This window comes from Xenopus laevis, chromosome 9_10S (genome assembly GCF_017654675.1).
Source record: "Xenopus laevis strain J_2021 chromosome 9_10S, Xenopus_laevis_v10.1, whole genome shotgun sequence".
NCBI lineage: Eukaryota > Metazoa > Chordata > Amphibia > Anura > Pipidae > Xenopus > Xenopus laevis.
In genome coordinates this window covers 116225631-116362797 of record NC_054388.1, presented here as the reverse complement: position 1 = coordinate 116362797, position 137167 = coordinate 116225631, and the positions used below count along the sequence as shown (strand labels likewise).

At 42.3% G+C, this 137167-nt stretch overlaps 1 protein-coding gene, 2 long non-coding RNA genes and 2 gene segments (V, D, J or C); all 5 read right to left on the bottom strand.

The window, feature by feature from the left end:
- Positions 1–12894: 12894 nt before the first annotated feature.
- Positions 12895–27263, bottom strand: LOC121399062. The segment is given in 7 exon segments: positions 12895–15314; positions 15543–15839; positions 16127–16477; positions 20503–20598; positions 21311–21595; positions 22090–22422; positions 26539–27263. Coding segments are annotated over 7 exon segments (1752 nt in total).
- Positions 27264–40496: 13233 nt separating this feature from the next.
- On the bottom strand, positions 40497–79346 carry LOC121398928. The segment is given in 6 exon segments: positions 40497–41468; positions 49749–50045; positions 50385–50735; positions 54423–54518; positions 69382–69681; positions 79157–79346. Coding segments are annotated over 6 exon segments (1119 nt in total).
- On the bottom strand, positions 55475–59004 carry LOC121398930. Of its 2 annotated transcripts, none has more exons than XR_005964621.1 (2): positions 58959–59004; positions 55475–55581 (listed from the first exon to the last, which is right to left on the bottom strand). It is a non-coding gene; the product is annotated as an uncharacterized LOC121398930 (long non-coding RNA). The 2 variants fall into 2 exon arrangements; XR_005964622.1 differs by lacking the exon at positions 58959–59004 and adding an exon at positions 58191–58252.
- On the bottom strand, positions 59739–60413 carry LOC121398929. The gene is made up of 3 exons (XR_005964620.1): positions 60263–60413; positions 60067–60149; positions 59739–59785 (listed from the first exon to the last, which is right to left on the bottom strand). It is a non-coding gene; the product is annotated as an uncharacterized LOC121398929 (long non-coding RNA).
- A 14486-nt stretch (positions 79347–93832) lies between the features above and the next one.
- On the bottom strand, positions 93833–126205 carry LOC108704220 (Ig heavy chain C region, secreted form). 2 transcript variants are annotated; one of them, XM_041578322.1, is made up of 7 exons: positions 124457–126203; positions 114312–114635; positions 112704–113003; positions 110068–110163; positions 105395–105745; positions 104759–105055; positions 93833–94808 (listed from the first exon to the last, which is right to left on the bottom strand). In XM_041578322.1, exons 1-7 carry the CDS (start codon positions 124500–124502, stop codon positions 94780–94782), a joined length of 1443 nt encoding a protein of 480 aa, XP_041434256.1. In that variant the 5' UTR covers positions 124503–126203; the 3' UTR covers positions 93833–94779. The 2 variants fall into 2 exon arrangements, with proteins under 2 accessions (XP_041434256.1, XP_041434257.1); XM_041578323.1 differs by lacking the exon at positions 114312–114635 and having other exon boundaries at positions 124457–126205.
- Between the last annotated feature and the right edge of the window lie 10962 nt (positions 126206–137167).

Below are 137167 nucleotides of genomic sequence, written 5' to 3'. Positions count from 1 at the left end.
ATCCACCGCACACTAAAAAGTCGTTGCCTCAATCACAATTATTAAGAGTGAAACGAATAGAGAAAGTCAGTGAACAGCAGATAATGAGAGTAAAAGAAATGAAAGAGAAATACAAACAGAGGGGATTTCCAGAGAGGATTTTGGAACAAGCAGGAAGTGAGAAGAGAAAATATGAGACAAACAAGAAAAAAGATCAGCAGGTTAAGAGGATTCCTAATGTGAGTAGATTTAATGTCCTGAGTGGGGAAATTTCAAAGACATTGAGAAAGGAGTGGGGCCTGTTAGCTAGAAATTTACCAGAAAAAAACTCCTTCAGTTCCCCCCAGTAATGTCACATATAAGGGCAGATACTATAGGAGGGAAACTAGAAAGAGCCGATTTGGGTCCAGCGGTGAGATAAACCCAGACGACTTTAACACCACAAAAATGGGAACTTTTTCCTGTTATGGTTGTAGCCATTGTAGTAATGTACTGAAAGGTCCCCATGTGTTCCCTCCTCTGTATTGTACCCTCCTCTGTATTGTACCCTCCTCTGTATTGTACCCTCCTCTGTATTGTACCACCCTCTGTATTGTACCCTCCTCTGTATTGTACCACCCTCTGTATTGTACCCTCCTCTGTATTGTACCACCCTCTGTATTGTACCCTCCTCTGTATTGTACCGCCCTCTGTATTGTACCGTCCTCTGTATTGTACCACCCTCTGTATTGTACCACCCTCTGTATTGTACCATCCTCTGTATTGTACCACCCTCTGTATTGTACCACCCTCTGTATTGTACCATCCTCTGTATTGTACCACCCTCTGTATTGTACCCTCCTCTGTATTGTACCACTCTCTGTATTGTACCCTCCTCTGTATTGTACCATCCTCTGTATTGTACCATCCTCTGTATTGTACCACCCTCTGTATTGTACCATCCTCTGTATTGTACCATCCTCTGTATTGTACCACCCTCTGTATTGTACCACCCTCTGTATTGTACCGTCCTCTGTATTGTACCACCCTCTGTATTGTACCACCCTCTGTATTGTACCACCCTCTGTATTGTACCACCCTCTGTATTGTACCATCCTCTGTATTGTACCATCCTCTGTATTGTACCACCCTCTGTATTGTACCACCCTCTGTATTGTACCGTCCTCTGTATTGTACCACCCTCTGTATTGTACCACCCTCTGTATTGTACCATCCTCTGTATTGTACCACCCTCTGTATTGTACCACCCTCTGTATTGTACCGTCCTCTGTATTGTACCATCCTCTGTATTGTACCATCCTCTTTATTGTACCACCCTCTGTATTGTACCCTCCTCTGTATTGTACCACCCTCTGTATTGTACCACCCTCTGTATTGTACCACCCTCTGTATTGTACCCTCCTCTGTATTGTACCCTCCTCTGTATTGTACCACCCTCTGTATTGTACCACCCTCTGTATTGTACCACCCTCTGTATTGTACCATCCTCTGTATTGTACCACCCTCTGTATTGTACCACCCTCTGTATTGTACCATCCTCTGTATTGTACCACCCTCTGTATTGTACCATCCTCTGTATTGTACCCTCCTCTGTATTGTACCGCCCTCTGTATTGTACCGTCCTCTGTATTGTACCACCCTCTGTATTGTACCACCCTCTGTATTGTACCACCCTCTGTATTGTACCACCCTCTGTATTGTACCGTCCTCTGTATTGTACCATCCTCTGTATTGTACCCTCCTCTGTATTGTACCACCCTCTGTATTGTACCACCCTCTGTATTGTACCGTCCTCTGTATTGTACCACCCTCTGTATTGTACCATCCTCTGTATTGTACCACCCTCTGTATTGTACCACCCTCTGTATTGTACCGTCCTCTGTATTGTACCACCCTCTGTATTGTACCACCCTCTGTATTGTACCACCCTCTGTATTGTACCACCCTCTGTATTGTACCATCCTCTGTATTGTACCACCCTCTGTATTGTACCATCCTCTGTATTGTACCATCCTCTGTATTGTACCGTCCTCTGTATTGTACCGTCCACTGTGTTGTACCCTCCTCTGTGTTGTACCGTCCTCTGTATTGTACCATCCTCTGTATTGTACCACCCTCTGTATTGTACCATCCTCTGTATTGTACCACCCTCTGTATTGTACCACCCTCTGTATTGTACCGTCCTCTGTATTGTACCATCCTCTGTATTGTACCACCCTCTGTATTGTACCACCCTCTGTATTGTACCGTCCTCTGTATTGTACCACCCTCTGTATTGTACCACCCTCTGTATTGTACCATCCTCTGTATTGTACCGTCCTCTGTATTGTACCGTCCTCTGTATTGTACCATCCTCTGTATTGTACCATCCTCTTTATTGTACCACCCTCTGTATTGTACCCTCCTCTGTATTGTACCACCCTCTGTATTGTACCACCCTCTGTATTGTACCACCCTCTGTATTGTACCCTCCTCTGTATTGTACCCTCCTCTGTATTGTACCCTCCTCTGTATTGTACCCTCCTCTGTATTGTACCACCCTCTGTATTGTACCACCCTCTGTATTGTACCACCCTCTGTATTGTACCATCCTCTGTATTGTACCACCCTCTGTATTGTACCATCCTCTGTATTGTACCATCCTCTGTATTGTACCGTCCTCTGTATTGTACCGTCCACTGTGTTGTACCCTCCTCTGTGTTGTACCACCCTCTGTATTGTACCACCCTCTGTATTGTACCGTCCTCTGTATTGTACCGTCCTCTGTATTGTACCGTCCTCTGTATTGTACCACCCTCTGTATTGTACCACCCTCTGTATTGTACCACCCTCTGTATTGTACCACCCTCTGTATTGTACCCTCCTCTGTATTGTACCACCCTCTGTATTGTACCCTCCTCTGTATTGTACCACCCTCTGTATTGTACCATCCTCTGTATTGTACCCTCCTCTGTATTGTACCCTCCTCTGTATTGTACCACCCTCTGTATTGTACCACCCTCTGTATTGTACCCTCCTCTGTATTGTACCCTCCTCTGTATTGTACCCTCCTCTGTATTGTACCCTCCTCTGTATTGTACCACCCTCTGTATTGTACCACCCTCTGTATTGTACCATCCTCTGTATTGTACCATCCTCTGTATTGTACCCTCCTCTGTATTGTACCCTCCTCTGTATTGTACCCTCCTCTGTATTGTACCACCCTCTGTATTGTACCATCCTCTGTATTGTACCACCCTCTGTATTGTACCACCCTCTGTATTGTACCACCCTCTGTATTGTACCATCCTCTGTATTGTACCACCCTCTGTATTGTACCACCCTCTGTATTGTACCACCCTCTGTATTGTACCACCCTCTGTATTGTACCATCCTCTGTATTGTACCACCCTCTGTATTGTACCACCCTCTGTATTGTACCATCCTCTGTATTGTACCGCCCTCTGTATTGTACCATCCTCTGTATTGTACCACCCTCTGTATTGTACCATCCTCTGTATTGTACCACCCTCTGTATTGTACCACCCTCTGTATTGTACCACCCTCTGTATTGTACCCTCCTCTGTATTGTACCACCCTCTGTATTGTACCATCCTCTGTATTGTACCATCCTCTGTATTGTACCACCCTCTGTATTGTACCACCCTCTGTATTGTACCACCCTCTGTATTGTACCATCCTCTGTATTGTACCACCCTCTGTATTGTACCATCCTCTGTATTGTACCACCCTCTGTATTGTACCACCCTCTGTATTGTACCATCCTCTGTATTGTACCCTCCTCTGTATTGTACCCTCCTCTGTATTGTACCGTCCTCTGTATTGTACCACCCTCTGTATTGTACCATCCTCTGTATTGTACCACCCTCTGTATTGTACCACCCTCTGTATTGTACCACCCTCTGTATTGTACCATCCTCTGTATTGTACCACCCTCTGTATTGTACCATCCTCTGTATTGTACCACCCTCTGTATTGTACCACCCTCTGTATTGTACCATCCTCTGTATTGTACCCTCCTCTGTATTGTACCGTCCTCTGTATTGTACCACCCTCTGTATTGTACCATCCTCTGTATTGTACCACCCTCTGTATTGTACCACCCTCTGTATTGTACCATCCTCTGTATTGTACCACCCTCTGTATTGTACCACCCTCTGTATTGTACCATCCTCTGTATTGTACCACCCTCTGTATTGTACCATCCTCTGTATTGTACCATCCTCTGTATTGTACCACCCTCTGTATTGTACCGTCCTCTGTATTGTACCGTCCTCTGTATTGTACCGTCCACTGTATTGTACCCTCCTCTGTATTGTACCACCCTCTGTATTGTACCACCCTCTGTATTGTACCACCCTCTGTATTGTACCACCCTCTGTATTGTACCACCCTCTGTATTGTACCGTCCTCTGTATTGTACCGTCCTCTGTATTGTACCGTCCTCTGTATTGTACCACCCTCTGTATTGTACCACCCTCTGTATTGTACCACCCTCTGTATTGTACCACCCTCTGTATTGTACCACCCTCTGTATTGTACCACCCTCTGTATTGTACCATCCTCTGTATTGTACCACCCTCTGTATTGTACCACCCTCTGTATTGTACCACCCTCTGTATTGTACCATCCTCTGTATTGTACCACCCTCTGTATTGTACCATCCTCTGTATTGTACCATCCTCTGTATTGTACCGTCCTCTGTATTGTACCCTCCTCTGTGTTGTACCCCCTCTGTGTTGTACCACCCTCTGTATTGTACCACCTCTGTATTGTACCATCCTCTGTATTGTACCACCCTCTGTATTGTACCATCCTCTGTATTGTACCACCCTCTGTATTGTACCACCCTCTGTATTGTACCACCCTCTGTATTGTACCACCCTCTGTATTGTACCACCCTCTGTATTGTACCACCGTCTGTATTGTACCATCCTCTGTATTGTACCACCCTCTGTATTGTACCATCCTCTGTATTGTACCACCCTCTGTATTGTACCATCCTCTGTATTGTACCACCCTCTGTATTGTACCATCCTCTGTATTGTACCATCCTCTGTATTGTACCGTCCTCTGTATTGTACCGTCCACTGTATTGTACCGTCCACTGTATTGTACCCTCCTCTGTATTGTACCACCCTCTGTATTGTACCACCCTCTGTATTGTACCATCCTCTGTATTGTACCACCCTCTGTATTGTACCATCCTCTGTATTGTACCATCCTCTGTATTGTACCATCCTCTGTATTGTACCGTCCTCTGTATTGTACCGTCCACTGTATTGTACCCTCCTCTGTATTGTACCACCCTCTGTATTGTACCACCCTCTGTATTGTACCATCCTCTGTATTGTACCATCCTCTGTATTGTACCGTCCTCTGTATTGTACCGTCCACTGTATTGTACCCTCCTCTGTATTGTACCACCCTCTCTATTGTACCACCCTCTGTATTGTACCATCCTCTGTATTGTACCACCCTCTGTATTGTACCACCCTCTGTATTGTACCACCCTCTGTATTGTACCGTCCTCTGTATTGTACCATCCTCTGTATTGTACCGTCCTCTGTATTGTACCACCCTCTGTATTGTACCACCCTCTGTATTGTACCACCCTCTGTATTGTACCACCCTCTGTATTGTACCACCCTCTGTATTGTACCACCCTCTGTATTGTACCCTCCTCTGTATTGTACCACCCTCTGTATTGTACCATCCTCTGTATTGTACCATCCTCTGTATTGTACCACCCTCTGTATTGTACCACCCTCTGTATTGTACCCTCCTCTGTATTGTACCACCCTTTCTATTGTACCACCCTCTGTATTGTACCGTCCTCTGTATTGTACCACCCTCTGTATTGTAACACCCTCTGTATTGTACCACCCTCTGTATTGTACCATCCTCTGTATTGTACCATCCTCTGTATTGTACCGTCCTCTGTATTGTACCGTCCACTGTATTGTACCGTCCACTGTATTGTACCCTCCTCTGTATTGTACCACCCTCTGTATTGTACCACCCTCTGTATTGTACCATCCTCTGTATTGTACCACCCTCTGTATTGTACCATCCTCTGTATTGTACCATCCTCTGTATTGTACCATCCTCTGTATTGTACCGTCCTCTGTATTGTACCGTCCACTGTATTGTACCCTCCTCTGTATTGTACCACCCTCTGTATTGTACCACCCTCTGTATTGTACCATCCTCTGTATTGTACCATCCTCTGTATTGTACCGTCCTCTGTATTGTACCGTCCACTGTATTGTACCCTCCTCTGTATTGTACCACCCTCTCTATTGTACCACCCTCTGTATTGTACCATCCTCTGTATTGTACCACCCTCTGTATTGTACCACCCTCTGTATTGTACCACCCTCTGTATTGTACCGTCCTCTGTATTGTACCATCCTCTGTATTGTACCGTCCTCTGTATTGTACCACCCTCTGTATTGTACCACCCTCTGTATTGTACCACCCTCTGTATTGTACCACCCTCTGTATTGTACCCTCCTCTGTATTGTACCACCCTCTGTATTGTACCATCCTCTGTATTGTACCATCCTCTGTATTGTACCACCCTCTGTATTGTACCACCCTCTGTATTGTACCCTCCTCTGTATTGTACCACCCTTTCTATTGTACCACCCTCTGTATTGTACCGTCCTCTGTATTGTACCACCCTCTGTATTGTAACACCCTCTGTATTGTACCACCCTCTGTATTGTACCCTCCTCTGTATTGTACCGTCCTCTGTATTGTACCACCCTCTGTATTGTACCATCCTCTGTATTGTACCACCCTCTGTATTGTACCACCCTCTGTATTGTACCACCCTCTGTATTGTACCACCCTCTGTATTGTACCCTCCTCTGTATTGTACCACCCTCTGTATTGTAACACCCTCTGTATTGTACCCTCCTCTGTATTGTACCGTCCTCTGTATTGTACCACCCTCTGTATTGTACCACCCTCTGTATTGTACCACCCTCTGTATTGTACCACCCTCTGTATTGTACCCTCCTCTGTATTGTACCACCCTCTGTATTGTACCATCCTCTGTATTGTACCATCCTCTGTATTGTACCACCCTCTGTATTGTACCACCCTCTGTATTGTACCCTCCTCTGTATTGTACCACCCTTTCTATTGTACCACCCTCTGTATTGTACCGTCCTCTGTATTGTACCACCCTCTGTATTGTAACACCCTCTGTATTGTACCACCCTCTGTATTGTACCCTCCTCTGTATTGTACCGTCCTCTGTATTGTACCACCCTCTGTATTGTACCACCCTCTGTATTGTACCACCCTCTGTATTGTACCACCCTCTGTATTGTACCACCCTCTGTATTGTACCCTCCTCTGTATTGTACCACCCTCTGTATTGTACCATCCTCTGTATTGTACCATCCTCTGTATTGTACCACCCTCTGTATTGTACCACCCTCTGTATTGTACCGTCCTCTGTATTGTACCCTCCTCTGTATTGTACCACCCTTTCTATTGTACCACCCTCTGTATTGTACCACCCTCTGTATTGTACCACCCTCTGTATTGTACCACCCTCTGTATTGTACCATCCTCTGTATTGTACCACCCTCTGTATTGTACCACCCTCTGTATTGTACCATCCTCTGTATTGTACCACCCTCTGTATTGTACTACCCTCTGTATTGTACCATCCTCTGTATTGTACCGTCCTCTGTATTGTACCACCCTCTGTATTGTACCGTCCTCTGTATTGTACCGTCCTCTGTATTGTACCACCCTCTGTATTGTACCGTCCTCTGTATTGTACCATCCTCTGTATTGTACCCTCCTCTGTATTGTACCCTCCTCTGTATTGTACTACCCTCTGTATTGTACCACCCTCTGTATTGTACCATCCTCTGTATTGTACCACCCTCTGTATTGTACCACCCTCTGTATTGTACCATCCTCTGTATTGTACCACCCTCTGTATTGTACTACCCTCTGTATTGTACCATCCTCTGTATTGTACCGTCCTCTGTATTGTACCACCCTCTGTATTGTACCGTCCTCTGTATTGTACCATCCTCTGTATTGTACCCTCCTCTGTATTGTACCCTCCTCTGTATTGTACCACCCTCTTTATTGTACCACCCTCTGTATTGTACCATCCTCTGTATTGTACCGTCCTCTGTATTGTACCACCCTCTGTATTGTACCGTCCTCTGTATTGTACCACCCTCTGTATTGTACCATCCTCTGTATTGTACCGTCCTCTGTATTGTACCACCCTCTGTATTGTACCACCCTCTGTATTGTACCACCCTCTGTATTGTACCACCCTCTGTATTGTACCACCCTCTGTATTGTCCATCCTCTGTATTGTACCCACCCTCTGTATTGTACCACCCTCTGTATTGTACCACCCTTCTGTATTGTACCCTCCTCTGTATTGTACCACCCTCTGTATTGTACCATCCTCTGTATTGTACCATCCTCTGTATTGTACCACCCTCTGTATTGTACCACTCTCTGTATTGTACCGTCCTCTGTATTGTACCCTCCTCTGTATTGTACCACCCTTTCTATTGTACCACCCTCTGTATTGTACCACCCTCTGTATTGTACCACCCTCTGTATTGTACCACCCTCTGTATTGTACCACCCTCTGTATTGTACCATCCTCTGTATTGTACCACCCTCTGTATTGTACCACCCTCTGTATTGTACCATCCTCTGTATTGTACCACCCTCTGTATTGTACTACCCTCTGTATTGTACCATCCTCTGTATTGTACCGTCCTCTGTATTGTACCACCCTCTGTATTGTACCATCCTCTGTATTGTACCGTCCTCTGTATTGTACACCTCTGTATTGTACCCCTCTGTATTGTACCACCTCTGTATTGTACCACCCTCTTGTATTGTACCATCCTCTGTATTGTACCACCCTCTGTATTGTACCATCCTCTGTATTGTACCGTCCTCTGTATTGTACCACCCTCTGTATTGTACCACCCTCTGTATTGTACCACCCTCTGTATTGTACCATCCTCTGTATTGTACCACCCTCTGTATTGTACCACCCTCTGTATTGTACCACCCTCTGTATTGTACCCTCCTCTGTATTGTACCACCCTCTGTATTGTACCATCCTCTGTATTGTACCACCCTTTCTATTGTACCACCCTCTGTATTGTACCACCCTCTGTATTGTACCACCCTCTGTATTGTACCACCCTCTGTATTGTACCACCCTCTGTATTGTACCATCCTCTGTATTGTACCACCCTCTGTATTGTTTACCATCCTCTGTATGTACCACCCTCTGTATTGTACTACCTCTGTATTGTTTACCATCCTCTGTATGTACCGTCCCTGTATTGTACCACCCTCTGTATTGTACCGTCCTCTGTATTGTACCACCCTCTGTATTGTACCATCCTCTGTATTGTACCGTCCTCTGTATTGTACCACCCTCTGTATTGTACCGTCCTCTGTATTGTACCGTCCTCTGTATTGTACCGTCCTCTGTATTGTACCACCCTCTGTATTGTACCCTCCTCTGTATTGTACCCTCCTCTGTATTGTACCCTCCTCTGTATTGTACCCTCCTCTGTATTGTACCGTCCTCTGTATTGTACCACCCTCTGTATTGTACCACCCTCTGTATTGTACCACCCTCTGTATTGTACCACCCTCTGTATTGTACCATCCTCTGTATTGTACCGTCCTCTGTATTGTACCACCCTCTGTATTGTACCGTCCTCTGTATTGTACCACCCTCTGTATTGTACCATCCTCTGTATTGTACCGTCCTCTGTATTGTACCACCCTCTGTATTGTACCACCCTCTGTATTGTACCATCCTCTGTATTGTACCACCCTCTGTATTGTACCATCCACTGTATTGTACCACCCTCTGTATTGTACCATCCTCTGTATTGTACCGTCCTCTGTATTGTACCACCCTCTGTATTGTACCACCCTCTGTATTGTACCATCCTCTGTATTGTACCATCCTCTGTATTGTACCACCCTCTGTATTGTACCACCCTCTGTATTGTACCATCCACTGTATTGTACCACCCTCTGTATTGTACCATCCTCTGTATTGTACCGTCCTCTGTATTGTACCACCCTCTGTATTGTACCACCCTCTGTATTGTACCACCCTCTGTATTGTACCATCCTCTGTATTGTACCACCCTCTGTATTGTACCACCCTCTGTATTGTACCACCCTCTGTATTGTACCACCCTCTGTATTGTACCATCCTCTGTATTGTACCGTCCTCTGTATTGTACCACCCTCTGTATTGTACCGTCCTCTGTATTGTACCACCCTCTGTATTGTACCATCCTCTGTATTGTACCGTCCTCTGTATTGTACCACCCTCTGTATTGTACCACCCTCTGTATTGTACCATCCTCTGTATTGTACCACCCTCTGTATTGTACCATCCTCTGTATTGTACCACCCTCTGTATTGTACCACCCTCTGTATTGTACCACCCTCTGTATTGTACCACCCTCTGTATTGTACCGTCCTCTGTATTGTACCGTCCACTGTGTTGTACCCTCCTCTGTATTGTACCGTCCTCTGTATTGTACCACCCTCTGTATTGTACCACCCTCTGTATTGTACCACCCTCTGTATTGTACCATCCTCTGTATTGTACCACCCTCTGTATTGTACCACCCTCTGTATTGTACCACCCTCTGTATTGTACCACCCTCTGTATTGTACCATCCTCTGTATTGTACCGTCCTCTGTATTGTACCACCCTCTGTATTGTACCGTCCTCTGTATTGTACCACCCTCTGTATTGTACCATCCTCTGTATTGTACCGTCCTCTGTATTGTACCACCCTCTGTATTGTACCACCCTCTGTATTGTACCATCCTCTGTATTGTACCACCCTCTGTATTGTACCATCCTCTGTATTGTACCACCCTCTGTATTGTACCATCCTCTGTATTGTACCATCCTCTGTATTGTACCACCCTCTGTATTGTACCACCCTCTGTATTGTACCACCCTCTGTATTGTACCATCCTCTGTATTGTACTATCCTCTGAAAGGCACACGGATCCCCATCAAGGGTTTTTACACGTGTGAATCCACGTATGTAGTTTACAGCATAAAGTGCCCATGTGGGAAAACGTATGTAGGAAAGACTATTGTCAGTGTTAGAAACAGATTAACGGAACATAAGTCCACAATTAGGAATTAGTTGAAGCGACCTGTATCCAGGCATCTCAATGACAGTGGTCTCACCATTAGTCAATTACCATTTCAAGTTTTAGATTCAGTATCAGAAATGAGACGTGGGGGGGGGGGCGGTGATAGGGAGATATTGCGGAGAGAAGCTCAATGGATACGTAAATTAGCAACTATATCCCCCGCATGGTCTCAATCATGAATACGATCTATATCCATTCTTATTTAAGTCATGTTTTTATTTTTATACTGGTTTTATGTTTTATAGGTGGGCACATAAATTATATGATAATATCTGTTGGACATGTGGATACCCAGATAAGTGCTTGTTAGAACCATGTTATGGAGTTAAATAATATGTACTATGTTATAGTCTATAGTTTGATGTTCTGGGATCTAAATGTCATATATTGTATATATATATATGTTCTGCTACATTTGCTACATGTAAATCCTAGAAAATTAAATACTATAACCTGTGATGACAGCTAGGGCTCAGTATTCCCCATACTATATATATATATACAATGGTGTGTTTTATGCTTGATAAAGAGTGGAGGGCCACTGGAAACGTTACATACTTGTGCTGCCCCAAGATGGAACAAATAAAGGTGAATTTTAATAAAGAATTTGCAGTACTGTCTGTGGAGAGAGAAATAATCTCAGCAGTAAAAGCCCCACTAGTCCTGCCCATTTGTTCCTCCTTTCCCAGGCTGCGCAGAGGACCCACCAGCACTCAGCTCACTGCACTGTAGGACAGGAACCAATCAGCAGCTAGCAGGACCTGATAGGGAACTGAAGCCTGTCTGTGCTTGTGTGACTGCAGGGCTGTGATTGGCTGTCACTTACCCCCAGTTTAACCCACCATTGTGCATTCCCCGTGGTCCCAGCTGGCAGTCAGTCTATAGCAGAAATGTGGAGTGGGAGGAGTCAGGGGTGTGTCTTTCAGCTACTGACCCCAAGAGTCCTACACCCCCCCCCCAATATATTGAACTGGGCACTTATAGACCCTCCTGCTGCTCCTTTTCTCTCTGCCAAAGCAACGGGCCCCTCATTGCCTGAAGCGCCTACATTATAACATCACCATTATGTCTAAATTCTCTCATTAGTCTATTAGTATTTGTTACATTGAGCAGGTCCTTTTCATGTGCCAGAGACACACATCTGATTATTATTATCTCTATATATATTATATATTATATGTTCTGCTTTATACAATGGCACTTACTTATATAAACATTTGTGCAGTTCAGTCGCTCAGTGTCAGTAGTTGTATGTTCTCTGTTTAGAATTAATTCATAATGGGGCAGATTTGTCAAAGTGAAAATTCTAATTTATAAAATTTGAATTTCAAGCTAATTTTTGTGTACTTCAACTAAGGAATAGTCCAAATTCGAAAATTCAAATATTGAAACTTACCATGTACTGTCTCTTTAAAAATTTGATTCGGAGTCAATTGGTGGACTTTGAAAAATCAAAGTTTTTTTTTTTAATAAACTTCGAATCGGATTCCAACGAAAACGGCCTATTCACCCAGAAAAAAAAACGTAGATTTTTTTAATAAATTTCGGTTGGTCATTTTTAATTTGAATTTCAGCGTTTTTTTTAATTCGAGATTCGACCTTTGATAAATCTGCCCCTTAATGTCCTCTTGCCTTTGAATGAATTCCACTAGATACTTCAGATCATGACCTGGAGCAATGGGAATCTTCTTATTTAGAGCAGCCGGTAGGATTCTAACCTTTGAATATTCATCTTATCACAGCTCAGTCCTTATTCGCTGCACAAACCAAAAATGGTGATGTAGAGATAAGAACAGATTAAAGGGGAAGTAAACACCAATACCATATGGAAAATGTGTTCTGCCTATTTTCTTTGTTAAATTACAATTTCCCTTATAGATATTTGTCTTGTTTTATCTGTACCCCCCACTCTGTATTAAATTATTGGTTTAAATGGGGAAGTGAGCTCTGTATAAACAACCCCCTCCCTTTCCCAGCCTCAGTCTATGTCAGGCTTTCAGATAAGGAGTAATTCATTTCTCAGAAAGGTTTATCTGTGGTCTGGGAATTTGAGTAATTGCCTTTTCCTCTTCCCACATTTGCTCAGGAGAATCACAGGAAACAGGAAAGTGAAACAGGTTAGAGTTTCAGTCTATTTTATATATTTCTCCAGCAAAACAATAGACAAAGTAGAACACAAAGTCATGTTGAACAAGTGTGATTGGTATCGCTGTGTGTTATTATATGTGACAGTGACTGAATCAGACTCGGTACATTCACCCCACATTCACACCCACCCGGCACAAACTGTAACAGGGAAACTGCTGTACCCCATGTTTATTCTCAGGCCTTGATAAGGCACCAATTATATATATATAAATATATTTACTTTCATTCCAGTGTATTTGCATTTCCATTGAAATAACAGAATGAGAATTTGGCTGCAATACAGGTAAATAATAGGAGTAATAATAAAAGGAACGCTGAGAGTTCTTGAAGAATATTGGGCTCATAGATTATTGTGAAGTCCTAAACACAGATATTCTCTCATGGAAACAGGCCTGATATTCCAATCTCACAAGGATAGTTGAAAGATAACTCGAGACAGACAAAAAGTTCCTAAAAATTATGGTCTGTTGTAATATATATTTTGGAAAACAGATGTAAGAACAAGGTATATTTCTTTTTAAGAGCATGGCCGGCACTTAATGGCCTGGGAACCTACATTTGGATGGTGTCTCAGATACCTAGGGTCAAAGAACAAGTATAAACTGGTGAAAAAATGTGTTGTATTATCTTTTATTAAGATTATGTTTATACATACATCTATCTCTGATTTGTTCTATGTATTTGTTATGTATTTTATATATTAATGTTAATTAATCCATTAATGTAAGTTATTTAATAGAAATGTGTTGTTTCCATAATAATTGTAAGTGTCGGATATTTAAAGAGACATGCAAGAAAGGGAAAATAAGAGATACAACAGTGGCATCTTTTGGTGATTACACTAAAGGACTTTGGGTTTAAAGACAAAGGACTCTTTTCTCATTGGTTCCTAAGTCCATCAAAGGAATTCCTAAGTCAAAGTTGTACAAATGGACGGCTCTAAAAGTACAATTTAGCTCATCTTGACTTCTAACTCCATCAAGAAGAAATGAAACATCTAGAGCTCAATTATAAACTGAGAGAAAGGAAAATATCCATCAGAGGAAGAGGAAAGGTATTGGAAAACTACTACTGGAGAAAAGAAGAATTTCCATTCCAATACGTTGTACTCTCTAGCATCATCTAAGAACTTTGTCAGGTCTATTTCATTCACTGTCTTGCATCGCTTCAATAAATCCTTCCTTTAATAAGCCTAAATTGGACTGGATTTTTGTTAGAGGTTTCAATTTCTAAAGGTTCTGTAGATGTTGCAGTTGGGCAGGTTATTCAATATGGGCTATTACTGTATATACATACACCTCTCAGCAATAGCAGTAGGAATGTGCAATAACATAACTACCTAATGTGGGGCCCGGGTGCAGACCACCCTGCCAGGCCTTGGCTTCCTCATTGTGCAGTGGAGATGAGATCTGACCCATTGCTGCAACTCCCACAATCTCTGCACCCTCTCTGCACCCTCTCTGCATTCCCTTCATCATCCTCCCAGACCAGTGTGTTTGTTAAATATTCCCCATAGTGTCTTTACCCACCTGCACTGCTCAACTGCAAAGTTCTGGGAGAAGATGAGCCCCGAATTCCCACCCCTGCTAATTGGAGATGAAGATTCTATTTTCCTTTAGGTTAATTTACATGTAACTTTCCTGAGCGCTTCTCTACTGTCCCAGTGGGATGTTCCACTCTGCACATAAATTCTGTCTCATTATCAGATTTAATTGTAGGAATAAAAGTGACACTGGAGTGACAGGTAAAAGTCTTATCCCCCTGCTCCTGTGAGTCAGTAAGTGTCTGTCTGTAGGTCTCTGTATCCAGTGGAGATTCCTTCTTGTCTCTTTTCTCCAGTCTAAACCAGTGCACAGTGAGATCATCGGGGTAATAACCAGAGATCCTGCACTTCAGGGAGACTTCCACATTCTTCTTCAGTACTCGAGTTTTCATATCCTCCATTTGGGGGCGCCAGGGGAAATCTGCAACACAATGGAGTAAATTAAATATTAATATGTTTCCAGTACATTCATTATTCATATCCACTCTCTGTTATACTGATCATTTAAAGAACATTTTCTACACAAAACACTTATACACATCCTGATCCAACACCTGAGTGCATCCCTGAATGAAACCTATTGGCTACAGGAATCACATTACAGAGAGTATAAGGAGTGAGTCCCATTATCCTGGCTCAGTAACTGTACCTGCCACAGATACTTCTCTGGATTCGGGGTCACCCATTGACTCATGTTCCCAGGTCACTCGCACCCTGAAGGCTTTATCCTTAAAGAGACCCTTTGGGAGACTACAAACACTTGTGACGTCCCACGTTAGATCAGAGTTTTCGCTCCAGTCTTCCTTGGAAGGTTGTTGGGTCTCCTCTCCACAGTCCCACTTTATCTTGATGTCTTTAGGGTAAAATCTCTGCAGGTTTAGGGTCAGGTCCAGATTCTGGGACCCCTGGAATGTGATATTTATTGGCTCCTGCACCTTGGGCTTTACTGGAAGATAAACATTGCAGGGAAGTAATAGAATTAATACTGTAATATTCCTTCATTTGTGACTTCTCTGCACAGGAAAATGGAGTTTTACATCCAAGCTCCACCTACAGACTCACTCCTACAGCCATGGAGGTGGTATGAGAGACAGATGACTTATTTGTCAGACTATATGAATTTTGGGTGGGGATAAAAGGAGAGAACTCTCCCAACAACTCATAATGAAACAGCATCACAATTTACAGACTAGCCTCTAGAATATATGTATAAAAAGGGCAAATATTCCTTACCTTGAATAGTTTTAGTGTGAAAATGTTTCTCTTTGGTTTTCCCACCACTGACAAATTTACAGCTAAACGTTGCTCCCTTGTGAGTTTCCAGGTGCGGAGTGAAAGTCAGAGTCGCTATGTGGTTATTTCCCTCCTTCTCACAATGTACCACGTACTGACCAATGAGCAGAGGTTCTGTGGCCTCCTCCTCTCCCGATTGGTTTATCACAATCCACTCATCACTTCCTCCTCCCTTCACTGACCAGATGACCTGCACATCACTAGCGCAGTTGGTCCCAGTGCACTGCAGTTTGGTCTCCTCTCCAACGATCAGTGTTCTTGGCCCCACAATTGGTTTCAGTGAGAATGTGGCTAATCAGGGAACAGGAATAGATTCCATATTATTACCCAGTCCAATGTTTTATAACCTGTTTGCAGGTTACATTGAATTACTAGGACACTGGAAAGTATTGCATTAAACTGGGGGATGCCACATAACCCGCCCCTGCATTTAAATATACAACTAAGGGGCGTGGCTGGACGAGCAACTATGAGGACGCACCTCAAGGTACTCCCAGGGCTCCAACCCACAAAACTGCACATAGAGTCCCCCAATAAGGCCAACACTTACCCACGGAGGTACTCTACTGTACCGGGGTACATCCCGCCACCTGGCGCACGTAGAGCCGGAGATCCGGTCGGAGCGGCACGTGTGAAGTTGCAACCTCACGTACTTGCGGACCCCTTCTGAGGCCCAACCGGAAGTACGGCCCCTGCAACAAGCTCCTGCGTGACCCAGCGGAATGCACCAATGGCACAGCGGTATAATTGTTAAACAGACACTCCATTCTGCGCTATAATCGCTGTTACTGCTGCAGCCCCCGTGTCCAGCTCAGTCTGCATTAGACTATACAAGTGGTTGAACTAGATATTTTAAGCTGCTGGATATTTAATTAACCTACTACTATATGGCTGATATAGCTGCAACACGTTACATTCCCAACTACACAGATGTAACATGATATTTATGCAAGGGGTGCTGTGCTTGTGAACTTTTTCCATCTGAACTATTGCACTAGGACATGGTTGGCCCAGGGTCCAAATTGCCTAACATTTGCCACAACAATAGTCTGATAACACAACCCGACCATATCTCAACCCCCCTGAGCCTCGTTATGAAGAAAAACGCACAAAAGCTCAAGGCAGATGCGGCCGCACGCCTGGAGCAATTCGCCCATAAAAATAGCGAAGAGATCACTGGCTCTTCCTCTCCAACTCCCAGTGCATCTCCTCCACTCCAGACTACTCAGGACTGGGAAGTAACCTCAGGCGTTCTTAAAACTCCATCTCCTGCAGATCTTATGTCAGCCATCCTGCAATGCCAATCCGCGCTAACTTCAACTTTTACATCTAAGATAGAGGAACTAAAAGTGGACTTTTCTCTAATTAAACAGGACATGCAAAATATGCAGGAACGAACTGGTGCATTAGAGAAACGAGTGAGTGGGGTAGAGGATCGTACAGCTACTCTACCACAAGATCTAGGCCAAATCAAGCTGCAGCTCCAAACTGTAACTGACAAACTTTAACTGACAAACTGTAACTGACAAACTGTAACTGACAAACTGTAACTGACAAACTGTAACTGAACGTATGGATGGCCTTGAAAATAGACAGCGTCGTTCAAATGTTCGAATCTTGGGTCTCCCTGAAAGAAGTGAAGGCTCCCAACCAGAAATATTTGCTGAAAAATGGCTTAAAGATCTATTGGGCCAAGACATATTCTCCCCGCAGTTTGTAGTTGAACATGCACATAGGGTGCCTCTGAGACCTCTCCCCCCTGGTGCACCACCGCGGGCGTTTCTAATTAAACTACTTAACTATAGAGATATGTCCTGAGAGAAGCCAGGAAGAAAGGTGAATCAAAGTACAAAGGTGCTCGGATTTCCCTGTACCCCGACTATTCAACTACAGTGCAAAAGAAAAGAAGCTCCTATATGGGAGTTAAACGTAAGCTTCGAGACCTTGGCCTGGAGTATGCCATGTTATACCCTGCTAAACTAAAGGTAACAGATGGACTCACTTTTTAGACCAACCGGAGCAAGCTCTGGACTGGCTGGAATGTAGGCCGGTGGCCCCTGGGAGCCCTCTGAGAGAACAACGCTAACGAGTCATTTTGGAAAAGTAAAATTTGCTGGATCTCTGCAGACATTATAACTTTATTGACATCCACATCATTATCAGCAATCACATGCTTAAAAGGCGCATATACTCCAATCTCCCACTGGATTCAGGGCCAGAACTAGGGGTGGGCAGAGCAGGCACGTGCCTAGAGCGCAAAGATGAAGGGGCACCAGGCACGCTCCTTCTCTGTTTCTCCTACCACCTAGTCCGGTCCCCAAAAGTTTGTATGCATTACACAATTCCCCTATCACTCGGAGGGCATCTTGGTTTACAGGGGTGGATAAAATAATTAGGGGCTTCTTATGGGCAGGAAGCCACCCACGCTTAAGAATGAAAATATTGCAAACTTCTTTGTCTAATGGGGGACTAGCCTTACCTAACCTCAAAGCTTATTTTCTTGCAGCTCAGCTAGTCTATGTCTATTGGTGGGTGGTCCCTGATATGAATAATCCTATAGTTGGTTCACTTGAAGCCCAATCCAAACTTCCATACCGAGGTGCCTCTTCTTACTGTACCACCACACCCTCTATGGTCACTGTAGTACAAGCTTTCCAGAAAGCCCTGAAGGTGGTACAGGGTCCATCTGAAATTTGGTCTCCTAGGACCCCAATATGGGGCAATAATTATCTTCCCCACTTTCATGAGCTACAAGAAATAGCTAGATGGGCTCAGCTGGGAGTAAAAACCTTTAGTGACATTGTTAATGGTGGTGAATGTAAAACCTATGACTTACTGAGACAAGAGATACACCATACCCTAATATGTTTTTCAGATATCTGCAGTTGCGTCATGCCTTTAACATGCAATTTCCTGCTAGACCCATAAGGGTGGTTGAAACTACCCTGGAGACCTAACTCCATAGACAAGACCTGACTAAACCACTCTCTTGGTTCTATACTATTTTGTCGACTGCAGGCCCTTCACCCCTGGAAAAATCTAAGACCAAATGGCAGAGAGACATTCCTGAGTTGGATGATGAGAAGTGGTCTGATGCTCTCAAAATGGTCCCAAATATTTCCATCTCAATGAGAGATAGATACATCCAGGTAAAGTTTTTAAAGGGAGTCTACCTGACTCTGTACCGATTAGTGAAAATATACGATAATGTATCAGATATGTGCCCTAAGTGCAGAGATGAGATAGGTACCCTGTTCCATGTATTTTGGTCATGCCCGGGATTCTGGGGGTAAGGTGCTACAATTCTGGTTCCACTTCTCTCCTACTACAGACTCTGATAACTTTTCTATTACGCCAAGATTGGCAAATCTGGTAAATGACACTCTTCCAAGTCAGAAATTCACATACTTAGCCAGAGAGTCTGTTGAAATGATTGCAATTCTGTATAGCCGTAATGACTGCCTCTGCCTCACGTCTTCTCTTTTCTATTTCCTTCTCTGCTTATCGTTGTTAAAATTGCAAAATAAAAATGTAAAAAAAACTCAATGATATTGCAATGAGACATAACCTGAGAGAGCCAATCGCTGCCTCCTTCTTGCTACTTTTGGTCTTCCATTTCTCTGCACCTCTCTAGATCATTTTCTAAATCTCAGTGACCTCCTAACCTCCTCCCCTCCATCTCCATAGCCTCCTAATGTCCTTCCCTACATCTCCATGACCTCCATTTTCTCTTCTCTACATCTCCATGACTTCCTAACTTCCTTCCCTTCATTTCAATGGCCTTCTGACTCTCTTCCCTACATTTCCGTGACCTCCTAACCTTCAACTGCCCTTTCTACATCTTCATAACCTCCTGACTCTCTTTTCATCTCCATGTCCTCCTAATGGCTTCACCTTTTCTTTCTTTAACTTTAGCCAATCCTCATCCTGATTCTCTTTCCTACATCTCCATGGCCTCCTAATTGCCTATTCTACATACCCATGACCTTCTGACTCTCTTTCCTTCAACTGCATGACAGCTTGCCTCTTTTTCCTACATTTACATGAATTCCTAATGGCTTCTTCCTCCATCTTTCTCCATCTTCTTTACCTCCTGCCCCTCCCATTTTCTCTGTTTCATACTCCTCTGTTCCTTCCTCTTTTCTGTGCCATTTGTGCCCCTTTTACTCTTCTCCATGCCCTCCATGCCTCAACCTTTTTTAGTAAATGTATTTGTATATCAGTATATCAAATGGAGATAGGCTGGTTGGGGTCTTGGTGACCAAATATTTAGTGTCCCTTTCATCAGAAATTGTAAATGCAAAAAAATTCCTTACATTTTTTCTTGCGTTTCCAGATCCAGAATATAAAGGCAGCGATTACCAAAAGCGGTACAATGACACACAACACCAAAATAATGGTAGAGTCTGTCTCTGCCAGGGAATGAGAAAAAAATGAAGAAATATTAAAGTAAATTAGAATAAGGGATTATTCACTAAGATTTAATTTCTTTGCTTTTGATTTTTCTTTTCATCTAGGGTCCAAAAAAATAAAGACATAAAAGTACTGAGAAATAAAAAGAAAGCTGGCTGAACAATAATACATTCACCTAAGGAAATACAGAAATTCCTTCTTTGTAGGAGCATTGCACCAGCCCTGAGCATTTTTTTGGTCAAGTAGAAATAATTCTAATATTCTTTTATTTGTGTCTACATTTATTACAAAATATGTTAATAATTTAAAAAATAAAGTGTGGCTGGTGGAAATCAAAAATAGAAATCATTTTGAAAAAAAATCCTAGGTGAAAACTTTATTAAAAAAACATTTGTTTGGAAAATTGTGCTTAGTAAGTAGGTGATATAATTGATCTTAAGAATTTCAGCTGTTGCCTTTTCATAGAATTTCCTCCTTCAGTAATATACAAAATTGTGACACCATGGATCAAGGAATCATACACCTCTATCCATAAAAGAAGGATATAAGAAAGAGAGGAGAAGCTCCAACTACAAACATGCTCATAGAATGAAATGGAGCAGCCATAGGGAGAAGACTGGGGGAGCCAGGTGGCAGAGCATCAGCCAGAAGTCTATTACATACATATGTTATATTTCTAAATGGTAATCACCAGTCACTCCATAGCTGTACCTGTATATTCCAGTAGGAACTCTTTCTGATGAAACTGGGGGTGAGATGGTTGCTGGACTCTGCAGGAGAAGTTCTTGTACCCTGAGACATTTGCCCAAGGGATAGTCAGAGTACTGCTCACACTGTATGTCCCATCTGAACCTTGATGTGGTTTTCCCAACACATGGACACCAAGGACTTCCCCACCGCTTATCCAAGTTATGTTAATCTCCTTGGGGTAGAAACCAGTAGCTGAACAGGATAAAGTATTTCTGTGTTTGTGAGTTATTGCGACTTCGGGTGGATCTGTAAGAAGCAAAGATCAATGAGGTTTTACTGAAATTCTGATCAAATGGAACCAATGTTTTGTTACATTCTTCACAGTGAAAGGTTCCTTTGGATACAATAAGACTTCTTGACAACTCAAGAAGAACCTCACACTCACTCAATTAATTAATTCCCATTGATTAAAACTGTAGATTATAAAAGTAAAACCCCAATAAGTGCTCAATGATTCATTATTTTTTTGCACCCAACTGAGAACTAATGCACCATCCTATGGTCATTGAAGGACTGGTTTCCATAGCTCCACAGCAATGTTGCAACAAACTCTATGGATGGTATCTCCTGTTTATCATCCTATTTCCAACAAAACCGCAGAAATATTTCTAATGGGGGTGGGAAACAGGATGAGGGGTGGTGGTTGTAATCAACAATAATAGCTCCCTATAAACATGATCGTGTTTTGTCTAGAATCAAAATTGTGTGAAAATCCAGTCTTATAGATACCCAGTGCTTACCAAGAACATTCAGCATGATCTCTCTTTCTTCTTTCTTAGGACTATAGACCACAACACATGTGTAAATCCCATCATCTGAGATCCTCACATTGGATAAAGTCAAAGAGAAGTTGCCATTGCCGGCTGTCTGCTGGTTAAATGATCTCCTGGGTGTGGAACTGAAGCCTTTGTTATCAAATCTCAAGATTTCTTGGTTCTGGAAGTACCAGATCACCGCCAGGTAATTCAGGATCAGAGAAGCGTTGCCAACTGAAGAAGTGCATGGGAGATGTATGTCAGATCCAACCAAGGCATGGAGAGATGGAGGAGCAGAAAGTTGCAAGGTGGCACCTACTGGAAGATGTGGAAGGGAGCAGAGACACAATTAAGTTCTTATTCTGTATATTGTGTAACATACAAACAACACAACTGGTCTCTGACAAAACTGACCCTAGAATTTGTAATATTGAGATCATAAGCTCCACGGGGCAGGGACTAAGACTGGGGCAAATTCACTAAGATGCGAAGTTGCGCCAGGTGCAACTTCGCCGCACTTCACCAGGCGTAGTTTCGCCAGCGCTCCGCAAATTCACAAAAATCCAAAGTTGCGCTCAGTGGTAACGTAAGTTTGCGAAGTTGCGCTAGCGTTGATTCACTATGTAAAGCGAAGTTACGCTAGCGAAGGCTAATTTGCATACGGCGCCAAATTCAAATTTCAATGGAGGAATACGTATCAGCACTACAAATGCCTAGAAAACCTTCAAAACATCAAATAAAAATTTTATTTTGCCCTACACATGTGCCCACTGTCTAGGTAAGTTGCCATGAGTCAGGAAATGTAGGGGGGAAGGAGGGGAGCCCCAAAAAATTTTTGTAGAAAACACGCATGCGTTTTTTGGGACTTGAAGCAATCCCTATCTACTCTATTGCGCTTCGCCAGGTCTGAGGTGGCGAAGGAAGTCTAGCGTAAAAGGTAGCGTTCAGTACACTGCGCGCGTTAGTGAATTTGCGTAGTTACGTCGCTAGCGAAAATTCGCCAGGCGTAAGGGTGCGAAGTAACCTAGCGAAACTACGCCAGCGTTCGTTAGTGAATTTGCGCAGTAATGAAAATGCCAAATGCTAGCGAATTAACGCTAGCGTTCGGCGCTTCGGTGCTTAGTGAATTTGCCTCACAATATCTCAGCTCTATATGAATATGTTACCTATTCACCTATATATAAGTTAGTGTGAAACCCCAGTTCAGACTGTTAGAGGGAGAGAAAATTCTTACTTAAATCACTTAAATGTACCAAACTGACAATCTTGCGGACAAGACAAAGAATATATTGAAGCAAAAAAATACTGTGAATTATATATATATATAGCAAACAAGGGAAAGTTTTGCTCACCATTAATTTTAAAACCATTGGGCGGGGGTGCAATGAGGCTGAGACAAAATGCGCCTATAAACCAAGAGGATGTGCGCCTCGCACGCCCTAAGAAACTGGCACAGGGAGAAGAGGAACGGCGTGGTGGGCGTCGAGGGCGCAGTGGGCTTCCCAGCCGAACCGCTAGACCACCAGGGTGAGCGGTTACAACTAGTTTCTTCTTTTTGAGATGTGTGATGGAATTGCAATTTATTTATTTTCAAATTAGTGAAAAAATGCCAATCACTACAAACAAGAACAACAAAAATGCTGAAAATGGAATTGAAATTAATTTCAGTGAGGCTCAAAATCTCAAACTTTTTACCTTTATAAAGGTCCCAATGTGGACCAAAATGTTGGACATAAGTAGTATTTGAAATAAAAAGATTTTTGTTTTAAGTACAAGAGAGTGATGGTTTTTACCAAACAAATATAAATCTCTCTCAACACACGGTACAAAAGTTTAACATATCAGTCCACATTAAGACCTTGCTCAGTGAAGTACAAAGTTGGAATGTTGTACAATATGTTAGAAATACATTTTCACATTATATAGAGAACGCTGGTCTTAAAGTTGTCTTTGTATATTGAATTTGACTTTGCACCCAGTTTTTTTTTAGTTTTTTGAATCCGAATGCAGACACTTTATGGACAGATTTAGCAATTGGTTAAGGTTTGCATACAAAATTTTTAAGATGGACCATCAAATCAGATTTTGTGAATATATTTGCTTTTATTTATTCATCACTTGTATATCCTAAATTTATACTCTCATTGGGGAATGTATCAAGGATAAATGATAAAAGACCCAATGAGGACCAAAACTCTTATTAATTAATAAAAGACAATATATTCACAAAATATGATTTGCTGGTCCATTTTGGAAGTTTGTATATAGCTGAATGTATATATATATTGTGACAAAGAGCTATATCCCAATAGGCTGCCTGTATATGATGGGAGGTATATAGCACCCAGCCGGAGGTATTGGTTCCATTAAATCTCCAGGGTAAGACAGGTTAGGACCCTGCAGCAGGGCTAAACATTTACATTGATTTCACTGTCACTCATGTAATATGGTTATTTTGTGTACTTTACTGCACTGCTGTGCTGCTTTTTATATTTTTACATTTTTATTCACTCACTGTCACTTATATGAATAACATCTTGTACTACATCTGCTCTGCTGCTATACTTCATTTAAACATTTTCTTAGAATTCTTATTTTTTTCATAAATCTTTTGTATTTACTTGTAGTATTTAACTATTATGTTTAATTTTGCACAGTCTAAAAAATTGGATCAGGATGCATTTCACTGCATATTGTACTTGTATAACAGTATATAATAGTGATGGGCAAATCTCTCCCGTTTCACTTCGCCGAAAAATTTGCGAAACGGCGAAAAATCATGAAATAAGAAAGTGCACAAAAAAATCAAGCAATTTGAACGTTTTCATGAAAAAATGGAGCAATTCGAACCTTTTCACGAAAAATCTAGAATTTTGAAAGTTTTCACGGAAAAATCATGAAAATCGGAAATTGATGCCGGTAAATTTTCGCGGGAGATCCGTGAATTTATTTGCTGGCATCAAAACGCAGGAAATCGCCGTGGATTCGTGCCAGGAAAATGTATTCGCCGATCACTACAAATAAAGAATCTTTTATTATCTTATCTAAACCAGTAACTGTCCAATTAGTCCGCAGGTGGGGCTGTTTAATGGGAGCCGGGCTGTTCAGTGTGGGGTTGGACTGGGAGTCAGAGAGAAGCTCTGAACACACACTGGGATTATTTAAAGAAACGGTGTCTGCTATCGGAACTCCAAAGAGGGACAGACTTGTGACAGAAGTAAGGAGGTTTTTTTTTTCTGAATTCTGTAAAACTGCAACCTAGTGGGGTTTTCACTTATTGTTTACGGTTATACCACAAAACTTGTGACTATTTAAGTTTGTTTGGTTTGAACAATAAACCCCAGGCTGAGTAAGAAATGTATTACCTAAACCCTACTTGTTCTTATCAGCAATTCCCCACAATATGTACTGGATATATATATATATATATATGTGTGTGTGTGTGTATACATATTGATTTAAAGGCCTCAGATGCACTTCTCATTGGATTCCCACTAAAATCAGCAGCTTTAAATTGCAAAGGATTTTCATATTGTCAGCATTTTATCATTTGCTAAATCTCCAAAATCTCAGTTTGAGAAATCTGTTGATCGTTATTTAATATATAAATACATATTCCGTGTCCCCTTTAAAGGAAAACTATACCCCCAAAATGAATACTTAAGCAACAGATAGTTCATATCAAATTGAATGACATATTAAAGAATCTTGCCAAACTGGTATATATATTTACATAAATATTGCCCTTTTACATCTCTTGCCTTGAACCACCATTTCGTGACTCTATCTGTGCTGCCTCAGAGATCACCTGACCAGAAATACTACAACTCTAACTGTAACAGGAAGAAGTGAGGAAGCAAAAGGCAGAACTCTGTCTGTTAATTGGCTCATGTGACCTTACATGTGGTTTGTATGTGTGCACAGTGAATCTTACGATCTCAGGGGGCGGCCCTTATTTTTTAAAATGGCAATTTTCTATTTATGATTACCCAATGGCACATACTACTAAAAAAGTATATTATTGTGATAATGGTTCATTTACATGAAGCAGGGTTTTACACATGAGCTGTTTTACTCAGTGTCTTTTAATAGAGACCTACATTGTTTGGGGGGTATAGTTTTCCTTTAATGGACACTCAGGACACTGATCCCCAACCCTTGGATGTTGCGCCCAGTGGCCTCAAAGCAGCTGCTAATTTGTGAATTCCAGACTTGGAGGCAAGTTTTGTTGCATAAAAAGAAAAGAAAGGTTAAAAATGATTCTTCTCCCCATTATACCCCTCCCTGACTTTATAGCCCAATGCTAATTGCACCCCAGACAGTACTGAGAAATACAGAGAAATACAGAGAAATACAGAGAAATACAGAGAAATACAGAGAAATATAGAGAAATACAGAGAAATACAGAGAAATACAGAGAAATACAGAACTTACCAGTTTGGTGCAGGAGGAAAAGGTAGAGAAACCCCAGACGGGGCATGTTGGGGGTGTGGGTCAGTTTAGCAGCCCCCCTAATTCTCTGTATGACGAGTTGTAAATTAGGGGCTAATGTTTGTCAGGGTGGGAGCCCCGGGGCTCAGAGTCATTTCTGGCACCTCTTTATCTGCTCTACCCTATTGATATGAACTTTAGCCCCAAACTGGTGAATCATTTACTATTATTTACCCCTAATGCATATAATAAACTGATCATACCCCGCCCCCCAATCTGAGTATAACATAAAAGTATTTATCTCCCTCCCAAAGAATCGGTTATTATTTTGTACTTTGTCCTTCTGTGTATTTAACCTGGTGTCACTGCTTTATTGCTATAGATTTGTATCCCAGGGATCAGCTCAGCCTCACGTCTCATTTCATTTACTTTCCTTCCTCTATATCCATAGTTTGTACAGATATAGATCTATTTATACAGAGCTCACAGTGTACTCAGTGCTGTACAGTAGAACAATATATTGACAGACAGGGATCAGTATAATAAATACAATTACAATGATGTGCTAATTGGCTTAGGAGGTCCCTGGTCCCTAAGTGTAGGCGACTGTCCTCAGGAATAAGCTCACAATAAGCAAATAATAATAATAATAATATAATAATAATAATAATAGTAATAAGCTAAACCCTTGCTGAAGCTATTGGGGGATATTTTCTCTCTTTAAATGAACCAATGAGGGAAGAGCAAAGGCCCCAGTGCCACTGAGAGACTGAATTCCTATAAAGAGAAAGTGAATGGGAGAGAATCAGAGGAATCAGAGCCGGGGCTGTTGTTTCTCAGGATACAGAGTAAATAGAGGACAGAGCAGATAAACCAGTTTCTAGTTTCAGGGACAGGGATTTTAGGTCAAAGTGTTTCATGTCTCTAAGGGTTGGGCCACATAAGCAGATTCGGGGAGATTAGTCGCCTGGGGCAGGCACCTGGAACGCTTTGTTTTCTGAAGTCGTCCGGAGTTTCCTCATTAGGCAATTTACGGGCGACTTCGGAAAATGAAGTTTTTCGAGTGCCTGCCCCATGCGATTTTCATTATAGCAAGCAGAAGGCAAGGGAAGGCACATTGGGGAGAAATACAGAGAAATACAGAACTTACCAGTTTGGTGCAGGAGGAAAGGTAGAGAAACCCCAGACGTTGGGGGTGTGAGTCAGTTTAACAGCCCCCCTAATTGTCTGAATGATGAGTTGTAAATTAAGGGCTGATGTTTGTCAGGGTCGCCTGGTGACTAATCTCCCCGAATCTGCCCGTATGGCCAGACCCTAAAGGTTCATGACAATGAAGTTAAAAGTAGGTTTCAGGAGTAAAAATTCCCACTGTCAATGAAAAAACAAGAACAAATACATACTCATAGTTAATTGTAAACTTACCCTTTAAGCTATTGTCTATGATTCCTCCTTACCCCAAACTAATAGTCTTATTCATCTCATTCCCTTATACACAATTCATACAGATAATTTGGCCTGGGTTTATGAAAAAGTCCACTTTTATTGTTTGTTATTGTACCAATATATATATATATATATATATATAGTATCAGCAATTAGCTTTGAACACTCTAAATAAGAAGCAAAGACATGATTGGTTGTTACAGGTATCTGCCCTGGTGTAATTTTTCACCTATGTTAGTAGATAAGCCTCATCTGTGTCTCTTTACTTCCTAAGGTGCATCAGTCCTAAATAATTATAAGAAGTTGTATGTCACGAGGTGAATACTTAAAATCATATATTTGATGTTGTCCTTATCCTTAGATTTCAGGTATTCCTGGACATTTAAAGGGAACATTTAAAGAAAACATATTGTGTAAAAAACAAGAATGTGCCAGTGTATTTTACTGTTTTAAATAAAGCATCCGACCCTTCCTTATACCTATCTAATGTATCAGCCTGTACCCTTAAACCAAAACTGTAGGGCATATTCTAGATGGGGCCTTACCAGTGCTCTATACAGTGGGACCCCCTCCTCCCGTGACTCTCTGCCCCATTTAATACAAGTCAAGACCTTATTTGCCCTTGATGCTGCTGACTGGCATTACTTGCTACAGACAAGTTTATTATCTACAAGGACTCCAAGCTCCGTCTCCATTATGGATTTGCCTAGTGCAGTCCCATTAAGGGTATAAGTGGATATTGTTACATCCCAGGTGCAGGACTTTACATTTATCAACATTGAATCTCATTTGCCACTTAGCTGCCCAGATTGCCAGTTAGTCAAGATCCTGTTGCAAGTGCCACATCCTGGATGGAATTAATTGGGCTGATAGTTTTGTCTCATCTGCAAACACTGATACATTACTTACAATCCCCTCCCCTAAGTCATTAATGAACAAGTTAAATAAAAGTGACCCCAATACTGAGCCCTGAGGGACCCCACTAAGAACCTTACTCCAAGTAGAGAATTAATTACCTCATCATAAAAAGCAATCAAATTAGTCTGACATGACCTATCCTTCATAAAGCCATGCTGATTGCTGCTCGTAATGTCATTCACTAGGACAACATTTTGAATGTGATCCCTTAAAAAGCCTTCAAATAATTTGCCCACCACAGATGTCAAACTTACTGGCCTATAATTGCCAGACTGAGATTGTCATCCCTTTTTAAATATCAGAATAACATCAGCTTTTCTCCAAACCATATTCACCATACAAGGTTAAAGCGAATCTGAGAAAACCAGAAATAGGGGCTGATCTAAAACTGAACTAAGCTCTCTTAGAACCCAGGGGTGTATGCCATCAGGCCCTCGAGCTTTGTTTACATTCATTTTTATGAATGTAAATGAGCTTTATGGATCATATCCTGAGTCAGTCACTGATTAGACTGAGCTATGACCTGTGTGTCTTTCTGTTGTTGCTGATATATCACACGGCACATGTAGATCCCTTCATCTGAGATGGACACATTGGCCAGAGACAAGGAGGCATCTCGTATATATCACACGAGGGGAAGGGGATCCAAGTGTCCATGCCCCAGACCTTCAGTTCAAGGAGAAGAAACAATAAAAAATTCCTGCACAGATCAGACGGCACAGCAGCACCACAGTCAAAAAAGTTCTGTCCATTCTTTTATTAAAAGGTTCCAGCGCCCTTTAACATAGTGTAAATTAAGCCTGGCGCATTTTGTGCCTAAACGGGGCACTGTTCTATTTTAGTTTTCTCTAACATTTTACAATGTTCCAATTGAGTTTAATGGAAAGGAGGAGATAATCCTGGGGAAGCTCTGGGCATTGGAAGGAATGTTCCTATAGAAGGATCTTGCTATGTTCCCCTTTATAGGGAAAGCATTCTGACCCCCCATGATTCCACACTGACCCCCCAAAACAAGCCCCCAGAAGCAGAGTGTGTTTTGCTATAGATAAAAGGGCACTAACTAGCTATGGGCAGTACCAGGAGCAGGGGGAGAGGCAGGAGGGCCATTTGAGGAGAAATCTGCTGGTTCCCGTGTGTCTCCCAATTTTTATCATATTCCTTGTGTCATTGGGAAATGTCTGAGGGACTTGATCTGGGCTGGAGGCAATACTCACCGTTGGTGTTAAAGCGAGAGATTCTTTATATTTGCCCTTTATTCATCCATCACTTCAGGACTGTCTCTCCTTCCTCCGATTTGGCGCTTGGATGTGGCTTTGTGTTAGTGATAAGAAAGTGAAACTTGTCCTTCAATGTTTAACTAAAGCCTTAAAGGGACAGGGACACTGTAATTGAATTTCATTAACAGAATGTTAAAACTATAAGCGTGGAAGAACAATTAGAATATACCGTTAAAAGCAGAAGATCTGATGGACAATTTACGGGTGGCCCCACTAGGAACAATAATAACACACACAGGCCCTGAAGAAAATGGAAAATGAAATGAAAAACGAATGCAGGAAACCTTCCAAGCAAAATGGCAGAAAAGATTTGGCCTAAAACGGAATCATCCACAAAAGATTCAACTGAATTGTAAACCAATTCCAAACCCTGATTTGCATATTCAGATTTGCAAATAATAAAAATAACGTTAGTGACACCCACATATTAGAAGCATAGTCAGGACGTAGATAAGTAAATATCAACTCAGTTGTATGAAAGTCTCATGATGCACAACTCAAAATGAGATCATTGGTTCTGGATTCTGAAACATTCCCCTCTCCATTCAAACAGGTCTGTGTTAAACCTATATTTATATCTAGACCTGTCCTGTCTCTCTAATTACTGTCCTGTCTTACTTCTACTAATTGCCTCTAAAATCCTACAATGTATTGTGTTCTCCTGTATCATTTTCTTTCTATCTTTCTACTCACCCAAAATCTGTTAGACCCACTGCAATCTACAGCCCACTTCAGGGGTGCCCATAGGGTAGAAGAGGATCCACCAGTAGACCTTTAGCTGATGATCAGTAGATCTCAAAGAGTTTATGCAGACTCTGAATTGTAACACCTTTAATCTCAGATTCACATATGAATCTAGTAAAGAATCTGTTAACTTCCTTGACTGTAGCAGAGGTCTTAGGACCCGTTTATATAAGAAGGAGACAGATTGTAATGGGTTCATACTCTAAAGTAGTGCACATCATAAAAAGTGGCTAAACATTATACCAAGAGGACAATTTGGGTGAATTAAAAGAAATTGTTCAAACCCAAGAGATTATCAACAGAGCTGTGAAATACTGGAAAAAGATTTTTATAGAAAAGGGATATAATCCAAAAAATGCTAAAAAAACAGGTAGATGAAATAGATTGAGCTGATTTACTGGCCACAAAAACTAAAACAAAGGGGTTACAAAGTGTACCATTCACTACAGAATTTGGTAAAGGAGCTTACAAATTTGCCAATATCCTAAAGCAGTGATCCCCAACCAGTAGCTCGTGAGTAACATGTTGCTCCCCAACCCCTTGGATGTTGCTCCCAGTGGACTCAAAGCAGATGATAATTTTTTAATTCCAGGCTTGGAGGCAAGTTTTGGTTTCAGAAAAACCAGGTGCACTGCCAAACAGAGCCTCAATGTAGGTTGACAGTCCACATAGGGGCTACTAAATGGCCAATCACAGTACTTATTTGGCACCCCAAGAACATTTTTCATGCTAGCGTTGCTCCCCAACTCCTTTTACTTCTGAATGTTGCTCACGGCTTCAAAAGGTTGGGGGATCCCTGTCATAAAGAAACATTGGCATATTCTGAGAATGGATAAGGACTCAATTATTTTTACTCGGCCGAGTACCCTGCGACAATCTCTAGCCCCTAGTTTCCTAAGAAAGGACACCAAACCAACTTGGTTGGGAAGCAGCAAGGGTTTTGTTAAATGTATGCAATATAACATAGTAACATTATAAGTGAAGTTTAAAAAAGACATACGTCCATCAAGTTCAACCTTTTAACTTTTTTTAACCTGCCTAACTGCCAGTTGAGAATGTAATGCTTGCAAAATCATAAAAGACAAACAGCAACGTATATGTGACTTTAAATCAAATCAGACCAATAGAAAATATGAAATCAAACAGCTAATAATTTGTGACACAATTAAACGATTCGAACGATTTTAATCGACCGATCGAAGGATTTTTATTCTAAAAAACTTAGAAAAGTGCTGGGGAAGGTCCCCATTGGCTAACATTGCACCTCGGTAGGTTTAAAGTGGTGAAGTATGAAGTCGAAGTTTTTTTAAAAGAGACAGTACTTCGATTATTGAATGGTCGAATAGTCGAACGATTTGTACTTCGAATTGTTTGAATCATTTGATTCGATCGAATTCGATCTAATTTGACCAATTCGATGGTCGAAGTACCCAAACAAATATTTTTTTATTCAAACTATTCACTCAAGTTTAGTAAATCTGCCCCATAGTGTCTCTGAACATTTTATACAGTATCACAACAGTGATCCGAGTGTACTTAAGGTAATAGGTATTTCACAAAAATGGAGGCGCTGGAAAGGGGCAGATAATGTACAAATAATATCCCAGTTAGAAACAAAATGGATTGTGACACTAAGGACTAAGTTGGATTTTATGAACATGTGTATAATATCCCTACGAATAAATCTATACATATATTTATATATTTATGTATTTATCTGTTAGTAAATTTATTAGTAAATAAACCAAATCGTTTCCAGTCCACAGAGCTTTGCACAGTTGACCCTCTGGGGGACCCGTGGCTGCAGTGGGCAACCAAGGAGTGGAGAGGAGCTTGAGGGGGATGAGAACGAGACCACGAGTACCTGGCAGTTATGAATATAACGAATGAATCTAACCAGAGGATCTTGTGAGTACATAAATTAGCAGGGGTCTGACCACTCACATTTTGGTTCTGCACAAATCTTTCTATCTTTCTATCTCTTCGAGGATCGTGGAGGAGTGTTGGAAGTTGAGAGGAGACTGCTCTTCAGATCTATAAGGTGTATAAAAAGATCTTCAAGCTGGTGGGAGATGGGAGGAGATCGGAGTGATTGGTGTGACCTTTAGAGGAAGGTGTCCTTCTAATTAGTAAAGTATGGGCACTCCTGAGCTACTTACTACAACCGGTAGTATGGTTGAGTAGGTGGAATCACAGGGAGCGTATAGTGATCAATTGGATCCTCTTGTTGGCAGAGGTGGTCTTTATGATGATCACACAGGGAACACTCAGCACAGCAACTTGGAAAAGGATTTATTGGGAATCACTCAGAAATAATACAGAGCACATTTAACAGTGTGAAAGATCAAAACCAATATGGTGGAGAGAAAAGAAAAACAACAGCAAAGATCATTGCAATCATACATTAACAATATTCACAGCGCCACCTTGTGACCATTTTAATACTCCAGTGTTTAAGCATAAATGCTGTTGCATGTATTCCAATAGTGAAAGGCTTAAACTGATAATCCACTCTTCTTTAAAAGTTCCAAGTGTCTCTTTGCATGTAGAGGCTTGGTAAACATATCTGCAACCATGTTCTCAGTTGGACAATATTTTAAGTCAAGCTGTCTTTGCTCTTGCAAGTCCCTTAGGAAATGATACCTTACATCAATATGTTTGGTTCTTGGGTTGACTCGTTCTGTCTATGCAAGTGCAATGCACCCTTGGTTGTCTTCAAACATCTGTGTGGGTTCCATCTGCTTTTGATCCAAATCTGCTAACAGTTGTCTTAGCCAAATTAACTCTTGACTTGCCTGTGCTGCTGCAACATACTCTGCTTCAGTTGAAGAAAGTGTCACAGTTGACTGTTTTCTGCTGGTCCAGCTAATGGGTCCACCAGAGAGTAGAAACAAGTGACCACTAGTAGATTTTCTATCACTTGAGTCTCCAGCCCAGTCAGCATCAACATATCCAATCAGGTTACATTTGCCCCTTGTAGGCAACTTTAACTTGAAATGTATTGTTCCCTTTAAGTAACGTATGACCCGTTTTACAGCATTCCAGTCCATCTGACTTGGCTTAGACACCTTTCTGCATAAAAATCCCACTGTTGTAGCGATGTCGGGTCTTGCAACTGTAGCAATGTAAAGCAGATTTCCTATAGCTTTTCTGTATTGACAGTTATTTGGTAGCAAATCAACTTCATTGTTCATTTCTTTTAAGTAATTTGTTTCCATAGGAGAGTTAACTGGTTTTGCATCATTCATCCCAAAAGTTTCAATTACTTCTTGTATTTTGTGACTTTGGTTCAGAAGATAACTGACATCTTCTTCTCTTTCAATCTGTATGCCAAGGTAATGTTTTATGCCACCTAAGTCTTTGGTCTCACAGTCCTTATTTAGAGCTTGTAGTAGTTTGTAGGGATGGGCGAATTTTTTCGCCTCGTTTCGCCGAAAAAATGACACCCATAGACTCGTATGGCAGTGTGCGTCAAAAAAAAAGACGCGCGTCAAAACAGTTTCGCCGCGCGACAAAATTTTTTTGACGCCCTTAGACTTTAATGGGCATCTGCGACATTTCGCCGGCGGCGAATTTTTGGCGAAGCGAAACGGGTCAAATTCGCCCATCCCTGGTAGTTTGATGTGATCCCCGTCTTCCTCAGAGCATACTAACAGGTCATCCACATATATGAGCACAAAGATCCACCTACCAGTCAGTTTCTTAGTATACAAGCAGGGATCTGCTTTGCTCCTTTGACATTTTTCTTTTATGAGCACATGATTAATTCTCATATTCCATACTCTAGCTGCCTGTTTGAGGCCATACAGCCCTTTCTGGAGTTTGCACACTAGGTCTGGCTTTTGTGGATTCTCAAATCCCTGTGGCTGTTCCATGTAGATTTCTTCTGTTAGCTCACTGTGTAAGCTGTTTTGACATCAGAGTTCTTTATCTGCATTTTCTTTGCAGCTGCTACAGTGAGCAGAGTCCTAATTGTAATGTGCTTAACTACTGGAGCAAATGTCTCATCATAGTCTTCTCCATATTTTTGAGAATATCCTTTGGCTACTAGTCTTGCTTTGTATCTCTCAACTGTACCATCAGTGTTATACTTGATTTTAAAAGTCCACTTACAGCCAATAGCTTTTCTTCCTGTTGGTAGTTCTGTAAGCTTCCAGGTGTGGTTGTTATGATTTTATCTCCTCTTCAACAGCCTTTATCCACTTATTGGCTTCCCCTTCTGGAAGTTGGGATACGTCTTTCCAACATGTAGCTTCACATATTCAGGCTGTATTTGCTTTGTATGAAAGTCGAACAGGTGGCTTGCCCTTATTCTCTCTTGTTGAACGCCTTGGTTCATTGTCAGTGCTTGGTTGTGTCTGCTCATCTGTGGTGTCAAATTCAGTGCCAACTTCAACTATTTGTTCTGGAGATGTACATGTTACTTGTTCAGTATCTTTCACCTTTTCTTGTCTTTGTTCTAGTGAAGTCATTACACCATCTCTAAGGTCTTCAATAAATGTTACACTGTTACTGATCACCACCTTGTCAATCTTTGGATCCAGAATTCTGTATCCTTTGGAATTTTCTGCATATCCAACAAGGAAACCTTCCACTGCCTGAGTTTCTTTTCTGGAATGTAAGCAAATGCTTTGCACCCAAAAACTCTGATATGTTAAACACTGGGTTTTTCACCATGCCACAGTTCATATGGTGTTTCATGACAGATTTGGAGTACAATCTATTTTGCAGGTAAGTAGCTGTCATTGCTGCTTCACCCCAGTATTTTTCAGATAGAATCAGTCAACATACATCTGATCATTTCTGTTAGGGTTCTATTTTTCCTTTCAGCTACCTCATTCTGTTCTGGTGTATATGGGACAGTCTTTTGATGCTCTATCCCAAGCTGTTTTAAGAAATTCTCTACTTTGTGTCCAGTGAATTCTCCTCCATTGTCATTTCTGAACACAAGTGGTTTTCTCTGAAATTTGTTACTTGCCTTTGTCACATAATCTTGCAGTTTTTCAAACACTTCTGATTTGTTTTTCATTAGATATGTGACTGTGTATCTTGAATGGTCATCTGTAAAATTCACTATGTATCTATTACCTCCTGGTGTGGGCACTCGCATAGGACCACACACATCACTGTGTATAAGGTCAAGCGTTTTTGAAGCTCTGTTCTGACTTACCTTTGGAGGAGTTGATCTTGTAGCTTTGGCTTTGATACAACAATCACATCTCATGGTAGTTGGACAGACTGACAATACTAGATCTTTTGTCAGGTTCTGCCTAATCAGTTCTTATATTCCATCTGGATGTCTGTGACGTAGACATCTATGCCACATGTGAATGCAGTTGTTGTGCCCCTGTGTGCAGAGTCTTGCCTGCTCCTTTATTGTGTCCAGTCGATATAGATGCTTATCCACTATGGCTGTTGCGATGACCTTTTCTCCATTCTGGATTGTACACTTGTCACCTTGGAATTTTGTGATAAGTCCTTTGGATCCCAGTTTCCGTACAGATAAGAGCCCACCTTCTAGTATTGGAACATCAGCACATCCTTTATTGGTATTGGCAATCTGTGTCCGTCAGCATTGTGACAAATAAGAATTCCATGCCCAATTCCTTCAGCTGTAGTGCTACTTCCATCTGCAAGGTAAATAGTTTCTTTGTTATTTGGATCAAACTCTGTAAAGAAGTTTCTGTCGCTTGTCATGTGACTTGTTGCCCCTGAATCTATATACCAGTTCTGGTTTGAAAGGGTGTTTGTTACTTTAAAAGTTCCATGCCACTGATCTCTATCATTGTCATTCACTGTAGTTCTGACTGTTTGTTTAAAACTTTTTGGAAATTGTGCCCTTTGCTCTGCCTTCCATATTGAACAGTCTTTCTTAAAGTGTCCTGGTTTCTTGCATCTGAAGCAAACTTTGCTCTCTTTCTTATGTAGCTTTGTGTCTGTGGCTTTAAGAACTGCCTCAGTATTACTTTCTGTATTGTCAAATGTTTGCTCCTTTCTGTGCCTGTATTCATCTATGAGCCGGGTTTTGACAAATTCTAATGTTAGTTCAGCTTCAGGCCTTGTTTCCAGGCCATTAATCAGTGCACTGTATGATTCAGGTAAACTGCACAGAAGTATGGCTGATACGTGGCTGATACGTGGCTTTTATATCCTCTCCAATTGCCTGGAGTTGTGCCACAACCTGCAACATTGCATTTATTTGCTCCTGCATGTCTTTTCCTGAACCTAATCTCATCTGGTAGAGTTTCCTTAGCAGGAATAGTTTGCTATTCAGGCTGGATCTTTCATGTAGTTTTTGCAATGCATCCCCCATGCCTTTAGCAGTATTCTGATGCCTTATATCAGGGATCCCCAACCTTTAGAACTTGTGAGCAACATTCAGAAGTAAAAGGAGTTGGGGAGCAACACAAGCATGAAAAATGTTCCTGGGGTTCCAAATAAGGGCTGTGATTGGCCATTTTATAGCCCCTATGTGGATTGTCAACCTACATTGAGACTCTGTTTGGCAGTGCACCTGTTTCTTATGCACTAAAACTTGCCTCCAAGCCTGGAATTCAAAAATAAGCTCCTGCTTTGAGGCCACTGGGAGCAACATCCAAGGGGTTGGAGAGCAACATGTTACTCACGAGCTACTGGTTGTGGATCACTGCCTTATATGAATAAGCTGTTCATCTTCCACTAACAGACCTATTGTTGCCCGTGCCTGTCTGTTTTTCTTATCCCATTCCTGGTGATTAACATCTGGTCTATCTGTAGTTATAGCTTCCCACAAGTCATCTCTGGATAGCAGCATTTCTACTTTAAACTTCCACAGTTGATAAATCTCATTATTCAGTTTAGCCACTGCTAGTTTAAGTTCTGAGCTGCTAGTCATGTCTGTCTCACTTCATTGACTGTATAAAGCTGGGATTGTTACTTGTGCTTTGTAGTTCCCAGAACCTCTGGAAGATTCCTTGTGCCGGTCTGGTCACTGAGTTGGATTGTGCCTGGGCCCAGAACCTGTTGGCAGAGTTGGTCTTTGTGATGATCACACAGGGAACACTCAGCAACTTGGAAAATGATTTAATTGTGAATCACTTAGGGATAATACAGAACACATTTAACAGTGTGAAAGATCAAAACCAATATGGTGGAGAGAAAAGAAAAACAACAGCAAAGATCATTGCAATTATACATTAACAATATTCATAGCGTCACCTTGTGACCATTTTAATACTCCAGTGTTTAAGCATGAATGTTGTTGCTTGTATTCCAACACCTCTCTATGGAGAAAAGTTTGACGTTTCACTCTACTGTGTATACACACCTCTACTGACTTGTACTCCTACAGTAGTACCCAAGGTAGGTGTAGAGTTTAGTGAACAGGAGCACTGCTCTGGAGTCTCAGGTAGGATAATAATCACAGGGGAAGGGATGGCTTATAGTTTGGCACCCCAGTGATTATGCATTTTGCACTACAGTATAAACAAGCAGCCCTTGTGTGAAGAGCTTAGTTCAGTTTTAGATCAGCTTCAATTTCTGATTTTCTCAGATTCACTTTCATCTGGTATGGTACCTATGGATTTGAGGAAAGCTGATGTCATTCCTATATTATAAAGAGATCAATTAATTAACCCAATCAATTTTTAGCCTGACAAAGGCCAGTAAGTAGATGGGTGAATCTGTCCTGTTTCGCTTTATAAAATAATAAGTGAAACGACAATAAAAAAAATTTCCGAAACGCATTGAAGTCAATGGGTGTCAAAATCGTTTTAACATGCGGTAATTTTGACGAGATTGACAATTTTGATGCACAACAAATTTTTTTGTTGCTGCAAATTATTCACCGGCAAATTTTCTCGCAGTTTTGCGAAAACATTTGCAAAGGGGTGAAATTCACTGCAAGTCCATGCCTGGCAAATTTATTCGCCCTCCACTACCAGTAAGTCTGACATCTTTGGTGTTATTTGAAGAGCTGTTAAGGGTCACTTTTAAGATTATGTTCTGCATGGCTTTATGGGGGGCAGATCATGTAAGAAAAACCTAATAGCCCTCTAAGGTAAAGCAGAAAGACTGAAAGTTTGTTGTGCATAAGAAACAGGAGTAGTGATGGGCGTCAATTTGTGGCGAATTTGCGCGATTCGCCTCCAGCGAATAAATTCGTGAAATGCCCGCAAAAATTCGCATCAAAAACGGGCGCCGGCGTCAAAAACGAGACGCCGTCGCCGTTTCGCGAATTTTTCGGCGAAGCGAAACGGCGCAAATTCGCCCATCACCAAACAGGAGACATTCCAAAATCACTTTTATACAGTAGAGCTCTATGACAATTGCTCAGATCTGTACATTGGGGAGATTAAACCACCTAACAATTTTTTAGAGGGAAAGAAACACTACCAAATAGTTAGTATCTATACCAAGTTTAACTCAAACCTTAAATTGCAGGGCTGAGGTAGTTAATAATAATAATGATAATTAATAAAGAGGTGCTATCTAATAAATTACGTAAAGTGCTAGTGCAAATAAATAATGTGAGATCAGTCAGCCACAAGGCTGGTGATTAAAAATAATTGATTGTTCCTAAATCAAAGGGGTATATTACCCCACCAATAGATTCTAATGCCACCCCTTAATAGATAAATTCATTCATTGGTTAATTAATAAGATGCAATTATTCAATAGAGTTAACAAATTAATATTGCAATTCAATTCCACCAGTAAAGTGCAGTGCAATAAATAGGATAAAAAATTAGACTTGGTAATTAATTGACTAGTTGAAAAGGAGTAATTAAAAATTGACCAAAAATTAGTATGGGTTAAAAAGTCATCCGGTCACAATCCATAGATAAAATTCATAGGAAATTGAAAAAATAGAGGGTGGAGTTGTCCTAAAATATAACTGGCTATTTTTGTTTCTAAGGCCTGGGACACCACAAAGTAAAGGCAGGACAGGGTAACCTTGTTATTTAACTTGCCCTAGTAATTTAAAAGAGGCTAAATAAACCTTAAAAGCAACAAACCCACGGCCCCTTAGAAAAGAAGGAAGACTGAAGAAGTGGTAAAGACAAGAGGATTAGACCAGAATTCCAGCCCACTTCAAATATATTATAACCAGTTCCTCTAAGGGAAATATTATTTCCAGAATAAGAATATTATCTCAGGAGACCAATTTTCGCTTAGAAGCTCTGTCAAGGCGATCCTGGAGGAGGGACCGAAACGTCGGATTGTGATGTGAGAAATAAAAGTTGTTATACTTTGAAACGAAAAAGAGAGTGCGGATCCTCTATTCTTTATACCTTAAACATTGATCGAGCACCTCCATCCAACTAACGGGCACTTCAGAAAAAGTTTATACATATATAATGTATGTTCAGTGTGCGCACTCTTAGCAGTTCCAAAATATGTGAATGGGTGCGTTGGTCAAATTGTTTCGTACAGCATAGCAAATGGACCCGCACTCCTTTTTCTCGTGAAAATAGATGTGTTTTTATTCACAATAAAAATTCAAGGTTTACCAAAAGGGCCGAATGTTGGATATGCATTGTAAATAAAAACATCTATTTTCACAAGAAAAAGGAGTGTGGGTCCATTTGCTATGCTATATATATAGAAATTGGTATTATTTAATATCACAATAGTCTGACAGATTATTACAGATGGCTATTGGCACAATGTGCACATGTGACTTTTGGATAAATTGAAGCTCAGGTTACTGAATGAAGTAAAAGCCATGGACACAAACAGGAACATTTCCCTTCAGTGTGGGTCAAAGCAGTGACATAGATGTTACTGGGCCCCACATATCCAGAGGTTGCCCTTTTTTTTGCCAAAATATGTTAAAATTGCTGAATAATTATGGCCTCATAAGGCCCCTATACTTCCTGGGCCCCCTTGCAGTTGCAGGGTCTGCTTCCTCTGTAGTTACACCCCTGGGTTAAAGACATTTGTTTGGTAAATAGAGTCAGTTTACTAACACAAGCACAAAGTACTAAAACACATACAAATACCAATGGTTTTTACCTACAATATAGTTATTTGCACAATGTAGTGGAGATTTATTGTTAGATGAACGTCCCTGGGCTTCTTATTCAAAAGTGGAGATGAGATCTGACCCGTTGCTGCAAATCCCTTGGTCTCGGTGTTTCCTTGGCAAAGTGGACACATTCTTCATTCTCCTCCCAGACCAGTGTGTTGGTTAAATATTCCCTATAGTGTCCCATCCACATTCACTGCCCAACTACATGAGTAACAGATGTGGGAGAAGATGAGCCCCTCATTTCCAGCCCTGCAGCAAAGTGATAGTTGAAGATCAAGGTTTTACTTTAGATGGTGAATATACATGTAACTCTCCTGAGCTCTTCTCTACTGTCCCAGTGGGATGTTCCACTCTGCACATAAATTCTGCCTCATGATCAGATTTGTTTGTAGGAATAAAAGTGACACTGGAGTGACAGGTAAAAGTCTTATCCCCCTGCTCCTGTGAGTCAGTAAATGACTATTTGTCTTTGTATCTAGTGGAGACGTTTTCTTCTTTCCTTCTTCCTTCTTAAAGCAGTGTGCAACGAAAGGGGATATCTGCAACACAGTGGAGTAAATTAATAGTAATGTTTCACTCTCTGTTATACTGATCCAATACAGAACATACAATGGCCTGAAACAGTACCCTAATTTTATCATAAAATATAAGACTGAATAGCATCATAAAATAGTGTACTCACACCATGTTACTGCATGATCCTTATTGTGTTATTGTAAAATGTTTTGGGGTGAATGCAAATATTAGGGTGAAGGTTATTTTGCTATTTTAGAAATTGTTGGAAATATGGAAGGGTAACAGACACACTGAAATGCAGAAAGTGATCTTTGCAAATGTCCCCACAAACAGTTTGGCATAAAACCCCATTCATTAAAGGAATTTGCATCAAATGAGCTCGTTGCACTTGCAGGGGGATTCTTGGAGCTACACGTTCCCACAGTTCCCTCAGCTCTGCATCAATAGGCTCAGCACACTCAGTGTGAAGCATCAGACTCACACATCACATACCAGATATGACACCAACCAGTTGTTGAAAATTTTCAGTGCAACTGTGTCACATTTAGGGTTGACAATTGTGTACATTTTGCTACTCCGGCTGCAATTACATCAGACACAATTCCCCTGGCAGGTGCAACAACACTGGAGTTTTGGAAGCAAATGTTGATTGCACTGAAAATTGCACTTTACCGACTGCACTTGTGGTTGACTACAACATAACTAGAGGAAATAAAAGTGGATCTCTCGCTCTTACGACATGACCTCCAAAATATTAGAGAACGTACTACTGAACTGGAGACAAGGGTCTCCACACTGGAGGACACCGTAACTCCTCTTCCAAATGACATCTCGGAGATTAAACAGCAACTGGTCAGCTCTTGACAAATCTGACGACCTAGAAAACCTACTACGCAGGAACAATGTGCGTATCATAGGTCTACCAGAGAAGTCAGAAGGTCAGCACCCTGAATTATTCATAGAGAACTGGCTTAAATATTTGCTGGGGGCAGAGACGTTCTCCAATATTTTCGTGGTTGAGAGAGCGCACAGAGTACCGACTAGACCCCTGCCACCGGGGGCCCCTCCTCGACCATTTCTACTCTGCATGCTAAATTACAGAGATCGTGATGCAGCACTAAGGGCAGCCAGACTCAAAGGGCCTCTCTCCATTAATGGAGCCACTGTGTCGCTATATCCAGACTATTCACCGACCATACAAAAACAAAGGGCTACCTTCACTGCAGTCAAGAAGAGGCTCAGAGATGCTAAGATTCCATACAGTATGATCTACCCTGCTAAACTACACGTACAGGAAGGAGACAGAGTCCAAATTTTCAGCACACCCACAGAAGCCAACGATTGGATCACCCAAAAACACCACCCCGCAACTAAGATGAAGGATAATACCTTGAAGGCCGGACACTCTGCACATAGTGTGCCCCATCGGTAGGACCTGAGTCTGTCGACATACTGTCATATTGGTGAGTAGCTGTTACTATGCACCCCTCCTGTAAGCTACAGTATTCTTCACACATTCATCCTTGGCCCAATGGGCTGCCCCGCAACTAGTAATGGGCGAATTTGCGCGATTCGCACCGAGTGAATAAATTCGCGAAACACCCGCGAAAATTCGCGCTAAAATTCACCGGCGTCAAAAATTTTTTTTAGAAAAACGGGCGCCAGCGTCAAAAACGAGACGCCGGCGCCGTTTCGCGAATTTTTTGCCGTTTCGCGAATTTCGCAAATTTTCCGGCGAAGCGAAACGGCGCAAATTCACCCATCACTACCCGCAACATCCATCCCTTGATAACCACCTCGGTAACAGGCTGATCCCACCTTAGAAGTACAGACATGATAGTGCTCAGCCCTTGCATATGCTCAGGTGAAACGCATAAACATTTGCTGAGCCCCCTATTGTCGCACTTCTGTACTTGGGGGTACTAGATCATTGCACCCTGACACATAGAGACTAATGCTGGTGCTATAATACACACTCCTGGTTACGGGGCCACACATTGCTTACAAGGTTACATCCTGATCTCATTTTGTGCCGGTCAACAAAACAGGTGCATGGGAGGCTACGGCATACGGCATCCCATTTAAGTTTTTGCACAATTTATTATTGCTTGCTATTGTTATATTATTATGTTTATGGGTTAAGAAGGAGCGCTGCTTAGGCCACCACAGAAACACTGTCCATGTCATGTAATTGTTATGGGTATAGGCCCACCCAGGTTATGGGGGTCATAAAGTTAATTTCATGGAAGGTCTGAACTCGAAATTTAAGATGGCCCTAGTATTTGATTATGTAGCCAGATAAAAGCCAGATATACTCCTACTGCAAGAGACACATCTGGTAGGGCAACAACTGCTGGCATTTAGGAAACAGTGGGTTGGGTATGCCTATCACTCCCACTATTCCACTCACTCCAGAGGAGTATCCGTACTAATCTGTAAAACTTTCCAATTTGAGCTCCTAGATCTAACTACTGACCACTATGGGCGGTTCATAATTCTCCACTGCAAATGGTACTGGTTAACTTATATATGCCACCCCCCTTCAGTAGGGAGACACTAGACCTAGTATTTACCAAGGTGTCACTATACGTCCCCAACCCATTCTGTATTATTGGAGACTGGAATATGGTAATGGACCCCCAAAATGACAGGCATCCCACTGAAACACACCAACCTGGCCCACTAAAACAATGGACTGAAGCCCTAGGGCTATTAGACATCTGGAGGCTTAAAACCCCCTGGGAAATCAATTCTCATACGGTGGGGAAACATACCTTATCACGGTTAGATATGGCCATCGCATCTACTGACTTTACACAATGGGTAAAATACATCAATTACCTCCCAAGAGCCTTGTCAGATCATGCCCCCCTGCAACTACTGATTAGCACTACACCAAGGCAAGGACACTCTCTTTGGAGACTATCCCCCTTGTGGCTCAACAGCACGGAGGTGACGGAGGCATGTATATCCGAATACACCGCATATTGGGGTGTTAATGCGGGAACCAGTAGCTCTAATATGGTCTGGGAGGCGTCCAAGGCAGCCGCTAGGGGCACACTCATCTCGGCAATTGCTGGGGTGAGCAATTTGTCTAAACAGGCTGTCGCTGAGGCAGAGGAGAGGGTCTGGGAAGCAGAGCGAGCATACGGTGATAGGGAGGAGGATACTAACTACCAGGCACTGGTGATTGCCCAAAGAAACTTAGAACTAGCACATACTAATTAACAGGAAAAAACTACTGTATGCAGCCCAGAGATCCTTTGACCAAGGAGATAAAAATGGGAAGACCTTAGCATACCTAGCGAAAGCGGTCCAACCGTCTACATTGATTCCCAGAATCAAAACAACTTCAGGCAGAAATATTCGCATGCCACATTGCCGACTTATACACCTCACGAGTCAAATACTCTGACACCGAACTAGAACAGTTCTTACAAGAAATCCCGTTTCCTAACCTTTCCAGAGCAGAATCCTCCTATCTAGACAGCCCAATTAAGCTAGGAGAAGTAGTAGGCACCATTGGCAGTCTCCCATCAGGGAACACCCCAGGCCTTGACGGACTTCCGGTAGCCTGGTACAGACTCCTTAGTGAAACATTTGCCCCGCAACTCCATACCACTCTTCTAGAGGCTCACAAAACAGGCTCCCTCCCTCAATCCTTCTACTCCGCACTGATTGTGTTTATACCGAAGGAGGGGAAGGACCCAGACCTCTGCGACTCCTACCGTCCCATTTCACTTAACAACACAGATGTCAAAATTCTGGCCAAAGTTCTCTCCGAACGCCTTAACAAAGTTATAACCTCAGTTGTCCACCCAGACCAAACAGGTTTCATGCCCAATAAAAGTACGGCTATAAACTTACGCAGATTACATACCCATGTGCAAGCCACTCATACAAACGGAGGTACCAGACTTATAGCGACATTAGATGCCACTAAAGCCTTTGACTCGGTCGAATGGCCCTACCTATGGAAAAGAGAAGTTTGGTATAGGCCCTACCTTCATAGCTTGGCTTAAACTCCTCTACCCAAACCCAGTTGCGCAGGTCATAACACTCTCTACCGAGCCTTCCCTCTTACCCAAGACACCAGACAGGGCTGCCCCCTCTCTCCCCTCCTTTTTGCCTTAGCGATAGAGCCCTATGCCAATATGGTCAGACCAACCCCTGAAATTAATGGACTCAAATATGGGAAATTAGAGGAAAAAATTGCACTATATGCTGATGATCTTCTACTACTCCTAGCTGACCCACATGACTCACTCACATTGGCGCTCTGCCTAGCTGACAAGTTTGGCACATACAGTCTGGTTATAAATAAAGGGAAGTCAGTCTTATTTACTCTAGAAAATGAACAGAGAGCAGGTGCAATTCAGGGGCTGTGGTGGGTATCCAGCTTTAAATATCTTGGTGTGATTATCTCACCAAGCACACAAAACTATGTAACAGAAAACATGGATCCTGTGATACAAGGTTTCAAAAACACTGTTAGCCAGTGGGCCGGCTTACCTCTAACGGTATGGTGCAGGGTCAACCTATTCAAAATGGTATACCTACCCAAATTTCTATACTTCCTGCAGAATGCCCCAATATGGATACCCCCGCAGGTCTTTAAACGCATTGACGCTATTCTCTTCCCCTTTATCTGGGCAAACAAACCCCCTAGAGTCAACAAGCTAACACTCCAGGCTCCATTGGACAAGGGGGAATTAGCCTTTCCGCATCTTCAAATGTATTACTATGCAAGTCAACTAGCGCTCATACATAACTGGTTTAATCCCGACCTCGAAAACACACTCACAACTTTACATGCCACGCTGGCGGGCTCTTTTGAAGCAATTAGAAATAAGCCTTACAGGAAAGCCAAAGACACCCCTGAACTGCCCCACACACTAAGCTGCCCACAAAGAGCATGGATGCTTGCCACTAAAGTTCAAAAGCTGCAAGCCCTCCATCCCCCTATACCCCACTATGGAGAAACTCCAATCTGCAGCACCTACTTCATCTACCGGACTTTAAGTACTGGCCAAAATTAGGGGTCAGACACCTATCAGATCTCTTAGTTAACAGCACCTTCCGACTCTTACCCAACTAGCGACTAAACTAAACCATCCAAACATAGCTTGGCACCAATATTTCCAACTCAAGACACGCTTTTGTGGCCCAATTTGGTAGCCTGGCAATCTGTACAAAAACCCAACCACATGAAGACAGGCTATGGGACCCAAATCCACAAAAGCTGGTCTCTGGGCTGTACAAGACACTGATATCCACCATCAATAGTCCATTTAACAAAGCAAAAACCAAGTGGAATGGCTATGAAGATTTTCATTCATCCAGGTCATGGTATATCTAGTATAGGTAAATCTAAAAACAACTGGACTTGCTGAGTAATCAATGAAGACGTTTCACTACTCATCCGAGCAGCTTCTTCAGTTCAACTGACTGGTGTGGGAAATTCTCGGATGCACAGTTGTGCTCAACACAACTGACTACGACTGCAAGATAACCACTCTACTCAGCGATAGCAATACATACAGTATGAACCCTTAAGGAAAGACCCAACCAGCGGTTACAAGAAAAAGCTAATAGGTTGCCTACAACAACTTGAAAAGGAGAAAGCCATTGATTGAGTTTTATACCACCGCCTGTATCCCAGAGAAGCCATTACCATGTTTATACAGACTCCCCAAGAAACACAAAGAAGGAGCCCCACTAAGACCCATTGTCAGCAGCATAAATTCAGTGACATACAACATTGCAAAATTCTTGGCTAACATTTTAGCCCCGTTGGTAGACAATACAGTACATCATATCCAGAATGCCAAAGAGTTTGTAACCAAGATTCACGGTGTTACACTAGAGGCAGAAGAAACAATGGTATCATATGATGTCACTTCTTTGTTCACATGTATACCTACGACAGAGGCAATTGAGACTGTAAGAAATCGACTGCAATAAGATAACACCCTCAGCAGCAGAACGAAGCTCAGTCCCAACCAAGTTTGTTTGTTGCTAGATTTGTGCCTTAACACCACATACTTCAAGTACAAGAACCTTTTTTTATAGACAGAAACATGGCGGTGCAATGGGTTCTCCAGTCTCTCCTATTGTAGCAAACCTGTACATGGAGGAAGTGGAAAGGAGGGCCTTACTTACTTTCCAGGGAACTACACCGACTCACTGGTTCAGGTCAGGTATGTGGATGACACTTGGGTTAAAATCAGATCCAATAAAGTGGCGGCTTTACAGAACACATTAACTCAGTGGACAATAACATCAAGTTCACAAGGGAAGATGTCCACGAGAACAAACTTGCCTTTTTGGACTGTTTGATATGCATCCAAGAGGGGGGTAACTTGAAGACGGAAGTATACAGAAAAACCACTCATACGGATCAATATCTGTTGTTTGATTCCCACCATCCGCTGGAACACAAACTGGGTGTCATTAGAACTCTGCACCACTGGGCGGAATGTGTGGCAACTGATACAGAGTCCAAAGACAAAGAGCAAAAACATCTTAGAGAAGCTTTGAAAGCATGTGGCTACCCAGACTGGGTCTTTGTAAAAACAGCAGCAACCAAGCCCAACAGGAACACCAATAGAAATAACCGCCCGGAGACACATAGTCGGCAAAACATAGTCATCCCATATGTAGCTGGAGTGTCTGAGAAACTCAGGAGGATTTTTAACAAACACCACGTCCCTGTGTTTTTCAAACCTAGCAACAAATTGAGACAAAAACTGGTACACCCAAAGGATCCAACCCCTAAAGAAAAACAAAGCAATGTGGTATACGGAGTCCAGTGTAGTGAGGAGTGCACAGATTTATACATTGGGGAGACAAAACAACTGCTCACCAAGCGAATGGCTCAGCATAGGAGGGCGAACTCTACAGGGCAAAACTCAGCTGTCTTTCTACACCTAAAAGACAAGGGACACTCCTTTGAAGATAGCAAGGTCCAAATATTGGATAAAGAAGACCGCTGGTTTGAACGAGGCGTGAAAGAGGCGATTCATGTCAAGGTGGAGAAACCATCCCTGAGGCGGGGGCCTTTGACACCACCTGTCTGCTACATACAATGTGTTCTAACATCTGTACCCCGGGGGATTCAGAACACGTCACACATCCATTCATGCAACTCTCACAAGTAACACCTGTATCTAGGAGTCACATGACACATTGGAGAATCCTATCACAGTAACTACACAGAATCAACACCTATGTGAGTTTCAGATGTCATCTCTTTGTGCCATTGTGATTGGATTAGTGGAAGAGTTTATATGCCGTGAATTTCCCACACCAGTCAGTTGTACTTAAGAAGCTGCTCGGATGAGTAGTGAAACGTCTTCATTGATTACTCAGCAAGTCCAGTTGTTTTTAGATTTACTATACTAGATACAAGTGGAATGACCTTATTCCTGTTCTAGATGATGATATGTGGGAAGATGCAATAGGGGAACTATACAGCTTTCTAATCTCTACAAAGGATGGTACAATTCCGTATCATACATTGTACATATATTACTCCAATCAGGCTCAAAGCCATGGGCAAAAGTCCCAATGGAAACTGTCCCAAATACCAGCACCCGGACGCTGATTTCTTTCATTTGCTTTGGTCATGCCCCCTGATACAAAGATTCTGGGCCAAGGTAATAGCCTACCTGACTAATGAAATTCTGCTCCCTGGAGCACTAACACCAGAGGTGTGCCTACTGGGACTGGTGGACGAATTGGCACCTCTAAATAAAACGAGCTATTTACTAAAAATCCTTCTATTTTACGCCAAAAAGCATATTGCAATGACATGGATGAGCCCACAACCCCCCACAGTAAAGCAATGGGTAAAACTGGTCAATAACAGGCTCCCGATGATAAACCTAATATACATAGCCAGACAGTGCCAGGAAAAGTTTGGGAAAATCTGGGAACCCTGGTTAGAGCTCTGTCCCGAAGTAGACCCAGAGTCTCAATAAATGCAAGTGTATGAGAGAATATATATGTAATATAACTTTCTTTTTCAGTAAATTAAATCCTATATAAGCACGCTCAAATCCTGTGAGAATTAGAAGTAACATGAAATACTCACATCAACCTAATACGTAGCAGACTCTATGCTCCAAATGTGTACCTGAATGTCTTAATCTAATATGTTGTGGTCCTGCATGACCAACTGCACTTTTCATCATCAATGCCTACATTGTCTGTTGTTACGTATGTTGTTTGTTTCAAAACGCAAAATAAAAACCTTTAAAAAAAAAAAAGTGAGTCCCATTATCCTGGCTCAGTAACTGTACCTGCCGCAGATACTTCTCTGGATTCGGGGTCACCCATTGACTCATGTTCCCAGGTCACTCGCACCCTGAAGGCTTTATCCTTAAAGAGACCCTTTGGGACACTACAAACACTTGTGACGTCCCACGTTAGATCAGAGTTTTCTCTCCAGTTTTCCTTGGAAGGTTGTTGGGTCTCCTCTCCACAGTCCCACTTTATCTTGATGTCTTTAGGGTAAAATCTCTGAAGGTTTAGGGTCAGGTTCAGATTCTGGAACCCCTGGAATGTGATATTTATTGGCTCCTGCACCTTGGGCTTTGCTGGAAGATAAACATTGCAGGGAAGTAATATAAATAACACTAATATTCCTTCATTTGTGACTTCTCTGCACAGGAAAATGGAGTTTTACATCCAAGCTCCACCTACAGATTCGTTCCTACAGCCATGGAGGCCGGACTCAATGAGAAAGGGGTGGGGCTTATCAGAAAGTTTCTAGACAATCCAGACATGTCTGTGTTTAGCTGTTAGGGATAAAGTGGGAGATGGGAATGGCCTACATTATATTGGGAGTATGTCGGTAAAAATCTACTGTCAGCCTGAATCAGAATTCATGAAATCACTTCTAGAATATATGTATAAAAAGGGCAAATATTCCTTACCTTGAATAGTTTTAGTGTGAAAATGTTCCTCTTTGTTTTTCCCACCACTGACAAATTTACAGCTAAACGTTGCTCCCTTGTGAGTTTCCAGGTGCGGAGTGAAAGTCAGAGTCGCTATGTGGTTATTTCCCTCCTTCTCACAATGTCCCACGTACTGACCAATGAGCAGAGGTTCTGTGGCCTCCTCCTCTCCCGATTGGTTTATCACAATCCACTCATCACTTCCTCCTCCCTTCACTGACCAGGTGACCTGCACATCACTAGCGCAGTTGGTCCCAGTGCACTGCAGTTTGGTCTCCTCTCCAAAAATCAGCGTTCTTGGCCCCACAATTGGTTTCAGTGAGAATGTGGCTAATCAGGAGACATGTTAATACCATATTAATGATAATGTTAATTCCATATTAAAGGGGTTGTTTACCTTTGAAATAGCTTTTAGTATGCTGTAGAGAGTGATATTCTGAGACAATTTGCAATTGGTTTCAATTTTTCAATTTGTGGTTTTTGACTTATTTAGCTTTTTATTCAGCAGCTCTCCAGTTTGCAATTTAAGCAATCTGGTTGCTAGGGTGCACATTCCCCTAGCAACCATGCACTGATTGGAATAAGAGACTGGAATATGAATAGGAGAGGCCTGAATAGAAAGATGAGTGATAAAAAGAAACAATAACAATACATGTGTAGCCTTACAGAGTATTTGCTTTTTAGAAGGAGTCAGCGACGCCCATCTGAAAGCTGCAAAGAGTCAAAAAGGCAAATAGTTGTAACCCATTCAACACCCCTTTGTTGGTGTTGCACTCCACGTGTGGTACTTACCTGATGACATGGGACAAACCTGAGCCACTCCGCAGTGGTATGGGGAGAGACTGGGTACCTGGTACTTACTAGCGCAGTGAATCCACCTAGTGGGATCCGGGAATGCACCTACAGGTGGCCCCACTAGGGCACTAGGGCCTCACTAACTAATTTGCTAGCGCCAAACTGTCTGCCTAACTAATAAAAGCAAAGTCCTTTAATACACAGTCTCTTTATTCTTCAGCGCTCTTTAGGGTACTGTCCCTTTAACCAGGATACTCACACAAATCCTCTTTGGATACTTTAGATCTCTCTCCAGGTGAGTCCAGCACAGTCAGACATACAGTGAGACTAGTAGCCCCTTTGGATGCTCAGATAGGAATCTCCTGCTGGTTGTTCCTCCAGTCTGGATTCCTCTCACACTCTCTGTCTCTCCAGGCACAGTATGTGGCTTCCCTGTGCCAGTCTGATACAAATGAATGTGGTGCAGCCTCTCAGCTCTCTGGGCCCACCAGCAGCTCTCTGGCCTCTCTCTCTCTCTCTGTCCACCATGTGGCTCTCTATGCCAGGCTTTCTTCTTTTGCCAGTCCTGTGACTTCCTCTTCCTGCCTGCCACTCACTAGCTGCTGTGTCACTTCCTGTTGCACTGAGATCACTGAACAGCTGGTTGCTAGGTAACAGCTTACAGCACACACACAGGCTCTGGGCTTCTGCCATTACAGGCAGGCCCGGATTTGTGGAAAGGCCACCTAGGCCTGGGCCCAGGGTGGCAGGATTTTAGGGGGGGCGGCATGCTGCCCAACCACACCCACATTGGTTCAAAAACACTGGGGATGGGCTGGAGATACAATCATTTTTAAATTTCCCGTGCGGCAATCCCCATTGCTCCTGTCCAGATGATGAAAATTTGCACGAATAAAGAGGAGGGGACAGGGCAGTGGGCCTAGGGGAGCCCACAATGTAAATCTGGCCCTGATTACAGGGATAAGGGCAATGATTTTGTACTCATTCCCTACATAGTTATTAAACTATAAAAAATAATCAAAACCAATTGAAGAGTTGCTTAGAATTGGCCATTCTATAACATATTAAAAGTTACCTTAAAGGTGTACCACCCATTTAATGCCCAGTACATTCATTTATGTTCCAGATGCAGCTTAAATCATATTACTAAAATAAAGCCAAGGGTTCTGTAAGGTGTTGGTCACGTAACAGTCCCTGTATTTAAATACTGACACCTCAGTGATATTATATTGGATATAGGGAGACAATCTCTGCCTTCTCCCTTCTACTTTGTTCCTCTCAAATCTCTACACACTGTCAGCTTTCTTACCTCTTTCTCCATAACCTCTCAACTTTCTTCTAGCTCCAGCCAGTTCTCATCCTCTTCCCCACACGTTTGTACTTCTGTGCCTTGGTTGGCTTCTTTGCAACCATTCTTATTAGTCTATGTCCCTTATTCTTCCTCCCCATTACTCCTCTTCTCTCTGGGCCTCCTGAGCCAATTTCATTCCTCCCCCATACTCTTTTGCTCTTTTCCACATCTCTGTGTCCATTTACCCTACTTCCCAATACCCCTCCACCTCATGAATGCCCCTTCACCGATCTTTGTGTCACCTCCACCTCCTTCCTGTTCCTTCTCTCCACTGTGTACATGCTCTCTCACTCTCCTTACCAAAAAAAAAAAGATTCCTAGGTTTTGCCTATAGTGGGGTCTCCACTTTCTGGAGAGGTGGATTGTGTTAAATAGCCTCAGAAGGCTATATAACACAAGGAAGACAGAAGGCCTCAGTTGTAGAGGAAGATATGGTAGGACTAGTTCATATGATGGCTAGCTTATGTTATACCTCACTGCAGAGAGGTAGTGGCAGCAAGGACAGCTTGACTAGGAGTGAGTATTTGTGGCAGAGCCCCATGGCAATTGTGCACCAGTTACAGAAGTGATCATTCAGAAGTAATGAGGCAGCTGGGAGAAGTTTGTGTATGTGGGCACAAAAGAGAAAGGGAAGCCTAGAGAGAAAATGAAAAGAGTCCCTGGAATGGCTAATGGTACTCTGCTAGTGTTTATCCACATGTCAGTTTCACATGAGGCTTGATGAGAGGAGAGCTGTGTGTATGTGTGAGGATTGGAGAGAGAGGATCCTATGAGAAGAGTTTACTTGAGATATAGTTTTATTGTGCAACTGATACATTGCTGGTTAATTGGCTCTGGTCTGCCACTGATCACCTGCAAGAGGTTGTTCAATATAAAGTCTACCCTTGCATTTCTGTGTGCCATGCCTAATCCTTGTAACAAAAGTGTGTAAATGTTTCTTGTTGTAATGGGTGTCTACCAGCCCCAGGTAGCAGGCAGGGGCAGAAGCCTCAGTAGACGTAGATCTATACGGTAAGACTAGATTATGTGTGAGCTAATTCCTGTAATAAGTAATAGATAGAACTAGGCAGGAGGCCCTAGTAGTGTAAGAAGATTAGTAAGGTAGAACTAGCTAATGTGAGGGATATCTCCAGTAATAGCTCACTGTGAAGAGAGACAGAATTGCTCTTTCTGAAGAGATTGAATGGTTGATATTATGGCTATCACCTGCCAGTGTAGGAACTCAATTGGATATGCTCAGGGATAGGGAGAAGCTCCACTCTTAAGGCTTTGTTGATAAATATCCTTTCTGCATTTCCACAACAATGTCCCACCAGTGAGAAAGCATCCTATGTAATCCATACTCTACTGGGAGTTGTAGGGACTTGTAATTCACCAGGTCTGTAGGGGGTTGAAGGAACCCACAGTACATCAGTTTCATTGAGCTGTCCAAGTAATTTTGCCTGCTGCTGTTAGGAACCAAATGCCCCATTCTATATCTTGTGCCCTCTGCACTTTGTGGCAGTTGCTAGAGACACAACCTGTACGGGCACAGAATGCAGTTTTACTGCATTGGGGCTCATTTTCAAACATTGGACCTGGGCAGTAACCCATGGCAACCAAAAAAAGGATTTGCTTTGTGCAGCCAGTTATGAAAAAGGTAATCACTAATTGATTATTACGAGTGCAAATTTAACCAGTTTTTTTCAAATGACCCCAAGTGTACTGTATATTTTGTGACAATTGTGATAATTCTGTGTTCATCAGAGCATACAGAAGGTTTTTTGGTCATAGTAATTTAGGTGCATATTTATGTGTTTATGTATCAATTGTGAAGCAGGCACATAAACCATGTGGTATTTTCACAATGTACATTATTTTATATACAATACCTTTTTTCCTTCGCTTCCATATTATAGCCACAATAACCAGTACAGCCAATAACACAGCTATGCCACACGCCACAGGCAATGCACTGCTGCTTCCATCTGTTAGAATAAAAGGAAATATTAGTAATATTTTTTTTTTTTTCAAATTAACCCTTTAAGTGCCAGCAGAATTTCACATTTTGGTTACGCGAAATGCCAGCCGTTTTTAAGCATTTTGTACTTGTTCAGATTAACAAGGTTTAATTGTAGGAAAACCTCCACGAAACTAGGAAAATTATATATTGTTTTTTTTGTTACAAATTGGGCTTCGACATGCAAGTGGAATTTTGTGACTTTTCAGGAGATTTAATGTATATTTTGGGTGAAATATGTAAAAAAAATAAAAATTTGTTAAAAAATTGTGTATATCTTGAGTTTTTTTTCCACAGAAAAGTTAATTTTACATGAATTTTTTTTCTGTTTCTAAAAGCCCAGATCCTGCCAAGTCCAATGATACCAAATATGTATCAGTAACCCACTTTCTTTGTCCAGGAGTAACCCCCAAACTAAAACAGCAGTTTGTATAATTTTACACCAGAACAAAGTAGATAAGCACACGTGACAGTTGATGCTGCATAACTTATATGTAAATCTAACTTATCCCTTCATGTTTGGTATTTTTAAAAACTACAGACCTTCAGGTTTCTAGGGGTGGTGTAGTTTTCACTCAAAATTCAAACACATTTTACCAGTGCATCATGATATTTAGAGCTTTTTTGTTGCATTTTTAGTTTTTTTCTAAAATGCAAACTAAGACGCAGGAACAAATGTAAATCTGACAAAATAACACCGTTCTAAATGCTATAACTACAGACAATTTGAAAGACAAACTTCTCTTGAATAAAACGATACCCCATATGTATGGATACACATAGAGACGCAGCCCCCAAATACCCCAAAACAGGAGCAACGCATAAGGGCAATTGCAGTTGAAAATCTGGGGGCTGCGCTCTATGTGTACTACTTGCAGTTCTTCAGTCTAAACACCCCCAAACTGTGAAATAACCCCCACAAACCATATATGTCCGAAAAGTGCACTTCTTCAGCTATTCAAAGATGCGATTGTTGCTTTTCTACACGGAAAATTGTGGGCGCAGTCATTCGGAGAAGTCAGCGATTTGGTCTGAAATAAATGAAAAAAGAGTTCCAAAGTTAGATTTCTCCCTAAGTTTCCATGGCAACTAACAAAAACCTGCTCAATAACAATCTGCAGGTTCCCCTGAATAGAACGATACCCCATATGTATGGATAAACATAGAGAGGCAGCCCCCAAACACCCTAAAACAGAAGCAACACATAAGGGTAATTGCAGTTGAAAATCTGGGGGCTGCTCTCTATGTGTACTACTTGTAGTTTTTCAGTCTAAACACCCCCCAAACTGTAAAATAACCCCTACAAACCATATATGTCCAAAAAGTACACTTCTTCACCTATTCAAAGATGCCATTCTTGCTTTTCTACATGGAGGATTGGGTCCGCAGTCGTTCATAGAAGTCAGCGATTTGGTCTGAAATAAAGGAAAAAAGAGTTACAAAGTTCAATTTCTCCCTAAGTTTCCATGGCAACTAAAAAAAACCTGCTCAATGACAATCTGCAAGTTCTCCTGAATAGAACAATACCCCATATGTTTGGATAAACATAGAGACGCAGCCGCAAAACACCCCAAAACAGGAGCAACGCATAAGGGCAATTGCAGTTGAAAATCTGGGGGCTGCGCTCTATGTGTACTACTTGTAGTTTTTCAGTCTAAACACCCCCCAAACTGTAAAATAACCCCTGCAAACCATATATGTCCGAAAAGTACACTTCTTCACCTATTCAAAGATGCCATTCTTGCTTTTCTACATGGAGGATTGGGTCCGCAGTCGTTCGTAGAAGTCAACGATATGGTCTGAAATAAAGGAAAAAAGAGTTACAAAGTTCGATTTCTCCCTAAGTTTCCATGGCAACTAAAAAAAACCTGCTCAATGACAATCTGCAAGTTCTCCTGAATAGAACAATACCCCATATGTATGGATAAACATAGAGACGCAGCCCCCAAACACCCCAAAACCGGAGCAACGCATAAGGGCAATTGCAGTTGAAAATCTGGGGGCTGCGCTCTATGTGTACTACTTGTAGTTTTTCAGTCTAAACACCCCCAAACTGTAAAATAACCCTACAAACCATATATGTCTGAAAAGTACACTTCTTCACCTATTCAAAGAAGCCAGTCTTGCTTTTCTACATGGAGGATTGGGTCCGCAGTCGTTCGTAGAAGTCAGCGATTTGGTCTGAAATAAAGGAAAAAAGAGTTACAAAGTTCAATTTCTCCCTAAGTTTCCATGGCAACTAAAAAACACCTGCTCAGTGACAATCTGCAAGTTCTCCTGAATATAACAATACCCCATATGTATGGATAAACATAGAGACGCAGCCCCCAAACACCCCAAAACAGGAGCAACGCATAAGGGCAATTGCAGTTGAAAATCTGGGGGCTGCGCTCTATGTGTACTACTTGTAGTTTTTCAGTCTAAACACCCCCCAAACTGTAAAATAATCCCTACAAACCATATATGTCCGAAAAGTACACTTCTTCACCTATTCAAAGAAGCCAGTCTTGCTTTTCTACATGGAGGATTGGGTCCGCAGTCGTTCGTAGAAGTCAGCGATTTGGTCTGAAATAAAGGAAAAAAGAGTTACAAAGTTCGATTTCTCCCTAAGTTTCCATGGCAACTAAAAAAAACCTGCTCAATGACAATCTGCAAGTTCTCCTGAATAGAACAATACCCCATATATATGGATAAACATAGAGACGCAGCCCCCAAACACCCCAAAACAGGAGCAACGCATAAGGGCAATTGCAGTTGAAAATCTGGGGGCTGCGCTCTATGTGTACTACTTGTAGTTTTTCAGTCTAAACACCCCCCAAACTGTAAAATAACCCCTACAAATCATATATGTCCGAAAAGTACACTTCTTCACCTATTCAAAGATGCCATTCTTGCTTTTCTACATGGAGGATTGGGTCCGCAGTCGTTCGTAGAAGTCAGCGATTTGGTCTGAAATAAAGGAAAAAAGAGTTACAAAGTTCAATTTCTCCCTAAGTTTCCATGGCAACTAAAAAAAACCTGCTCAATGACAATCTGCAAGTTCTCCTGAATATAACAATACCCCATATGTATGGATAAACATAGAGACGCAGCCCCCAAACACCCCAAAACAGGAGCAACGCATAAGGGCAATTGCAGTTGAAAATCTGGGGGCTGCGCTCTATGTGTACTACTTGTAGTTTTTCAGTCTAAACACCCCCCAAACTGTAAAATAACCCCTACAAACCATATATGTCCGAAAAGTACACTTCTTCACCTATTCAAAGAAGCCAGTCTTGCTTTTCTACATGGAGGATTGGGTCCGCAGTCGTTCGTAGAAGTCAGCGATTTGGTCTGAAATAAAGGAAAAAAGAGTTACAAAGTTCAATTTCTCCCTAAGTTTCCATGGCAACTAAAAAAAACCTGCTCAGTGACAATCTGCAAGTTATCCTGAATAGAACAATACCCCATATATATGGATAAACATAGAGACGCAGCCCCCAAACACCCCAAAACAGGAGCAACGCATAAGGGCAATTGCAGTTGAAAATCTGGGGGCTGCGCTCTATGTGTACTACTTGTAGTTTTTCAGTCTAAACACCCCCCAAACTGTAAAATAACCCCTACAAACCATATATGTCCGAAAAGTACACTTCTTCACCTATTCAAAGATGCCATTCTTGCTTTTCTACATGGAGGATTGGGTCCGCAGTCGTTCGTAGAAGTCAGCGATTTGGTCTGAAATAAAGGAAAAAAGAGTTACAAAGTTCAATTTCTCCCTAAGTTTCCATGGCAACTAAAAAAAACCTACTCAATGACAATCTGCAAGTTCTCCTGAATAGAACAATACCCCATATGTATGGATAAACATAGAGACGTAGCCCCCAAACACCCCAAAACAGGAGCAACGCATAAGGGCAATTGCAGTTGAAAATCTGGGGGCTGCTCTCTATGTGTACTACTTGCAGTTTTTCAGTCTAAACACCCCCCAAACTGTGAAATAACCCCCACAAACCATATATGTCCGAAAAGTACACTTCTTCACCTATTCAAAGATGCCAGTCTTGCTTTTCTACATGGAGGATTGTGTCTGCAGTCGTTCGTAGAAGTCAGCGATTTGGTCTGAAATAAAGGAAAAGAGAGTTACAAAGTTCGATTTCTCCCTAAGTTTCCATGGCAACTAAAAAAAACCTGCTCAATGACAATCTGCAAGTTCTCCTGAATAGAACAATACCCCATATGTATGGATAAACATAGAGACGTAGCCCCCAAACACCCCAAAACAGGAGCAACGCATAAGGGCAATTGCAGTTGAAAATCTGGGGGCTGCTCTCTATGTGTACTACTTGTAGTTTTTCAGTCTAAACACCCCCCAAACTGTGAAATAACCCCCACAAACCATATATGTCCGAAAAGTACACTTCTTCACCTATTCAAAGATGCCATTCTTGCTTTTCTACATGGAGGATTGTGTCTGCAGTCGTTCGTAGAAGTCAGCGATTTGGTCTGAAATAAAGGAAAAGAGAGTTACAAAGTTCGATTTCTCCCTAAGTTTCCATGGCAACTAAAAAAAACCTGCTCAATGACAATCTGCAAGTTCTCCTGAATAGAACAATACCCCATATGTATGGATAAACATAGAGACGTAGCCCCCAAACACCCCAAAACAGGAGCAACGCATAAGGGCAATTGCAGTTGAAAATCTGGGGGCTGCTCTCTATGTGTACTACTTGTAGTTTTTCAGTCTAAACACCCCCCAAACTGTGAAATAACCCCCACAAACCATATATGTCCGAAAAGTACACTTCTTCACCTATTCAAAGATGCCATTCTTGCTTTTCTAAATGGAGGATTGTGTCTGCAGTCGTTCGTAGAAGTCAGCGATTTGGTCTGAAATAAAGGAAAAGAGAGTTAAAAAGTTCGATTTCTCCCTAAGTTTCCATGGCAACTAAAAAAAACCTGCTCAATGACAATCTGCAAGTTCCCCTGAATAGAACGATACTCCATACGTATGGATACACATAGAGACGCAGCCACCGAACACCCCAACACAGGCACAATGCATAATATTGGGGCTGTGAATTTATGTGCAGTTCTCAACTCTTTTCATTCTAAACTGCCCCTTACCTGTGAAATAACCCCAACAAGCCATCTATTTCCTAAAAGTACACTTCTTCAGCTTTTCAAAGATGCCATTCTTTCTTTTCTACACAGAGAATTGTGGCTGCAGTTCTTTGTAGAAGACAGCGATTTGGTCTGAAATAAAGGAAAAAAGAGTTACAAAGTTCGATTTCTCCCTAAGTTTCCATGACAACTAACAAAAACCTGCTCAATGGCAATCTGCAAGTTCCCCTGAATAAAACGATACCCCATATGTATGGATACACATAGAGACGCAGCCACCCAACACCCCAACACAGGCACAATGCATAATATTCGGGCTGTGAAGTTATGTGAATGCATCCATATTTTATCCTAAACTGTCCCTAAACAATAAAATAACCCCCACAAACTATAGATTTCTTGAAAATAAACACCTTCAACTATTCAGAGATGCCATTCCTGCTTTACTACGTGGATAATTGTGGCCACAATCCTTTGTAGAACTCAGTGCTTTGGTCTGAAATAAAGGAAAAGACAATTTACAAAGTTAGATTTATACCCAATAATTTTGGGACTACTCTGATGGATCTGCATCTGGGCCCCACTACCCCAAAAATATATTTCACTCACCCTTTTCGATTTAGTGGAGCGTCTGAGTTTCATCTGTCCTGTTGTGCAACGACTTCATCTGTCCTGTTGTGCTTCTTCCTACACTTCACCAATGACAAAATCTGTACCACATTTGCAAATATATTTACCAACAGAATCCATAGTAATCATGCAAAAAATGTAGGATAGGAAGGAGCATTACAATCCGCAGACTTGGCTGCAAAATACCTTTATTGTCACAACATGTTTCGGATCATCATGGATCCTCACTTGAAAAAGGATCCATGATGATCCGAAACATGCTGTGACAATAAAGGTATTTTGCAGCCAAGTCTGCGGATTGTAATGCTCCTTCCTATCCTACATTTTTTGCATGAGTAAAAGTTTGGCCTGGCTGGTGTGGCCTGAGTAGGAAAGTGAGCTACACAGGTGGAGATCGTTTGGACAAAACTTAATTTTTGCAAGAATCCATAGTACATTTGACCCATAAATTATGCAAGTGTCCTAAGAAGTGCACACCAGAAGTTTGTAAAAAAGCTGGTGCCCTACTGGTGGCAGACATGGCACGTGATCAAAGTACTATTCCTATTCAGAGAGCCACTGCAACTTGTCCAACCTAATTACTGCATAAATATTCAATGTGCGCTACAAGTACAAAAAAAATGGATTGTTCCAACCACAACTTTTCGGGAAAAAGATTCTGAATGCCTACACTATAAACAATTCTAAATGGAAGACCATAGTGTTCCGCCACCCTGTGCTCAAAAACCGAAAACTGAAGACATGCTACCCACAAATCCAGAGATGCCTAAATCTACAAAAACAAATGCAAATGTTGCCCAGAAATACAGACAAAACTATAGATAAATGCGCTGATAGAGGAGCTTTTGAGGTGCCAGTAAAAAAAAAAAACTTGTGGCATCAGCATTAGAGATGCACATCATCCCATGTATTCATCACACACCACAAGTTCTATCGTGCGCCCTCTCGACCAACCAGCACCTCAGTTTGCTATAGCACCAGCGCAATACAAATGCTATCCATAAAACTACAACTGGCCTAAAGCACCATAGCTCAACACAAAAGCTGAATGCATAGACTAAGAACAAACCTACATACAATTGTTTTTACTGCTACACTGCACAAAAAAATTGCTCACCCTGTGCCAAATTCTACACCATAAATCACTACCAAGATCACTACTATACAGAAAAAAAATGCCAACTTTTGCATCGTCAAACTTTTTTTATCAATATCTATAGATTACCAATATCTATAACCTAGTTATAAGCCAAGTAGGTACCTGCCAAAATGTTAAATCTCAAGGGGGGCTTGAATCTGAAAAACCACTGCACAAAACAAAAGAAATGCACATCATTTTGCCAGCACATATAACCAGTTATTGCTAGTTCATGCATAAAAACCTAGAGCGTGAAATGTTAGAACTCGATGGGGGGCTTGAATCCAAAAAACCACTGCACAAAACACAAAAAAGCGCATCATTCTGCCAGCACACCTAACCAATTATCGCTAGCGTGTGCATAAAAACCTAGAGCGTAAAATGTTAGATCTCAATAAGGGGCTTGAACCTGAAAATAAAGAACAAAGAAGGACCGCTACTGCTCACCGCTCTTGCCTATATCCAGGTGCTCAGTCAAACAGTGTCCCCACTGTGGACGCTACAAAACTCGACAGACAGGCGGCACTTCTGGAATAGGTTTATTGGGGTTGCTGCTGTAAAAACCTAACGCGTTTCGGGAGTAGATCCCTTAGTCATAGGACCTATGACTAAGGGATCTACTCCCGAAACACGTTAGGTTTTTACAGCAGCAACCCCAATAAACCTATTCCAGAAGTGCCGTCTGTCTGCGGAGTCTTGAACCTGAAAAACCACTGCACAAAATACAAAAGAAAAAGCACATCGTTTTGCCAGCACACCTAACCAGTTATTGCTAGCGTGTGCATAGACACCTAGCGTGTGAAATGTTATATCTCAAAAGGGGCTTGAACCTGAAAAACCACTGCACAATCACAACTTCAAAAAAACACGAAATAAAAAGCATCACTTTGCCAGCATGTGCATAAAAACAGAGCATGCCAAGTTTACTACATCCTTTTACCACCAACAAACCCAGAGAACCCTAACCTACCAACACAACTCATGGCCTCTCGTAGTGTACCACAGTGTGGTACACCTCAAAACAGGGTTGGAAACACAAAGCAGGCTTGCTAGGACACTTGGGACAAAAATATCGCACATCTTTTCGAACACCCCTGGAACGGCAAACCTTACAAGTTCTCTGGGCATATCTTTTATTAGGAGTTGGTGGAATTTGTGCAATGAAATGCTTACCCACCATTCGGGCAACATTGTCATTGCCAGGCATTTCTGGAACCTCCTGTACATCACCAAACAAAAGGGCAGGGAGCAGTTGCAGCAGATAATTGTATAAAGACAATTTTGGGCCTGGTACTGCCGCCTTGTAAACGACATAGGAATTATAAAGGGCCATTTGAATCATGTAAATTGCTGCTTTTTTGTACCAGGCCCTGGTTTTTCTGGTGGCGTCATAGTAAGTTTGAATTTGGTCTGTTTTATCAACGCCACCCATATGCTTACTATATTCTTTACAACAGAGTGGCTTTGATTTTGCGGGCCTGCCACGTCTGTGTTGGACAACTACACTCTCATTGTGGATAGTAGTAAGCATACAAACATTTTTTGTGTCTGCAAATTTTAGTGCCAGGAGCTCATCACTTCTAAGAGCATAAACTTCTCCACGTTTTAATTTCTTTTGCACCAGTTCCTTAGGCAGTCCTTTGCGGTTTTGCCTAACGGTGCCACAGGCTGGGGTGTCCAACCAGTAAAGCGTTCTAAATAAGGGGATGCTAGTGTAGAAGTTATCCACGTATAAGTGGTAACCTCGGCCCAACAGTGGAGATATGAGCTCCCAGACAATTTTACCACTGGCAGTCAAATCAAGGGGACAACCGGGGGGGTCCAAATTAGTGTCCTTTCCCTCATAGAACATGAAAGAATTAGTATAGCCCGTGCTGCTTTCGCAGAGTTTGTAAAATTTCATCCCATAGCGAGAACGCTTACTAGGGATGTATTGGCGGAATCTTAGGCGCCCTTTGAAGAGCAAAAGGGACTCGTCCACACATATATTTTGGGAGGGGGTGTAGACCTCTGCGAAGCGCTGAGACAGGCTATCTATAAGGGGCCTCAATTTGTAAAGCCTGTCGTGACCGGGCTCATTAGGGGGAACAGCCGCTGCATTGTTGCTAAAATGAAGAAACCGCAGTAAAATTTGGTAGCGGTTTCTTGGCATAACGGCTGAAAAAAGAGGGATGGAAAGGACTGTAGTGGTATCCCAGTATGAAGCTAAGGTATTGCGTTCTACGAGTCCCATTGCCAATGTGAGCGCCAGGAATCTTTTGATTTCATTTACAGTAGTGGGATACCACGCCTGGGCTCTTGAATACCCTGGTAAAGGGTGGCTGGCAAGATACTGCTCAGCGTATAAATTTGTGTACTGGACCATGTCCTGTAGGATGGCCTCTGTGATAAAAAGATTGAAGAAATCTATGATTTGAAAGTTAGTGGTGTCCACCTTGACGCCCGCGACTGCAGTGAATGGGGGAATTTCGGGGGCATAATTACAGGGAGGCCCCCACATAGGCGCTCCAACTGCTGCATCATCACTACCCTCACCCTCTTCAACCTCCATGGGTGCATCTGGCACACTGCCACCAGCCTCTGCCTCTGCCTCTTCCTCTGCTTCTTCAGCAGTAAGCGTGCCGCCACTACTAGCCTCTGCGCTAATAGTGCTGCTATCACCAATCTCTGATTCCTCACTAGAGTCATCAGATGGGACATACTCAGAATCGGAATTACTAAATTCCTCTGAGCTGGAGTCCTCGCAATACCTAGCCGCTTCCTCAGCGGTATAAAACCGTTTGGCCATTGTGCCAGAAATTTACAGACAACTACAAAGCTAAGAATCAATAGGCAAGTCAAACAAATAAAAAAAAAAAGCTAATACAATCAACCACAAGAAAAAAAAAAAAAAAGCAAGCCAGCAAGATGACTGAGACCCCTGCTAATATAAACAACCAGAAGAAAAAAAAAGCAAGGCTGCAAGATATGACCAACAGTTAACCCCTGCTAATATAAACAACCAGAAGAAAAAAAAAAGCAAGGCTGCAAGATATGACCAACAGTTAACCCCTGCTAACAGAAACAACCAGAAGAAAAAAAAAAGCAAGGCTGCAAGATATGACCAACAGTTAACCCCTGCTAACAGAAACAACCAGAAGAAAAAAAAAGCAAGGCTGCAAGATATGACCAACAGTTAACCCCTGCTAACAGAAACAACCAGAAGAAGAAAAAAAAGCAAGGCAGCAAGATATGACCAATACAAACAAGCAGAAGGAAAAAACCTTGAGCTTGAACAAATGAACCTTATGGAATGCTATGGAATAAAGATATGGCACAGTTTACAATCCACGTAATCCCTGACTTTCTGGAACAATCACCTAAAATCAGAAAACAGAATAAGACCACTAAATGGTGTCACAGCAAAGGGAACTTTCTTTTGGGGCACTAAACAAGCAATAAAGTGTGCAATAAACAGTGCAAAGAAAACTCCTGAAAAATCACTAAAATGCAACACTACTCAAAGCAATAAAAGAACAGCGAATACACTAAAATCAGCGGTCAAGGGTCCTAGATTCACTAGTGACCTACAAAGGGAACTTTTTCGGGGGAACTAAGCAAGCAGTAAAAACAGCTAAAGCAATAAAAAAACTGTTATTGGAGTGAAATTGGTGGTCAGAACTATAGATCCACCAGCGTCACTGCAAATGGAAAGTTTTTTGGGGAACTAAACTAGCAGCAAAGAACAATGCAAAGGGTAAACGTAATAAAACCACCAAAAGCAATACAGTGAACAGTTATTTGGGTAGGGGAAAACTTTTCTAGAAAACTAAACCAGCAGTAAAGAAAAATATAAAGAATAAACGTAATAAAATCACTAAAAGCAATAAAATGAAGTTATTGGAGTGAAATCGGTGGTCAGAAATCTAGATCCACCAGCGTCACTGCAAACAGAAACGGATGAGAACAAAACAAGTAATAGCGCAATAAAAGTGCAATAAAATCACAAACCAATGATGAAAATGGCCAAAAAACAGTAAAACGCAATCAAATCAGAGCAGAAATAAAGTTTGAGCAACAAATAAAGACAAATGACTAAAGAAATCAAAGTAAAAAATAAGTAGAGATAAAAAGTAAGAAAGTAAGTGTGTAAGTGTGAGTGTGTGTGTGTGAGTGTGAGTGTGTGAGTGTGTGAGTGTGGGAGTGTGAGTGTGAGCTTGGCAAAGTTGCCTGTAAGTGTGCTAAGGCCAAAGATAGAAGAAAAAAAAAGAAAAAAAAAAGATTTTTTTTTTTTAGAGAGAATATGTAAAGTAAAGGGTGTAGAGAGGTGCAGTTCAGCTCACAATGTTGAATCCAGGCAATCCAGGCGACCAATCCAGCGATCAAAGCTCAGACAGGCAGCAGGGGGAACTCCAGCAACCATAAGTGCGCAGCAGGAGGGAAGGTGTGACAGTTGGGGGGAGTTATTTATAGGGGGAGCAGTGGAGACGTCATCAGTGTGCTCCTCGTGGTCTCCACTGCTCCCATTGGCTGCCTGCGACGATCGACGAAGGGATCCGGTAAGTGGACCGCCTCTGCTCGTTGCCTAGGGGGATCTGTGCCTGTTAGAAGCGATGCGCCGGTTTTTTTTGCGCATCGCTTCCTGGCCTGGGGGAAATGCTGCAGAACGTAGAATCTACGTTCTGTGGCATTTCAAGTTACTTTGCCTCAGAACGTAGATTCTACGTTCTGTGGCACTTAAAGGGTTAATAAATAAAAATGTGTAGAAAATGTTTTCTTTCATTGATGTTGAATAAGAATCATATCATGGTCCCTCATTCATACACATCATCATTATCATCATCTGTTCCTCTGACTCTCAGTGGAGTATAGGGCATCCATGAAGACTCTCCATTTAGGTTTATTTGTTACTGTTCTCTTGATTTCATTCCATGTTTTTCCCATCAATATAATTTCTTCTTCCACTGATCTTCTCCATGTTTTTCGAGGCCGTCCCCTTCTTCTTGATCCTGTGGATTCCATTCTAGGGCTCTTCTTTCTATAGATTCCTCTCCCTTCCTTAGTGTGTGGCCTATCCAACCCACTTCTTTTTCCTTAACTGAATTTATATTGGTAGCTGGTTAGTGTTTTTCCACAGTTCTTCATTTGTCACTTTCTCCGGCCATTTTATATTTATATTTAAGTCTCCAGAGGCACCTGTTTACAAAGATCTGGATTTTTGTGGTAATAGGTTGTGTGACCTTCCAAGTTTCACTTGTGTATAAAAGGACTGCTTTCACATTAGTATTAAAAATGCAAACTTTGGTTCTTTTTGAGATGTTTTTATTTCTCCACATAGGGTACAACTGGATAAATGCTCCATTTGCTTTCTTTATTCGATTTTTTACATCATCTTCTGCACCAGCATCTCTGGTAAAAATACATCCCAAGTAAGTAAACGACTCCACCAGTTCTATTTGAAAGTCCCTAATATTCAATCTTTCTGTAGCAGTATTGTTTATCCTCATTTCTTTTGTTTTGTTGGTATTGATACGTAAAGTAAGACTGGGTAGTAGAGGGGGTAATCTGGCAGGGCTGCTAGCAAAAAGGGAACTTTTTTGGATTTTTTACTTGCATACTCGGTTACCACTTGGTTTGAACTACGAGTTTGATGTAACATGCTTTACGTAAATTATAATGTGGCCAGTAATGTCTTCAATGAGGTGGATGTATAGAAGTGTATGGGGCAGATAAGAGAATGTGATATCTACTGGTAATAATATTAGGAATGAAAATACAATGTAATGGGGCAGTAATTGCCATTTAAATACTTGTTTAAATATGGGTATCCTAATAAAATGTTTGTGAGATGAAACAGAGTATAGGCAGAAAACATTGCTAATAGGACCAATTTGATATGTATGTTGCTTTAAGAAAAGAAACGTGAGGTGGCAACAAGTGATTGGTTTTAACGTTTGGGGAGGGATTTCCTGGGGTATAAATTTTGTGACCAAATGAAACAAGAGTAATGCCTATGAATAAGTGCCTGTGGGTGCGAAACGCGTAAGGCGGAGCATCAATTGGTCTGTATGCCTACTTTTTAATATTTATGATGAATAAAAAGTGATTTTTTAATTTTGAGAATTGACTGGGAATATATTTTTGAATTTTTGATTTGAGTGCCCTTTGCAGTTGGGGGCTATATTCCAGCACTTTTGGCCCTTTTTGACAGGCCTGTATAGACTGCAGCAGTTGAGTAGTAAATTTTTTTGGGTATTGATACGTAGCCCTGCAATTTCTGCTTCATTTTGTAACCTTTCCCGTTTTTCTTTCATATCTATATGAAATAAACATATGTCATCAGCAAATTCTAGATCTTCCAGTGTTTCTATCATGCTCCATTGTATTCCTCTTTTCTATTCCCTTAGAACTTTTCTTATTACGCTGTCCAATACCAACAGAAATATTGTAGGAGACAGGACGCAGCCTCGTTTCACCCCTTGTGTTACTTCAATGTAGTCTGACAGCTTACCTTCGTGCAGAATTCAGCATTTAAAGCCATTGTACATGCCCTTTAGTAGTGACAACATTTTCATAGGGATTCCATATTTTTCTATTGTGCTCCACATGAGTCTTCTATTAAGAGAATCAACGGCTCTTTCAAAGTCTATAAATGTCAAGTATAGTGTAGTTCTCCATTCTGCACTTTGTTCTATAATTATTCTTAAGGTGTTTATGAGATCGATACCTCTCCAATTACTACATTACGTTAGGTCACCTTTTTTGGGATCTTAACAATAATTCCTTCTTTCCATTGTGCTGGTAAGTTTTCCTCAGTCCATATATTCACCAAAATAGGATGTGATAAATCAATTGTTTCAATATCTGCTTTTAACATTTCTGGAGCAATATTGTCCACTCCTGGCGTCTTGCCTTCCTTTATCTCTTCCAGTGCGATTTTTACTGCTGAACATGTTGGACATTAAGTAGTGAGGCAAGTATTTCAAGTTTGTATTCTTCCATCTCTTTTACCAATTGTTTTAATCTACCAGTCTCCCACATGGTCCTAACATTCCAAAATCCAATTTTCGTTTGCCATTTTATACCAAAATCTGTCAAAGTAAGATCTGTCCGGATTTCTTTCACTTCAGTTTCCATTATAATTCATACAAAAAGGCTCATTTAACAGTGGCCCAAAATATTAATTTCCCTTACTTTTTCTGTATTTTCTTTCCTCTCCCTGTTTTTTCTTTTATTTCTCTTCACCTCTTCCCATTTTTCTCATTTTACTTTACCTTTCATTCTTTTGTACATTGTCTTCTCGGCTACTTTTTCTACTGTTTCCCTTTCTTCTTTTCCTTGTTTTTCTTTTCTCCCATTTCCCCTGACTTCTTCTATCCCATTCATCTTATTATACTCTCTGCCTTTTCTGTGTTATCTTCTTCTTATTTCTACTTTTCAGTTTATCATCACCTCCCATTGTGTTCTGTTCTATCCGTTCTTTTCCACTACTTTTGTCATCACTTATTTTTATTATTGTTATCCTCATCTTTTTTTAATCTTTACACTCTTACAACTTGCTTTCAACTTTTTATTTCCAAGTAGTATCCTCTAAAGACATGAATTGTTTAGGCAGCAAAATACCATGCTGTCCTTTCAGCAATAGGACGCCACAATTAGAATGGAAATTAAATTATTTGCCAGTCCTACAGGGCTATGACATGGGGGGGGGGGGCTAGACAAATGTCCTTCTAAATCATCTTGTCTGATGCTGATCTTAAAAGTGCACTAAAAAGTCTCATAATAATAAAGAAAAGACAATTAAGATATTCATGCCTTTTGACAAAACCTTGCATAATCAAACGTAAGCCGTTGTCATTGCAATTGTAAGAAATATTTGTTACCCTCCTCCATATTATATTACTTGTACAAGTTATTGTTTATATAAGATAAACTCAACTTGGTTTGTACAATAATATCTGTAAGTCAACATTATGGGTACCTTCATACTCCAGCTGGAAGTCTTCCTGGAGAGGCTGCTGGAGAGAGAGGTGTTGGACTCTGCAGGAGAAGTTATGGTCCATCTTTCCATCCATTGGAGGTAAAGTCACGGTGCCCTTCACTCTGTATGTGCCATCTGGGTTCCTCTCTGGTTTGCCCAACTCAGAGTTAATAAGGTGCTTATTGTCTTTATACCAAATTATATCAATATCTTCTGGGTAGAATCCATTGGCCATGCAGATCAGAGTGGTCTCCTTCTTCCTCTGAATAACTTTATTGGGGATAAGTAGCACTGGGGGAACTGGGAAAAAAGTGTTGTGTCAGTTGGGCAGAAATCTTATTGATTGTATTTCATGTGATATTAACATTTCCAAATCAGAATAATGAATAAAATTCTCAGAATCAGAAGTTTGCAATATTTTTAGTGATGCTGGTTGCAATGGCCTGACCTGTTTTGTATCTTCAATTTAGAGAAGCTATGGATTGAGCACTGGGTGAAATAAGCTGTAACATATGGTATCCCAAACCCAAAGCAAACCCCAAAGTCCTGGTCTTGCTCACAATTCTGCCTATAGAAGTTGCCTTTGGATTTTGGAGGAGCCCTCCGCTACTCAGGATTTAATGCAAGAGGACCAAGGAGAGAGTTCTGGGCAGGTGAAGGAACTGTAACGTATACAGGAGATATGGGGAACAAGGAGCGTAGTTAAGGGACAGGCTAAGCAATGCCAAACAGACAAGACGGTACCAAATCAGGAAGCAGAAATGTAGTCGAGGTTACAGGCCAGGGTAAAACATAACAGATTTGCGGAACAGTAACAAGATCCAATAGAATAGTTGAAGAACAGGCAGATGTCGGTACAGGCTGCAGAACAGCAAGGGTCAAGGTCAGGCAGTGGTCAACTACCAGGATCAGACAATATAACACACCCAGGAACTATGGAACATAGACCTATACTGGACAATTAGTCAGTGCAGTGTAGGCGGTTTTATAGCCAGACTAATGGCTTACACTGATCACCAGATTGACAGCAGATGAAACAAGCCATTGCAATTACCAAACATTGCCATAGGAGTGAACCAGGACCACAGCTGTCTGCTCACATAGAGCAATGGTAATGCTGACAACACAGAAACACCAGGTTCCCGGTTCAGCTCCAGGCAGGTTATTACATAAGCTAGCTACCAACAAGGAGCAAAGTTATTGACTTCAAAACCATGATATCAAAGTAAATAAAGAAGCAGAAGTGTGCTCTATGGTCCCATAAGAGAGTGCTGTCCCCTGGTGAGTCACTTCCAGAAGCTGGAATTCTGGGAAAATAGTGCATTATGGTAGAAAACATGGCATTTGCACTTTAAAATGCACTTGCAGTTGTAAATGACCCCTTAAACAACTTTAATTTCTCTTCAGGCTTGGTGTGATATGTGTAGACTGTAGAGCTCTCCTGCAGCCACTAGAGAATTTTGCATTTTGAGAAGCATTGGGAAAACAAAAGAGAAGCGCCAACCTGGTATCTGGTACCTCACTATCTGGCACCACCCCTGTGATTAATGTTTTTCTTCTCACTTAAAAGGTGTAAATAATGTTTAATTCAAAAGTATATTTAGACCTTACCAAGAACATCTAATATGACCCGTGTGTCTTTCTGTTGCCGATATATCACCCGACACCTGTAGATCCCTTCATCTGAGATGGACACGTTGGCCAGAGACAAGGAGGCATCTCCCAAATTTGCTGCTTGTCCATTGAATGAAGTTCTTGGGTTGAGGGACAAACCTTTGTTATCATATCTTACAATTTCCTTATCCTGAAAGTACCAGGTTACAGTTGGAGGCTCAGGGTTTGGGGAAGTTTTATCCACTTGGAAGCTGCAGGGGAGAAGAACATCAGAGCCAGCGAGTGCACGTTGGGAAGATGGGAAGATATTCAGATCTGCACCTACAGGGACATATTCATGTACTAAGGATATTTATTCAAATCTTTGAAGAAAGAATTTAGATGTTATCTACACACCAGTAAAACTTCCTACAATGCAATATAAATATCTGCCTTGGTAAACATCTAACATTATGACCAACGAAAAAGGGATAACAATGGGCACTAATACATTCTGAAGGAATCATCTCAGTGGCATGGGGTATAGTTTTATATTTTAAACAACTATAATCAAAAATGGTTTCACAACAAACACATTGTTCCTAAACATTCAGCTCAGATGGTTCATCATTGTTCCACCATGTCCCACCTTTTAAATATGTCATTTCCGTTTTCTGTGGAAACAAATGCTGAGACCAGTGGCGTAACTAGAAGTAACAGGGCCCCCCTGCAAAAGAAAAATTATGGGCCCCCCAACTGTGCAGCTGCTGGGACAGAATGCACTGTTATACAGATAGCTAGAATCTCAGCTGCCATAAAGCAGGACAGGACTGCTGCTTACAATGGGGATCAGATAGGATCTGTGCAGCCACTGGGACAGAATGTTCTGTTATACAGATAGCTAGAATCTCAGCTGCCATAAAGCAGGACAGGACTGCTGCTTACAATGGGGATCAGATAGGATCTGTGCAGCCACTGGGACAGAATGCTCTGTTATACAGATAGCTAGAATCTCAGCTGCCATAAAGCAGGACAGGACTGCTGCTTACAATGGGGATCAGATAGGATCTGTGCAGCCACTGGGACAGAATGTTCTGTTATACAGATAGCTAGAATCTCAGCTGCCATAAAGCAGGGCATAAAGCAGGGCAGGAATGCTGTTTACAATTTGTAGGTAGGGTTGGCATCTGGTTGGTATTTTACTGGCCTGGCCGGTAAAAATGATGGTTGATCTATCCTCTAAATGTTATTAATAGGGAATAAAGATAAATATATATGAAGGCCAGTGATATGATCCCAATTTTATTAATAGGAAACCAGTTATTAATGATAATAATGATTTTCTCTCCCTTTCTACAAAACCCCTTTACCTGTTTAATCTCAGTTCCTTTTCTGTTAAAATATCTCTATAGCACTTTTTATACTGCTCCCCTTTTGTGTTCTATCTGGTCTCTTCTTTCCTTATGATTTATTACTTTTTACAATTTATTTTTTTTTTTTTTTAATTTTCCATTCCCCAATTCTCTCCTCCATCTGTAGTTTGGTTTTCAAACTTTCAAAAATCCCCTCAAAACTTTGACCCTGCAACATTGTATTCCCACACATTTTATTAGGTATACAGTACAGACAGACACAGCGAGCACCCTCCACAGTCACACACAGGTACAAACACTGGGTCAGGGGGGGAAAGTGGGAAACGTACGTTACGTACTCGTCTCCACTCTCTGTATCACATGCACAGCAGCAGCAGCACAGGCAGCTCCGAGTCCAACCAGCCCCCCCGAGTCCAGCAGTTACGCGGTGCCAGTGCAGGCAGGCAGCCTCTAATCTTGCTTCTTCCGCTCTCCCTGCCTCACCTGCACCGTCCGTCACGTGACTCACGTCACAACGTGCGACGTCCACATGACGACACAAGAGGAAGAGGGAGGGCGGGCGAGAGGCGAGTACAGACGAGCAGAGAGAGAGAGGGCGGAAGTAAGAATGAGGCGGACTCGGGAGCAGTGGCGTAACTCGGGAGTATGCCTGGAGAGTCGGTAGGGCCAGTGGCATTGGGGATGGATGACGGATCAAACACCCGATGCGATGCTGGCTGCATTCATCAGCCAGGAGCCAGGAGGACATCAATTTCGGCCGGGCCCCCTCTCCTCCCGGGCCCCCCCGCAGCTGCGGGGTCTGCTTCCTCCCTAGTTACGCCACTGGCTGAGACATATTGTGCTTTGTCACATGAACTGAACAAGTTGTTTAATATGTTGTTTATTGTTTATCATAATATTTTTGCTCAGATTACATCTGTTGTATATGCCTGGTCATAAAAATGGTCCCATTGCTTATTGCAAATTGACAGTTCAATTCTATTTAGATGGACTTACAGAATTATATATGATTGAGAGTTTGATTGAAATTACCAATGATTAGCAAAGATATTTATACAGAGGCAGATCCCCTTGTTTAGTGAGGTCACTGAAAGAAGGATCTTGACCAGATTTGGTCACCCATGTGCAGGGCCAGATCAGATCATACAGTGGGGCCTATGGAGACCGACCGGACAAGGACTGCATCAATGCAACAGCTCATCCCTCATTCAATGGGATTTTCAAACATGTCTAAATGATATATTGGCAATTTTTGCTGAGATATTCATCTGGCAGGCCCATCAGTGGGCTCCATGCACAGGTCCATCAGCTACTGACTGGAAGGATTATGTTGGCAGCTTTTATTAGCTCATTTATGGCCAGTTTAAGAGTTGTCCTGTCTGACAAACGAGGACACCCAACACATATATGAAAAAATTCCCCTGAAACACATTATATAACCAGATTGGCAGAATTGACAGTTAGCACTTATTAAACAGGTTAAAAGGTTGTAACAGATTATTTCTATACAAAAACTTTAAAAGGATCTAGAATAATAGTGAGATAACTGACCTACCAATTCATATTACTATTAACATGTATTTTTATTTTTCAGCCAATGAAGAAGCCTTGTACACTAGTTGGTATGTTATTTTACCAACAATACAGCATCTTCTTCCAGAATCCCAGTATTATTGTGGCCCCATGAGAAGCCAGATACATCAGAATGAATGCAGTTGTGCATGTGTGATAGTAAATCAGGGGAACGTTGCAGTTACTTCCAGGGCATGCATTGACTCAGCTCACTGTAGGAATTTTGAATCAAAATGAAAGCTTTACAATTGTTAATTAACTATGGTGTGCGAGTCCTTAGGAACAAAAAAAAGGTGTCAGCAGGTCAGCAGGTTCCTCTGCCCACATATAAGTGAGGTTGTGCCCCTTATATAAACCTCAATAAGTTTCTGTCTGAACAGCGAGTGGGGGAGCTGCTAAGCGAGTGTTGCATGTGCTCTAAAGGTTCCCATACATGGAGAGATCCGCTCGTTTGGCGATGTTGCCAAACTAGCGGATCTCCCTCCGATATGCCCACCTTGAGGTGGGCAATATCGGCTGATCCGATCATGGGCCCTAGGGCCCAACGATCGGATCCTAACGATGCCCAAACGGGCGGTCGGATCGCGGGACCGCATCAACGAATAGATGCGGCCGCGATCCGACGGGATTTTCTGTCCCATCCGATCGAGATCTGGCTCGGTGAAGCCCGTCGTGGGGCCCCATACACGGGCCAATAAACTGCCGACACGGCCTGTCGGCATCTTTTATCGGCCTGTGTATGGCCACCTTAAGTGTTGCATGTGAATTAAGGGGCAGATTTAGCAAAGGTTGAAGTGGAAATTCAAATTTTGAGATAATTTTTGTGAATTTTGTGATCCAAATTTGAAAAAAAATTTGAAAATTTGATTATCGAAATCTATCATGTACTGTCTCTTTAAAAATTCGACTTCGTTCATTCGCCATCTAAAACCTGCCGAATTGCCGTTATAGCCTATGGGGGACCTCCTAGAACCTATTTGGGGTCAATTGGTGGACTTTAAATCTAAGTTTTTTTTTTAATTTGATCTAATGTGCTTTTACTTTGATTCATACAATTCAAATTTAGACGAATTCAAACTAATATGGACTATTCACCCGCAAAAAAAAAAAATCTCTTTTTTAAATAAATTTCAGTTGGTCTTTTTTAATTTTAATTTTGAATTTTTTTAAGTTCGAAATTCTACCCTTATAAATCTGCCCCTAAGTGTTAAAGGACCAGTAACGTCAAAAATTTTTATAAAAAAATTCGTTCTAATACAACGAAAAAAACCCACCAACACAAATTAAAATTTAAAATAGCAAAGCCTTTATTAAGAAATAACTTACAGAAACTCCACTTCCTGTCCTCTTCAGAAACGGCGAAAGGGCGACCATCAATCTGCAGCGCTCGATTGCTCCTCCTGGCTATTCACTGACAGCGTGTCCTCTGCCCGATCGCCTTCTCCAGCTCTTCTTCATTCAGCAGCAGTAGAAAGGTGATGTCTCCCGCTCCTCCGCTCCAGAAATGCAGCCCTGACTGCCGACCCCGTGCCCACTCGTCACTGAAAAAGAATGCGTCCAAGGAAGAACGCTTCCAGGCTGCTGGTAAAACAACAATCCCGTAGGATTCCTTTTCTCCAAGAGTAACGATCCCTACTTGCTCCCAGCCTCTCATGGCGCCACTGCCTGTCACTCGCCGGGACATGACATTTGCTGGAGACGTTCTGCTTCCACCTTTCCTTCTACAACTCTGCTCGCTCTCCTGTCCCAAACTGTCGGCATCCGCTAATAGCTGGACTGAGCTTGGCTGCGCGGAGGAGGGCAGGAGACTTGAAAGGCTGTTGCGGGGGAGGACGAGCCCCAAACCTGTGGATAGCAGTGTGCAGGGGGGAAGTGATGGCCACTGCTGCCTCTAACCCCTACCTCCCCAGCAACAGCATCGGTATCCATTGTTCCACTCAGGGGGAGGAATGCAGCCTGTAAGCGTTCTTCCTTGGACGCATTCTTTTTCAGTGACGGAGTGGGCACGGGGTCGGCAGTCAGGGCTGCATTCCTGGAGTGGAGGAGCGGGAGACATCACCTTTCTACTGCTGCTGAATGAAGAAGAGCTGGAGAAGGCGATCGGGCAGAGGACACGCTGTCAGTGTATAGCCAGGAGGAGCAATCGAGCGCTGCAGATGGATGGTCGCCCTTTCACCGTTTCTGGAGAGGACAGGAAGTGGAGTTTCTGTAAGTTATTTCTTAATAAAGGCTTTGCTATTTTAAATTTTAATTTGTGTTGGTGTTTTTTTTTCTTGTATTAGAACGAATTTTTTTATAAAAAATTTTGACGTTACTGGTCCTTTAAACAGCATTAAAAACCTTAAGGCGTTGGTGTTTGCTGTGCATGCTGGGAGTGCTGGGTGCAAGGAGGGAGTAAGTACAAATAACTGACTGCTGTGTGTTCTGTGAGTATCTGACTGAGACAAACTGCTTTTTCTTTTCTCTCTTTGGGGTAAACTCATAGATACATTAAGTGCATTTATTTTCTGTTGTATTTTAGCATGAGATATAGTTTCTAAAGGGAACATTTTTTCATTTTTTAAGGTAAATAACGGGTTGTTATTTTACTGCTGGTAGCAAACAGCATTTTTTTCTCTTCCCTCTGTCTGGTAATTAAGGGGGAGGAGGTAATCAGTTAAATTCTGGACAGGGTTAGTGTTCGTTGGTTTGAAACCTTTAAGGGTAAGGCCACACGAGGAGATTCAGGGAGATTTTGTCGCCTGGCGACTAATCGCCTCGTCTTTTGAGCAACTATCTCCCCGAACTGCCTCTGCGTTTTCCCCCATAGGTTACAATGCAAAGTCGACTGCGCTAAAGCACACGCGCCGATGCATTTTCTATAGTAGCCCGAAGTTGCCTCAGTGAGACTATTGAAAACGCATCGCCGCGTGTGCATTAGCGCAGGCGACTTTGCATTGTAACCTATGGGGAAAAACGCAGAGGCAGTTCGGGGAGATAGTCGCTCAATGTTGATAAATGTAAAGTCCTGCACCTGGGATGTAACAATATCCACTTATACCCTTAATGGGACTGCACTAGGCAAATCCATAATGGAGACGGAGCTTGGAGTCCTTGTAGATAATAAACTTGTCTGTAGCAAGCAATGCCAGTCAGCAGCATCAAGGGCAAATAAGGTCTTGACTTGTATTAAATGGGGCAGAGAGTCACGGGAGGAGGGGGTCCCACTGTATAGAGCACTGGTAAGGCCCCATCTAGAATATGCCCTACAGTTTTGGTCTCCATCACTCAAACAGGACATTATTGTATTAGAGAGGGGACAGAGAAGGGCAACTAAGCTGGTAAAGGGAAAATCTTAGCTATGAGGAAAGACTGGCCAAATTGGGGATGTTCACTCTGGAGAAGAGGCGCTTAAGGGGTGATATGATAACTATGTATAAATATATAAGGGGATCATATAATAATCTCTCTAATGATTTATTTACCAGTAGGTCTTTCCAACTGACACAAGGTCACCCATTCCGATTAGAAGAAAAGAGGTTCCAACTAAATATTGGGAAGGGGTTTGTTACAGTGAGAGCTGTGAAGATGTGGAATTGTCTCCCTGAATCAGTTGTACAGGCTGATACATTAGATAGGTACAAGGAAGGGTCGGATGCTTTATTCACCAGTAGCTCCTCCCAGCAGACAGGAGGGAGCCAATGAGATTAGAGGAGGGAAAGGGGTGTTACAGGGAGAGCTGGGAAGTAAATCAGTGGTACAGGGTGATATATTAGATAGGTATAAGGAAGGGTCGGATGCTTTATTCACCAGTAGCTCCTCCCAGCAGACAGGAGGGAGCCAATGAGATTAGAGGAGGGAAAGGGGTGTTACAGGGAGAGCTGGGAAGTGAATCAGGGGTACAGGCTGATACATTAGATAGGTACAAGGAAGGGTCGGATGCTTTATTCACCAGTAGCTCCTCCCAGCAGACAGGAAGGAGCCAATGAGATTAGAGGAGGGAAAGGGGTGTTACAGTGAGAGCTGGGAAGTGAATCAGGGGTACAGGCTGATACATTAGATAGGTATAAGAAGGGGTTGGATGGTGTTTAGCAAGTGAGGGAATACAGGGATATGGGAGAGAGCTCATAGTACAAGTTGATCCAGGGACTGGTCCCATTTTGGAGTCAGGAAGGAATTTTTCCCCCTCTGAGGCAAATTGGAGAGGGTTTTTTTGCCTTCCTCTGGATCACCTGGCAGTTAGGCAAGTTTAAGTTGAACATGATGGACGTGTGTCTTTTTTCGACCTAACTTACTATGTTACTATGTTATGACTTAAGGGTTATAATGCCGCTTAACACTTAATTCACATGCAACACTTGCTTTGATGTCACAGACTTATTGAGGTTTCAAAACAAAGAACATAGAGCCTGATCTGAATTTACCTGATTAACTCCCCCTTAATTAGCAATCAGAGGGAAGAGAAAAAAAATGCTGATTGCTACAAAACAATACCATCTCCTTATCAACTATAAAAAAATGGCCCCCTTAGAAACTATATCCCAGACAAAATAAAGGCACTAAAAGTATCTACCAGCTCACCCCAAAAAGAGAAAAGAAAAAGCTGTTTGTCTCAGTCAGATACTCACAGAACACACAGCAGTCAGTTATTTGCACATTATTCTCCCTTCTTGCACCCAGCACTCCCAGCATGCACAGCAAACACCAACGCCTTGAGGTTTTTTAATGCTGCTTAACACTTAATTCACATACAACACTCGCTGTGTAGTCACAGACTTATAGAGGTTTCAAAATGTTGCTCCCCAACCCCTTGGATGTTGCTCCCAGTGGCCTCAAAGCAGGAGCTTATTTTTCAATCCCAGACTTGGAGTCAAGATTTGTTGCATTTGTTGCATTTGTTGCAAAAAAACCTGCCAAATAGAACCTTGTGTAGCTGCCAGTCCACATGGGGCTACCAATAGCCAATCACAGCCCTTATTTGGGACCCCAGGGACATTTTTCATGCTTGTGTTGCTCCCCAACTCTATTTACATCTGAATGTGGCTCCCATAGGCTGAGAAACATGACTGAGAATATGAAAGAGTAACTTATTAACAAAAAAGGTTAAAATGATTCTTCTGCTCCATTATACCCCTCACTGGCTCTATAGCCCTATGCTAATTGCACCCCAGAGAAATACAGAGAAATACAGAGAAATACAGAGAAATACAGAGAAATACAGAGAAATACAGAGAAATATAGAGAAATACAGAACTTACCAGTTTGGTGCAGGAGGAAAAGGTAGAGAAACCCCAGACGGGGCATGTTGGGGGTGTGAGTCAGTTTAGCAGCCCCCCTAATTCTCTGTATGACGAGTTGTAAATGAAGGGCTGATGTTTGTCAGGGTGGGAGCCCCGGGGCTCAGAGTCATTACTGGCACCTCTTTATCTGCTCTGCCCTATTGATATGAACTTTAGCCCCAAACTGGTGAATTATTTACTATTATTAACCCCTAGTGCATAAATTAAACTGATCATACCCAATCTGAGTATAACATGAAAGTATTTATCTCCCTCCCAAAGAATCAGTTATTATTTTGTACTTTGTCCTTCTGTGTATTTAACCTGGTGTCACTGCTTTATTGCTATAGATTTGTATCCCAGGGATCAGCTCAGCCTCACGTCTCATTTCATTTACTTTCCTTCCTCTATATCCATAGTTTGTACAGATATAGATCTATTTATACAGAGCTCACAGTGTACTCAGTGCTGTACAGTAGAACAATATATTGACAGACAGGGATCAGTATAATAAATACAATTACAATGATGTGCTAATTGGGTTAGGAGGTCCCTGGTCCCTAAGTGTAGGCGACTGTCCTCAGGAATAAGCTCACAATAAGCAAATAATAATAATAATAATATAATAATAATAATAATAGTAATAAGCTAAACCCTTGCTGAAGCTATTGGGGGATATTTTCTCTCTTTAAATGAACCAATGAGGGAAGAGCAAAGGCCCCAGTGCCACTGAGAGACTGAATTCCTATAAAGAGAAAGTGAATGGGAGAGAATCAGAGGAATCAGAGCCGGGGCTGTTGTTTCTCAGGATACAGAGTAAATAGAGGACAGAGCAGATAAACCAGTTTCTAGTTTCAGGGACAGGGATTTTAGGTCAAAGTGTTTCATGTCTCTAAGGGTTGGGCCACATAAGCAGATTCGGGGAGATTAGTCGCCTGGGGCAGGCACCTGGAACGCTTTGTTTTCTGAAGTCGTCCGGAGTTTCCTCATTAGGCAATTTACGGGCGACTTCGGAAAATGAAGTTTTTCGTTTTAGCAAGCAGAAGGCAAGGGAAGGCACATTGGGGAGAAATACAGAGAAATATAGAGAAATACAGAGAAATACAGAACTTACCAGTTTGGTGCAGGAGGAAAGGTAGAGAAACCCCAGACGTTGGGGGTGTGAGTCAGTTTAACAGCCCCCCTAATTGTCTGAATGATGAGTTGTAAATTAAGGGCTGATGTTTGTCAGGGTCGCCTGGTGACTAATCTCCCCGAATCTGCCCGTATGGCCAGACCCTAAAGGTTCATGACAATGAAGTTAAAAGTAGGTTTCAGGAGAAAAAATTCCCACTGTCAATGAAAAAACAAGAACAAATACATATTCATAGTTAATTGTAAATTTACCCTTTAAGCTATTGCCTATGATTCCTCCTTACCCCAAACTAATAGTCTTATTCATCTCATTCCGTTATACACAATTCATACAGATAATTTGGCCTGGGTTTATGAAAAAGTCCACTTTTATTGTTTGTTATTGTACCAATATATATATATATATATATATATAGTATCAGCAATTAGCTTTGAACACTCTAAATAAGAAGCAAAGACATGATTGGTTGTTACAGGTATCTGCCCTGGTGTAATTTTTCACCTATGTTAGTAGATAAGCCTCATCTGTGTCTCTTTACTTCCCAAGGTGCATCAGTCCTAAATAATTATAAGAAGTTGTATGTCACGAGGTGAATACTTAAAATCATATATTTGATGTTGTCCTTATCCTTAGATTTCAGGTATTCCTGGACATTTAAAGGGAACATTTAAAGAAAACATATTGTGTAAAAAACAAGAATGTGCCAGTGTATTTTACTGTTTTAAATAAAGCATCCGACCCTTCCTTATACCTATCTAATGTATCAGCCTGTACCCTTAAACCAAAACTGTAGGGCATATTCTAGATGGGGCCTTACCAGTGCTCTATACAGTGGGACCCCCTCCTCCCGTGACTCTCTGCCCCATTTAATACAAGTCAAGCCCTTATTTGCCCTTGATGCTGCTGACTGGCATTACTTGCTACAGACAAGTTTATTATCTACAAGGACTCCAAGCTCCGTCTCCATTATGGATTTGCCTAGTGCAGTCCCATTAAGGGTATAAGTGGATATTGTTACATCCCAGGTGCAGGACTTTACATTTATCAACATTGAATCTCATTTGCCACTTAGCTGCCCAGATTGCCAGTTAGTCAAGATCCTGTTGCAAGTGCCACATCCTGGATGGAATTAATTGGGCTGATAGTTTTGTCTCATCTGCAAACACTGATACATTACTTACAATCCCCTCCCCTAAGTCATTAATGAACAAGTTAAATAAAAGTGGCCCCAATACTGAGCCCTGAGGGACCCCACTAAGAACCTTACTCCAAGTAGAGAATTAATTACCTCATCATAAAAAGCAATAAAATTAGTCTGACATGACCTATCCTTCATAAAGCCATGCTGATTGCTGCTCATAATGACATTCACTAGGACAACATTTTGAATGTGATCCCTTAAAAAGCCTTCAAATAATTTGCCCACCACAGATGTCAAACTTACTGGCCTATAATTGCCAGACTGAGATTGTCATCCCTTTTTAAATATCAGAATAACATCAGCTTTTCTCCAAACCATATTCACCATACAAGGTTAAAGCGAATCTGAGAAAACCAGAAATAGGGGCTGATCTAAAACTGAACTAAGCTCTCTTAGAACCCAGGGGTGTATGCCATCAGGCCCTCGAGCTTTGTTTACATTCATTTTTATGAATGTAAATGAGCTTTATGGATCATATCCTGAGTCAGTCACTGATTAGACTGAGCTATGACCTGTGTGTCTTTCTGTTGTTGCTGATATATCACACGGCACATGTAGATCCCTTCATCTGAGATGGACACATTGGCCAGAGACAAGGAGGCATCTCGTATATATCACACGAGGGGAAGGGGATCCAAGTGTCCATGCCCCAGACCTTCAGTTCAAGTAGAAGAAACACCAAAAAATTCCTGCACAGATCAGACGGCACAGCAGCACCACAGTCAAAAAAGTTCTGTCCATTCTTTTATTAAAAGGTTCCAGCGCCCTTTAACATAGTGTAAATTAAGCCTGGCGCATTTTGTGCCTAAACGGGGCACTGTTCTATTTTAGTTTTCTCTAACATTTTACAATGTTCCAATTGAGTTTAATGGAAAGGAGGAGATAATCCTGGGGAAGCTCTGGGCATTGGAAGGAATGTTCCTATAGAAGGATCTTGCTATGTTCCCCTTTATAGGGAAAGCATTCTGACCCCCCATGATTCCACACTGACCCCCCAAAACAAGCCCCCAGAAGCAGAGTGTGTTTTGCTATAGATAAAAGGGCACTAACTAGCTATGGGCAGTACCAGGAGCAGGGGGAGAGGCAGGAGGGCCATTTGAGGAGAAATCTGCTGGTTCCCGTGTGTCTCCCAATTTTTATCATATTCCTTGTGTCATTGGGAAATGTCTGAGGGACTTGGCCTGGGCTGGAGGCAATACTCACCGTTGGTGTTAAAGCGAGAGATTCTTTATATTTGCCCTTTATTCATCCATCACTTCAGGACTGTCTCTCCTTCCTCCGATTTGGCGCTTGGATGTGGCTTTGTGTTAGTGATAAGAAAGTGAAACTTGTCCTTCAATGTTTAACTAAAGCCTTAAAGGGACAGGGACACTGTAATTGAATTTCATTAACAGAATGTTAAAACTATAAGCGTGGAAGAACAATTAGAATATACCGTTAAAAGCAGAAGATCTGATGGACAATTTACGGGTGGCCCCACTAGGAACAATAATAACACACACAGGCCCTGAAGAAAATGGAAAATGAAATGATAAACGAATGCAGGAAACCTTCCAAGCAAAATGGCAGAAAAGATTTGGCCTAAAACGGAATCATCCACAAAAGATTCAACTGAATTGTAAACCAATTCCAAACCCTGATTTGCATATTCAGATTTGCAAATAATAAAAATAACGTTAGTGACACCCACATATTAGAAGCATAGTCAGGACGTAGATAAGTAAATATCAACTCAGTTGTATGAAAGTCTCATGATGCACAACTCAAAATGAGATCATTGGTTCTGGATTCTGAAACATTCCCCTCTCCATTCAAACAGGTCTGTGTTAAACCTATATTTATATCTAGACCTGTCCTGTCTCTCTAATTACTGTCCTGTCTTACTTCTACTAATTGCCTCTAAAATCCTACAATGTATTGTGTTCTCCTGTATCATTTTCTTTCTATCTTTCTACTCACCCAAAATCTGTTAGACCCACTGCAATCTACAGCCCACTTCAGGGGTGCCCATAGGGTAGAAGAGGATCCACCAGTAGACCTTTAGCTGATGATCAGTAGATCTCAAAGAGTTTATGCAGACTCTGAATTGTAACACCTTTAATCTCAGATTCACATATGAATCTAGTAAAGAATCTGTTAACTTCCTTGACTGTAGCAGATGGTCTTAGGACCCGTTTATATAAGAAGGAGACAGATTGTAATGGGTTCATACTCTAAAGTAGTGCACATCATAAAAAGTGGCTAAACATTATACCAAGAGGACAATTTGGGTGAATTAAAAGAAATTGTTCAAACCCAAGAGATTATCAACAGAGCTGTGAAATACTGGAAAAAGATTTTTATAGAAAAGGGATATAATCCAAAAAATGCTAAAAAAACAGGTAGATGAAATAGATTGAGCTGATTTACTGGCCACAAAAACTAAAACAAAGGGGTTACAAAGTGTACCATTCACTACAGAATTTGGTAAAGGAGCTTACAAATTTGCCAATATCCTAAACCAGCGATCCCCAACCAGTAGCTCATGAGTAACATGTTGCTCTCCAACCCCTTGGATGTTGCTCCCAGTGGCCTCAAAGCAGATGATAATTTTTTAATTCCAGTCTTGGAGGCAAGTTTTGGTTTCAGAAAAACCAGGTGCACTGCCAAACAGAACCTCAATGTAGTTTGACAATCCACATAGGGGCTACCAAATGGCCAATCACAACCCTTATTTGGCACCCCAAGAACATTTTTCATGCTAGTGTTGCTCCCCAACTCCTTTTACTTCTGAATGTTGCTCACGGCTTCAAAAGGTTGGGGATCCCTGTCCTAAAGAAACATTTGGCATATTGTGAGAATGGATAAGGACTCAATTATTTTTACTCGGCCGAGTACCCTGCGACAATCTCTAGCCCCTAGTTTCCTAAGAAAGGACATAGTAACATTATAAGTGAAGTTTTAAAAAGACACACGTCCATCAAGTTCAACCTTTTAACTTTTTTTAACCTGCCTAACTGCCAGTTGAGAATGTAATGCTTGCAAAATCATAAAAGACAAACAGCAACGTATATGTGACTTTAAATCAAATCAGACCAATAGAAAATATGAAATCAAACAGCTAATAATTTGTGACACAATTAAACGATTCGAACGATTTTAATCGACCGATCGAAGGATTTTTATTCTAAAAAACTTAGAAAAGTGCTGGGGAAGGTCCCCATTGGCTAACATTGTTCCTCGGTAGGTTTAAAGTGGTGAAGTATGAAGTCGAAGTTTTTTTTAAAAGAGACAGTACTTCGATTATTGAATGGTCGAATAGTCGAACGATTTGTACTTCGAATTGTTTGAATCACTTGATTCGATCGAATTCGATCTAATTTGACCAATTCGATGGTCGAAGTACCCAAAAAAAATTTTTTTTATTAGAACTATTCACTCAAGTTTAGTAAATCTGCCCCATAGTGTCTCTGAACAGTTTTTACAGTATCACAACAGTGATCCGAGTGTACTTAAGGTAATAGGTATTTCACAAAAATGGAGGCGCTGGAAAGGGGGAGATAATGTACAAATAATATCCCAGTTAGAAACAAAATGGATTGTGACACTAAGGACTAAGTTGGATTTTATGAACATGGGTATAATATCCCTACGAATAAATCTATACATATATTTATATATTTATGTATTTATCTGTTTATATTCACTTTGGGGCAAATTCACTAAGGCGCGAAGCGCCGAACGCTAGCGTTAATTCGCTAGCGTTTGGCATTTTCGCTACTGCGCAAATTCACTAACAAACGCTGGCGTAGTTTCGCTAGTGTTACTTCGCAACCTAACGCCAGGCGAATCTTCGCTAGCGACAAAACTACGCAAATTCACTAACTTGCGCAGTATACTGAACGCTACCTTTTACGCTAGACTTCCTTCGCCACCTCAGACCTGGCGAAGCGCAATAGAGTAGATAGGGATTGTTTCAAAAAAAGTCAAAATTTTTTCTAAGTCCCAAAAAACGCTGGCGTGTTTTCTACATGATGGCTGATAGGCTGAAAAAGATCTAAAATTTTTCGGGCTCCCCTTCCTCCCCCCTACTTTTCCTGACTCATGGCAACTTACCTAGACAGTGGGCACATGTGTAGGGCAAAATAAAATTTTTATTTGCAGATTTGAAGGTTTTCTTGGCATTTGTAGTGCAGATACGTGTTCCTCCATTGAAATTAGAATTTCGCGCCGTATGCAAATTAGCCTTCGCTAACGCAACTTCGCTTTATATAGCAAAACAACGCTAGCGCAACTCAGCAACCTTACGCTACCCCTGTGCGCAACTTCGGATTTTAGTGAATTTGCAAAGCGCTGGCGAAACTACGCCTGGCGAAGTGCGGCGAAGTTGCGCCTGGCGCAACTTCGCATCTTAGTGAATTTGCCCCTTTATTTCTTTGGTTATTTATTGTATTTTATGAAGTGATACTTTTAATCTGGATTTTATGAATAATTTCTAATTAATTGAAAAGATCTGATTAGCCAATGAGAAGGCATATTTTAATTTGGAAGGTGTATAATAGGATCGATTTAATGAGTTTGATGTGAGCCTCTGATGAAGTGAGAAACTCACGAAACACGTTAGGTCGAGTATTCCAATCTCAAATGTAAGTTTGGATATCTATGGTTGTTAATAAAGTTGGTTGTTAATTAGTAAATAAACCAAATCGTTTCCAGTCCACAGAGCTTCGCACAGTTGACCCTCTGGGGGACCCATGGCTGCAGGGGGCAACCAAGGAGTGGAGAGGAGCTTGGGGGGATGAGTGGAACAGGAGGCAGAGAACGAGACCACGAGTACCTGGCAGTTATGAATATAACGAATGAATCTAACCAGAGGATCTTATGAGTACATAAATTAGCAGGGGTCTGACCGCTTACATTTTGGTTCTGCACAAATCTTTCTATCTCTTGGAGGATCGTGGAGGAGTGTTGGAAGTTGAGAGGAGACTGCTCTTCAGAGATATAAGGTGTATAAAGAGATCTTCAAGCTGGTGGGAGATGGGAGGAGATCGGAGTGATTGGTGTGACCTTTAGAGGAAGGTGTCCTTCTAATTAGTAAAGTATGGGCACTCCTGAGCTACTTACTACAACCGGTAGTATGGTTGAGTAGGTGGAATCACAGGGAGATGGAAAAGTTGAATCCCAGGGAAGGTGTCCCAGTGATTATAGTCACCTGTACTCATGGGCTACTGCTACTGTTGTAGCTGCAGCTGAAAACTGCACCAACCTGGGGTACTTCAGTAAGAGCAACGTATAGTGATCAATTGGATCCTCTTGTTGGCAGAGGTGGTCTTTGTGACGATCACACAGGGAACACTCAGCAACTTGGAAAAGGATTTACTTGGGAATCACTCAGAGATAATACAGAGCACATTTAACAGTGTGAAAGATCAAAACCAATATGGTGGAGAGAAAAGAAAAAAACCAGCAAAGATGATTGCAATCATACATTAACAATATTCACAGCGTCACCTTGTGACCATTTTAATACTCCAGTGTTTAAGCATGAATGCTGTTGCATGTATTCCAACAGTGAAAGGCTTAAACTGATAATCCACTCTTCTTTAAAAGTTCCAAGTGTCTCTTTGCATGTAGAGGCTTGGTAAACATATCTGCAACCATGTTCTCAGTTGGACAATATTTTAAGTCAAGCTGTCTTTGCTCTTGCAAGTCCCTTAGGAAATGATACCTTACATCAATATGTTTGGTTCTTGGGTTGACTTGTTCTGTCTGTGCAAGTGCAATGCACCCTTGGTTGTCTTCAAACATCTGTGTGGGTTCCATCTGCTTTTGATCCAAATCTGCTAACAGTTGTCTTAGCCAAATTAACTCTTGAATTGCCTGTGCTGCTGCAACATACTCTGCTTCAGTTGAAGAAAGTGTCACAGTTGACTGTTTTCTGCTGGTCCAGCTAATGGGTCCACCAGAGAGTAGAAACAAGTGACCACTAGTAGATTTTCTATCACTTGAGTCTCCAGCCCAGTCAGCATCAACATATCCAATCAGGTTACATTTGCCCCTTGCAGGCAACTTTAACTTCAAATGTATTGTTCCCGTTAAGTAACGTATGACCCGTTTTACAGCATTCCAGTCCATCTGACTTGGCTTAGACACCTTTCTGCATAAAAATCCCACTGCTGTAGCGATGTCGGGTCTTGCAACTGTAGCAATGTAAAGCAGATTTCCTATAGCTTTTCTGTATTGACAGTTATTTGGTAGCAAATCAACTTCATTGTTCATTTCTTTTAAGTAATTTGTTTCCATAGGAGAGTTAACTGGTTTTGCATCATTCATCCCCAAATTTTCAATTACTTCTTGTATTTTGTGACTTTGGTTTAGAAGATAACTGCCATCTTCTTCTCTTTCAATCTGTATGCCAAGGTAATGTTTTATGTCACCTTAGTCTTTGGTCTCAAAGTCCTTATTTAGAGCTTGTAGTAGTTTGATGTGATCCCCTTCTTCCTCAGAGCATACTAACAGGTCATCCACATATATGAGCACAAAGATCCACCTACCAGTCAGTTTCTTAGTATACAAGCAGGGATCTGCTTTGCTCCTTTGACATTTTTCTTTTGTGAGCACATCATTAATTGTCATATCCCATGCTCTAGCTGCCTGTTTGAGGCCATACAGCCCTTTCTGGAGTTTACACACTAGGTCTGGCTTTTGTGGATTCTCAAATCCCTGTGGCTGTTCAATGTAGATTTCTTCTGTTAGCTCGCTGTGTAAGAAAGCTGTTTTGACATCAGAGTTCTTTATCTGCATTTTCTTTGCCGCTGCTACAGTGAGCAGAGTCCTAATTGTAATGTGCTTAACTACTGGAGCAAATGTCTCATCATAGTCTTCTCCTTTGGCTACTAGTCTTGCTTTGTATCTCTCAACTGTACCATCAGTGTTATACTTGATTTTAAAAGTCCACTTACAGCCACTAGCTTTTCTTCCTGTTGGTAGTTCTGTAAGCTTCCAGGTGTGGTTGTTATGCAGAGATTTTATCTCCTCTTCAGCAGCCTTTATCCACTTATTGGCTTCCCCTTCTGGAAGTTGGGATAAGTCTTTCCAACATGTAGGTTCACATATTCAGGCTGTATTTGCTTTGTATGAAAGTCGAGCAGGTGGCTTGCCCTTATTCTCTCTTGTTGAACGCCTTGGTCAGTGCTTGGTTGTGTCTGCTCATCTGTGGTGTCAAATTCAGTGCCAACTTCAACTATTTGTTCTGGAGATGTACATGTTTCTTGTTCAGTATCTTTCACCTTTTCTCGTCTTTGTTCTAGTGAAGTCATTACACCATCTCTAAGGTCTTCAATAAATGTTACACTGTTACTGATCACCACCTTGTCAATCTTTGGATCCAGAATTCTGTATCCTTTGGAATTTTCTGCATATCCAACAAGGAAACCTTCCACTGCCCGAGTTTCTCTTCTGGAATGTAAGCAAATGCTTTGCACCCAAAAACTCTGATATGTTTAACACTGGGTTTTTCACCATGCCACAGTTCATATGGTGTTTTCATGACAGATTTGGAGTACACTCTGTTTTGCAGGTAAGTAGCTGTCATTGCTGCTTCACCCCAGTATTTTTCAGATAGTCCTGAATCAGTCAGCATACATCTGATCATTTCTGTTAGGGTTCTATTTTTCCTTTCAGCTACCCCATTCTGTTCTGGTGTATATCGGACAGTCTTTTGATGCTCTATCCCAAGCTGTTTTAAGAAATTCTCTACTTTGTGTCCAGTGAATTCTCCTCCATTGTCACTTCTGAACACAAGTGGTTTTCTCTGAAATTTGTTACTTGCCTTTGTCACATAATCTTGCAGTTTTTCAAACACTTCTGATTTGTTTTTCATTAGATATGTGACTGTGTATCTTGAATGGTCATCTGTAAAATTCACTATGTATCTATTACCTCCTGGTGTGGGCACTCGCATAGGACCACACACATCACTGTGTATAAGGTCAAGTGTTTTTGAAGCTCTGTTCTGACTTACCTTTGGAGGAGTTGATCTTGTAGCTTTGGCTTTGATACAACAATCACATCTCATGGTAGTTGGACAGACTGACAATACTAGATCTTTTGTCAGGTTCTGCCTAATCAGTTCTTATATTCCATCTGGATGTCTGTGACGTAGACATCTATGCCACATGTGAATGCAGTTGTTGTGCCCCTGTGTGCAGAGTCTTGCCTGCTCCTTTATTGTGTCCAGTCGATATAGATGTTTATCCACTATGGCTGTTGCGATGACCTTTTCTCCATTCTGGATTGTACACTTGTCACCTTGGAATTTTGTGATAAGTCCTTTGGATCCCAATTTCCTTACGGATAAGAGCCCACCTTCTAGTTTTGGAACATATAGCAGATCCTTTATTGATATAGGCAATCTGTGTCCGTCAGCATTGTGACAAATAAAAATTCCATGCCCAATTCCTTCAGCTGTAGTGCTACTTCCATCTGAAAAGTAAATAGTTTCTTTGTTATTTGGATCAAACTCTGTAAAGAAGTTTCTGTCATTTGTCATGTGACTTGTTGCCCCTGAATCTATATACCAGTTCTGGTTTCAAAGGGTGTTTGTTACTTTAAAAGTTCTGTGCCACTGATCTCTATCATTGTCATTCACTGTAGTTCTGACTGTTTGTTTAAAACTTCTTGGAAATTGTGCCCTTTACTCTGCCTTCCATATTGAACAGTCTTTCTTAAAGTGTCCTGGTTTCTTGCATCTGAAGCAAACTTTGCTCTCTTTCTTATGTAGCTTTGTGTCTGTGGCTTTAAGAACTGCCTCAGTATTACTTTCTGTATTGTCAAATGTTTGCTCCTTTCTGTGCCTGTATTCATCTATGAGCCGGGTTTTGACAAATTCTAGTGTTAGTTCAGCTTCAGGCCTTGTTTCCAGGCCATTAATCAGTGCACTGTATGATTCAGGTAAACTGCACAGAAGTATGGCTGATACGTGGCTGATACGTGGCTTTTATATCCTCTCCAATTGCCTGGAGTTGTGCCACAACCTGCAACATTGCATTTCTATGCTCCTGCATGTCTTTTCCTGAACCTAATCTCATCTGGTAGAGTTTCCTTAGCAGGAATAGTTTGCTATTCAGGCTGGATCTTTCATGTAGTTTTTGCAATGCATCCCCCATGCCTTTAGCAGTATTCTGATGCCTTATATCAGGGATCCCCAACCTTTAGAACTTGTGAGCAACATTCAGAAGTAAAAGGAGTTGGGGAGCAACACAAGCATGAAAAATGTTCCTGGGGTGCCAAATAAGGGCTGTGATTGGCCATTTTATAGCCCCTATGTGGATTGTCAACCTACATTGAGGCTCTTTTTGGCAGTGCACCTGTTTCTTATGCACCAAAACTTGCCTCCAAGCCTGGAATTCAAAAATAAGCTCCTGCTTTGAGGCCACTGGGAGCAACATCCAAGGGGTTGGAGAGTAACATGTTACTCACGAGCTACTGGTTGGGGATCACTGCCTTATATGAATAAGCTGTTCATCTTCCACTAACAGACTTATTGTTGCCCCTGCCTGTCTGTTTTTCTTATCCCATTCCTGGTGATTAACATCTGGTCTATCTGTAGTTATAGCTTCCCACAAGTCATCTCTTTATAGCAGCATTTCTACTTTAAACTTCCACAGTTGATAAATCTCATTATTCAGTTTAGCCACTGCTAGTTTAAGTTCTGAGCTGCTAGTCATGTCTGCCTCACTTCATTGACTGTATAAAGCTGGGATTGTTACTTGTGCTTTGTAGTTCCCAGAACCTCTGGAAGATTCCTTGTGCCGGTCTGGTCACTGAGTTGGATTGTGCCTGAGCCCAGAACCTGTTGGCAGAGTTGGTCTTTGTGATGATCACACAGGGAACACTCAGCAACTTGGAAAATGATTTAATTGTGAATCACTTAGGGATAATACAGAGCACATTTAACAGTGTGAAAGATCAAAACCAATATGGTGGAGAGAAAAGAAAAACAACAGCAAAGATCATTGCAATCATACATTAACAATATTCATAGCGTCACCTTGTGACCATTTTAATACTCCAGTGTTTAAGCCTGAATGTTGTTGCTTGTATTCCAACACCTCTCTATGGAGAAAAGTTTGATGTTTCACTCTACTGTGTATACACACCTCTACTGACTTGTACTCCTACAGTAGTACCCAAGGTAGGTGTAGAGTTTAGTGAACAGGAGCACTGCTCTGGGGTCTCAGGTAGGATAATAATCACAGGGGGGAAGGGATGGCTTATAGTTTGGCACCCCAGTGATTATGCATTTTGCACTACAGTATAAACAAGCAGCCCTTGTGTGAAGAGCTTAGTTCAGTTTTAGATCAGCTTCAATTTCTGATTTTCTCAGATTCACTTTCATCTGGTATGGTACCTATGGATTTGAGGAAAGCTGATGTCATTCCTATATTATAAAGAGATCAATTAATTAACCCAATCAATTTTTAGCCTGACAAAGGCCAGTAAGTAGATGGGCGAATCTGTCCTGTTTGGCTTTATAAAATAATAAGTGAAACGACAATAAAAAAATTTCAGAAACGCATTGAAGTCAATGGGTGTCAAAATAATTTTTCACATGCGCTAATTTTGACGAGAGTGACAATTTTTATACGAGCTACTGTTTTGTCCAAATGCAATAAAGTCAATGGGCGTCTGAATAACTTCCACACGATTGACAATTTTGATGCACAACAAATTTTTTTGTTGCTGCAAATTATTCACCGGCAAATTTTCTCGCAGTTTTGCGAAAACATTTGCAAAGGGGTGAAATTCACTGCAAGTCCATGCCTGGCAAATTTATTCGCCCTCCACTACCAGTAAGTCTGACATCTTTGGTGTTATTTGAAGAGCTGTTAAGGGTCACTTTTAAGATTATGTTCTGCATGGCTTTATGGGGGGCAGATCATGTAAGAAAAACCTAATACCCCTCTAAGGTAAAGCAGAAAGACTGAAAGTTTGTTGTGCAAAAGAAACAGGAGACATTCCAAAATCACTTTTATACAGTAGAGCTCTATGAAAATTGCTCAGATCTGTACATTGGGGAGATTAAGCCACCTAACAATTTTTTAGAGGGAAAGAAACCCTACCAAATAGTTAGTATTTATACCAATTTAACTCAAACCTTAAATTGCAGGGCTGAGGTAGTTAATAATAATAATAATTAATAAAGAGGTGCTATCTAATAAATTACGTAAAGTGCTAGTGCAAATAAATAATGTGAGATCAGTCAGCCACAAGGCTGGTAATAAAAAATAATTGATTGTTCCTAAATCAAAGGGGTATATTACCCCACCAATAGATTCTAATGCCACCCCTTAATAGATAAATGCATTCATTGATTAATTAATAAGATGCAATTATTCAATAGCGTTAACAAATTAATATTGCAATTCAATTCCACCAGTAAAGTGCAGTGCAATAAATAGGATAAAAAATGAGACTTGGTAATTAATTGACTAGTTAAAAAGGAGTAATTAAAAATTGACCAAAAATTAGTATGGGTTAAAAAGTCATCCGGTCACAATCCATAGATAAAATTCATAGGAAATTGAAAAAATAGAGGGTGGAGTTGTCCTAAAATCTAACTGGCTATTTTTGTTTCTAAGGCCTGGGACACCACAAAGTAAAGGCAGGACAGGGTAACCTTGTTATTTAACTTGCCCTAGTAATTTAAAAGAGGCTAAATAAACCTTAAAAGCAACAAACCCACGGCCCCTTAGAAAAGAAGGAAGACTGAAGAAGTGGTAAAGACAAGAGGATTAGACCAGAATTCCAGCCCACTTCAAATATATTATAACCAGTTCATCTAAGGGAAATATTATTTCCAGAATAAGAATATTATCTCAGGAGACCAATTTTCAAAAAAACGCAGACGTGCGTTTCGCTTAGAAGCTCTGTCAAGGCGATCCTGGAGGAGGGACCGAAACGTCGGATTGTGATGTGAGAAATAAAAGTTGTTATACGAAAAAGAGAGTGCGGATCCTCTATTCTTTATACCTTAAACATTGATCGAGCACCTCCATCCAACTAACGGGCACTTCAGAAAAAGTTTATACATATATAATGTATGTTCAGTGTGCGCACTCTTACCAGTTCCAAAATATGTGAATGGGTGCGTTGGTCAAATTGTTTCGTACAGCATAGCAAATGGACCCGCACTTCTTTTTCTCGTGAAAATAGATGTGTTTTTATTCACAATAAAAATTCAAGGTTTACCAAAAGGGCCGAATGTTGGATATGCATTGTAAATAAAAACATCTATTTTCACAAGAAAAAGGAGTGCGGGTCCATTTGCTATGCTATATATATAGAAATTGGTATTATTTAATATCACAATAGTCTGACAGATTATTACAGATGGCTATTGGCACAATGTGCACATGTGACTTTTGGATAAATTGAAGCTCAGGTTACTGAATGAAGTAAAAGCCATGGACACAAATAGGAACATTTCCCTTCAGTGTGGGTCAAAGCAGTGACATAACTAGATGTTACTGGGCCCCACATATCCAGAGGTTGCCCTTTTTTTTGCCAAAATATGTTAAAATTGCTGAATAATTATGGCCTCATAAAGTCCCTATACCTCCTGGGCCCCCTTGCAGTTGCAGGGTCTGCTTCCTCTGTAGTTACGCCCCTGGGTTAAAGACATTTGTTTGGTAAATAGAGTCAGTTTACTAACACAAGCACAAAGTACTAAAACACATACAAATACCAATGGTTTTTACCTACAATATAGTTATTTGCACAATGTAGTGGAGATTTATTGTTAGATGAACGTCCCTGGGCTTCTTATTCAAAAGTGGAGATGAGATCTGACCCGTTGCTGCAAATCCCTTGGTCTCGGTGTTTCCTTGGCAAAGTGGACACATTCTTCATTCTCCTCCCAGACCAGTGTGTTGGTTAAATATTCCCTATAGTGTCCCATCCACATTCACTGCCCAACTACATGAGTAACAGATGCAGGAGAAGATGAACCCCTCATTCCCAGCCCTGCAGCAAAGTGATAGTTGAGGATCAAGGTTTTACTTTAGATGGTGAATATACATGTAACTCTCCTGAGCGCTTCTCTACTGTCCCAGTGGGATGTTCCACTCTGCACATAAATTCTGCCTCATTATCTGATTATATTGTTGGAATAAAAGTGACACTGGAGTGACAGGTAAAAGTCGTATCCCACTGCTCTTGTGAGTCAGTAAATGACTATATGTCTTTGTATCTAGTGGAGACGTTTTCTTCTTTCCTCCTTCCTTCTTAAAGCAGTGTGCAACGAAAGGGGATATCTGCAACACAGTGGAGTAAATTAATAGTAATGTTTCACTCTCTGTTATACTGATCCAATACAGAACATACAATGGCCTGAAACAGTACCCTAATTTTATCATAAAATATAAGACTGAATAGCATCATAAAATAGTGTCCTCACACCATGTTACTGCATGATCCTTATTGTGTTATTGTAAAATGTTTTGGGGTGAATGCAAATATTAGGGTGAAGGTTATTTTGCTATTTTAGAAATTGTTGGAAATATGGAAGGGTAACAGACACACTGAAATGCAGAAAGTGATCTTTGCAAATGTCCCCACAAACAGTTTGGCATAAAACCCCATTCATTAAAGGAATTTGCACTTGCAGGGGGATTCTTGGAGCTACACGTTCCTACACACCACATGTTCCCACAGTTCCCTCAGCTCTGCATCAATAGGCTCAGCACACTCAGTGTGAAGCATCAGACTCACACATCACATACCAGATATGACACCAACCAGTTGTTGAAAATTTTCAGTGCAACTGTGTCACATTTAGGGTTGACAATTGTGTACATTTTGCTACTCCGGCTGCAATTACATCAGACACAATTCCCCTGGCAGGTGCAACAACACTGGAGTTTTGGGAGCAAATGTTGATTGCACTGAAAATTGCACTTTACCGACTGCACTTGTGGTTGTAAATGACTCCTGTAATTACTCTAATCCATTAGTATTGCTACAAAACAAAGGGGGACACAATGATGATAGTGTCTCTTGACTCCTACTGAAAAGTGTTGTATCCCATGTGCTACAGGAATCACATTATAGAGAGTATAAAAGTGAGTCCGGAGGGCGTGGCCTACTGAGCAGCCCCCTTATATCCTCCCCCACACGCCGACATCGCACTTACTACCGGCATCCTGAAAGCAGGGAGGCAACCTGGCACACGTCCACGCAAGTGCGGGCTTCCCAGCACTGTCGGAGCCTGAGGGCGCGGCGTGGACTAGCGGCGCGAGAAGCCGCAGACTTGCGTGATCAAGGCCCCCAGGCGCTACTGACTGGAAGCGCGGTCCCCGCCGGAACCCGATATTGGAGCCTGGGAAGGAGGAGGCAGGGATCAACAGCAGGGGGTGAATGGCTTTGAAGCCCCGGGCCCCCCCCCCCCACTGCCACATAATATCTGCACCACAAGTGCCTAGCAGCACCAGCACGCAGGGCCTTACCTCTTACCCAGCTAAGCCATAGTGGCACCTTATGCCCAGCAAGTTTCAAGTGGGACCTGCTATTGATTATCTGCCTCCCTTTGACCCAAAAGACTGTAGCCAGCACAAATCCAGGGTCAGGCACTGAGACTGTGTTAGGGGGCATACATACATCTGGGCCCATCGGATCTACCCACTGCTCCTGTTTAGTGACACCCCTGGACTGTCACTTCAGACCTGAGCCCAGGTAATTGCGCTGTGACCAGTGTATGGTGCTCACAGACCCCTCTGCATGTGGATATCAGGATTTTAGATTAAAATTATATATATATGGGTTATGTATTGTATAAAATGCAATGATTATAGAATAGGACACTGCCACAGAACAGCTGTGTCAGACTCTACACTTCAAGGTTAAAGGCCATTCTGTTATTAGAATGTAGAATGTTTGCACAGAACAAGGAATACATCTGTTGTCTCATGTCACAAGTATAGTGCAAGGTTAAGCAAGACACATCGTCTCAGAAACTACAGCATAGATCCCATTCTGGACACTCTGCTGACACAGTAGTTACACCTTATTTGGCTATTGTACTGAGACTGTGAGTCTGTCCCTAGATGGAAATAGTGACATAGTTATGCTAAAACAAGAATGATGATTGGATGCCTCTGGATCAGCCCCATGGAAGAAGAAATGGTTAAATAGTCATCTGTTGTATTGCTTATTGTCCCCCAACGTCCTCACGAGCTTTCAGGGCGTGTGAGCTATTATTTAATACTCTGTATTGTAATACTCTGTATTAATGTATACCTCAAATAAAGCTGTCTGGTTAATTTCCTGAGAGAATCTGTTTGGTTCAAGTCAGGCCCAGGGGGAACTTCGGGGCCAGGCTCGATTTGAGTAAGTATTTATTTAAATCCAAGAGGGACTTACTCATCGGGGCTGAGAATCTTATATCCCTGGAGGACTATAGGAGCATAAATCCAACATTTCACACATCAGCAGGTTATAGAACACGGTCTTGTGTTCAAGTGGTAGACCTGTACCCTTTAACATGCCAGATTGACCTGCTACCCTGAGTGGTCGACCCATGCACCACCAGTAATCCTCAACGCACGCCTTCTTCCTTCTAACCAAGTCTTCATAAGCAGAATACTACTGTTGCAGATCGCTCTGTCCAGTAAAATACAAAGATGGGAAAACACTCTCAAAAACAAAAATCTGATGCAGCAACGAAGCTTGAATGCTTTGCAAGAACAACATCTCAGGGCCCATCGCAAGACTCTGATAATGCTTCACCTCCATCATCACCGGCCTCCCCTCCTATGGACCAGGAGATGAGAGAACCATCCTCGTCGGAGCTGCTTGCAGCGATAATGGAGAGTTGAACAGCGACTACAACATAACTAGAGGAAATAAAAGTGGATCTCTCGCTCTTACGACATGACCTCCAAAATATTAGAGAACGTACTACTGAACTGGAGACAAGGGTCTCCACACTGGAGGACACCGTAACTCCTCTTCCAAATGACATCTCGGAGATTAAACAGCAACTGAAGTCAGCTCTTGACAAATCTGACGACCTAGAAAACCTACTACGCAGGAACAATGTGCGTATCATAGGTCTACCAGAGAAGTCAGAAGGTCAGCACCCTGAATTATTCATAGAGAACTGGCTTAAAGATTTGCTGGTGGCGGAGACTTTCTCCAATATTTTCGTGGTTGAGAGAGCGCACAGAGTACCGACTAGACCCCTGCCACCTGCCCCTCCTCGACCATTTCTTCTCTGCATGCTAAATTACAGAGATCATGATGCAGCACTAAGGGCAGCCAGACTCAAAGGGCCTCTCTCCTTTAATGGAGCCACTGTGTCGCTATATCCAGACTATTCACCGACCATACAAAAACAAAGGGCTACCTTCACTGCAGTCAAGAAGAGGCTCAGAGATGCTAAGATTCCATACAGTATGATCTACCCTGCTAAACTACGCGTACAGGAAGGAGACAGAGTCCAAATTTTCAGCACACCCACAGAAGCCGACGATTGGATCACCCGAAAACAACCTGGATGATGAAGGATAATACCTTGAAGGCCGGACACTCTGTACATAGTGTGCCCCATCGGTAGGACCTGAGTCTGTCAACATACTGTCATATTGGTGAGTAGCTGTTACTATGCACCCCTCCTGTAAGCTACAGTATTCTTCACACATTCATCCGTGGCCCAATGGGCTGCCCCCCAACATCCATCCCTTGATAACCACCTCGGTAACAGGCTGCGGACCCCACCACTGATCCCACCTTAGAAGTACAGACATGATAGTGCTCAGCCCTTACATATGCTCAGGTGAAACGCATAAACATTTGCTGAGCCCCCTATTGTCGCACTTCTGTACTTGGGGGTACTAGATCATTGCACCCTGACACATAGAGACTAATGCTGGTGCTATAATACACACTCCTGGTTACGGGGCCACACATTGCTTACAAGGTTACATCCTGATCTCATTTTGTGCCGGTCAACAAAACAGGTGCATGGGAGGCCACGGCATACGGCATCCCATTTAAGTTTTTGAACAATTTATTATTGCTTGCTATTGTTATATTATTATGTTTATGGGTTAAGAAGGAGCGCTGCTTAGGCCACCACAGCAACACTGCACATGTCATGTAATTGTTATGGGTATAGGCCCACCCAGGTTATGGGGGACATAAAGTTAATTTCATGGAAGGTTCGAGGTCTGAACTCGAAATTTAAGAGGGCCCTAATATTTGATTATGTAGCCAGATACAAGCCAGACATACTCCTATTTCAAGAGACACATCTGGTAGGGCAAAAACTGCTGGCACTTAGGAAACGGTGGGTTCGGTATCACTCCCGCTATTCCACTCACTCCAGAGGAGCATCCGTAAAATCCGTAAAACTTTCCAATTTGAGCTCCTAGATCTAGCTACTGACCACTTTGGGCGGTTCATAATTCTCCACTGCAGGATAAACAACCAAGAAATGGTACAGGTTAACTTATATATGCCACCCCCCTTCAGTAGGGAGACACTAGACCTAGTATTTACCAAGGTGTCACTATACGTCCCCAACCCGCTCTGTATTATTGGAGACTGGAATACGGTAATGGACCCCCAAAATGACAGGCATCCCACTGCAACACACCAACCTGGCCCACTAAAACAATGGACTGAAGCCCTAGGGCTATTAGACATCTGGAGGCTTAAAACCCCCTGGGAAATCAATTCTCATACGGTGGGGAAACATACCTTATCACGGTTAGATATGGCCATCGCATCTACTGACTTTACACAATGGGTAAAAGACATCAATTACCTCCCAAGAGCCTTGTCAGATCATGCCCCCCTGCAACTACTGATTAGCACTACACCAAGGCAAGGACACTCTCTTTGGAGACTATCCCCCTTGTGGCTCAACAGCACAGAGGTGAGGAGGCATGTATATCCGAATACACCGCATATTGTGGTGTTAATGCGGGAACCAGTAGCTCTAATATAGTCTGGGAGGCGTCCAAGGCAGCCGCTAGGGGCACACTCATCTCGGCAATTGCTGGGGTGAGCAATTTGGCTAAACAGGCTGTTGCTGAGGCAGAGGAGAGGGTCTGGGAAGCAGAGCAAGCATACGGTGATAGGGAGGAGGATACTAACTACCAGGCACTGGTGATTGCCCAAAGAAACTTAGAACTAGCACAAACTAATTACCAGGAAAAAACTACTGTATGCAGCCCAGAGATCCTTTGACCAAGGAGATAAAAATGGGAAGACCTTAGCATACCTAGCGAAAGCGGTCCAACCGTCTACATTGATTCCCAGAATCAAAACAACTTCAGGCATATATACCTCTGACCCAACAGAAATGGCAGAAATATTCGCATGCCACTTTGCCGACCTATACACCTCACGAGTCAAATACTCTGACACCGAACTAGAACAGTTCTTACAAGAAATCCCCTTTCCTAACCTTTCCAGAGCAGAATCCTCCTATCTAAACAGCCCAATTATGCTAGGAGAAGTAGTAGCCACCATTGGCAGTCTCCCATCAGGGAACACCCCAGGCCTTGACGGACTTCCGGTAGCCTGGTACAGACTCCTTAGTGAAACATTTGCCCCACAACTCCATACCACTCTTCTAGAGGCTCACAAAACAGGCTCCCTCCCTCAATCCTTCTACTCCACACTGATTGTGCTTATACCGAAGGAGGGGAAGGACCCAGACCTTTGCGACTTCTACCGACCCATTTCACGTAAAAACACAGATGTCAAAATTCTGGCCAAAATTCTCTCCAAACGCCTTAACAAAGTTATAACCTCAGTTGTCCACCCAGACCAAACAGGTTTCATGCCCAATAAAATTACGGCTATAAACTTACGCAGATTACATACCCATGTGCAAGCCACTCATACGAACGGAGGTACCAGACTTATAGTGGCATTAGTTGCCACTAAAGCCTTTGACTCGGTCGAATGGCCCTACCTATGGAAAACCCTAGAGAAGTTTGGCATTGGCCCTACCTTCATAGCTTGGCTTAAACTCCTCTACCCAAACCCAGTTGCGCAGGTCATAACACTCTCTCTATGAGCCTTCCCTCTTACCCGAGACACCAGACAGGGCTGCCCCCTCTCTCCCCTCCTTTTTGCCTTAGCGATAGAGCCCTATGGCAATATGGTCAGACAAACCCCTGAAATTAATGGACTCAAATATGGGAAATTAGAGGAAAAAATTGCACTATATGCTGATGATCTTCTACTACTCCTAGCTGACCCACATGACTCACTCACATTGGCGCTCTGCCTAGCTGACAAGGCACATACAGCGGTCTGGTTATAAATAAAGGGAAGTCAGTTTTATTTACTCTAGAAACTGAACAGAGAGCAGGTGCAATTCAGGGGCTTTAAATACCTTGGTGTAATTATCTCACCAAGCACACAAAACTATGTAACAGAAAACATTGATCCTGTGATACAAGGTTTCAAAAACACTGTCAGCCAGTGGGCCGGTTTACCTCTAATGGTATGGGGCAGGGTCAACCTATTCAAAATGGTATACCTACCCAAATTTCTATATTTCCTGCAGAATGCCCCAATATGGATACCCCTGCAGGTCTTTAAACGCATTGACGCTATTCTCTTCCCCTTTATCTGGGCAAACAAACCCCCTAGAGTCAACAAGCTAACACTCCAGGCTCCATTGGACAAGGGGGAATTAGCCCTTCCGCATCTACAAATGTATTACTATGCAAGTCAGCTAGCGCTCATAACTGGTTTAATCCCGACCTCGAAAACACACACACAGCTTTACACGCCACGCTGGCGGGCTCTTTTGAAGCAATTAGAAATATGCCTTACAGGAAAGCCAAAGACACCCCTGAACTGCCCCACACACTAAGCTGCCCACAAAGAGCCTGGATGCTTGCCACTAAAGTTCAAAAGCTGCAAGCCCTCCATCCCCCTATACCCCACTATGGAGAAACTGCAATCTGCAGCACCTACTTCATCTACCGGACTTTATTTACTGGCCAAAATTATGGGTCAGATCTCTTAGTTAACAGCACCTTACGACTCTTACCCAAGTAGCGACTAAACTTAACCATCCAAACATAGCTTGGCACAGATATTTCCAACTCAGACACGCTTTTGCTGCCCAATTTGGTAGCCTGGCAATCTGTACAAAAACCCAACCACACAAAGACAGGCTTTGGGACCCAAATCCACAAAAGCTGGTCTCTGGGCTATACAAGACACTGATATCCACCATCAATAGTCCATTTAACAAAGCAAAAACCAAGTGGAATGACTATGAAGATTTTCATTCATCCAGGTCATGGTATATCTAGTATAGGTAAATCTAAAGACAACTGGACTTGCTGAGTAATCAATGAAGACATTTCACTACTCATCCGAGCAGCTTCTTCAGTTCAACTGACTGGTGTGGGAAATTCTCGGATGCACAGTTGTGCTCAACACAACTGACTATGACTGCAAGATAACCGCTCTACTCAGTGATAGCAATACATATGAACCCTTAAGGAAAGACCCAACCAGCGGTTACAAGAAAAAGCTACAACAACTTGAAAAGGAGAAAGCCATTGATTGAGTTTTATACCACCGCCTGTACCCCAGAGAAGCCACACCATGTTTATACGGACTCCCCAAGATACACAAAGAAGGAGCCCCACTAAGACCCATTGTCAGCAGCATAAATTCAGTGACATACAACATTGCAAAATTCTTGGCTAACATCTTAGCCCCGTTGGTAGACAATACAGTGCATCATATCCAGAATGCCAAAGAGTTTGTAACCAAGATTCACGGCTTTACACTAGAGGCAGAAGAAACAATGGTATCATATGATGTCACTTCTTTGTTCACATGTATACCTACGACAGAGGCAATTGAGACTGTAAGAAATCGACTGCAACATGATAACACCCTCAGCAGCAGAACGGAGCTCAGTCCCAACCAAGTTTGTTTGTTGCTAGATTTGTGCCTTAACACCACATACTTCAAGTACAAGAACCTTTTTTTATAGACAGAAAAATGGCTGTGCAATGGGTTCTCCAGTCTCTCCTATTGTAGCAAACTTGTACATGGAGGAAGTGGAAAGGAGGGCCTTACTTACTTTCCAGGGAACTACATCGAGTCACTGGTTCAGGTATGTGGAGGATACTTGGGTTAAAATCAGATCCAATAAAGTGGCGGCTTTACAGAACACATTAACTCAGTGGACAATAAGATCAAGTTCACAAGGGAAGATGTCCACGAGAACAAACTTGCCTTTTTGGACTGTTTGATATGCATCCAAGAGGGGGGTAACTTGAAGATGGAAGTATACAGGAAACCCACTCATGCAGATCAATATCTATTGTTTGATTCCCACCATCCGCTGGAACACAAACTGTGTGTCATTAGAACTCTGCACCACCGGGCGGAATGTGTGGCAACTGATACAGAGTCCAAAGACAAAGAGCAAAAACATCTTAGAGGAGCTTTGAAAGCATGTGGCTACCCAGACTGGGTCTTTGTAAAAACAGCAGCAACCAAGCCCAACAGGAACACCAATAGAAATAACCGCCCGGAGACACATAGTTGGCGAAACATAGTCATCCCATATGTAGCTGGAGTGTCAGAGAAACTCAGGAGGATTTTTAACAAACACCACGTCCCTGTGTTTTTCAAACCTAGCAACACATTGAGACAAAAACTGGTACACCCAAAGGATCCAACCCCTAAAGAAAAACAAAGCAATGTGATATACGGAGTCCAGTGTAGGAGAGCACAGATCTATACATTGGGGAGACAAAACAACTGCTCTCCAAGCAAATGGCTCAGCACAGGAGGGTGAACTCTACAGGGCAAAACTCAGCTGTCTTTCTACACTTAAGAGACAAGGGACACTCCTTTGAAGACAGCAAGGTCCAAATCTTGGATAAAGAAGACGCTGGTTTGAACGAGGCGTGAAAGAGGCGATTCATGTCAAGGTGGAGAAACCATCCCCGAGGCGGGGGCCTTTGACACCAACTGTCTGCTACATACAATACTGTTCTAACATCTGTACCCCGTGGTTTCAGAACACTTCACATGTCCATTCATGCAACTCCCACAAGTAACACCTCCTTCTAGGAGTTGCATGACACATTGGATAATCCTATCACAGTAACTACACAGAATCTACACCTCTGTGAGTTTCTTCAGATGTCACCTCTTTGAAGAGTTACAATGTGCCATTGTGATTGGATTAGTGGAAGAGTTTATATGCCGAGAACTTCCCACACCAGTCAGTTGAACTGAAGAAGCAGCCCGGATGAGTAGTGAAACTTCTTCATTGATTACTCAGCAAGTCCAGTTGTTTTTAGATTTACTATACTAGATACAAGTGGAATGACCTTATTCCTGCTCTAGATGATGATATGTGGGAAGATGCAATAGGGGAACTATACAGCTTTCTAATCTCTACAAAGGATGGTACAATTCCGTATCATACATTGTACATATATTACTCCAATCAGGCTCAAAGCCATGGGCAAAAGTCCCAATGGAAACTGTCCCAAATACCAGCACCCGGACGCTGATTTCTTTCATTTGCTTTGGTCCTGCCCCTTGATACAAAGATTCTGGGCCAAGGTAATAGCCTACCTGACTAATGAAATTCTGCTCCCTGGAGCACTAACACCAGAGGTGTGCCTACTGGGACTGGTGGCACCTCTAAATAAAACGAGCTATTTACTAAAAATCCTTCTATTTTATGCCAAAAAGCAGATTGCCATGACATGGATGAGCCCACAACCCCCCACAGTAAAGCAATGGGTAAAACTGGTCAATAACAGGCTCCCGATGATAAACCTAATATACATAGCCAGACAGTGCCAGGAAAAGTTTGGGAAAATCTGGGAACCCTGGTTAGAGCTCTGTCCCGAAGTAGACCCAGAGTCTCAGTAAATGCAAGTGTATGAGAGAATATATATGTAATATAACTTTCCTTTTCAGTAAATTAAATCCTATATAAGCACGCTCAAATCCTGTGAGAATTAGAAGTAACATGAAATACTCACATCAACCTAATACGTAGCAGACTCTATGCTCCAAATGTGTACCTGAATGTCTTAATCTAATATGTTGTGGTCCTGCATGACCAACTGCACTTTTCATCATCAATGCCTACATTGTCTGTTGTTACGTATGTTGTTTGTTTCAAAACGCAAAATAAAAACCTTTAAAAAAAAAAGTGAGTCCCATTATCCTGGCTCAGTAACTGTACCTGCCGCAGATACTTCTCTGGATTCGGGGTCACCCATTGACTCATGTTCCCAGGTCACTCGCACCCTGAAGGCTTTATCCTTAAAGAGACCCTTTGGGACACTACAAACACTTGTGACGTCCCACGTTAGATCAGAGTTTTCTCTCCAGTTTTCCTTGGAAGGTTGTTGGGTCTCCTCTCCACAGTCCCACTTTATCTTGATGTCTTTAGGGTAAAATCTCTGCAGGTTTAGGGTCAGGTCCAGATTCTGGGACCCCTGGAATGTGATATTTATTGGCTCCTGCACCTTGGGCTTTGCTGGAAGATAAACATTGCAGGGAAGTAATAGAAATAACACTAATATTCCTTCATTTGTGACTTCTCTGCACAGGAAAATGGAGTTTTACATCCAAGCTCAACCTACAGACTCGTTACTACAGCCATGGAGGCCGGACTCAATGAGAAAGGGGTGGGGCTTATCAGAAAGTTTCTAGACAATCCAGACATGTCTGTGTTTAGCTGTTAGGGATAAAGTGGGAGATGGGGATGGCCTACATTATATTGGGAGTATGTCGGTAAAAATCTACTGTCAGCCTGAATCAGAATTCATGGAATCACTTCTAGAATATATGTAGAAAAAGCGCAAATATTCCTTACCTTGAATAGTTTTAGTGTGAAAATGTTTCTCTTTGGTTTTCCCACCACTGACAAATTTACAGCTAAACGTTGCTCCCTTGTGAGTATCCAGGTGCAGAGTGAAAGTCAGAGTCGCTATGTGGTTATTTCCCTCCTTCTCACAATGTACCACGTACTGACCAATGAGCAGAGGTTCTGTGGCCTCCTCATCTCCCAATTGGTTTATCACAATCCACTCATCACTTCCTCCTCCCTTCACTGACCAGGTGACCTGCACATCACTAGCGCAGTTGGTCCCAGTGCACTGCAGTTTGGTCTCCTCTCCAACAATCAGCGTTGTTGGCCCCGCAATTGGTTTCAGTGAGAATGTGGCTAATCAGGAGACATGTTAATACCTTATTAATGTTAATGTTAATATTATTGTTAATTCCATATTAAACGGGTTGTTCACCTTTGAAATAACTTTTAGTATGATGTAGAGAGGGATATTCTGAGACAATTTGCAATTGGTTTCAATTTTTATCATTTGTGGTTTTGACTTATTTAGTTTTTGATTCAGCAGCTCTCCAGTTTCTAATTTAAGCAATCTGGTTGCTAGGGTGCATATTACCCTAGCAACCATGCATTGATTTGAATAAGAGACTGGAATATGAATAGGAGAAGCATGAATAGAAAGATGAGTAATAAAAATAAGGGATAACAATACATGTGTAGCCTTACAGAGTATTTGCTTTTTAGAAGGAGTCAGCGACGCCCATCTGAAAGCTGCAAAGAGTCAAAAAGGCAAATAGTTGTAACCCTTTCAACACCCCTTTGATGGTGTTGCACTCCACGTGTGGTACTTACCTGATGACATGGGTCAAACCTGAGCCACTCCCCAGTGGTATGGGGAGAGACTGAGTACTTGGTACTTACTAGCGCAGTGACTCCACCTATTGGGATCTGGGAATGCACCTACGGGTGGCCCACTAGGAATACAGTAATAACATTAGTTAAACTAAATAACTTTATAAAAAATAAATGGGCAACTAGTACATGCAGCACTTCTAACTGGTGGCAATAGGGCCTCACTAACTAACTTGCTAGCACCAAACTGTCTGCCTAACTAATAAAAGCAAAGTCCTTTAATACACAGTCTCTTTATCTTCAGCGCCTCTTTAGGGTACTGTCCCTTTAACCAGGATACTCACACAAATCCTCTTTGGATACTTTAGAGTCTCTTCAGGTGAGTCCAGCACAGTCAGACATACAGTGAGACTACCAGCCCCTTTGGATGCTCAGATAGGAATCTCCTGCTGGTTGTTCCTCCAGTCTGGATTCCTCTCACACTCTCTGTCTCTCCAGGCACAGTATGTGGCTTCCCTGTGCCAGTCTGATCCATGTGGTGCATCCTCTCAGCTCTCTGGGCCCACCAGCAGCTCTCTGGTCTCTCTCTCTCTCTCTGTCCACCATGTGGTTCTCTCTGTCATACTCTTCTCTTTTGCCAGTCTCTATGACTTCCTCTTCCTGCCAGCCACTCACTAGCTGCTGTGTCACTTCCTGTTGCACTGAGATCACTGAACAGCTGGTTACTAGGTAACAGCTTACAGCACACACACACAGGCTCTGGGCTTCTGCCATTACAGGGATAAGGGCAATGATTTTGTACTCATTCCCTACATAGTTATTAAACTATAAAAAATAAGGTCAATCTAAAAACAACTGGACTTGCTGAGTAATCAATGAAGACGTTTCACTACTCATCCGAGCAGCTTCTTCAGTTCAACTGACTGGTGTGGGAAGTTCTCGGCAGTTACAATGAAGAGTTACAATGTGCCATTGTGATTGGATTAGTGGAAGAGTTTATATGCCGAGAACTTCCCACACCAGTCAGTTGTACTGAAGAAGCTGCTCGGATGAGTAGTGAAACGTCTTCATTGATTACTCAGCAAGTCCAGTTGTTTTTAGATTGACCTATACTAGATATACCATGACCTGGATGAATGAAAATATTCATAGTCATATAAAAAATAAATAATCAAAACCAATTGAAGAGTTGCTTAGAATTGGCCATTCTATAACATATTAAAAGTTACCTTAAAGGTGAACCACCCATTTAATGCCCAGTACATTCATTTATATTCCAGATGCAGCTTAAATCATATTACTAAAATAAAGCCAAGGGTTCTGTAAGGTGTTGGTCACGTAACAGTCCCTGTATTTAAATACTGACACCTCAGTGATATTATATTGGATATAGGGAGACAATCTCTGCCTTCTCCCTTCTACTTTGTTCCTCTCAAATCTCTACACACTGTCAGCTTTCTTACCTCTTTCTCCATAACCTCTCAACTTTCTTCTAGCTCCAGCCAGTTCTCATCCTCTTCCCCACACGTTTGTACTTCTGTGCCTTGGTTGGCTTCTTTGCAACTAGTGATGTAGCGAACTGCCGTTTATGTGTTCGCGAACGCCGTTCGCGAACACCGGCAAAAAATGCGAACAGTTCGCGAACTGTTCGCGAACTTCGAACATCCGAAAATCGTTCGATTCGAACGATCGAAGGATTTTAATCGTTCGATCGAACGATTTTCGTTCGAATCGAACGATCGAAGCCATTCGATCGAATGATTTCATTCAATCCAATGGCTTCGATCGTTCGATTCGAATGAAAATCCTTCGATTTTAGCGATCGAAGGAATCGAATGGTCGAATGGTCGAACGATTTTTGACGCGAACGCCTATTGGCGAACGTCGCACGACGTTCGCGAACATTCGGCGGACGCGAACAGTCGAAGTTCGCGCGAACTAGTTCGCCGTCTAACAGTTCGCTACATCCCTATTTGCAACCATTCTTATTAGTCTATGTCCCTTATTCTTCCTCCCCATTACCCCTCTTCTCTCTGGGCCTCCTGAGCCAATTTCATTCCTCCCCCATTCTCTTTTGCTCTTTTCCACATCTCTGTGTCCATTTACCCTACTTCCCAATACCCCTCCACCTCATGAATGCCCCTTCACCGATCTTTGTGTCACCTCCACCTCCTTCCTGTTCCCTCTCTCCACTGTGTACATGCTCTCTCACTCTCCTTACCAAAAAAAAAGATTCCTAGGTTTTGCCTATAGTGGGGTCTCCACTTTCTGGAGAGGTGGATTGTGTTAAATAGCCTCAGAAGGCTATATAACACAAGGAAGACAGGAGGCCTCAGTTGTAGAGGAAGATATGGTAGGACTAGTTCATATGATGGCTAGCTCCTGTTATACATCACTGCAGAGAGGTAGTGAGACATAGATAGGGTAGGCAGCAAGGACAGCCTGACTCAGAGTGAGTATTTGTGGCAGAGCCCCATGGCAATTGTGCACCAGTTACAGAAGTGATCATTCAGAAGTAGGTTAAAGGGAACCTATGGGCTGTAATGAGGCAGCTGGGAGAAGTTTGTGTATGTGGGCACAAAAGAGAAAGGGACGCCTAGAGAGAAATGAAAAGAGTCCCTGGAATGGCTAATGGTACTCTGCTAGTGTTTATCCACATGTCAGTTTCACATGAGGCTTGATGAGAGGAGAGCTGTGTGTATGTGTGAGGATTGGAGAGAGAGGATCCTATGAGAAGAGTTTACTTGAGATATAGTGTTATTGTGCAACTGATAAATTGCTGGTTAATTGGTTCTGGTCTGCCACTGCTCACCTGCAAGAGGTTGTTCAATATAAAGTCTACCCTTGCATTTCTGTGTGCCATGCCTAATCCTTGTAAGAAAAGTGTGTAAATGTTTCTTGTTGCAATGGGTGTCTACCAGCCCCAGGTAGCAGGCAGGGGCAGAAGCCTCAGTAGACGTAGATCTATACGGTAAGACTAGATTATGTGTGAGCTAATTCCTGTAATAAGTAATAGATAGAACTAGGCAGGAGGCCCTAGTAGTGTAAGAAGATTAGTAAGGTAGAACTAGCTAATGTGAGGGATATCTCCAGTGATAGCTCACTGTGAAGAGAGACAGAATTGCTCTTTCTGAAGAGATTGAATGGTTGGTATTATGGCTATCACCTGCCAGTGTAGGAACTCAATTGGATATGCTCAGGGATAGGGAGAAGCTCCACTCTTAAGGCTTTTTACTCTGTTGATAAATATCCTTTCTGCATTTCCTCAACAATGTCCCACCAGTGAGAAAGCATCCTATGTAATCCATACTCTACTGGGAGTTGTAGGGACTCGTAATTCACCAGGTCTGTAGGGGGTTGAAGGAACCCACAGTACATCAGTTTCATTGAGCTGTGCAAGTAATTTTGCCTGCTGCTGTTAGGAACCAAATGCCCCATTCTATATCTTGTGCCCTCTGCACTTTGTGGCAGTTGCTAGAGACACAACCTGTACGGGCACAGAATGCAGTTTTACTGCATTGGGGCTCATTTTCCAACATTGGACCTGGGCAGTAACCCATGGCAACCAAAGAAAGGATTTGCTTTGTGTATTTTTATTGCAGCCAGTTATGAAAAAGGTAATCACTAATTGATTATTACGAGTGCAAATTTAACCAGTTTTTTCAAATGACCCCAAGTGTACTGTATATTTTGTGACAATTGTCATAATTCTGTGTTCATCAGAGCATACAGAAGGTTTTTTGGGCATAGTAATTTAGGTGCATATTTATGTGTATATGTATGAATTGTGAAGCATGCACATAAACCATGTGGTATTTTCACAATGTACATTATTTTATATACAATACCTTTTTTCCTTCGCTTCCATATTATAGCCACAATAACCAGTACAGCCAATAACACAGCTATGCCACACGCCACAGGCAATGCACTGCTGCTTCCATCTGTTAGAATAAAAGGAGATATTAGTAATATTTATATGGTTTTTTTTTTCAAATTAATAAATAAAAATGTGTAGAAAATGTTTTCTTTCATTGGTCTTGAATAAGAATCATATCATGGTCCCTCATTCATACACATCATCATCATCTGTTCCTCTGACTCCCAGTGGAGTATAGGGCATCCATGAAGACTCTCCATTTAGGTCTATTTGTTGCTGTTCTCTTGATTTCATTCCATGTTTTTCCCATCAATATAATTTCTTCTTCCGCTGATCTTCTCCATGTTTTTCGAGGCCGTCCCCTTCTTCTTGATCCCTGTGGATTACATTCTAGGGCTCTTCTTTCTATAGATTCCTCTCCCTTCCTTAGTGTGTGGCCTATCCAACCCACTTCTTTTTCCTTAACTGAATTTCTATTGGTAGCTGGTTAGTGTTTTTCCACAGTTCTTCATTTGTCACTTTCTCCGGCCACTTTATATTCATAAGTCTCTATAGGCACCTGTTTACAAAGATCTGGATTTTTGTGGTAGTAGGTTGTGTGACCTTCCAAGTTTCACTTGTGTATAAAAGGACTGCTTTCACATTAGTATTAAAAATGCAAACTTTGGTTCTTTTTGAGATGTTTTTATTTCTCCACATAGGGTACAACTGGATAAATGCTCCATTTGCTTTCTTTATTCGATTTTTTACATCATCTTCTGCACCAGCATCTCTGGTAAAAATACATCCCAAGTAAGTAAACGACTCTACCAGTTCTATTTGAAAGTCACTAATATTCAATCTTTCTGTAGCAGTATTGTTTATCCTCATTTCTTTTGTTTTGTTGGTATTGATACGTAGCCCTGCAATTTCTGCTTCATTTTGTAACCTTTCCAGTTTTTCTTTCATATCTATATGAAATAAACATATGTCATCAGCAAATTCTACATCATTTCTATCATGCTCCATTGTATTTCTCTTTTCTGTTCCCTTAGAACTTTTCTTATTACGCTGTCCAATACCAACAGAAATATTGTAGGAGACAGAACGCAGCCTCGTTTCACCCCTTGTGTTACTTCAATGTAGTCTGACAGCTTACCTTTGTGCAGAATTCAGCATTTAAAGCCATTGTACATGCCCTTTAGACTAAAGGCTTTAGTAGTGACAACATTTTCATAGGGATTCCATATTTTTCTATTGTGCTCCACATGAGTCTTCTATTAAGAGAATCAACGGCTCTTTCAAAGTCTATAAATGTCAAGTATAGTGTAGTTCTCCATTCTGCACTTTGTTCTATAATTATTCTGAAGGTGTTTATGAGATCGATACCTCTCCAATTACTACATTACGTTAGGTCACCTTTTTTGGGATCTTAACAATAATTCCTTCTTTCCATTGTGCTGGTAAGTTTTCCTCGGTCCATATCTTCACCATAATAGGATGTAATAAATCAGTTGTTTCAATATCTGCTTTTAACATTTCTGGAGCAATATTGTCCACTCCTGGCGTCTTGCCTTCCTTTATCTCTTCCAGTGCGATTTTTACTGCTGAACATGTTGGACATTAAGTAGTGAGGCAAGTATTTCAAGTTTGTATTCTTCCATCTCTTTTACCAATTGTTTTAATCTACCAGTCTCCCACATGGTCCTAACATTCCAAAATCCAATTTTCGTTTACCATTTTATACCAAAATCTGTCAAAGTAAGATCTGTCCGGATTTCCTTCACTTCAGTTTCCATAATAATTCATACAAAAAGGCTCATTTAACAGTGGCCCAAAATATTAATTTCCCTTACTTTTTCTGTATTTTCTTTGATATCTCTGTTTTTTCTTTTATTTCTCTTCACCTCTTCCCATTTTTCTCATTTTACTTTAGCTTTCATTCTTTTGTACATTGTCTTCTCAGCTACTTTTTCTACTGTTTCCTTTTCTTCTTTTCCTTGTTTTTCTTTTCTCCCATTTCCCCTGACTTCTTCTATCCCATTCATCTTATTTTACTCTCTCTGCCTTTTCTGTGTTATCTTCTTCTTATTTCTACTTTTCAGTTTATCATCACCTCCCATTGCGTTATGTTCTATCTGTTCTTGTCCACTACTTTTGTCATCAGTTATTTTTTATTATTGTTATCATCTTTTTTTAATCTTTACACTCTTACAACTTGCTTTCAACTTTTTATTTCCAAGTAGTATCCTCTAAAGACATGAATTGTTTAGGCAGCAAAATACCATGCTGTCCTTTCAGCAATAGGAATGGAAATTAAATTATTTGCCAGTCCTACATGGCTATGACGTGGGGGGGCTAGACAGATGTCCTTCTAAATCATCTTGTCTGATGCTGATCTTAAAAGTGCACTAAAAAGTCTCATAATAATAAAGAAAAGACAATTAAGATATTCATGCCTTTTGACAAAACCTTGCATAATCAAACATAAGTTGTTGTCATTGCAATTGTAAGAAATATTTGTTACCCTCCTCCATATTATATTACTTGTACAAGTTATTGTTTATATAAGATAAACTCAACTTGGTTTGTACAATAATATCTGTAAGTCAACATTATTGGTACCTTCATACTCCAGCTGGAAGTCTTCCTGGAGAGGTTGCTGGAGAGAGAGGTGTTGGACTCTGCAGGAGAAGTTATGGTCCATCTTTCCATCCATTGGGGGTAAAGTCACGGTGCCCTTTACTCTGTATGTGCCATCTGGGTTCCTCTCTTGTTTGCCCAACTCAGAGTTCGTGAGGTGCTTATTGTCTTTATACCAACTTATGTCAATATCTTCTGGGTAGAATCCATTGGCCATGCAGATCAGAGTGGTCTCCTTCTTCCTCTGAATAACTTTATTGGGGATAAGTAGCACTGGGGGAACTGGGAAAAAAGTGTTGTGTCAGTTGGGCAGAAATCTTATTGATTGTATTTCATGTGATATTAACATTTCCAAATCAGAATAATGAATACAATTCTCAGAATCAGAAGTTTGCAATATTTTTAGTGATGCTGGTTGCAATGGCCTGACCTGTTTTGTATCTTCCATTTAGAGAAGTTATGGAATGAGCACTGGGTGAAATAAGCTGTAACATATGGTATCCCAAACCCAAAGCAAACCCCAAGGTCCTGGTCTTGCTCACAATTCTGCCTATAGAAGTTGCCTTTGGATTTTGGAGGAGCCCTCCGCTACTCAGGATTTAATGCAAGAGGACCAAGGAGAGAGTTCTGGGCAGGTGAAGGAACTGTAACGTATACAGGAGATATGGAGAACAAGGAGCGTAGTTAAGGGACAGGCTAAGCAATGCCAAACAGAAAAGACGGTACCAAATCAGGAAGCAGAAATGTAGTCGAGGTTACAGGCCAGGGTAAAACTAACAGATTTGCGGTACAGTAACAAGATCCAATAGAATAGTTGAAGAACAGGCAGATGTCGGTACAGGCTGCAGAACAGCAAGGGTCAAGGTCAGGCAGTGGTCAACTACCAGGATCAGACAATATAACACACCCAGGAACTATGGAACATAGACCTATACTGGACAATTAGTCAGTGCAGTGTAGGCAGTTTTATAGCTAATGGCTTACACTGATCACCAGATTGACAGCAGATGAAACAAGCCATTGCAATTACCAAGCATTGCCATAGGAGTGAACCAGGACCACAGCTGTCTGCTCACATAGAGCAATGGTAATGCAGACAACACAGAAACACCAGGTTCCCGGTTCAGCTCCAGGCAGGTTATTACATAAGCTAGCTACCAACAAGGAGCAAAGTTATTGACTTCAAAACCATGATATCAAAGTAAATAAAGAAGCAGAAGTGTGCTCTATGGTCCCATAAGAAGAGAGTGCTGTCCCCTGGTGAGTCACTTCCAGAAGCTGGAATTCTGGGAAAATAGTGCATTATGGTAGAAAACATGGCATTTGCACTTTAAAATGCACTTGCAGTTGTAAATGACCCCTTAAACAACTTTAATTTCTCTTCAGGCTTGGTGTGATATGTGTAGACTGTAGAGCTCTCCTGCAGCCACTAGAGAATTTTGCATTTTGAGAAGCATTGGGAAAACAAAAGAGAAGCGCCAACCTGGTATCTGGTACTTCACTATCTGGCACCACCCCTGTGATTAATGTTTTTCTTCTCACTTAAAAGGTGTAAATAATGTTTAATTCAAAAGTATATTTAGACCTTACCAAGAACATCTAATATGACCCGTGTGTCTTTCTGTTGCCGATATATCACCCGACACCTGTAGATCCCTTCATCTGAGATGGACACGTTGGCCAGAGACAAGGAGGCATCTCCCAAATTTGCTGCTTGTCCATTGAATGAAGTTCTTGGGTTGAGGGACAAACCTTTGTTATCATATCTTACAATTTCCTTATCCTGAAAGTACCAGGTTACAGTTGGAGGCTCAGGGTTTGGGGAAGTTTTATCCACTTGGAAGCTGCAGGGGAGAAGAACATCAGAGCCAGCGAGTGCACGTTGGGAAGATGGGAAGATATTCAGAACTGCACCTACAGGGACATATTCATGTACTAAGGATATTTATTCAAATCTTTGAAGAAAGAATTTAGATGTTATACAATGCAATATAAATATCTGCCTTGGTAAACATCTAACATTATGACCAACGAAAAAGGGATACCAGTGGGCACTAATACATTCTGAAGGAATCATCTCAGTGGCATGGGGTATAGTTTTATATTTTAAACAACTATAATCAAAAATGGTTTCACAACAAACACATTGTTCCTAAACATTCAGCTCAGATGGTTCATCATTGTTCCACCATGTCCCACCTTTTAAATATGTCATTTCCGTTTTCTGTGGAAACAAATGCTGAGACATATTGTGCTTTGTCACATGAACTGAACAAGTTGCTTAATATGTTGTTTATTGTTTATCATAATATTTTTGCTCAGATTACATCTGTTGTATATGCCTGGTCATAAAAATGGTCCCATTGCTTATTGCAAATTGACAGTTCAATTCTATTTAGATGGACTTACAGAATTATATATGATTGAGAGTTTGATTGAAATTACCAATGATTAGAAAAGATATATATACAGAGGCAGATCCCCTTGTTTAGTGAGGTCACTGAAAGAAGGATCTTGACCAGATTTGGTCACCCATGTGCAGGGCCAGATCAGATCATACAGTGGGGCCTATGAAGACCGACTGGACAAGGACTGCATCAATGCAACAGCTCATCCCTCATTCAATGGGATTTTCAAACATGTCTAAATGATATTTTGGCAATTTTTGCTGAGATATTCATCTGGCAGGCCCATCAGTGGGCTCCATGCACAGGTCCATCAGCTACTGACTGGAAGGATTATGTTGGCAGCTTTTATTAGCTCATGTATGGCCAGTTTAAGAGTTGTCTTAGACAAACTAGGACACCCAACACACATATATGAAAAAATTTCCCTGAAACACATTATATAACCAGATTGGCAGAATTAACAGTTAGCACTTATTAAACAAGTTAAAAGGCTGTATTCTGCCACAGATGTACGTTAGAGAAAACCTCTGATTGGTTGTGAGTGATAATCCCTGTACAAGCAATGGTAGATAGTTGAACTCACTAATATTTCCAGATAGGGTGCCAGTTGTATGTGATAATCCAGTGAGGAGAATACAATGGTGATGCTTTGGTAATTTATTGATTTACCTAGAGCAAAACATATGCAGGAACTCAGGGTAATGCTGGAGAATATTAGAGGTCAAAATGAAATGCTCTCACCAGGTATGATGTCTGTAACAGAAAGGAAGTACACAGCACCCTGGGACAGGATGTGATGTCACAAAGGGAGGAGAGCAAAGCAATGGAAATTAACATAATACATTCAGAGGCACATAATAAGAATGACCACAGGGTGGCAGCATTACATACTAGTAATAATAAGATAATGCAGTTACAGCCAATTACAATTAAATGAAAGAAATAAAAGCTGGAACAGCACACTCCCCGTCTGAAATCCTAGGATTTCACTATATATGGCTCCCCGCCATGAAATGCGACGGCATTGGTAGCAGATTGAGATGGTGCGTTGTCTGAAGGCAGGGTAGGATGCATTGCTGTAACATGCTTGTCACTGCTGCATTCTGCACACCTGATAATAACTTTACAGTCTTTTGCCATATGATTTGATGAGGCACAACACTTGTAACACATTCCAAGCTCTTTGAGTGTCTCTCTGCGTTCTTGCAAAGACTTTGCCCATAGCCCACGACATTCCTTTAAAGGATGAGGTCTTTTATGGATAGGGCACATGTTGTTAGGGTCCTTTTCTTTAAGGAAGGGGTTGTCCTTGCTAGTAGTGCAGGCCACAACAAGTGGGACATTTGTTTTCCTAGCGGATACTGTTCCCCTTAAGTCTCTATGTTTACTTGTGGTGTTGTCATACCTTGAACATGAGGATGAAGCAGGTAGGGTGGATTCAGTGAAGTCAAAGCTGGGGTCATTCTTCTTCCGAGCCTGGTCACTGATGAATCTGGTAAAATAAGAGAAAGAGGGAAAAGACACATTGTGTTCTCTCTTGTATCTGGAGCCCTGGTCTGCCCATTTCTCTTGCATGCCATGTGGTAGTTTCAACACAATTGGATTGACGCCATGGGCAGTATCAAGGTAACTCAGTCCTGGCAGACGCGGGTCCATTTTCGCCAATTCTAGTTCTCTTAGCAGGTCGCTCAGATCCTGGAGCTTGCGATTGTCCTTGCCAGTTATCTTTGGGAAGGCTTGAAGTCTCCTGAATAAGGCATTTTCTATAGCTTCTGAACTGCCAAAGGTCTGTTCAAGTCTCTCCCATGCTGCAGGGAGGCCTTCCTCTGAGTGGCCTGCATGGACTGCTCTTAATGTCTTAATGTCTTAATGTCTGCAGATTCTGGGCCTAACCATTTGATAAGCAAGTCAAGTTCTTCCTTGGCAGTGAGGTTAAGATCACTGATTACAGCTTCAAAGGTTGATTTCCAGGCCCTGTAGTTTTCAGCACGGTCATCATACTTTGAGAGACTAATGTTAATCAGCTCCCTGCGCATGATGTATCTGGCAAAGTCTGACATGTCTGATCTCCCATTTCCTATTGCTGGATTGCATTGTGGTCTCTCTGGAGCATGTAGGGGCTCTGGCACATGGGGTTGAGATTGATCAGGACGAAATGATGTGGCATAAGGATTAAGCTGTGGTTTAGTCTCTGGAGCGTTAGCCCACTTGATGCTAGAAATAACCTTATTACTGGGGTTTGATGATTTCTGGTACTCTGTGGGTTCACCCAGCTGGCGATTTAGAAGTGGAGTTGGTACATGCGATTTAGCAGGAGGAGCAGGCGATGGTTGCCTTAGCACGTATCTGGCAGTGCGGTTGGCTGGGTCTTCCACTTCTCCAGGGATGAAACAGTCTAGGTCGGTACCTTGGCCTAACGCTTGCTCCAGGACCTTCAGTTTAGCTAAGGTAGCTGCTTCTTCCCTTTCTGTCTGGAGGATTTTTAGTTGGGCTTCTGCCTCTGCGTCTATTTCTGCTCTCTTCTTCGCAATCTCAGCCTCCTTCTTAGCAAAGCAACTTCTTACACTAGCTTCCTCTGCTTCTGCCCGGATCTCTATAAGCTTGTCATGAAACGCCGACCTTCCGGAACGAGAGGTTTTGGAGGATGAAAGGGTATATTTGGTATGTTTACTTGAAGTTGATCGATGGGATCTCACCTCTTGTAAGTGTGCGATACGGAATTCTGCCTTGCTTTTAGCATCTTGTACTATGGCATCCTTCTCTTCTAGGAGATTCTCTCTCTCACTCAGCTCTTCTGAGGCATCATGAAAATCGGAGTCGCTCAGGAAAGTGATGTACTTTACACAGTCGCTGATAGTGGACATAGGCATTAGTTAAGCGATTCAATAGTGTGGTTAACTTTGTTGCGTCGTTGTTATAGCGTAAAAGAGCTGCTATATAGTGTTCAGTTCTCTGCCATAAATCGTTTAAATTGTCACTGAACTCTTCTTTGGTTGCCTCAAAGCTCTCTCTAATCTTTTGTGTTGGCTTGATAACACGTTTAGATCGTACTGCTTGTTCTTCAGTTAACATGGACTCTGCTTCCTGCATATCTGGGTTTTTGGGAGCAGGGTGAGTTTCTGTATGTTCAGTGATTGAGGAATCCACTAAGCCTCTTGTGGACAGGTTGCTCCTGTTTAAGTTGTACTGTCTCTTTAAGAAGGGATTTCAGCTTGCTCACTGTGCTTATGAAGCCACATGCATATAAGATGGTGGACAACTCTAAGCTTGCTTGCAGACTGCGTATAGACATGCAAAGACTGTAGATTTAAGCTTCATTTTGACTATTCTGCCACAGATGTACGTTAGAGAAAACCTCTGATTGGTTGTGAGTGATAATCCCTGTACAAGCAATGGTAGATACTGAACTCACTAATATTTCCAGATAGGGTGCCAGTTGTATGTGATAATCCAGTGAGGAGAATACAATGGTGATGCTTTGGTAATTTATTGATTTACCTAGAGCAAAACATATGCAGGAACTTAGGGTAATGCTGGAGAATATTAGAGGTCAAAATGAAATGCTCTCACCAGGTATGATGTCTGTAACAGAAAGGAAGTACACAGCACCCTGGGACAGGATGTGATGTCACAAAGGGAGGAGAGCAAAGCAATGGAAATTAACATAATACATTGAGAGGCACATAATAAGAATGACCACAGGGTGGCAGCATTACATACCAGTAATAATAAGATAATGCAGTTACAGCCAATTACAATTAAATGAAAGAAATAAAAGCTGGAACAGCACAAGCTGTAACAGATTATTTCTATACAAAAAACTTTAAAAGGATCTAGAATAATAGTGAGATAACTGACCTACCAATTCATATTACTATTAACATGTATTTTTATTTTTCAGCCAATGAAGAAGCCTTGTACACTAGTTGGTATGTTATTTTACCAACAATACAGCATCTTCTTCCAGAATCCCAGTATTATTGTGGCCCCATGAGAAGCCGGATACATCAGAATGAATGCAGTTGTGCATGTGTGATAGTAAATCAGGGGAACGTTGCAGTTACTTCCAGGGCATGCATTGACTCAACTCACTGTAGGAATTATGAATCAAAATTAAAGCTTTACAATTGTTAATTAACGATGGTGTGTGAGTCCTTAGGAACAAAAAAAAGTGTCAGCAGGTTCCTCTGCCCACACATTAGTGAGGTTGTGCCCCTCAGTTTATATAAACCTCAATAAGTCTGAACAGCGAGTGTGGGAGCTGCTAAGCGAGTGTTGCAAGTGATCTAAGTGTTGCATGTGAATTAAGGGGCAGATTTAGCAAAGGTTGAAGTGGAAATTCAAATTTTGAGATAATTTTTGTGAATTTTGTGATCTGAATTTGAAAAAAAAATTCGAAAATTTGATTATCGAAATCTATCATGTACTGTCTCTTTGAAAATTCGACTTCGCCATCTAAAACCTGCCGAATTGCCGTTATAGCCTATGGGGGACCTCCTAGAACCTATTTGGGGTCAATTGGTGGACTTTAAATCTAAGGTTTTTTTTTTAATTTGATCTAATGTGCTTTTACTTTGATTCATACAATTCAAATTTAGACGAATTCTAACTAATACGGACTATTCACCCGCAAAAAAAAAATCTGTTTTTTAAATAAATTTCAGTTGGTCTTTTTTAATTTGAATTTTGAAGTTTTTTAAGTTCGAAATTCTACCCTTGATAAATCTGCCCCTGAGTGTTAAACAGCATTAAAAACCTTAAAGGAGAAGGAAACTCCCAGGGCCCTAAACCCCTCCCCCCCTCCCCTGTGCTGCCCCCCCTCCCTCCTCCCCCCTGGCCTACCTGTCCCCCTGGGCAAATGCCCCTAACTTTTTACTCACCCCTCTGCGCAGGTCCTGTCCACGGAGTTCGCAGTCGCCATCTTCTCCCACGCGCGTCTTCTTCCTGCTCTGACCGGCGTCTTCTGGCGCATGCGCAGTAGGAACAGGTACCGGTACGGCTCTACTGCGCATGCGCCGAATGTCACAAAGTTTTCCGATTTCACTTCGTGACATTCGGCGCATGCGCAATAGAGCTGTACCGGTACCTGTTCCTACTGCGCATGCGCCAGAAGACGCCGGTCAGAGCAGGAAGAAGACGCGCGTGGGAGAAGATGGCGACTGCGAACTCCGTGGACAGGACCTGCGCAGAGGGGTGAGTAAAAAGTTAGGGGCATTTGCCCAGGGGGACAGGTAGGCCAGGGGGGAGGAGGGAGGGGGGGCAGCACAGGGGAGGGGGGGAGGGGTTTAGCGCCCTGGGGGTTTCCTTCTCCTTTAAGGTGTTGGTGTTGCTGTGCATGCTGGGAGTGCTGGGTGCAAGGAGGGAGTAAGTGCAAATAACTGACTGCTGTGTGTTCTGAGTATCTGACTGAGACAAACTGCTTTTTCTTTTCTCTGTTTGGGGTAAACTCATAGATACATATCAATCGATTGAAAACCATTAATTGTATGTTGGTGCTAAATTGATTGAGAACTAAGCATATGACACATATAATAGCACTAAGCACTTATATAATTAGATCTCAATTCATTTTAGTAAGGTAGCGTGGGATTTTACTGCTTTTTCTTGTTTTTAGTATTCCTATTCTGGTTAATATACCTCTACACAGCCTGAAATTGGGTAATACAAGTGAGTGAACATTAATTACAAGTGGACTATATTTTTGTTTCTGATCAATATTTAAAAAGCGATTATGATCTCAGCCTGGCAATTATAGGCCAGTAAGTCTGACATCTGTGGTGGGCAAATTATTTGAAGGCTTTTTAAGGGATCACATTCAAAATGTTGTCCTAGTGAATGTCATTATGAGCAGCAATCAGCATGGCTTTATGAAGGATAGGTCATGTCAGACTAATTTGATGTAATGTATCAGTGTTTGCAGATGAGACAAAACTATCAGCCCAATTAATTCCATCCAGGATGTGGCACTTGCAACAGGATCTTGACTAACTGGCAATCTGGGCAGCTAAGTGGCAAATGAGATTCAATGTTGATAAATGTAAAGTCCTGCACCTGGGATGTAACAATATCCACTTATACCCTTAATGGGACTGCACTAGGCAAATCCATAATGGAGACGGAGCTTGGAGTCCTTGTAGATAATAAACTTGTCTGTAGCAAGTAATGCCAGTCAGCAGCATCAAGGGCAAATAAGGTCTTGACTTGTATTAAATGGGGCAGAGAGTCACGGGAGGAGGGGGTCCCACTGTATAGAGCACTGGTAAGGCCCCATCTAGAATATGCCCTACAGTTTTGTCTCCATCACTCAAACAGGACATTATTGTATTAGAGAGGGGACAGAGAAGGGCAACTAAGCTGGTAAAGGGAAAATCTTAGCTATGAGGAAAGACTGGCCAACTTGGGGATGTTCACGCTGGAGAAGAGGCGCTTAAGGGGTGATATGATAACTATGTATAAATATATAAGGGGATCATATAATAATCTCTCTAATGATTTATTTACCAGTAGGTCTTTCCAGCTGACACAAGGTCACCCATTCCGATTAGAAGAAAAGAGGTTCCAGCTAAATATTGGGAAGGGGTTTTTTACAGTGAGAGCTGTGAAGATGTGGAACTGTCTCCCTGAATCAGTTGTACAGGCTGATACAATAGATAGGTATAAGGAAGGGTCGGATGCTTTATTCACCAGTAGCTCCTCCCAGCAGACAGGAGGGAGCCAATGAGATTAGAGGAGGGAAAGGGGTGTTACAGGGAGAGCTGGGAAGTGAATCAGGGGTTCAGGCTGATACATTAGATAGGTACAAGGAAGGGTCGGATGCTTTATTCACCAGTAGCTCCTCCCAGCAGACAGGAGGGAGCCAATGAGATTAGAGGAGGGAAAGGGGTGTTACAGGGAGAGCTGGGAAGTGAATCAGTGGTACAGGCTGATACATTAGATAGGTATAAGGAAGGGTTGGATGCTTTATTCACCAGTAGCTCCTCCCAGCAGACAGGAGGGAGCCAATGAGATTAGAGGAGGGAAAGGGGTGTTACAGGGAGAGCTGGGAAGTGAATCAGGGGTACAGGCTGATACATTAGATAGGTACAAGGAAGGGTCGGATGCTTTATTCACCAGTAGCTCCTCCCAGCAGACAGGAGGGAGCCAATGAGATTAGAGGAGGGAAAGGGGTGTTACAGGGAGAGCTGGGAAGTGAATCAGGGGTACAGGCTGATACATTAGATAGGTACAAGGAAGGGTTGGATGCTTTATTCACCAGTAGCTCCTCCCAGCAGACAGGAGGGAGCCAATGAGATTAGAGGAGGGAAAGGGGTGTTACAGGGAGAGCTGGGAAGTGAATCAGGGGTACAGGCTGATACATTAGATAGGTACAAGGAAGGGTCGGATGCTTTATTCACCAGTAGCTCCTCCCAGCAGACAGGAGGGAGCCAATGAGATTAGAGGAGGGAAAGGGGTGTTACAGGGAGAGCTGGGAAGTGAATCAGGGGTACAGGCTGATACATTAGATAGGTACAAGGAAGGGTCGGATGCTTTATTCACCAGTAGCTCCTCCCAGCAGACAGGAGGGAGCCAATGAGATTAGAGGAGGGAAAGGGGTGTTACAGGGAGAGCTGGGAAGTGAATCAGTGGTACAGGCTGAATTTTTTCCCCCTCTGAGGCAAATTGGAGAGGCTTCAGGTGTTTTTGCCTTCCTCTGGATCACCTGGCAGTTATGTGAGTTAAAAAGTTGAACTTGATGGACGTGTGTCTTTTTTCAACCTCACTTACTATGTTATGCCTTAAGGGTTATAATGCCGCTTAACACTTAATTCACATGCAACACTTGCTTTGATGTCACAGACTTATTGAGGTTTCAAAACAAAGAACATAGAGCCTTATCTGAATTTACCTGATTAAATTCTCCCCCTTAATTAGCAATCAGAGGGAAGAGAAAAAAAATGCCGATTGCTACCAGAAATAAAATACCATCTCCTTATCAACTATAAAAATGGCCCCCATAGAAACTATATCCCAGACAAAATAAATACACTAAATGTATTGACCAGTTGACCCCAAAAAGAGAAAAGAAAAAGCAGTTTGTCTCAGTTAGATTAGACTCAGAACACACAGCAGTCAATTATTTGCACTCCCAGCATGCACAGCAACACCAATGCCTTGAGGTTTTTTAATGCTGCTTAACACTTAATTCACATGCAACACTCGCTGTGTAGTCACAGACTTATAGGGGCAAATTCACTAAGCGCCGAAGCGCCTAACGCTGGCGTCAATTCACTAGGGTTTGGCATTTTCGTTACTTCGCAAATTCACTAACGGACGCTGCGTAACTTCGCTAGTGTTACTTCGCACCCTTACGCCTGGTGAATTTGCGCAATGGACGTAACTACGCAAATTCACTAACGTGCACATTGTTCTGAACGCTACCTTTTACACAAGACTTCCTTCGCCACCTCAGACCAGGCGAAGCGCAATAGAGTAGATAGTTAAAAAAATTTCTAAGCCCCAAAAAACGCTGGCGTCTTTTCTTTATTATGGGTGATGGGCTGAAAAAGATCAAAAGATGTTTTGAAGGTTTCCCAGGCTTGTGTAGTTCTGCTACGAATACTTCCATTGAAATTTGAATTTGGCGCCGTTTGCAAATTAACCATCGCTATCGTAACTTCGCTTTGCCTGGCGAATCAACGCTAGTGCAACTTCACAACCTTACGCTACTGCTGAGCGCAACTACGATTTTTAGTGAATGTCCCACATAGAGGTTTCAAAATGTTGCTCCCCAACCCCTTGGATGTTGCTCCCAGTGGCCTCAAAGCAGGAGCTTATTTTTCAATCCCAGCCTTGGAGGCAAGTTTTGTTGCATTTGTTGCATTTGTTGCAAAAAAAAAAAAAACCTGCCAAATAGAACCTTGTGTAGCTGCCAGTCCACATGGGGCTACCAATAGCCAATCACAGTCCTTATTTGCCACCCCAGGGACATTTTTCATGCTTGTGTTCCTTCCCAACTCTATTTACATGTGAATGTTGCTCCCATAGGCTGAGAAACATGACTGAGAATATGAAAGAGTAACTTAGTAACAAAAAGGTTAAAATTATTCTTCTGCCCCATTATACCCCTCACTGGCTCTATAGCCCTATGCTAATTGCACCCCAGACAGTACTGAGAAATACAGAGAAATCAAAGAAATACAGAGAAATACAGAGAAATACAGAGAAATACAGAGAAATACAGAGAAATACAGAGAAATACAGAGAAATACAGAGAAATACAGAGAAATACAGAGAAATACAGAGAAATACAGAGAAATACAGAGAAATACAGAGAAATACAGAACTTACCAGTTTGGTGCAGGAGGAAAAGGTAGAGAAACCCCAGACGGGGCATGTTGGGGGTGTGAGTCAGTTTAGCAGCCCCCCTAATTCTCTGTATGATGAGTTGTAAATGAAGGGCTGATGTGTGGGGGGGTGGTAGGGGGCCCAGTTGTAAATTTCCGTACCAGGGCCCTTAGTGTTTGCAGTGGTTCTGTTCAATAATTGAGACTGTGCAGGTCCACTCAGAGCTGCTGTTTAATCCTGCTGCAGTGCAGGTCTCACCATACATAACATGGCTGTCACAGCTTTAGCTAGGAATACAAACACATCTTGTGCTAATATACGGTCTGCCACTAGGTGACAGCATAACCCCTTAACATCTCCCTTTTCTAACTGTATAATCCAACATATTTAAACAATATTTCAAGCCTTCAAGTAGTAACGTTATTTGCCCTACTGTACTTAAATAATATGCACATATGTAACTTTTTTCAAAGATAACCAAACATGACTGTTTGAAAACTATTTAAAGGTTAAGTCTTTTTGGTGGCTGAATTCGCCTGCCGCTGCGTGAGTAACACGGGATCTCAGACTCACTCTCAGGCTGTGAGGCCGATGTGCAGTCCGTTGCAGGCAAGTGCTCAGACTGGCTCTCCACTGTGGCCTCCACTTCTAGTCTCGGCGTTTCACTGGACTCTGTTACTGTTACTGTAGGCTTGCTAGGACTGGGCTCTGCTGGCCTGAGGTCCACTCGATTGCGCCTGTACAGTGTACCCTCCACCTCAACCAGATAGGAGCGAGGGTCTGTTTGTTGGAGGCAAGTTCCTAGTCTCCATATGCCACTCCTGTCACCTGGAAGAGGCTTCATTCTTATATTTTGCCCCACATTTAGTGCCGGAAGGTCCCTGGCCGTTTTATCATATGCATGTTTTGCCACTTGCCGTTTGAAATGCAGCTTGCCAGGAACTTCTGATGCAACGCAAGGTTCCAGTAGTGTGTCAGTCACTGGGAGGGGAGTTTTCAGCCTGCGGGCCATTAGGTGTTGCGCGGGGCTAGTGTCCATGCCAATTGTTGGCGTATTTCTCCACAGCAAGATTGATTTCCATGGGTCGTCTCCTGCACGTTTTGCTCGCCTGCACAGGCCTTTAACAATTTTCACTGCCGATTCTGCTTTACCGTTAGCTTTAGGGTACATTGGTGACGAAGTAACATGCTCAAAACCCCATTCCTGAGAGAACTTGGTGAACAGAGCACAAGCAAATTGTGGACCATTGTCCGTGACGACTCGGTCGGGTTGGCCATACCTGGCAAGTTGAGCCTTGCATCTCTTAATGGTGGTGTCCGCCGACAGGTCAGGCAGCAGTTCTATTTCCCAAAAATCTGAATAGTGATCGAAGATAAGCAGAAAATCCTTGCCAGCGTAGTTGAATATGTCCATACTCAGAATCTGCCATGGCCGTGTAGGGAGGGGATGTGACATCATAGTCTCTTTTTGTTGTTCGTGTGCATATTCGTTACACACAGTGCACTGTTCTACATAGTCTTTAATCTCCCCATGCATATTCGGCCAAAACAGTGTTTCTCTAGCCTGCCTGAAGCATGCCTCACCACCTATATGGCTCCAATGAATGCGACGTAGCATCTCTGCACGTAGTTGCTTTGGAATGATAATGCATTGGCCCTTGAAGAACATCCCATCCTGTAAACTTATTTCATCCCGGTAGTTCCAATACTCTCTAATAGCCACAGGTGTCTCTGCCCTTGAATCAGGCCATCCGTTGAGCACAACTGATTGAGGATCTTGAGGTGTTCATCTTGCTCAGAGGACTCCCTGATCTGCGACAGACGCTGATGCGTGACATTTAAATAGTCGGCCTGGTTTATGCCCTCTATGTCAAGCTCTTCACGGTACATGCTGCAGACTGAATGCTGGGCATGAGGTGCGTCCGCTTCGTGCCAGCATGCTGTGGCTCTGCTCAGTCTATCACTGACATACATATATGGGCCCGGTTTATAGGTCACCTCCAGAGCATAGTTTTGGAGCGAGAGTAGCATGCTTTGAAGTCGTTTTGGGGCACTAAGCAAAGGTTTGTTGAATATCCCGACTAGCGGTTTGTGGTTTGTTTCAACCATGATGTTTCCCCGACCGTACAAATAAGTGTGGAAACGGTGGCAGGCAAACACAATGCTTAGGCATTCTTTCTCGATCTGAGCGTAATTCTGCTCAGTTGCAGTGAGGGCTCTGGAAGCAAATGCTACAGGTTGTCCATCTTGCAATAGGCAGGATCCGAGGCCATTCTGACTGGAGTCACTTTGAACTGTAATGGGCTTGCTAATGTCATAGTATCTTAGTACCGGTGCTGTGGTAATTAGTCGCTTGACCTCATCAACTGCTTCCTGGTGCTTTGGCAGCCAGTGCCATGGCATGTCTTTATCCACGAGCCTGCGCAAGGGCTCGCACACTGCTGAGAGGCGGGGCATGAATTTTGACAGGTAGGTGACGAATCCGATGAACCTTTTCACTCCCTTTGAATCGGTTGGAGCAGGCATGTCTTTTATTGCCCTCACCTTCTCAGGATCTGGCTTTAACCCCTCTGCTGATAGTATATGACCGTGGAAGCGGACCTCATTAAGTTTAAACTGTAGCTTCTTGATGCTCAGTTTCACTTCTCTGCAGCGGTTCATAAGGGCAATCATGTTGGCATCGTGGTTGCGAGTGGCCTCTTCTAGTGAGTCTCCACAACCCACTATTAGTATATCATCTGCAATTGGCTCCACACCTCGCAAGCCGGCTAGTAGTTCATGCTGTTTTCTTTGATACACCTCTGGGGCTACAGACACACCGAAGGGTAGTTTGAGCCAGCGCATTCGCCCCCAGGGTGTCCAGAAGGTAGTAAGAAAGCTGCTCTCAGTGTCCAATTTGATTTGTAGGAATGCATCCCGGGCATCCACCAATGAGAAAGTACGGGCTTTGGGCAGTTTATAGAGGACATCTTCAAGTGTTGGCATTATATAGTGGGACCTTTTCAGCGCTTTGTTCAATGCCCTTGGGTCAATGCAGATTCTGATTTTGTCAGCTTTTTTGACTATAACCATGTTGCTTATCCAGTCTGTGGGTTCAGTCACTGGGGCTAGGTTCCCATCCTGTATGTGTTTGTCCAGCTGGGCCTTTACAGCTTCCCTCAGTGCGACTGGAACATTGCGTGGTGAGCATTGTACTGGTGTGACAGTTCGATCTAGGTCAAAGTGCACTTCCCCCGGTAGAGACTCTATCGGACTATTGTACACATCATGGTATGTGCTGGTAAGCTGGTGCTCAGTTAGCACCTCTGTGGTATGGCTTTCCAGATTGTGGAGTTCGTCTGGAATAGTAATGCGCATTAGACCCAAACGTTCACATGTTGAGCCCGATAGGAGCGGGTTCTGGCTTGCTTGGACTATTTCGAATTCCAGTCTGTGTCGTAGACCCTTTATGAAGCATTCCGTATGAAAAAGGCTCAATGACTTCATCACCTCCCCCGAATACAGCTTGAGTCTGGTCTGGCTAGGTACTAGTCTTACCTTGGGTGCTATCTTGTGTTTATCATGAAGGCTCATGACATTGCATGTTGCTCCTGAGTCAAGCTGGCAACGTTGTCGGATGCCATGGAGCTGAAGGTTGACAAACCACTTTTTTCCTCGGGAGCTGGGTGGGCCCATAGTACTGTATATATGTCCATTGTCCTCCTTGTCCACCTCCCATTCAAGCTCCGCTTGATCGTCAACTGTATGTAGCTGACGCTGGTCATGTTTTGCTTTAAGGCACACTGCTGCAAAGTGGTTGAGGGTGCCGCAAAGTCGGCAAGTCTTGCCAAAAGCTGGGCATTGCGCTCCCCCCCGGTTTTGTGTGCTGCCACAATACTTACACTTTTCAGGGCTTCTGGAGTAGTTAGGATATCGTGCTATGCTGGGCTTTATGGTGCTTAGAAGTGCTGGCTTTTGGGCAGCTGTAGCATTAATACTGTCATCTGCTCTGGCCTGTGTCAGCACTTTCATTCGCAAGTCTGTTTGCTGCGCAGCTCGGCAAATATCAATGGCAGACGCCAACGTGAGTTCCCTTTCTCTTAGCAAGCAACGGCGCGTGCTTTCATCAGTAATACCCAGCACCAGCCTGTCTCTGATAAGTTCATCTTTTAACTGTCCATAATCACATGTTGCTGCTTTCTCCCTCAGTCTGGTTACAAAACAGTCAATCGTCTCACCCTGCTCTTGCTTGCATGATCCGAAGACAAAGCGCTCGAAGATTACATTCTTTGTCGGCTTTTTTGACTATAACCATGTTGCTTATCCAGTCTGTGGGTTCAGTCACTGGGGCTAGGTTCCCATCCTGTATGTGTTTGTCCAGCTGGGCCTTTACAGCTTCCCTCAGTGCGACTGGAACATTGCGTGGTGAGCATTGTACTGGTGTGACAGTTCGATCTAGGTCAAAGTGCACTTCCCCTGGTAGAGACTCTATCCGACTATTGTACACATCATGGTATGTGCTGGTAAGCTGGTGCTCAGTTAGCACCCCTGTGGTATGGCTTTCCAGATTGTGGAGTTCGTCTGGAATAGTAATGCGCATTAGACCCAAACGTTCACATGTTGATCATGCTTGCATGATCCGAAGACAAAGCGCTCGAAGATTACATTCTTTGTCGGCTTGAAATGTGCTTCAAGGGCGTCCAAGATGGCAGTGGCGCTCTTTTGCTGTTCCTCTGTCAGATGCAGATTATGGCGATAGATGTGTCTGCACTCACCACCCATTAGACGCCTCAGAGTGGCTGCCTGTACCTCTTCCGATTTCTCGTCCAGTCCGGACGCTAACATAAAGTCTTGAAATTCAGCTTTGAATGTTTCCCAGTTGGTAGCCAAGTCGCCGGACATCTTCATCTCGGCTGGTGGAGGTATCATGTTTGCGTACATTGTTGCTTAAATACCAATGCTTAGTATGCTGAGAGTTTCTTTTGCAGCTGGATGCGTGGATGGTGTGTTGTAGTTCAAGCTTCTGACACCATGTTTGCAGTGGTTCTGTTGAATAATGCAGAGATTGTGCAGGTCCAGTCAGAGCTGCTGTTTAATCCTGCTGCAGTGCAGATCTCACCATACATAACATGACTGTCACAGCTTTATCACTTCCTGTTCTAGGAATACAAACACTTCCTGTGCTAATATACGGTCTGCCACTAGGTGACAGCATAACCCCTTAACACTGCCGGGGTCTAGTTCCACCACTGCGCTGCTCCTCCCAGCAGGAATGATGGACCCACTTCACATTTCACAGCCGCACATTCTCTCTCGGCTCACAGTATATTCCCAACCCCTCCTTGACTCCCAACTCCATAAAACAATAAAGTAATAATATAAAGGAACAGCTCAGTTAACCCCTTCCCTGCTTAGAATCCCTTATACTGTAGAAGTTAGTCAGTCTGTTATTCTCCCCATACAAAAGGGGGACTGTGGGAGCACTCAATACTATGTCATCCTCAATACTATGACTGGTAGGTAAACAAGTTAGGGACCACCATATGGGGTTTACCTTGACGTGGTATGGGGGCTTTTCAACTTTATGATCATAACTTTGTAACGAAAAACCCCTGTCTTTGTGAATACATGTATTTGTATTAATAGTGAATTACTTAGACAGGGGCCCAGGGAATGTGCACTGACCCATTTGGTTATGTCTCTTCCCTTATACTTATATATATTTCTACTTAGCAATGTGAGTGCTCCCAGAACCCCCCTTTTGTATTTGTTATTCTCCCCACACAGGCTCCTTATTCCTGCACCCCTTTGTCCAACCCATGCCCCACATAAAGGAACCATTCTGGCCAGTCTTGCTCTGAAGCTGAAGCCCCCAGTGAGCCGGGAGAGAGAGGTTGTGGGGCTGTGAAGTGGGTCCATCATCCAGGGCTGCTCCAGCCATGAGGGAAGGTGAGAATTTTGCCTCAGGTGGGACGGAGCGGCCAGTTACTTAGGGTGGCAAAAAAAACGACTCTGGTAACTTTAAGAGACGAATTTCCATTTTTTAAAACAGAAATTCGGCTCTTCTAGTGCTGCGAGCGCAATAACAGCTGCTGCCGCCTGAAAGTGCCTGTAATCATCCATCATTCTGGTCACGCGATGTGGATGGGGGAGCAGCGAGGAGGAGGAGAAGAAATAATCAACAAGAAGGGCGAGGGCTGTTTCCCGTGTCCCCTCAGAGAGATGCAGGAGGTCTGACAATATCAGTGAATCAGCCTCAGGAACATAAATATAAATTCCAGTTATTTGTGTCCCTGCTGAACTGTCAGCTCATATACTGGACAATATACCGACACCCCACGGGGTAACCCACAAGCTCCCACTCTCTCATTTTATAAAACTCAGTGGGTGCAAATAAAATGTATCACTGGAATGAAAAGAAAGAGTTTCCTCTGTAGTTATTTAATGTAATCAAGTAATAATCACTAAGTACAAAAAATCTGCTATTTCACTTATTCCTGGATATTCCCGGGAGCTCGTCCTGAAGCCAATTAGGGAACATTGAAAGGAGACAAATTGTGTGAAAAACAAAAACGTGCCAGTGTATTTTATTCTTTTAAATATAGTAACATAGTAATATAGTAAGTCAGGATGATAAAAGACACACGTCCATCAAGTTAAACCCTAAATCTATATATAACCTGTCATTACTGCAAAATATGTTGGCACTATATAAATTCATGATAATAATAATAATAATAATAATAATAATAATAATAATAATAATAATAATAATAATAATAACTGCCAGTTGATCCAGAGGAAGGCAAAAAAAATCTCCAATTTGCCTCAGAGGGGGAAACATTCCTTTCGCACTCCAAGATGGCAATAGGACTTGTACTATGAGCTTTCTCCCATATCCCTGTATTCCCTCACTTGCTAAACACCATCCAACTCCTTCTTATACCTATCTAATGTATCAGCCTGTACCCCTGATTCACTTCCCAGCTCTCCCTGTAACACCCCTTTCCCTCCTCTAATCTCATTGGCTCCCTCCTGTCTGCTGGGAGGAGCTACTGGTGAATAAAGCATCCGACCCTTCCTTGTACCTATCTAATGTATCAGCCTGTACCCCTGATTCACTTCCCAGCTCTCCCTGTAACACCCCTTTCCCTCCTCTAATCTCATTGGCTCCCTCCTGTCTGCTGGGTGGAGCTACTGGTGAATAAAGCATCCGACCCTTCCTTGTACCTATGTAATGTATCAGCCTGTACCACTGATTCACTTCCCAGCTCTCCCTGTAACACCCCTTTCCCTCCTCTAATCTCATTGGCTCCCTCCTGTCTGCTGGGTGGAGCTACTGGTAAATAAAGCATCCGACCCTTCCTTGTACCTATCTAATGTATCAGCCTGTACCCCTGATTCACTTCCCAGCTCTCCCTGTAACACCCCTTTCCTTCCTCTAATCTCATTGGCTCCCTCCTGTCTGCTGGGAGGAGCTACTGGTGAATAAAGCATCCGACCCTTCCTTGTACCTATCTAATGTATCAGCCTGTACCCCTGATTCACTTCCCAGCTCTCCCTGTAACACCCCTTTCCCTCCTCTAATCTCATTGGCTCCCTCCTGTCTATTGGGAGGAGCTACTGGTGAATAAAGCATCCGACCCTTCCTTGTACCTATCTAATGTATCAGCCTGTACCCCTGATTCACTTCCCAGCTCTCCCAGTAACACCCCTTTCCCTCCTCTAATCTCATTGGCTCCCTCCTGTCTGAGGGAGGAGCTACTGGTGAATAAAGCATCCGACCCTTCCTTGTACCTATCTAATGTATCAGCCTGTACCCTTAAACCAAAACTGTAGGGCATATTCTAGATGGGGCCTTACCAGTGCTCTATACAGTGGGACCCCCTCCTCCCGTGACTCTCTGCCCCATTTAATACAAGTCAAGACCTTATTTGCCCTTGATGCTGCTGACTGGCATTACTTGCTACAGACAAGTTTATTATCTACAAGGACTCCAAGCTCCGTCTCTATTATGGATTTGCCTAGTGCAGTCCCATTAAGGGTATAAGTGGATATTGTTACATCCCAGGTGCAGGACTTTACATTTATCAACATTGAATCTCATTTGCCACTTAGCTGCCCAGATTGCCAGTTAGTCAAGATCCTGTTGCAAGTGCCACATCCTGGATGGAATTAATTGGGCTGATAATTTTGTGTCATCTGCAAACACTGATACATTACTTACAACACCCGCCCCATAGTCATTAATGAACAAGTTAAATAAAAGTGGCCCCAATACTGAGCCCTGGGGGACCCCACTAAGAACCTTACTCCAAGTAGAGAATGTCCCATTAACAACCACCCTCTGTACCCGATCCTGTAGCCAGTTTCCTATCCACGTGCAAACGACTTCATTAAGCCCAACAGACCTTAGTTTAGAAAGCAGTCGTTTGTGGGGCACAGTATCAAACGCTTTGGCAAAATCCAAATAGATCACATCTACTGCCCCCCCCCACTGTCCAGCATCTTACTTACCTCATCATAAAAAGCAATCAAATTAGTCTGACATGACGTATCCTTCATAAAGCCATGCTGATTGCTGCTCATAATGACATTCACTACGACAACATTTTGATTGTGATCCCTTAACAAGCCTTCAAATAATTTGCCCACCACAGATGTCAGACTTACTGGCCTATAATTGCCAGGCTGAGATCATAATTCCTTTTTAAATATTGGAATAACATCAGCTTTATCTCCAATCCATAGGCACCATACCAGATGACAGTGAATCTGAGAAAATCAGAAATAAGGGCTGGTCTAAAACTGAACTAAGCTCTCTTAGAACCCGGGGGTGTATGCCATCAGGCCCTGGAGCTTTGTTTTATATTAATAAGGGATGCCCGGAATCCACTATTTTGGATTCGGCCGAACCCTTCGGCATATGCAATTAGGGGTCAGAAGGGGAAAACCGTTTTTACTTCCTTGTTTTGTGACATATGCAAATTAGGATTTGATTCTTCTGGGCAGAAGGATTCAGCCGAATCCTGCTGAAAAAAGGCTAAATCCCGGCCGAATCCTGGATTCGGTGTATCCCTAATATAAATTTTTATTAAAGCTGTGGGGGGGAATGGCTCTTTAGGTAGTAGCATCAGCAACTCCTCTCACACAGACAGTAGACAGTACACAGGTTTCCAGCTGATCTCACGTGGGCATTTATATAACACAGCAGCTTAAACAGCAACATAACAGTTCATACCCTTTGGGAAGGCAGTAAATAAAATAGTCCAGCTGTACTGATAAATGAAAATGTCCTTTTCCCAAAGGTCCCACAGTCTCCCACTGGGGCAATATAAGTCCAGCAAACAAAATTAACTGTTAACTCTCAGTCCTTTGGAGATTCCTTGTGCTTTTCTCCTGGAAGCAGCCGCTCCCCAAACACTTAAGGCAGAAGCTGGTGACCAGTCCTTGTTACCTGATAACTTGTCTCTTTCTGGAAACTTGTGCCCAGCAATACAAGTCCTTATGCTTTATACACAGGTAACATGTAGTTACTATGAGAACTTGTAACCCAGCCCCCGAGTAGCTCTCCCTTCTCTCTCTCTCCAGGGCAGAGAGCAGCCTTAATTGTGACCCCACCTTTTACTCCAGGTGAGACTAATCACCTCCCTGCTACTCACAGCCTCATTTTCACATCCCTCTGCTTCATAGAGGATTCTGGGAGGGATATACTTTCCATCTAGGATTTTCCCAAGCATGTTACAAAGCTTTATGAATCATATCCTGAGTAAGCCACTAACTAGATTGAGCTGAACATATATATACATGACAGGGGGGTTACAAAGCCAGCAGAAAAAGGAGGTGCCATTGTGATAGGAAGAAGCAGGTGCATTATGAGAAATGAATGAAGATTAGTAAAAAAAATTTCTCAATAATAAACTCCAAAAACATCAATTTGTGGCCAGAGAAGAGGGTGACCTGTCACCTTGGCCACATGTAAAGATTCCAATGAACCCCCACACTCCAAAGTCTTTTGTCTACGTAAAAATTCCTTCTCTTCAGCTTTTATTGTATTTCTCCAGTTTCATGGAGTGCAGCCGTCACCCCCAAAAACCTTATATTGCTCTGTGATTCTCCCCCCAAGTAACAGAACTGCTCATCATGATCATAGAACATGCAAAGCATTGTGGGAAATGGAATGTTGCATGTAGTCAGAAGCAGCAGTGCAGGGCAATAGCAAGGGACAGACAGACACGTCTTTCAGTACTAATTATATTCACACTTAGGGCTCTTACACACAGCCGTTCCGACCTGCGCTCCCCTGCGGCTGAACGCCAAAAAACGGAACGCAGGGGAGCGCAGGAATAGACGCAAGTAATGATTTGAAATGGGGCTGTACTCACTCAGACGCGTGTAGGCGCCGAACGCAGGTTCAGACGCAACATGCTGCATTTTTCCAGCGTTCGGCGCCTACACGCGCCTGAGTGAGTACAGCCCCATTTCAAATCATTACTTGCGTCTATTCCTGCGCTCCCCTGCGGCTGAACGCCAAAAAACGGAACGCAGGGGAGCGCAGGTCGGAACGGCCATGTGTAAGAGCCCTTAGAATTAATAGATATTGGTAAAATGTTCTGTTATTGAGCAAAACTAGATTTTATTGGTCATTTGGCTTTTAAAGGGGTATAATGAACATGAAATATCTCCCATTATATCTGTCCCTGTACTGGGGTCATATAAAATCAAATGAATAAATAAAGGGAACATTATCCTTTCTGTAAGTGCATAGAATCCCCTCCCAGGGAAGGAAAGAAGAGAATAAACATTGGCAGATCTGATTGTACAACTTGTTATTCCTGCCAGACTGACAGAGACGCACAGAATACAATAATCCTCAGAGAAATGCCGACACATAGATACAATGTTACACTGTAACAACATTACATGACTCGACAAGTGTCTCAGATTTACAGAGAAGTTGGTTTCATGGCACACGGTGTCTAATGTAACTTGGAAGAGAGGGGACTGACATGGATTATTTTAGCCAATCAGGCACCAGCAGAGCCCCAGTCAGATTTCCCATAATGAAGGTAGAAGAGGTGCGGGTGGGGTCGCCAACTGTTCAATTTGGTGAATCTGAGCAGGGGACTGGGGTGGATGACACTGGGGGTGGGGCTGATGATGCTGGAGGTGGTCCAGTGACATCAGGGGGTGGGCTGGTGATTTAGTAGGAGGGGCGGATGACATTGGGGGTGGTCCCCCAACGTTAGGGGGGCTGGTGATGTGGCAATCAGAGATTGGCTAATCACCATGTCATGTCCAGTCCGGATTTCCTAATTAGTGATGGGCGAATTTATTCCCCAGGCGCAAATTCGCTGCAAATTTGCTCGTTTCGCCGTTTTCTTACAACAGTTTCAGTAGTTCAGCTTTGAGGCCATCGCCCATTTTGACGCTGGCGTTTTGGGAATTTTATACCAGTTTTGCGTATTTCGCGTGACAAATTCGCTCATCACTACTCCTAATCTGAAAATCTTTTCACCCGGACAGCCCTTTCAAAAACCGTCTGTCCCAGTCTGGGCGATGTTCCATTAACTCTGTACTGAGAGCAGCCTGGGAATTATCTCTTCCTAATTATTGGATTCAACTTCCTGTGCAATAATAAAATGACCACTGGGTGGCACTGTGTATTCTGTCTGGGTTCATTGCTACAAGATGTTGTGTTGCTGCCCTTGTTTTCTCTTGTCTCTCTATCACTTTACCCTTTGTGATATCCACACTGTGACGGTGATGAGTTCGTTATCTCGGGTTCATTAACCAGTAAAACCTTTTTACAAGCTGCTTTGTGGTCCCTTTGAGATCTTTGTATAAACCAAGTTCCTATGTTGGGAAATGATGGGGATCATTATTTAGTTATGACCATTCCTTGATGTCACATTTCAACCTCCAGTTCATCAAAAAGCTTCAATAGTTCTGATGAAAGGTTCTCCCCAAAAACTTGTGTGGCTAGACTTGTCTCAGATAATAAAGATCTAGGGTTCTGTTTGGCCCACCAACAGGATTCTGGGTACTGTAACCATAGATACTGGCCATATAGAGGTTCTCACTGTTTATGATGGTGCCCGAGTATCTGATTTACCCATGACATTTATGGTGCCAGTCCTTGTGTCTATGGGTCTGACCAGACTGGGATGTGTCACCCTGCAGATATATTCTGCCCCCTGGTCTCTCAGTGAGGGGTAAATGATCAGACAGGGGGTGCAACTGTAGGTGTTATCTGTCTGTTTGTTGGACCTTATATATGGTCCACGTCACTGTCAGGGCATCAGGGAAATACTCTGAGATGTTGCACTGCAGGGTGGTTGGGCTGTTAAAGGAGAAACAAACCATTTACAAAAAAACCCTACCCCCCACCCCACGCAGGGCCGGCCTTAGGCCTAATGGACCAATTGGGCCCAATAGGGCCCCGCACCTCTGGGGGGCCCCGCACCACAGATAATATTTCCCTCAGCACATGATGCTGCCTGGCCTGCCCCCAACTTTGAGAGTCCAGCCCATCCCCAAATCCATAGGTCTAGCCTGCCCCCAGCTCTCATAGGCCCAGCTTTCCTCCAACCTTGATAGGTCTTGCCTGCCCCCAATCCAACCAAGCCTGCTCCCAAGCTGAATCGGCCCAGCCTCCCCCAAACTAATTGGCCCAGTCCACTCTCCTATTTCCTCCCTCTCTCTCTTACCCTGTGTGCCCCTATTATGTGCCCC

Excerpts from the sequence above, each read along its gene's own strand:
- LOC108704220 (XM_041578322.1), bottom strand. The coding sequence starts at position 124,502 with ATGCCCCGTCTGGGGTTTCTCTACCTTTTCCTCCTGCACCAAACTG. Across the intron at positions 113,004-114,311 it reads GGTCATATTAGATGTTCTTG|TTCCCCCAGTGCTACTTATC; the intron begins GTAAGGTCTAAA and ends CTTTTTTCCCAG. Across the intron at positions 110,164-112,703 it reads CTTCCAGCTGGAGTATGAAG|ATGGAAGCAGCAGTGCATTG; the intron begins GTACCAATAATG and ends TTATTCTAACAG.